The sequence below is a fragment of the Lonchura striata genome, chromosome 6 (assembly GCF_046129695.1).
Source record: "Lonchura striata isolate bLonStr1 chromosome 6, bLonStr1.mat, whole genome shotgun sequence".
Classification (NCBI taxonomy): Eukaryota; Metazoa; Chordata; class Aves; order Passeriformes; family Estrildidae; genus Lonchura; species Lonchura striata.
This window is the reverse complement of record NC_134608.1, coordinates 58739496-58860585: the sequence shown is the minus strand read 5'-3', so window position 1 is coordinate 58860585 and position 121090 is coordinate 58739496. Positions and strand designations below refer to the sequence as shown.

At 42.4% G+C, this 121090-nt stretch overlaps 3 protein-coding genes and 1 long non-coding RNA gene across 16 annotated transcripts; 2 read left to right on the top strand and 2 right to left on the bottom strand.

Moving 5' to 3' along the window:
* Positions 1–20678: 20678 nt before the first annotated feature.
* On the bottom strand, positions 20679–26026 carry LOC144246511 (uncharacterized). The gene is made up of 2 exons (XR_013340211.1): positions 25066–26026; positions 20679–22312 (listed from the first exon to the last, which is right to left on the bottom strand). It is a non-coding gene; the product is annotated as an uncharacterized LOC144246511 (long non-coding RNA).
* On the top strand, positions 21130–22223 carry PTH (parathyroid hormone). The gene is made up of 2 exons (XM_021527610.3): positions 21130–21224; positions 21962–22223. Exons 1-2 carry the CDS (start codon positions 21139–21141, stop codon positions 22221–22223), a joined length of 348 nt encoding a protein of 115 aa, XP_021383285.1. The 5' UTR covers positions 21130–21138.
* A 1163-nt stretch (positions 26027–27189) lies between the features above and the next one.
* On the top strand, positions 27190–57957 carry BTBD10 (BTB domain containing 10). 7 transcript variants are annotated; one of them, XM_077784378.1, is made up of 10 exons: positions 27190–27256; positions 27893–27927; positions 36224–36382; positions 49814–50007; positions 50673–50958; positions 52566–52668; positions 53389–53509; positions 54490–54687; positions 55262–55372; positions 56879–57957. In XM_077784378.1, the coding sequence occupies exons 3-10, from the start codon at positions 36282–36284 to the stop codon at positions 57187–57189; spliced, it is 1425 nt and encodes a 474-aa protein (XP_077640504.1). In that variant the 5' UTR covers positions 27190–27256; positions 27893–27927; positions 36224–36281; the 3' UTR covers positions 57190–57957. The 7 variants fall into 7 exon arrangements, with proteins under 7 accessions (XP_077640504.1, XP_077640508.1, XP_077640506.1 ...); XM_077784380.1 differs by having other exon boundaries at positions 27196–27256; positions 36258–36382; XM_077784379.1 differs by lacking the exon at positions 27893–27927 and having other exon boundaries at positions 27199–27256.
* A 263-nt stretch (positions 57958–58220) lies between these two features.
* On the bottom strand, positions 58221–106109 carry BMAL1 (basic helix-loop-helix ARNT like 1). 7 transcript variants are annotated; one of them, XM_021527551.2, is made up of 20 exons: positions 106032–106054; positions 83070–83134; positions 81348–81471; positions 80504–80651; positions 77764–77784; positions 76843–76881; positions 76456–76497; positions 75794–75951; positions 74281–74360; positions 73190–73282; positions 72088–72205; positions 69400–69549; positions 67415–67661; positions 64229–64335; positions 63735–63885; positions 63079–63167; positions 62108–62216; positions 60298–60391; positions 59263–59365; positions 58221–58919 (listed from the first exon to the last, which is right to left on the bottom strand). In XM_021527551.2, exons 4-20 carry the CDS (start codon positions 80641–80643, stop codon positions 58759–58761), a joined length of 1902 nt encoding a protein of 633 aa, XP_021383226.1. In that variant the 5' UTR covers positions 80644–80651; positions 81348–81471; positions 83070–83134; positions 106032–106054; the 3' UTR covers positions 58221–58758. The 7 variants fall into 7 exon arrangements, with proteins under 7 accessions (XP_021383226.1, XP_021383227.1, XP_021383224.1 ...); XM_021527552.2 differs by lacking the exon at positions 83070–83134 and having other exon boundaries at positions 106032–106109; XM_021527549.1 differs by lacking the exon at positions 83070–83134 and having other exon boundaries at positions 105994–106035.
* Positions 106110–121090: the final 14981 nt, after the last annotated feature.

Genomic DNA, 121090 nt, shown 5'->3' with positions numbered 1-121090 from the left:
CTGACTCTGTCCTACATACATATAAAAATATTATAGCATTAGGTTTATCTAAAGACTTCAGCAAATAGCCATTAATTCTGGAAAGCTGAACATATGGAAAGGCTGCAGCTGAAAGTCCTACAGCCTTGGAGAGAAGTTGCATTTAGAAGAAAGAATTTTGTGTAGCATACTTTTTCAAGAGTTATAGTAGTTTAAGGATTCTTTTGTAGAGATAATGGGGAATTTGAGCTGGTTCTGCTCTGTGGATCAAAACTGACCTTGTGTCCTCTCACACAAGAGATGTATTTTTTGTTTGCCTCAGTCTGAAAGGGGACTCTTTGAAAACATTTACTGTCTCCCAGCAAACAGTGACAGTGCTGGGCAGGTTTTGTTCACAGAGCAGAAAAGTAGCTGGAATGTCAGTTTTCTTTAATTCATTTTGCTCCATCCAATTTATCGTGGACAAGAAGTTATATACTTAATAAAGCCATCCACCATGGTCATATTCATGATCAGCTACCTACAAGCAGAGCAAAGTGTACATGTGGGATTGTTAATGATGAAAAGCTCAATGTTTATGACTATCAAAGATGCTCTGGTACTATGTAGTGACACTAGAAAACAGAATCCACCAAAATGGATGCAGGAATATTTGTCAGAAGAATGCTAAACTAAAGTTCTGCTTCTCAGAGAAGCGATGAAGCTCATTCTTAGAAAGGAGGAAAGAAATGTCTTTCAATTCACAAAGCTGACTCAGAAAATGACTATGCATGTCATAAAGCATGTTCATACAACTCCTGACACGGTTTACAGGCCTCAGCTCCTTCGTTCCCACTGCCTTCAAACCACATCATTATCCTAACAGCAGTTAACCACCAGAAACTGCCCCTGGCAACACGAGCCACGGTGCCCTGACCTAGAGGAAGGTGCACACACTTTGCACAATGTGATACCTCACAGCAAGGAGCTGGAGGAGCAGCTCCAGCTGACGTTTGCTCATGAAGGCTTTCTGCCCATGTGTGGCAGAGGTGCCCAGACCCCAGGTTTGCTGCAATTTGAACCTGCAAGTCATTCATCCCCCTGTCTGTGTGAGCACTGTGCTTGCTCCACACCCGTGCCACAGGGAGGGGATTGCAGCTCTGTGCCTGCCAGAATGGAAAAAAGTGCAAGGGCAGTGCACAGCCTTCTCCTGTCATTTCACTCTCACCTCTGCTCCCCTGCTCCCTGCCCTCTCCCTCTGCACAGTGGCTGGGTATAAGTGGTATCTGCCACTTCTTGTCAGCTTTACATGTAGAGAAAGCTATTGAGCCATTTCTGAAAGATGAATAAAATTTCTGTGATGGAGGATACTGCAATACATTGCATGCTAAAGACATTCCTGTTAAAAAAAAAATGAAAGTCTAATCTGTAATCCTAGTGAAGTTTTATAAAAAAAATACTTCTTAGTTAATTAGATCAGTAATTCTACAGATAAGACTATATGAGGAGTGGAAATGTTTCAATAGACTTGTACCTTCCATTTGATTTTTCTTTTCAAACAAAGAATTCAGCTGCTCCAACATCAAAATCACTACTGAATATTAATATTGGAGCATAGATTTTCACAAATTTGTGTGCACCGATTTCCTGATGAGTTTGAATTCTGAAAGATGAAAAAGATTTGGTGTGTTGATTTGTGATGTCTTTTATCTTTGTGAGAAGCATACCTTTTTTTCTTGAACCAGAACTTTGTCTGGGACTTTGCTTGGAATGTTTTTACAATTCTACTATGTTGAGGTGATTTAGTGTTTTGAATTATTGCAGAGAAAACTCCAGAGGTTGAGCTTGATGCTCTTGATCCAGCTCAGGATATCCTACAATGATTCCAAGATTTTCTGTAGAGTGTTGATTGGAAAAGTGGCTAGTGGAGAGATCCTAGAGAACAGAAGCTGAATTATTCTTAATGTCAGGTCAGGCAGGAAAAAAATTCAATCCTAGAGCCATAGGGAACAAGTATTCTTGAGCATTCTCTCTGTACAGCTTTAATCACCATCAGTGTCATGTTGAATAAGAAGAGCAGCTCCAGAGCCTGGATTTCTCATAAAGGAAACAACACTTCATACAGTATTTTCTAGAATCTCTCACAACCTCCAAATTTCAGCTTTCTTTTCTTTATTAACCAGGGTTAGCACAGACTGGAGTCTGTGTTGCTTTTGTCCAATGCATCTGTGTGTTAAAGGTAAAGGGCACAGTAAATGCCAGCTTTGTATAATTTACAGCTCTGATCTTGTGCTGCCTGAAAACAAATAGACTCTTTATGTGTGGGAACAGTGACAGCCACATCCTGGTCTTCATCATGAGCAATTGGGTGTTCCATTTTACCTAGGACTGGAACAGCTGGTACGAACAGCAGCATAAGCTCAAGGAATAGAAGAAAAGCAACAAAGAATGGTGTGTCTCAATAGGGCTTAGTCTAACATCAGCCTAGAAGGAAAGGAGCCAGATGAAACCTGCATAATTGTCTCTACAGGACTGAGAGGGGAAAAAAAATTAGGATGGATATTAAGTAACTACAAAAAGTAGGCAAAACTACTCACACTGTAAGAGTCAATTTAAATTTCAGACTTATCAGCAACACAGTTGCTCCAAAATCCTCCTGTTTCCTTGTAAAGCAAAGTGCCCCTGTGTATGTCACAGCTACACGTGGCAGAGGAACTAGGAAGCAAATGGTGGGACCAAGAAAGTCTCTTTACTGGTGAAGGACACCTGGAAAGGAATGTGCACGAGTAAGGTGACTTGCTTGTTGGAGATAGAAAAGGGTTCAGAAGAATTCACATAATTTACAAATGATGTAAAAACTTGCCTCCTGCTCAAGCACAATGGACATGGTGAGAAATCTCCGAGACACAGAAATCACCTCTATTTCTAGCATAATGCTTGCATCATGGGAAGAAGAATGTTGAGTAGAAATATGCACAAATCACACAGGGAATAGTGGGGTTTGTCCTTACAGTAAAATATTGAGCTTCACTGCTAAATCCCTTTACTTTTGTTTTCCAGTTTGTAATGCTGGATCAGCCACTTGGAATTATGTTATTTAACCATGGAGATATTATTTGACAAATGCGTTAATTTTTAAATAATTTTTTACCTTTTTACGAAGTATCGTGTGGCTTTAGTGCTGATTTTCCTAGTATTAAAATCCCTTAAGCCATCTGAGGGACATCAGTTATCTGAAACTCCCATATGGCACACTCAAGTTTTTTCCTTGCTCTTTTGAAAATGCTGACAATTTTGACAGTGAGAGAAATGTTTAGCTATTATTCATTAATTTTGAAAGTTGTGACAGAAAGCTGTTTCATCTCAACCTGAGAGCACCATCTAGAGGTAAATAACATAAACTGTAGCATAAACCCTACTAATCCCTTAGATAATTACGTTTTCCTTCAAAATTCTTGGGGCTTTCAGAATTATCTTCAATATACTTTTAATAAGTTGTCCCATGATGACAAACAGTCTCAAGCAATTACAATGCTGTTTGAGATTTGCAATTAGCCAATTGCCTACAGCTATCCAGCCAGAGAAAGGGTCATTTCAGCGGGGTGGGTTCATCCACACCAGCTAGGATTTATTGGCTCAAGCCATACTGGCATCAATAAGGACATCTGAAAAGAGCTGTTTTTTCTTAGCTGCCAGGCCATGGCGAAGCTCGTGCCACCAGGCCTTCATCATGCTTCTTTTATTAAGCAGCTGGATTATTTAATTAAGCTTTAATTGCTTTTGTAGCTGCACCTAGCTGTGCAGAGATGTCTTAGATATACATTTTATGGCATTACTGCTTTATAAATTCAGTATTCCCACTGCTACTGATGCAGCAATTCTCAGTGGTTTTGAAGTTTCCTGTAAATCAGGGGGATGAATTATTGAGCCTCTGGTTTCCATTCTCTGGAATGTCAATATCCCACTTTTTGCCAGCACAAAGTAATGTAGTAATCCTAAGGTAGGAAAGGTCTTAATTTGATTATTAAGATACTTCTTACGCTTTGTACTTCTAGTGCTGCCTAAGTGTTTGCTAAGGAGGATAAATGGTCATGGATTTCTTTTTCTTTTAGGTTTTATGCCTGGAAATCATGTGACCTGCACACAGCACCTGCAGAGGATTGAAGATGTAGCTCAATACGTGGCTAAACTGGATTTAACTTCCTGTGCTAGGAGCAAATGTCACCTGACAAAATGTCACAATGTGAACTTGATCCCACTCCTTGTAATTCTAGGAGAGAACAAAATTACCTTTGAATGTTGAAGGAGATTTGAGCCTTTTTGGGATGGCAGTAGAAATTTACTAGAAGGATAATTCTGGGTTTGAAGGACAATTTCAGGTCTAAGGATACCAAAAGATCACTGAAAGTGATCTCCAGTACAAGACAGATTGGAAGGGACTATTTCAAGAGCATGCAGTGACAGAACAAGGGGAAATGGCATCAGACTGGAAGAGAGTAGATACAGATTAGATATTACAAAGAAATTCCTTACTGGGAGAGTGGTGAGGCACTGGCACAGGCTGCCCAGAGAAGCTGGTGCTGTCTCACCCCTGGAAATGTCCAAGGCCAGGTTGGATGGGGCTCTGAGCAGCCTGGTCTAGTGGAAGGTGTCCCTGCCCATGGCAGACAGGAGAGAACTGGATGATCTTTAAGGTCCATTCCAACCCAGGACATTTTGTGATTTTCTAAGGATCAAATTATATCTTTGAGGATATATGTGTTTCTCCACAGGGAAGTCAAAAGTTTGTCATGGCTTAATCCCAGCTGGCAGCCCAGCCTCACACAGCTCCTTGCTCACTCCCACACCAGTTGGATTGGAGGGGAAAAATCAGAATGGTAAAAGCTACAAAACTCATGAACTGAGATAATGACAGTTTAATGAGGAAAGCAACAGCCGTGCACACAAGCAAAGCAAAATGGAATTAATTCCCTGCTTCCCAAGGGCAGGCAGGAGTTTAGCCTTCTTCAGGAGAGTAAGACTCTGTCCTGAGTAAAGGTGGCTTGGGAAGATGAACACCATCACCCCAAATGTCCCCCTCTTCCTCATTCCCTTTACACTTACTGAGCATGATGCCACATGGCCTGGAATGTCCCTTTGGTCAGCTGGGGTCACCTGTCCTGGCTGTGTCCCCTCCCTCCCTCCCAGGCACCCCCAGCTCCCTCACAGTGGAGCTCACAAAAAGCAGAGAAGCCTTGGCTCTGTGCAGCAACAACAACAAAAACATCTCTGTGTGACCAGCCCTGTGCTCAGCACAAATCCAAACACAGCCCCACACCAGCCACTGCACAGAAAATGAACTCTACCCCAGCGGAAACCAGCAGAAAGATATGCAACTGAAATTTTATTCTCATTGGGAAACAAAAACTGTCAGGGTAGCTGTTTCCTGCCTGCCTTGGGGTTTAGAGGATGGTTTTTATACTGGAACTTAGAAGGAATTAAGAAGAAAGTGGGAAGAAATGCTTTAATATAGATCAGTGGCACTCAAGTCTTCTACGTTGGATCAAATTATATAGCTCAAGTCCTAAAAAAGTGGAGGAAAAACATTTTCAAAAGATTGTCAATTGCATTACTTTAAAAGCATTAAAAGTTATATTTTCACAAAATCCATGTGAAAGTTCTGAATTAGGAATAGTTTGGCACAGTCTGTTTCCAGACTGAACGGATCTTTGGAGATTGCTGATTTCTGAGGTTAAGACTTCATTGCTGCACCAGAATACTGATGTAAGTACTATTACACTTACTGTGTAAGTAAGGTACCTCTGTGAATCCCAAGCAGCAACATCTTGCTTATTACATCTGATTTATCTCAAATACTTACAAATTTTTTCATATAGTCACAGTTTCTGCTGTTTTTTTTCTGTCCAGGAATCTGTCAGTCTTTGCTCTGCAGCTGATTAGAAATACTCCTATGCCTGATTCATGCAGCTCAATATTTGTGGTAGTGACCTAGCTGGGAGAAGAAGTCAACAGGAAGGTGGGAACATCCTAAAGCATTCTTTCTAAATCCATAGGAGTTCACCTGTCAACCCTTTCACCTGTCTGCCTTTGTTCAACCATGCTGGAATCTGTGATATTTAAATGATCCTGAGATTGTAGAAAGTCTCTGTCTCTCAGCCCCCTGCCAAAGCAGAAGCCATAATTGGTCTGTGCTGGTTTCCAGGTTGTTTATTCTGTTTATCTCTACCATGTTCTGCTGCCCTGCCCAGCTCTGTCCTGCAGGGCAGCGTGTGGGGCTCTGCCCTCAGTGGGATGTGACAAACATTAAATACCAGAAACTCCCTGGGCTGCATTTACAATAACGTGCCAATATCTGTCACCTACGTTGGACAGTGTGTCCCCAGCCTGAACCAACAGAAAAATGCCAACACCACAGTGAGACATGGAGGGCATGAAGAAGGAGAAAAAGGACAAGGCACACCCAATTTCCTCCATCTTGTCCCCTTTGGACCCCTAATCTAGAATCCTAAAATTTTACTTTTGCACCCGTGCCACACTTAATTATTACTTATATCAAACACTCAGAGCTTGTAATTCATCCTGTAAGATTGAAAACTCTTTTCCATGGCCAGAGATCACAGCCAGTGTCTCTGAGGGCTCTGTCCAGGGGGGTTCCTGACCCCTGCCAGGGTCCCAGACCTGCAAGGGCAGCCAGAGGCAAGCCCTGGATTCCCACACAACCACAGCTCACTCAATTAATCAGAATTCCTGCAGGGTGAACTTGGTTTCTCTTTGTTATCACAGTGACTGTGGAAAGGTTCTGTCACACCTGGGCTGCACCAAAAGCAGTGTGGGCAGCAGGCTGAGAGAGGTGACCCCACCTGCAGGGCTGCATCCAGCCCTGGGGTCCCAGCACTGCAGGGACATGGAGCTGTTGGAGCCAGCCCAAAGAGCTCCAATATCACCGGCCAGGGGCTATGTACAAATCACAGATGGGGCAGAACTGCTGAGGAACGCGTCTCGAGCTGTTTTATTTCCCAGCATCACTCTCATTACATGGTTATGACAATGGGAAGATGCCAGCAGCTCACATCCAGGTAGCAGACCAAGAACTTACTGTTACAACTCACATAACAAGCTTTTTGACCAGTCACACAAAGCAAAAGCATATTGACAGTAGTTCTATCCAATCACTATAAGCACACGTACCTTTGGTTAAAACAATGCTTGCTTATTTTGAATACAATACCTGCTTGTAAGCCTCAAGATACAATGCACAGAGCTCCATTATTAAGCTTAGACCTTCCTAATATCTCACCAGAGATACTTTTCTGCAACTTAGGAAGTTATTCTACCCAAGCGTTAATACACAGACCAGTGTTCTATTTGTCCTTTCTTTCTACTTCTTGTATAATTTTTCTGCTGACAAATCTTACAGCTACTGCTTAGCTCTAATCACCATCCTGCTGTCTCTGAGGCCTGCCTTTTGCAACGTGCCCAAAACCCTCTGATTTTAAGGAATTCCACATCCAAGGCTAGCAGAGAGATGGAGCATCTCTCCTATGAGGATAGGTTGAGAGAATTGGGATTGTTCAGTCTAGAGAAGAGAAGGCTTTGGGGTGATCTCCTTACAGCCTGCCAGTACCTGAAGGCAGCCTGCAAGAAAGATGGGGAAAGAGTATCTACAGGACATAGGGGAATGGCTTCAAACTGAAAAAGGCCAGGTTTTGATTGGATATTAGGAAGAAATTCCTGTGAGGGTGGTGAGGCACTGGCACAGGTTGCCCAGAGAAGCTGGTGCTGCCCCATCCCTGGAAGTGTTCAGGGCCAGGTTGGATGGGGCACAGAGCAACCTGGGATAGTGGGAAGAGTCACTGTCCTTGGCTGGGCTCTTGGATTAGAGACCTTTAAAAGTCCCCTCCAACCCAATCCATCCATTCTATAATTCTATGTTATTTGAACAGCTAATTGTTCAGATTTTTTTAATTTTTTTTCCTTAGGAATAGGGTTTTGGCTGTTTTCTTCTCACAAATGTGAGAGATTTCTTTCTCAATGACATTAATAAGGAATCCAATATTACTAGTTTCAGCAGCAGAAGCAAACCCATTTATTGTGCACCTGCTGGTCCCCTGTGCCCAGGAGAGGGAAGCAGTAATAGAAAATAATCACTGTAATATCTTGAGTTTTCAAGAATTGAAGAATATCCATGTAAAGCTGATGAGCAATTTCCTCTCAGGATTCTTACCATTCTTCCTAATTTCCCCAGCAAGTAAATCCTTATATTTGCTGGTAGCACGTGGGACTCCTGTATGTTTTATTGTGGATGTCAGCAAAAGAAACAACCATAGAAAAGAAGATACCTAGGTCAAACACCAGTTAAACCCTAGGTTCCAGAACTTATAAGAGTTAGAGGGAGTCTCTTAGAAACCCATGGTCTCCCTAAAATGCCACCAGCTCCTCAGGGACACAATTTATAGACCTTTTATTAAATTTAAACTTGTGTGGTTTGGAACACAGTGAGTCCATTGATGTTGTCAAGACACTCACATCAAATATCAGGATTTAATAAAAAACTTTCTTTGCCAAGGCTGAGCTTCCTGCCGTGCATCCCTGCCTCTACAGCATTAACAGAACTATCTTTACTAGGGAATGCCTGCTTGCCTCTCAAAACAGAAAGCTGGGAGCTGTGGCATTTGATCTGTAGGCCAGATCCTCCTTCTGAGATCACTGTCACAGAGAACATTTTCCAGCAAGAACGTTTGGCTTGTGGGAGCAGTGCTCTCAGAGAAACCTCACCTGAGAGTCTGTTTGAAACTGTACCAGTAAAAAACCCCAACAACCTGGCAGCCTTGTTTCAAGAACCACCCAGGAAAATTTGGTCCATTGAATTTACACTGGAGGCAGCCACTGCCACTGAACTCTTGGAAGAGTTGTCACAGTTGTTTTGGGTCAGCAAACTTAATTATTCAACATTTAAGGCACAGTGTGCATACACTGAGCAAAGAGAGAAGCATTGCAAAAGGCTGCTTCTCCTTGTTGCGTGTGAGATTTGCTGTGATAAATTCAAACTACACCTCCTCCCGCATGATCTTTTGTCTTTTGCTTTGTTTTTCTGGTTCTGAAACAGATATCTAGAAAAATCAATTAGATGTACAGATGTAATGATAAGATGAGGCAAGAAAAGTGCGTGGTAGGCAAAAAGTGACCTCTGTGATATCTCCACCTCAGCAGATCCACCCTTGATTGCAAATATTCATGGCTAATGGCATCATTTTAATTATAACGGAACACTTGTTTTTGAGATGCTGCAAATGCATCAGACTTTCAAAAGCTTTTGTATTTGAATGTTTTACCAGTGCTTGCTGAAACTCCTTGAGCTGCAATAATTTTCTATGAAACTTACTGAAGCCACCTTGCAGCCAAAGTAATATATGATAAAAATTCTGAATGAGGGAAACCACATTGATGAAAAAACTGTTTAAATGCACAAGTGTTCTTTACATAAATACTTTCACATAAATATTTTTCCATGTCTGGATTCCTTTTCTGATGAAAACAGAAAGTGAGGGGACAAAATCCTTTTGGGAAACTCATGCACCGGTGGATAACATCTCTTGACGTGATATTCATAGGAATACAGAAATTTCTAAATCAGGTCATAATAAAGATCCATCTTCTCTATCTACCACTTATTAGCATGTTCAAATAATTCTGAGAGATGAGTGGTGCAGGAACTTCTTTGTTTATGTTGGTTATTCTTGCATTTTAATTACTCAGGCAACCAACATACTTAAATAAATCTTAGTGTTGTATAATACACCAGATCACCCAAAGATCCTTTTTCAAAGAGAGGTACAACCTGCTCACTGTCCCCTGGAACAGAGGCCATTTCTATTCAATATTTTGGTAGTGTAAACAAAACTAAATACTGAAGATCTTCTACCTACCTTACATAACTTTTTTTTTCCCCTAGTTAATGCATCACTTGGCTTATAATTAGGTGGGATTTGAAATGCCTAGTTCAGTTTCCTTTGTACAGCTAAAACTTTATTATTTTCAGTCAACGTCACTCTATGTATCTTTAAACATGGTATTTGCTTTATTTTCCCCCTTGCTTTTTTACTTTTCATTGGAAGCTGCTATGTAACTACCTCAGCCGAGAATCCTTTAAAAACAACAGTTGCTTCAGAGACATGGTGCAAACTGTGATCTGAGTTGTTTTCATGTCTTTCACACATTTTTTCCCTTTGCTTCAAGAAGGATAAGCCCAGAAACTGCAGGTCAAACATTTTCATTGCTTCTGTGCAATCACAGCTTGGGCTGGACTAGTGCAAGATATTCACCTTGCCATAGTAATGGCTGGGCAAGTACTGGCAGTAAAGAGCACTGCTGCTTGAGGTATGGGAGATTCTGACTAAGGAAAAAAGTGTTTCCCTCAAAGGTAATTAACCAGGTTGCCCAGAGAGCTTCCAGAATTTATTTCTTTGCAGATTTTCAAGACCCAACTGAATAAAATATGCTGGGTCTGAATTAATTGTCAGCCCTGCTTTGAGCAGGCACTTGTGCTATAAGACATCTGAGTATTTAAGTGTTTCTGGAAACATGACATAGTTGAAAGACTCCTCTTTTAAAGATGTTACATGGACTGTGGTCTCCCCTAAACACTGATAAATCTGAAATGCCCTTTCCATTTTTTCATGGTCCGTTCTCAAAAAAATAGAAATGTGAGATATTTCTGTGGAAATGCAAAATATTGACGTGATATCATCACCTAGTTAGTCTAATGCTATTTACAATACAGAAGCTGAGCTAACACCTGTGTCTCACCATCACTGGAGAACTAAGATGCAAGTAAATGCCTGTGACAAAGTATTTATCATACTTGTGCAGTGAGCTAATACAGAGAAGCGTTTTATTACATGGAGGTGGGATTGGCACCAGAAATAACAGCTGTCAGTGTGAGACTCTCCAGAAATCCCAAAAATTACAATCATTCCAATCAGTGTTCATAGTTTTGCGAAGTGCTTTTACATCATGCTTCAAAAGAGCAGAGTTACAAACTAAGCAGAACAGTAACTATTCATATTTCTTCAGAAATATGGTATGTAGTATGCCAGAGGGCTGATTATAAATTAGGAATAAAAATCCCAGAGAGAACCCCAACAGAGACAGATAAAATAGTGAAAGCTAATGGAGTGAAAATAAGTGTGTCTGGAGAGCACAAAGCATAGACACATATAAAGTGAAAACCTAGTAACACCAAGAAGCTTAAAAATCCATGCTGGCAAATTTTGTGTAACTCCTCTGTGAAGATCAATACAGGGAAGACAAGGTTGCAGCCCTGGCAGAGTGGGAAATCTGTGCCTCCTGCAGGTGCCAGATCCCTTGTGCCAAAGCTGGTGCATGTTACACAACAGAGCAGCAATAGGCTGGCAGCCCCGTGGCTGGAATGACACTTCTTACACCAAACCAGGTCAGCTTTTGGTCTCCACAACTTTCCATGATGCCATGGGAAGGTATCTCCACCCACAGGAGCGATGCAGGGACTCTTGGGTGGTATTTCCTATTATTGCAGGTAGATTTCAGCTTTGAGATTTGTGCACTAAGCTTTTCCTGCTTTTGTTTGATGAGAATTATCCCCAGCAAGAGACCTGTTGTGGCATTAGTGACAACACAGCTGTAGGACACCCTTTCCAGAAGGATTCTGCTCTCTGAGTACATCCTCGGTGTGATTAGGTCATATTTGAGCATGTCCACAGGTCTGTCATTGCAATGCACTGTCCTCTCCTTACATTAATCAGGGTGCTGGGCCACACTGATGGCTCAGCCTGAGGAGACAGGGACTGGACACACCTTTGTGAGCATTAAGGATTCCTGGGGTGTTCTCTTTGCAAGTACTTCCAACACACAGCTCCACTGTAGAAGGCCACAAGAGTTTTTAGAGAATTAGGATTTCATCCAAGAACAGCTTTTTCACTTGGCATATTCTAGGTCCAGTGGCTCCTTTAAGGACAGATTTCAAAGCTTCTGAATGAAATTTTCTTTTTAAATATATGATGCTTGTTAAATATTTATGATTTCCAGAGGAAAAAAAAAACACTTCCCTGGCTTCTCATGCAACCTTTAGTTCAAGGTCAGCCTTGCAAAAGTGCACCTTTCTGCTTGGATATTGCTCCCCCTCATATAACTCAACCATGTGCATTCAGCCTAATGCATCAAAAACATGCCTTTTTGACCCTACCCAGCTGCACTTTGGAGTCATAGTCTGACATTTCAGACCTGCTGCTCTTTTTAAATGTTCTTTCATAAATATCTGCAACCAATGCCCAAATCCTCAGACGCTGAAAATTAGCATTTGCTCCTCTGAGTTGATGTCAACCTAACAGCTGCTCCAGCAAGTGCTGAGTGTAAACCAGAGGGATGCACTAATTTTAAAGTGGTGTGCAAAGAACCCAATGTGCAGAGTGAATGAGGATGTTTAGAGAACAGAGTTATGTAATTCATCTATTTTGGGGATCAGCCATCCCCCAAGTTCTGGAAAAGGTAACTGGGTTGGGCTATTTATAGAGCCTGTTCCTGCAGTTACAGCATGGAACAACATTCAGCTCACGCCACCTTCTCTGTGCCCCAGGTGAATTTATACATCACAAATGTCTACAGGTCTCTCAGATACAAAGAGATTCAGGGCTCCAAGATGCACTCCCACCTCAGCATCTGTTGGCACATTAGCATGCCCTATTTCCTATCAGCTTCTGACCATGCCTTGGGTTTTCAGGTCATTTGTATTACAGACACACACAAAAATCCCTTTTAGGTTTCCTGATGTAGGAAAGAGGAGAAGGGACACTAATCTTGGGAAAACAGCAATTGCCTCAATTATTCTGCTCTGCAATTTCACAAGGCTGCTAGGGAAGTTGGCTTAGGATCCTTCCTTCACATGATTCTCTGTTTCTAAGATGCATTTGTAGGATCACTGCAAAAGTATGCAGCCCATTGTTACTGCTGCAGGATGATAATTGTTCAGAATTAATGAAAAACTACAATCTGTACTCAGAGTTCTCAATCTTGAAGTCATACAAAATTGCACAAATTGCAATAAGAGAAGGAACAGTTTATAGAAGGATTGTATAGGCTTGGACTGCTTCTTATGGATTCTGCTTTTTAGATGTAAATATTTGTGTATATATAGTAATTGTTTTCTTTAATGTTGAGAATGAGCCATTTGTTTAGGTAGTGGGCAGTGAGAAGAGGGCAGAGGAGACAACAGGAGGAAAGTTATCTGGGTAATGGTGAAAAGCCTGCTCCTAAGAGGGGTTTTCCCAGAAAAAAAATAATTCAAGGACTGGGTTCTATAGGAAAATGAAGTGATTGCTTGGGCAGAATTGGTAAATTCTTGCCCGCACTAGTCTATCCCATGAGACAGGAGGTCACAGAGTAAAAAAAGGAATAACAGAAAATGAGGGCAGAAATTCAGGGTTAGGTCCTCAATTGCTGATCATTCTAGTTTGTCAATTGTGCTCAAGCTACGCAAATTTTGATTTTTTTACCTAGTCCAAACTGCAACGATTAAAATGACAATGTGCAGTGCATGGAAGTAGTGATTTAGGCCCCTTATAAAAAGCAGAGAAAATTAGGATGAAGAGCCTAAATGTCATATGGAAGGAGACACAAACATATGAACAGATTTCTATGGAGGCTAAGCAAAGAAAAAAACAGTTAATGAAAAGCATTAAATTGAGATAGTCTGTATAGCATTCACATAAGGTGCTATATTTCTTGGTGAACTGGACTGTGAGAATTACTGTTAGATTTTTTCATGTTAGTACTGATATTTCAGGAGATGCTAGGGAAAAAAATAGATTTGAGAAAATTTCTGATCAGCATAGGAAGACTTAAAAAATATATAATGAAAATAATATGCATGGATTTTAAATGAGAAAAATATTAGTTCAGGAATTTGATTTTGACAAATATTAATAGTCCAGCCAATAATTTAGTGAAAAGGCTGTATTAGATAAAGCAGGAAAAATACAGAAAATGTGTTTTCCCTCTAGCAAATAATATAAATATATGTAAAAGTACATTAAGAGATTATCATGAAGAAACTTCAGGTGAACAAATATATCTATGGAGTTAATATATGATAAGAAGTTTCATTTAAAGGAGTTAATTTCTGGGACAAGGTCCTTAATATATAACCTAAAGCATTTTATTTGCTGTAATTTATAGCTCATATTTTTCACTCTTAGTATCACCATTATTAGATGGTATGCATCTCCTTGCATGTTTACACAGCACTTAGCATAGTATTTTCTTTCAAAACCCAAATGATGATTTATGCCAGTTCTGTATATTTATGAGTTTTTCAGCAAACTGTGGACTGAGATTTTTCAGGATAGTCACTGGATTGCAGGAAGGGTCTGAAATGTCATCCTTCTTTTGCAAATTGCATTTGTCATTCCCATGAGATTTCATCAGGCTCCAGACTACTTGCTTGGGTGCTATCTGCTCATCTGCAGTGGCTGCAAAAATAGGGGAATATGAACTTGAGCTATCTTTTCAGGAGAAAGGATAGAAAAATACATGGCTACCTGCATAAAATCTGCAGTCCTTCTCTGGTTTATCCTGTATCATCCTGAGTCTTTTATGCAGAGCTGGCACAATCATTCTTACACTGGTTTTGGTAGGTCAAATCTGACACTTTCAGTTACCTGCTGTTCATAATATTTAACTATTCAAATCTTTTTTAGTAGATGTCCTAAATGTTTTTAAAAAGATGATTTTATAGAATGTGCATGTATGTGATTGTGTGTGGAGATTTTTACTTAAGAATTGTTACAGATTTTTTACTTCCTGAATCCCAAAGTCTTGAGTGAAGTGCTTGAGACTGGCCAAGGAATGGGAGTGGATTTTAGGCTCATCACTGTTCCAATATTAGATGCATTTCCCTCTGGGATTACTTGTGCTCCAAGAAGTGCTGTCCTTGTGTGGTTTGCCTGGGGTGCCATGGTGGTTTCAGGGATGACACAGAAGAACCTGAGCCCTCATTAGAGCTCCGAGTGCCCTGCATGGCACTGGAAGGGAACTCAGGCCTGCACAAAGCCCTCAGAGCCAGCAAGGGCCTCGAAATATTCTGGGCTATATTTGACTAAAGATGTGTGTGAGTATGCACGTGCATAATCCAGTTTGGTATTATCCCTAAAATCCAATGACCCAACAGCAGTTTTGAGTATTGTACCAGCTTCCTGTCTACTGGAAAAGGTCACAAAGTACTGTATTGTTCATTATAGCATTGAATTCAGCAGAGCGTTGGCAGCAGTGTTACAGTTTCATGAGGGCTAATATTTATTGATTACTGACTGTAAAATAACTTACCAGAACTCTAAAATCCAAATCAAAACCTAGACTTTCACCAACAATTCTATAAATACTTACATATTTAGTGTGCAATTCACTAAGTGTAATTAAAAAATGTGCAAATATGTACTTGTTGAAGCTAACTAATTTTTTTTTTTTATTGTTCAGGATGCACAACAGCATCTTTGTTACTGACCAGTGAAATATGTAGAGACTCAAAGGTAGCTGTCCTTCATGGCTTCTCTTGACAACCATTTCAGCATTCCTCCAGGCTGCTCTGGGCTGCTTCACCAAGCTTCAGATTCTTCTCATGAGAGAGAGATGAGGTCAGCAGGAGCCTCCATCTGGTCTTCAAAAGAGCCATGTAATGCTATGTGACATTCTAGGCAGCCATCCTCCAGGGTGGCATGCAGAGAGCGAGCACTCGTGCATTCCTGATCCCACCAGCGAAGCCTGCCATGCCCATGAGAGGTCAATAGGGAAATTCTGTCATAGACTGGACATGGCTGAGTTACACTAAGGGCAAAAGGAAGTGTCCATTCATTGTATGTGTTCCATTTAAGTATTTAACTCTAGAAATAATCTGGGTCACAATTATCATGACAGTGTTCAGTCTATCTCCCCAGGTAAGCAAGTGAATTTAAAGTCAGGTGAGTGAGACTAGAATCTAATCTGTTCCCTCTCTGATCTTTCTCTCAGTGATGTTTCCATTTAATCCATCTTTGTCTAAATGTCCACAGCCTAGGAAAAAAGCATCATCAGGATATACTTTCATCAGAAAGTAAACAGGGATATTTGGGAATACTCTGATTTTCAAGTGAAAGATTTTATGTAACTGGAGAAAAGATATACTGGTAAGCAATTATATCCAAATGCAGAGTTGCCAGTAGCTGCTAAAACCAAATTGCATGAAGACTGGACACAAACTAGAACTGTGATAGGTGATGTTTTGAGAAATCCTTGTGCTATTTTTTATCCAGTTGGAAACTGTCATGGGCTTGAAGCTTCATCTGGCTGCATGAACCCAAAACCCACCTGAAGATGCCCAACATTGCTTACATAAATTACCAGACGTGCTGCTGTGGTATTTGAAAAGCCACAAATCTTGTCAATCAAATAAAGTCCTAAGGAGTTTACTGACTGCCAGTTTGGCTTTTCATTGTGTCAAGACTCAAACATTCCTTGGACACATTTAGAAAGTTGCCTCACCAATCATCCAGTGTGTCATCAATTACTTTTCTTCCCTGCTCGATGACCTACTAATATTCTTTAAGCCATAGTTGCAGTTATAAAGTATTTTATCTGGAAATACCCTCTGGAACAAGCAGTATGGGAAAAGCCTGCTATTAGAAATAGCACTACAGGAATCTCACTGCAGCTCTGAAGTATTAAATCTACAGAATGGAGAATTATGTAGGAATATTAATACACCAGATTACATAATTAATTTTTGAAAATGTGCTTTAGTCACTAAACAGTACAATTCTAGAAAGTTTTGTGTCCTTTAACCATATTGCAGTGATGTACCTCAGGATGGGTTTAATTTCAAGATGTGGTATAATATTTTCCTATGACAAAATGAATAGAATATGCAAAAAAAAGTTTTAAAATAATTCAGAATTTTTGCAATATCGTTGTTGTTCACCTACCTGGCTGTAAAATCTGTCTCATTGCTTTCCCCTTGTTTTCAGCCCTGAAGTCTGATTACATCCAATGGCACAAATTCAACGTCAGTGGCACAGCAGCTGCAAACAAAGCAACAGAGATTTCTTCATGCCCAATTGGTTCAGGTATCTGTACCATCTATAAGGGAAGGTCAGGGAAGGGTAGGTTGCTGGCTGATCAAGAAAATCTCTTGTTAGAGGAAAAGGCTGTGGTCAGCTCTTCCCTCCCACACTGTGGCTCCAGCACCTTTGGTTTTTTAGGCCTCTCCCTCATCCTTAGAAATGTCATGCCCCTGCCTGGTGTCTGTAATGCCTTCTCCAAAGGCATTTGGATAAGCCTTTCCTGTAATAAACTTTTGAGAATGTATTATTATATTGTCTCATTCCCATATAGCATTCTGTGAGTTTATCTGAAGGTAGAAGACAACACCCTACTCAAGCTTAGGTCTAGCCTGAGAAAGTTTGCTGCTGCACATGAAGAAATTGTTACACATGTGAACTAAAATCTTTTAAATATCTTTGTATTTCAGGCTAAAAAGGTGCTCATGCTCCCTTTGGAAACTCAGAATCCACTGTGTTTTTCCTCTTCTTACTCCAAGAGGAGCAAAAATTGTCTTCTATAGGTCAGGTCTCGTTTGTAGGCACAAAGAATTCCTAAGAACCTGCAGATTTTTCATCCATACTTTGCCTTTGTATTTATGTGCACAGTCCTATACATACAAAATATCATTAAATACCTTTCAATTGAAGAGATAATATTTTGATTTCCTATCTGTTGTTTCTTTTTTTGTGGTAATGCCTATAAATTTGAATAGTCTTGAGCCTCTTACTGAACAGCAGCTCAGCAGCTGTTAGCCCTGGTTTCCTGGGATCAGTTCAGTAGTGCTCTGAATTTTTAAAAGGATGCTTAAGACGGGGAAAAATTTGAATCTGAACATGAATCATCCTCTGACTGAAACATTAAAAGAGCTCAATACTATTTTCAGCTCCTCATTAAACACTGGATACACTGTGTCCAAACAAAAGTGCAAACAATTACAGTATGTGGTAAAAAAAAGTACATTCATTTGGTCCATTATCTGTCATTCCCACTTTTGATATGCCAAGTTTGGCAAACAGGGATGACATTGGATAATTTATTAGCAGCTGTATTTTCAAATAATGTAATTTTTGGATATGAGAGAGAATAATCCAAATCAAGTAAGTTATTTTTTTCTGCATGTAAACCAATGCCCATTTTGAGCTGGCACATAAAATTTCTTTAATTACCATCATAGGCTCTATTTGTTTACAAATAACGGGCACATACTGAATATTTTTATTTTTGTGTCTTCTCTCTCCTGAAATAAGCTGTATCTTTTTCAAGGCATCAAGGTATTAAGCCATCTTTGTTTGAAATTTCAGGTACGACCCATCACAACCATTGAATAAAAATGACACTTAATTTTCTAACACTTGTCCTTTACTTCAGCCTTTGCTGTCACATGCTAAAGGTTCTATATGAATGCCAGGCTTCTGTAAAAAAATTACCTTGAGAGATTCATTAAAGGTTTTGAATACATTAGAGTAAAATCTAAAAAAAGGGAGCTTTCCATTATCAACTGCATGGGGACTAAAATCCTTGCCTGTTATGCCATTCCACTGTACATTTTTAGTCACATCATACCTAGGAATATCCTCTTGTAATAGTTTAGTCATGTTTTAGCCTTCAGGTTAATATCCTGGTGTTTCCAGGAGATCCAAATCTCCCAATAAAACATATTCCCATGAGCCCCTGTATGCTGCATATAAGGAAAGGATATTGCCAGCTGACAATAAAATGCTGTAAGTTGTCTTTACTCTGTTTTCCTGAACTTGTTCAAGTGAATTGCTTCATTAATTCTCAGTTTACTCACTAATCTATAGACTGAGGGAACCATGAGATCTCTAGAGCTTTTTGGAGTTTTTGGTTCTCCCCTCCCTTTCCCCACATAATTCTACAACTCTTTATGAGATACAACAGAACTGTAACATAAGCAAAAAGCATTAATGTAAAAGCAATAATGTCTTAAAAATTCTGGGTTACAATGTGCAGGTGCAAAATGTTTTTTGTTTGTGGATGCTTGCTTGGGTTTTGGGGGAGAAATACACTGGAAGTCAGAAGAAGCAGCTAACAGGAAAAAATATCTTGCAGCAAAAATAATCTTTCTTCATGTATATGGGAAAATACTGCTGATTTACACATTTCACGTCTTAGAAAGCAGGCAGAATTCTATATTTCTTTCACCAAATTTATAAAGTAATAGTTTTTATCTCAGCTGCTTCAAATGCCTTCATTCTGCTTAGTACATTTGGTATACTCAGTGCTATTCACAGATATAGGTAAAGCAGAGCAGTGAAGGTCTAACACCATTTCAGCAACTTTTCAGTGGCACCAACTTCTCATTAAAAACTTTATCATTCTTGGGGCCTCTGCTCCTTACTAGTAAATAAACTTTATATCTGATCTGGAGAGACTATTCTTATTTCCCACAAGTATTATAAGTATTATCTTTTTAGTAGTTTGTAAAAATATTTAGTTGCAATCTTTCACTTGTAGATCACTAACCTTACTGTCTCATTTAAGTTTTACCTGCCTGCATTTAACAACTCAAAGTTTTCTTTGCAAATCCTTCCAACAGCTTCTGAGCTCACGTTATCTTGGGCAAAATTCTGAATTTAAAAGTCAAACTTCCTCACAGCTTCCCAGGACTGACTTTCTGTTGAGGCCTCTTTACCCTGTAAGTGAAATGTCAAATCAACGAAAGCATCTGAGGGTGGGTACATGAGGGTCAGGAGGGTGTGTGTGACAGTGACATCAACTGAGACAATAAAAGGGCTTCCAAGTTACTTAGAAGCTCTATTTTAAAGTTACATTTAAGGGGTCCACTAAACCAATTCAGTGGTCTTTAAATATACTTGACATCAAGAGACAGTCATCTGCTGACATACCCAAGCCAGAAATCTCTTAAACATTCTATCTGGTAAGTATACTCTTCTTTTTTCCAAGTTCTCTGGAAGACTTACTAGAATATTTTATCATTGATTCTTGACAATTCTTTACCCATTTTTGTGTTAGTTTCTTTTCAGACTATTAAAAAGTGAGTATTAGTAAGATCAAACTGTTCTGCTATCTAAACTAAATTTGTGAAATTAAAAAGTCAGAGACAGTGAACGGGAAATATCTTAAAGTGAATTCAAGTCCTGAATTTATAATCTTGTGTTGGATGGACTGCCAGGACCTCACTGATATGGTCATGTAAGAGACCATATTATAAATGCTTTTCTGACCTAGAGCAAAGCTGCAGAAACTATTGCAAAAAATGGCATTGTGGAGTTTTATACCTCTTTAGGTTTCAGTTACACTGTATCAAATTTCTTAAGTGGTAACAAAAAGATGCCTTTTTTGCCTGCCGATACTGAAAATCCAGACTAGAAACTGGTATTGGAACTGTGCTGTTTTGCCTGTTGTAGCATCATCAGTGGTAAATATTTTCTAAATATATTCCAAATGGCAGTTCTGCCAATGATGTAAAACTCAGAGGGGAAATGCAGGATTATCCCTGATAAAATGAGGGGCTTAATTCTGATTTTTCTTCTGCAACTCAGTAGGGACTGGGGTAACTCAGTAGAGTTATGCCTTTATGCAAAATTTTCAGGGAAAGTGTCACCCTCTTCATTCTAAAGAATACACGGAAGAAATAGAGAAATAGAGAAAGTTTTATTCTATAAAATTTTTCATTTGAATAGCTATACATAAGTATTTCACTGGACTTGAAGGCTCCAAATTCATAATGATGATGGTGATGACTATAACAATAATATTGGAAGACTGTGGTGCTTTTCACCCAATTATGCAAGAGATAGGTACCTAGATGATGATGATGATGATAATGATAATGATAATGATAATGCAGGGCAGCTAAAGCTGACCAAAATTAATGGAGTTGCCCAGGAAGTACAATAAGTTGCTCACAAAATGAGTATTAGAAGTAAATCCTTCATTTGCATTCCTTGCTCTAACTCGTTTCACAAAAAAGATTTTTCAAAAACTCTTGTCTGAGTTTTTCAACTTTTTTCCTAATTTCAGTATGTTTGGAACAAACAGAAATAACTTGAATTACAGACTTTACATGTATTCATTTCTATCTTTGTAGACAAAATGACTTCTATAAGAAACCTGGCCCAGGCTGCAATCATTTTATGTGCCATGTGCTTTTTTACAACCTCTGATGGAAGACCAATGGTGTAAGTATATTGTCTCACACTAAATGGCTTTTGCTGCTCCTGAGAATGTGGTGGTTTGTCTTTGCATATGTGTGTGAGTTCTGTCCCTCCTTTTGAACCCTTCAGCCAAGCTGGCCAAACTCTGTTCTCTGGAAATAGCTGTGGAGATCTCAGGCACTCTGTATATATATTTTTTGAAAATAGGCAGCTGAGTAGAGGGATATACATCATGTAAGTCTTCTCTTATTATTTAAGTTGGATAAGCTCCATGTCTTGGGGGTCTACACAAGTGAACATCTTTCGTGCTGAGAGAATCCAGCTGAAACTCACACTTAGGCACTAACATCTACCAGCTGAGACACAAATCCACAGGGAATCATGCTTCCTTAGCTTTAGTGATCACAGAAAACTACCACTGAATAAATGCCATGGATTCATTGATCACATATCTAACATTGTAAAAGTCCTAAGCTCCTCTACAATAGCTGAACTAAATTATAGAAGCAATATTGTCACAAAACTGAACTACTTCCCACTTGCGATGCCTTCTCACTGATACATCCATTACCAATAACAAATCACCACCCACCCTCCCTCTCTTCTCCAGATGTCATTCTATGCCCTACAGATCAGCCAGGCAGCTCCTACAGCTATGTACTGTGATTCCTTACAAAAGTTCCCAAAGCTGGGCCTTTGAGGCGAGGTCTGGAACCCAAGAAGGGCTCCCACGGGCCTGTCTTTGCTTTGCTTTGCTGCAGGAGAAGGTCGGTGAGCGAGATGCAGTTGATGCACAACCTGGGCGAGCACCGGCACGCGGTGGAGAGGCAGGACTGGCTGCAGATGAAGCTGCAGGACGTGCACAGCGCCCTGGAGGACGCTCGCACCCAGAGGCCTCGGAGCAAGGACGACGTCGTGCTGGGCCGGAGGCTGCTCCCGGAGCGCCTGCGGGCAGCAGGGCAGAAGAAATCCGTGGATCTGGACAAGGCTTACATGGATGTCCTCTTTAAAACAAAGCCCTAGGGAGAGCAGCCAGAGCGCTGTGTCTGTCCACGTGAGCACTGTCCGTGTAGCGTTGATCAAGTAGGGCATTTCATTCATATTTATTCCAGCTGCAGTAAGGATTAAAGGCTTTGTTCAAGGCTGTAGTCCCTCTGAGTGAGGTATTTTACAAGCAAATTATAGAATGTATTTACAGTCTACCCAGGACCACTGCTGGGGGCATTTTGGCTGATGTATCTTATAAATTGCCAGCATGAAAGGAAAAATAAACCCAGATCAGTAAGAAAGCTGGAAAACCATTTAAGGCCAGTTCTACAACTCTTACATGGGCAGTATTTGTGTGTAATCACCAAGCCTGCTTGTACTGTTAACCAGGAAGGAATAAATGCAGGGGAGACTGTCTCCAGAAAATGGCTTAGGGTTAAACTTTGTTTAACTTTGTACTAATGGAAATACATGAATTAAACCCACATCTATTTTCAGAAGAAGGCCTAAAATCAGATTAACATTAAGTACACAGCAAAAGCTGCATGATAATAATTTAGGATTAAAGACTGCAAACAGAAAAAAAAATAGGATAGGAAAGCAAAGTTTAAGATTAAAGTACAAAGGGATAAAATTAAAACAAATTCTGAAGAATTTAACAAAAATACAGAAATTTAGGGAAGGTTTGATTGCCTTCCCCTCCTCCAAAAGATGAAAGCCTGTAATTAACTGCAGAAACAGTGGGAGCAGAGATGGTAGAACATATGTAAGCATGGCCCTAACTATAGAGCTGGGAAATGATTCTACACCAGACAATTACAACTGAAACAAAAATCTTGTGATATATACTTTTTGTCCCTCATTTTTTCTATAAATTATTTGTCTTTGAACTTTTGTATGTTGTGCTAGGCCTCATGTGTAATTTATTTGTGAGACCAGTGGCTCTCATGAATAAAATTACTCATTTCCATACGCAATTTATTGTGGGATTGGCATCTTAGTTTTCCAGACCTCCAGAAGGAGAACCATTAACATGCAGAAATCAACCTGGGAGAGGATCCATTAACTGGAAGACATTCAATCTCCAAGCAGGACTCAGAAAGAATTGTATAGGGAAAAATTCAATTATAGCAATGATTTTAAAAAGCAGCAAATAGAAAATTACTTTGCGTGGTCTATGCACATATGTGCTCAGGAGCCTCAGTGCTTTCTGAGGATCAGAAGGTGTTCCCAGCAGGAATACTGGTGGGTGCCTCCACATTTGCCCCTGGCAGAGCTCCGACCCAGACGAATCGCTGCTCTAAGCCCAAGTGGCTGCATGGATGTGCTCATGCTGGCTCTTATTTGTTTGTTTGCTATCTGGCACGCCTTGGGGAGCCTCACAAACCCCTCCTGACTCACCACAAATAGAGATGCAACCTGCTGAGGGCTAGAGATGTGTTTGTAAGCAGAGACCTGCAGCCCATCCTCTCGGCCATCCTTGCAGCAATGCAAAGGGCCTGATGCTGGGAGCAGACGGCACAAGGGTTCTGTGCCAACTCTCTGGTTGTAGGATCGAGGCCTTAAGGTGCACTTTCTATTTATTCTTTAATCTGGCATCTGTGCTAACTTCAATAAATAAAACTGCATTTTTGTACCTTTGTCTCACTTATATATTACCAAATAAAGTGGACCAAAAGCTCTTGGACATTATGTTAAAGCATAAGAACTGACTGGCCTGTGACTGTTTGGATATAATTTAGCATTTGGGGTAAGCCTATTAAGCTATTTAATTTTATGACAGCAAAATAAGCCCAAAAGTAAAGATGAGAGTAATTTTTATTTTCCTTTCCATTCTTCCTGCATAAAAATCACAATGGTGGGTAAACAAAAGGTATGTACCAAGAACAAACCTATTTATGTCCCCTTACAATAATGACACATGCAAAAACTGTATAATCTTCAAGTGCCAAAATCATAACTGTTTCATTTTGATCTAAACAAAAAATTCTATTCTCCAAACAACAATTCCTAATGTTCAGTTATTCAATAGATGAATTATGATTACACAAATATTTAAAATTTCAGTACACTTACAGTATGACTTTTCAGGACTAAAGACAACACAGTGGCAGATTAATTAGTGCTAGGTAATAGCCATTAAAAATAAGATGCAATATTAATATAATTACTAATTATCACTAATTATCTAGAAAGTAGATTTGTTATGGCTGATCAGTGTAGCAGCAGTTAAAACAGCAAAAGGTTTGGTGTGGGACAGAGGATGTTATCAAAAACATTTTAATACCAAAAAATGCAAAGACTTATCTTCAGCTGGACAAATGAGCAATTTTGGTCATCTCTCTTTCATAGATTGAGGGGACCAGAAAGAGCATGGTGAAAAATTATAGGGCCACTGAAACACTTACATATGATAATAAATCTCATCACAATAAACTGCAAAAATAGCAGTCAGAAAATAAACACAAGAGGCACAATAAAGGCATATCAAACAACCAGTCCAGATGTGGCCTCACTAGGGTCGAGGAGAGGGGAAGGAACACCTTGCTTTATAATCTGACAAAGGGATTTTTTGGCCTATCCTGTGCAGGTTCATATTGACTGTACACACCTTTTATAGAGTTCTCAGTGAAAATCAATCGTGTCTCTCACTGGTGACTTATTGAAAAAAAAACCACCAATATCAATATTGATCCTCAGGGGAAGCTAAAAAATAGCATGAGAAAAAAAAAACCCCACAAACTCAACAAGCTTGTGAAAATTTAGCAAAGCCAAAATCACAAGAAATCAAACAGAAACAAGACAGATTGTGAGCTCTGTAGGCAAAACCTGCTGGCTATTTGACTGATTTGGCTTTCCAAGATGCTCCTGACCTCACCTGGGGTAAGTGCTGGTGTTTGGTGTTGCTTGGTTCTCCACTGGGCGTGTGGCAACTGACTCCTTGCCTTCTTTGCACATTCTGACAGCTTTTGTGCCAGCTGCTTGCCCCTCATTGTTCGGCTGCTGGCTTTCTAGAACTGTGTGGTTTGTCTCTCTGGCCATTGATAAAGGATAGAAAAGAGAATTCATTTAACAGATTTGTGGTTTGCTGTCTGTTGTAGCAAAGCTGCCAACCATTATGGGGTATTTGGACATAGCAAAGGCACAAGTCCTTGCTCTCTTACCCCCTCTTCCCCTCCTGTCCCCAGTGTGCATAAGGATTTCTAAAGTCCTTTCACCTGGAATGGAAGTCAAACCCTGCTTGTATTTAATAATGATGCACGAGAGAATATTTTGGAAAAAAGACAAATGTTTTCTTTATATGTGAATCTATCTGGGGCTCACTATTGGGTTATTCTCCCTCCTCTGTGCCACGAGAGTGGGAAAGGTTTAGTGGCACCTGTGACACTTCAGTTCACTGAGGGCGCCTGAGTTGCAGGACAGGATAGTTCTGCTGTGGTATTATGGAACGACAGCCACATCTACTAATTGTATTCCTAAACAGACTGCAGATTGCACAGACTCTGGATTTCCTCTAGGGCTCTACAGAGTTGTAATTCAAATCAGGAGTCAGTTTTAGGATGAAAACTGAGATACAAGAGACGTCACCTAAACTTTATCATATAGCAGCCGGCCCGTTATCATCCCCTCAGCGCAGCTCTTCAGGAGATCCCGGCTCCACGGAGGGGAGATCCCGGCTCCACGGAGATCTCCGCTTTTCAGGAGAAGCCCGGCTCTACAAGGGAGATCCCGGCTCCTGAAGGGAGATCCCAGGTCACCAGAAAAAATCCCGGCTCTCCGGAGCGGATCCCGGCTCCACAGAGGAGATCCCGGCTCCCCGGGGCGGATCCCGGCTCCCCGGAGCGGATCCCGGCTCCTCAGGCGGGATCCCGGCTCCCCGGAGCGGATCCCGGCTCCTCAGGCGGGATCCCGGCTCTCCGGAGCGGATCCCGGCTCTCCGGAGCGGATCCCGGCTCCACAGAGGAGATCCCGGCTCCCCGGGGCGGATCCCGGCTCCCCGGAGCGGATCCCGGCTCCCCGGAGCGGATCCCGGCTCTCCGGAGCGGATCCCGGCTCTCCGGAGCGGATCCCGGCTCCACAGAGGAGATCCCGGCTCCTCAGGCGGGATCCCGGCTCCCCGGAGCGGATCCCGGCTCCCCGGAGCGGATCCCGGCTCCTCGGGCGGGATCCCGGCTCTCCGGAGCGGATCCCGGCTCCCCGGAGCGGATCCCGGCTCCTCGGGCGGGATCCCGGCTCTCCGGAGCGGATCCCGGCTCCTCAGGCGGGATCCCGGCTCCTCAGGCGGGATCCCGGCTCCCCGGGGCGGATCCCGGCTCCCCGGAGCGGATCCCGGCTCTCCGGAGCGGATCCCGGCTCTCCGGAGCGGATCCCGGCTCCACAGAGGAGATCCCGGCTCCTCAGGCGGGATCCCGGCTCCCCGGAGCGGATCCCGGCTCCCCGGAGCGGATCCCGGCTCCTCGGGCGGGATCCCGGCTCTCCGGAGCGGATCCCGGCTCCCCGGAGCGGATCCCGGCTCCTCGGGCGGGATCCCGGCTCTCCGGAGCGGATCCCGGCTCCCCGGAGCGGATCCCGGCTCCTCAGGCGGGATCCCGGCTCCCCGGAGCGGATCCCGGCTCCCCGGAGCGGATCTCGGCTCCCCGGAGCGGATCCCGGCTCTCCGGAGCGGATCCCGGCTCCCCCGTTCCCCGCGGCCGTCGGGCGGCGCTCGCTCTCCAGCACCGCCCGGCCCCTCAGACCGGCCGGCCCCGCTCTCGGCGGGGGTTGCGCGGGCACGCCTCTCGTCTCCCGGTGCCTTGCCGCGCTCTCGGCTCCGCTAACTCCCTCCTCCCGCCGCGGTGCCTCCCCGCCGAGCTTCCACCCGCCCGCTGCCGCTTCCCCGCCGAGCTTCCACCCGCCCGCCGCCCTCAGGGAGCCGCCGGCCGCTCCCAGGCAACGGCGTCCGCCCCGCCCCGCCAGTCTCGCGAGACGCGGGCGCTGCCGCCGCCTCCTCCGCGGCGCGGGGGCGGCTCTCGCGAGAGGCGGAGCCGGCCGGGCCTGCGGAGCGGCGGCGAGCGGCCGCGCCGGAGCCGGTGAGCGCGGGCGGCCGCGGGCGGCGGGCGGGCCTCTGGCACCCTTCACCCGGCATCCCGGCGCTGCTCCCCCTGCTGCGGAGCCGCTGGGGTCGGACGGGGTCGCCGGAGATCCGCCGGGCGGAGCGGGTGGTAGCGGAGCGCGCCCAGGTGGGTCGGGAATGGCTCCGGGGCTCCCGCCGGCTGCCCGCGGTGTTCGCAGCCCAGAGCCCCGCAGACTGATGTGTCCGTGCCTCGGAGCTCTGTGTGAGAGCAGGCTGGAGATCCTGGAGAGTCAGGCTGCCATTCCTGCTTTTCCTCTCGCGTCGTTTGTTGGGAGCACCTGCAGCCGCCGTGAGGCCTGTACAGAAACACTGGTGTTTCTGTCAATTCCTCAGAGTCACTTACCCACTCAAATGCTTTCATAATGAGTTCAGTGTCTCTCTAATTTTTTTCCCCCATGTTGCCGTATTTCATTTGTGGAAAATATCAGCTGTTTATATGATAAATCTGTCATAGTACAATTACTTGTTGCAGTAGGCTGTCGTTAGATTTTTTCTTTATGTTCGCTTTTGTCTGTAGCTGCCGTGTCTGCATCTTCTTCCTCTTGATCTCTGGTCCCATTCAGTGTGTCACTTTAGAACCCTTTTCTTTCAGAATTTGGATCGAGCTCCATCACAGACCTCTCCCAGGTTTGTTCCTGTCACTTGTCCGGCTTCTTTGTCCAAAGGAGTGGTTGAGCCTTGTGGCTTTTTGTTCTTTATTGTTGGCTGCCTCTTACAAATTCGAATACATGGTTAAAATCTGGCTTCTCAGTAGCCTTTTGACTGTTGACGCTGTTCTCATTACTTCTGTTTTCCTATATTCTTCACGGATCACCTTCAGTGTTTCATTTAAAGAGTACTTAGCTCTGTTGTTTCTTCAGCTTTGTTGATCATTTTCCTGGAAGATGCTTTATTTTCTTTTTAGATTTGCCAGAGAAACCCAGTGTCCCAGAGAAACCCAGTGTCCCAGAGAAACAATTCAGATTATCAACCTCACTATTCAGAGGTCATAACCTGATGATGCACACTTGTTATCTTTTTTCTGAGCTGAAACACGTGTCTCTGCATCATCTGGAGTCGGATACCTGGGATTTCTATAGCATGAGCACAAGTACAGTCAAAAGGAACTGGATCATTTTTCCATTTTTTTTTATCCATTGCCCTGTAGCTAAGGAAGACTGTTGCACTGAATTTGGCAGGTCTGCCAGTGTGTCTTGGACTGAGTCTGTTGCAAAACATCAGATATTTTATTTTCTTTTCCTATTAAGACCCAGATTGCCAAAAGCCTTGAGTATTACCTCTGGATTTGTACCATTTCTGTCTCCAAACCTCACCATGCATCCTGCTTGTGCTTGTCGTTGCCCCCTGTGAAGATGGTTGCTGTTTGCTCTGGGAAGTGTTTTCAGCATGTTTGTGTGTTAATGCCAGGGAACCTGGGGGTTAAGAAAGACAACAAGCTAAACAGCTTTCATGTCCCACATTAAATTCCTTCTTGAAGCCCACTTTTCCTTTTAGGCACAATTGCATTTGAAAACGGTGAACAGCTGATGTGTGGATGACATTGTATGTTAAATTAGTAACAGATGTCATCACTGTTGGGTTTTCTGTCACTATGTTATAAACTCTATGTTTTTGCAGCTTGTGTGCTTCAGGCTGGGGCTGCATTGTACTGTGTTCATACACAAAAATCAGAACCTCATTCTGTGTCAATTCCTTTCAGCACAGCTTTCCTTTAGCAATGTTGCTTAAACCTTGGCCTGGTGCTGTTGCTTGTCAATGAAAGCATGTACCTCTTTAAAATATGTATAAAAGCTAATTTAGACTTAATTTCAGGCATGAAAAACTGTGTGTATGAATTGTCTTCTTCACTGAGATGTGTTGTCACTGTTGGGTACAGTCATGGGTGCAGACCTTGCTTGTTCCTTCAGGAAATCCTTGCTGCTCTGTCATCCCTGGTGTGCTGGAGCCCTGTGCCTGCCTCTCTCTGTGTGTTGGAGGCCACCAGGGCTGGGGCCAGTGGCAGTGGCAAGGAGTTGGGCTCTGCTCCCTCTTCCTGCACTGAGAGCCACGATTCTGCTTTTGGAGGGAGAAGTTGCTCCATTCACTGGCTTTTTACAGGTGGAGCTGGGCAGGTTTCACACAATGAGCCCTAACTGAGGGGGAGTTGGGAGTCACCTGCCTCTTGTTTTTTAGGCTTCCAATGTCAAATAGCTCTTCTATGATTGTGTTCCCTTTAGGAATTAAAAAGTTAAAGCTTGCAGGCTAGTCACTAGATATCTGTTGTTTGTGCTGCTGTAGATAGGAATACCATCAGCTTCCTGTGGCTGCTCAGGTTTTTTTTTTCCTGTTTTTTCCCCACCTGCTCATTAAGAAGAGCTTCAATCCTGACCTGCTGTGTTAATGTTGAGCCTGTATTGCAGAGGATGTCTCTGAGCTGTGCTTTAATCAGTGTCAGTTTGATAACATTTCGGTGATGATGATTTATAAAGCTATTTTATGTGGCTGAATTGTGACTGATGTCTGCGCTAGTTTGCAAGAAACTCACTTGACAGGTATGGATTTCCATGGTATGTGGTGTTTGCATTATGAGCATGTGTCCTTTGAACTGTATTTCTTAATTAGGATGTAATGTCACCATGCTTGCATTCCTGGTAAATCTGACTTGGATGTTGCTTTCTCTTGCTGCTGCTTTTGTGCTTTGACGACTAGAGGCAGTGAAGCAGACTGTCACCCCTTACAGAAAGTCTAAATATTCAATCTGACTCTTGAGGTTTCTTTGTCTCAGCTAATGCCAGGTTTTGTCCTTGCTGGCGACTTGTGTGTTGGAGCTTCCCAATTATCCTGGGTTGCCTTTCCAGTGCACTCTGCTGAGGGAGCAGGTTAGAGCAGAGGAACTTCTGAAACCTGTCCTGCTTTTGGAAATGCTTCTGACCAAAGCTCAGAGCTGAGTTGAAGCCTGAAGTGTTACATGCTATTTGAATGTTGTCCTCAGTACTGACAGCAAGAGCCATCAGATCTTTGTTCTACCTGATGAACTGGTGGCTAGAAGATATATTGGCCCTCTGCCTCAAAATTACAGGGTATGGTAATCATCATTTTTAGTAAGACTCCAGATTTTTGCAGCCTGCAGGTATTCTCAGCAATTAAAGTGTGACTAGCTGGCTTGAAATGCATTGATGTTGGTTTTGATTAGCTTTACTTCTTTGCTGAAAGATATCCAGAGAGCATTTTATAACCCCTGCTGGCGTGCAGTGCCTTGAAAAATGCAAGTCCTGCATCTCATGGAACTGGTTGTCCACTTCTGTCCAGCACTTGATGTTGTCTGAATCTTGCTTAATCTGTTCAGCAACCTTTATGCATTCCATTTGGTCATGGCACAGAACTGAATATGCTTTAAGTATTATTTAAAATAATCTGTCCAACATCTATCACAAATTGGTGTATGATGCATCCTTTCATGAGCTCCTTAAGTAGTCTGTAAACACATTAATTACTGTGTTTTGCAATGTCTGGGGTGGCTCTACCACATTGACTTTTAACTTCTCAAACCCACTGGGTCTTTACAATTCCTTTGTATTGCAGTTGCCTACAACTTTCATAAATTAGTGATGATTCTGGCTTCAAGTTGATGTTAGCAAATCTGAAGTGTTCTAGCTGTCTCTGATGAAAGCTTTGAAAATTAAGGTCTGCTTCCTGATTTCCTGTTATTCCCTGTGTTAATTCTCTGGAGTATTTGCTTTCTGCAGAAGGGTATGAAATCATGCTTTACACCTGGAAAATTACTAATTAGCTAATCAGAATGTCAACCACTTTGGCCAATATGCCAGTGTTGTGTGATCTGCTGAGGGTATTTGAATTTGATTCTTTATTTCATGTGCTCCCAGTGCCTTTTCACCTTCAGCAGCATTTCAGATGTGGTTCCTTATTTTCATGGAAGGCTTAGAATAGTATTTGGGGCCAGGTATGCTTGCAGGAATGTATTTTTTTGTTTTGTTTGTTTGGTTTTTTTGTTTTTTTCTAGTACACAAGGTCAGAATGTTCCTCAAAACGTGCTTTGTTTATTGCCTGCAGTGTGAATCCATGCAAAAAAAAAAAAAAAAAAAAAACCCAAAACCAAACCACAACTGAAACATTATTTTCTGCTGCAGGAAAAAGTGGGTTTGCAGAAGTGCTTAAAAATTAATCAGGATGACTGGTTAGTTACTTCACAGAGTTTATGCAGCATTTTCTAATTGAAAAAATAAACTCTTTTTGACAGAGCAAAACAAAAGAGTTCTTTGTTTATAGTCTTTAGTCTAAAGGTATGTTAAAACTTAAAACTGAGAAGTAAGTTTATTTATAATCTGCACAAAAGCACTATCAGCGGTGGTCAAGGAGAAAAATTGGCTGTGTTACAGCAAATTGTTTTTTAGAGTAGTGGTAATTGTTAAGATCCAGTGGAGTGGAGAATGGAGGGAAGGCTGTCCATAGTGAGACATGCTTGAAACTAAACAAGAAGTTTCACAAGATGTAGCTTTGGACACTTGGGATTGTTTCCCGTCTTTTCATAGCTGTGCCCTGGTTCTGAGTTGGGTGCCAGGCTGGCACTTGATCAGTGACACTGCTGGGGTTTCCTATGAGCTGGGAGAAGGGAATGCTGTTGTTCATGGGAAGCAGTTCCATTTGTTTGTTTCTGTCCTTCTGTGGCATCCCTTGTTTTTGAGGGCTTCAGCGTGGAGCTGTAGAGCAAAGCACACGGAGGAGTTGATCCTGCTCTGAGCAGGCTTTTTCCTTGAAGTGTGTGTGGACTGCATCTTCCTGTTCAATTTTCATTATGAGAAAGATGGGGAGGAGGCAGAGAGTGTGAGACAATTCAAGGAAGTAGCTTTCAATTGGCATTTCAGCTGCAGTTCTCAGAAAAACAGCTGCTTTTGCACATCTTTTGAGTACAAAGGCTAAATTCAAATATTGGCCTCTATGCAAAGAATCAGAACTAGGTGCTGAGTGCCTCTTTGTCCTAAGGCATCTGCTTTGGTGTGTACCTGAGAGGTGAGGTGTCTATAAAGCTCTTAGATGGTTTTAAAGGGAAGAGAGGGTTTGTGGGAAGAAAGGAAAGCTTGTAAAGAAAGTTGTGGTGCTCCATGAGCCCCGAGCTGCTGTGGTGCTTTGGCAAAGCCAGGAGTGGATGGAAGCAGGCCCCAGCAGGGGAGGGAGCTGGGGGTGGCACGGTGGGAGCTGTGGTGTCCCTGGGACATCGGCAAAGATGGGAGCTGTGGTGTCTCTGGGACACTGGCAGAGGTGGGAGCTGTGGTGTCCCTGGGACATTGGCAGAGGTGGGAGCTGTGGTGTCCCTGGGACACTGGCAGAGGTGGGAGCTGTGGTGTCCCTGGGATATTGGCAGAGGTGGGAGCTGTGGTGTCCCTGGGACACTGGCAGAGGTGGGAGCTGTGGTGTCTCTGGGACACTGGCAGAGGTGGGAGCTGTGGTGTCCCTGGGACACACAGAGGTGGGAGCTGTGGTGTCTCTGGGACACACAGAGGTGGGAGCTGTGGTGTCCCTGGGACACTGGCAGAGGTGGGAGCTGTGGTGTCCCTGGGACACTGGCAGAGGTGGGAGCTGTGGTGTCCCTGGGACATTGGCAGAGGTGGGAGCTGTGGTGTCCCTGGGACATTGGCAGAGGTGGGAGCTGTGGTGTCTCTGGGACACTGGCAGAGGTGGGAGCTGTGGTGTCTCTGGGACACTGGCAGAGGGGGGAGCTGTGGTGTCCCTGGGACACACAGAGGTGGGAGCTGTGGTGTCCCTGGGACACTGGCAGAGGTGGGAGCTGTGGTGTCCCTGGGACACTGGCAGAGGTGGGAGCTGTGGTGTCCCTGGGACATTGGCAGAGGTGGGAGCTGTGGTGTCCCTGGGACATTGGCAGAGGTGGGAGCTGTGGTGTCTCTGGGACACTGGCAGAGGTGGGAGCTGTGGTGTCTCTGGGACACTGGCAGAGGGGGGAGCTGTGGTGTCCCTGGGACACTGGCAGAGGTGGGAGCTGTGGTGTCCCTGGGACACTGGCAGAGGGGGGAGCTGTGGTGTCCCTGGGACACTGGCAGAGGTGGGAGCTGTGGTGTCCCTGGGACACGCAGAGGTGGGAGCTGTGGTGTCCCTGGGACACTGGCAGAGGTGGGAGCTGTGGTGTCCCTGGGACACGCAGAGGTGGGAGCTGTGGTGTCTCTGGGACACTGGCAGAGGTGGGAGCTGTGGTGTCCCTGGGACACACAGAGGTGGGAGCTGTGGTGTCCCTGGGACATTGGCAGAGGTGGGAGCTGTGGTGTCCCTGGGACACTGGCAGAGGTGGGAGCTGTGGTGTCCCTGGGATACTGGCAGAGGTGGGAGCTGTGGTGTCCCTGGGACACTGGCAGAGGTGGGAGCTGTGGTGTCCCTGGGACACTGGCAGAGGTGGGAGCTGTGGTGTCCCTGGGACACACAGAGGTGGGAGCTGTGGTGTCCCTGGGATATTGGCAGAGGTGGGAGCTGTGGTGTCCCTGGGATATTGGCAGAGGTGGGAGCTGTGGTGTCCCTGGGATATTGGCAGAGGTGGGAGCTGTGGTGTCCCTGGGACATTGGCAGAGGTGGGAGCTGTGGTGTCCCTGGGACACGCAGAGGTGGGAGCTGTGGTGTCCCTGGGACACGCAGAGGTGGGAGCTGTGGTGTCCCTGGGACACTGGCAGAGGGGGGAGCTGTGGTGTCCCTGGGACATTGGCAGAGGTGGGAGCTGTGGTGTCCCTGGGACACTGGCAGAGGTGGGAGCTGTGCTGTCCCTGGGACACTGGCAGAGGTGGGAGCTGTGGTGTCCCTGGGACACACAGAGGTGGGAGCTGTGGTGTCCCTGGGACACTGGCAGAGGTGGGAGCTGTGGTGTCCCTGGGACACTGGCAGAGGTGGGAGCTGTGGTGTCCCTGGGACACTGGCAGAGGTGGGAGCTGTGGTGTCCCTAGGACATTGGCACAGGTGGGAGCTGTGGTGTCCCTGGGACACTGGCAGAGGTGGGAGCTGTGGTGTCCCTGGGACACGCAGAGGTGGGAGCTGTGGTGTCCCTGGGACATTGGCAGAGGTGGGAGCTGTGGTGTCCCTGGGACACTGGCAGAGGTGGGAGCTGTGGTGTCCCTAGGACATTGGCAGAGGTGGGAGCTGTGGTGTCCCTGGGACACGCAGAGGTGGGAGCTGTGGTGTCCCTGGGACATTGCTGCTCCCACCTCTGTGTTCAGACGCTGGTGTTGCCACGGGCAGCAAGGCTCACTGTGTGCCTGGTGGGGAGGAGAGGCTCAATCTAAAGTACACAATTTGTTTCAACTCAGGATACAGAGTGTCTTTATTCTTGTATGGCTTGTGTGCCTGCTATTGCACCTCAGTTGGGAAGGACTGCTTCTGGATTTAGAAACCAGCCTTCCTTCTCCTAGTCTCCTTAATAATACTTTTTCTGTTCTAACACAAAAGGTTGTAGGGTTCTCCTTGTTTCTGAAAAATGTGTATAGATCCTACAGCCTTCTCTGTGTAATGTCCTCACACATTGACTGTGGTTTGCCAACCTGACTATCCAGGTAATACACAATGAAATGCTTATCAGGACTTTTTTTTTTTTTTTTTTTTTTTTAATGAGAAAGCTGAGTATTTCCTGTAATTTTAAATAAAATGTTTTTTTCCTTTTTCTGACTCTATGTGGACACCTGACCATAAGACTCTTCCAATCAAAGTGCATTTCATTATAGAAACTATAACAGGAAAAAGACCCAACCCTGTGGTGGAGACTGTATACTTGTATTAAACCTGTTTGCCTGGGTAAAACTGAACATGAAAGCAAAACTTGGATGCAACCAACATTTTTAAGAAGCTTGTTCTCTTCTTCCCCTGTAATAAGAACTTTTGGGTCTAAATTTAGCTAGGAGAATCTAAATTTGCCAGGAGAGCTATTCCATTTTCCATGACTTAAAGGACAGTTTATTTGAGAAGTAACTATGTTTTAAAGCGGTCTCAGTTGCTTTGGGACTCACTTCCACATAGGGTAAGTTTCACTGAATGTAATACAAGTCTATTAAGAGAAGGTTGAGGTAGAGAGACAATGTTTCTACAATATGTAGCTTAGAATTGCAAAGAAGCATAATAGACTTCCCATTACTTGGAAGGTTTATCTGTCTGTAATTCAAATTTTTTCCAGATGTTGTGCAGTCATCAGCTGCTCACTTGTGGCTGCTTTATGGTTTTTGTAACCAGATCATGCTGAATTGTCCAACCCTGTTGCTACAAGTGTCACTTAGAGGTATGATTGACCACCAGTCTTTGGAGATTGGCTGTCTGTTGACAGTCCCACAGGGGTTTGAGCTGTGAGAGAATTCTAAAGGGAGTTCAACATGGCATCAGACCCTACTTAAGGAAGGGTAGTTATTGTATCTATTTTTATTATGGTTTTGTGACTTCTCTGGAAAAGTCATTGAAACTGGACCACATTGAGTGTTTCTAAGGATTGCTGTTGATTCCATGTTGTAGTGAGGACTCAGATATAAATGTTAATTCTGTTTTCCTCTTGGTCAGCCATTCAATTTGTAAAACTGTTGGTCTCTGTTCTTCACTTGGGATCCTCCTTTTAATTAACTTTATACATTTGAAAGAAAATCATGATATGTTTGTCTTGTGTTTTATAACCAGTGACTTTTCTGTTTGGACACAGTGAATTTAACTGTTGCAAAATTTAATTTGCCTGCCAGCATTTATGGAACTATATTTTTTATAACAAAATACTCTTTTTAGTGCAGGTATCAGGAAAATGTGTAAAATATTATTGTCATGCAATTTCTGCTTCAGCATATCCTGTTTTTCTGTAATCTGCATTTAAAAAATCAAAACCTAACAACACTAAATTCTGCATGTCTGACTTTTTTTTCCTGTGTGGCATTACTTAAAGGTAAACACTGCTCTCTTAATGTAGGTTGTGAGTGCTGCATGTGTGCTTTTCAGAGCAGTAGTGTGAGGAAGCTGGCAGTGGAATGGCAGGACGGCCTCATCCTTATGACAGTAACTCCAGTGATCCAGAGAATTGGGATCGGAAATTGCATAATAGACCTCGTAAACTTTGTAAACATTCAAGGTAGGTGCTGTGTCCCATCTATTGCATCTCAAAAACTACACTCAAAGTCCATCCTAAAGGCTACTGTATCTGGTTGTGGCAAGTCCTGTCATAAACGTTGTAATTCTTCTTCAAAGGAATGCTTCTTAATTATTTTAAAAGATGTTTTCTGACCTGATTTGTCAGCTTCCCCTATCTGTGCTTAGATTTGTTTTGCCATGGGTTGCATTTTAGTCCTTTTTTAAAAAAGGAAAAAAAAAGCCAACAAAAAAACCAAACCTGACTGCCTTGTGTGCATATCAAAACACCAACTGAGTGATTAAATATAGGATTTTTTGGGGATGCTTGCTAGGAGTTACATCCCTAAGATATGTGCAGCTAGTCCATGGTGAGAACTAATAGTTGCTTGCATGCCAGTATCACTCTCTGTCGCACTTTCTTTGTTAAGCTGTGTGTCATATCTTGCTTTTGCTTGCGTCCCTCACAGTAAGAATGTTTTTTTAAAATGCTTCTTGATTTGACAAAATGATGAAATTAATTCGTGTTTTTCAAGTGTACAGTGTTCAAAAATGAACTAAGCAAAGCACTTAGTCACCTTGCAAATGTATGAGAAGAAACATATTGCTGGAAAGATATTTAAGCATCCAAATAAGTGTGTATCTTTCTAGTACTTCGCCCTTTTAGAAGTGCTAAATATAACTGAAACATCTCTGTAAATGAACTAAAATTGTTAGTTATTCAAGCTACTGGCAAGATGATAGGGAAAGAGCTAAGGAGCATATTCAATACCAGCAACTCACTTCACATTTTACTTATATAGGTGCAAAACTGGACTCAAGTGTTGTCCAAAGTATTCTCTAGGCAATTAATACAGTGGGTTATTTTCCTGCCATGAATTCTTGAATGATTGTGAGAAATTCAAGAGGGCAGGACAAAAGAATGCAGCAGTAATTAAAAGGTTCATGGGGAGGCCCATGTAATTAGAGGCCTGTGATGTAAATAATGGAGTGGTTAAGGCAGACCCGAGGAGGGTGGCTGGTGCTGCAGGTCAGGGTAGGTTTGAGGGTGTAGCTTTATGCAGCTGATGTTTTTATTCAGGATAGGTTTGTGGGGTGTAGCTTTATGCAGCTGATGTTTTTATTCAGGATAGGTTTGGGGGTGTAGCTTTATGCAGCTGATGTTTTTATTCAGGATAGGTTTGTGGGGTGTAGCTTTATGCAGCTGATGTTTTTATTCAGGATAGGTTTGGGGGTGTAGCTTTATGCAGCTGATGTCTTTATTCAGGGTAGGTTTGGGGGTGTAGTTTTATGCAGCTGATGTCTTTATTCAGGATAGGTTTGTGGGGTGTAGCTTTATGCAGCTGATGCTTTTATTCGGGGTCGGTTTGTAGGGTGTATATTTATGCAGCTGATGCTTTTATTCAGGGTGTAGCTTTATGCAGCTGATGTTTTTATTCAAGGTAGGTTTGGGGGTGTAGCTTTATGCAGCTGATGTTTTTATTCAGGTGCTGGTGTCTGGGGGGCAGCTGATGCTGCTCTGTTTTTAGGATTCCAGTGTGGCACAGTGGGTAGGACAGGGCTTTGTGTGGGAGTGAGGGCTGGGCAGTTCCTGCTGAGCCCAGTCCAGGTGGTTCAGCTCTGAACCTCCCATGACCAGGGGTCTGGAATAGAACCTAAAACTGATACGGGTGATGGGGCTGTTAGGACCTGAAAAGGGCTCGTTAGCAGCTGTGGTCTGAGGGGTCTGACACCTGCAAACACCCGAATTCAGCAGGGAGCCAAGGACACAGGCCTGTTTTGTCTCCTGCCAAGGACACAGCCGTGTTTGTCAGCTGTCAAGGACATGGCACTGCCACCACAGGGAGAGTGAGGAGCACAAGTCTCCAGCAATGTCATGTGGTTGGGAGGGCTCTTGGGTGGGCAGTGGAGTTACTGCAAGTCTGGTGTCAGCAGTTCAGAATTGCCTCTAATCAACATCTGCCCTGAAGGTCCAGAAGCTTACCGAGTATCTCCTGAGACAGGGAGAACCCAAAGGTTGAAGAATGACTTCTGGATTAGTCACAGAAATTATTGTGATGAGCTGTAGTCAGCAGGCAAGTTTGAAATAAAGTATGTTAGCTGGAAGCTGGAGCTGGGTAAGTCCAACCCAGAGGAACAGGACACATGTCTGACCGTGTGTTGTCTGGGGTGGATTATCTATGCTGGGGAAATGTTTCAATAAAAAGCTGTGCAGCTTTCTGCAAAGATTATTTGATGCAGAGAGGAGTTAGCTCAAGGAAATCCATGGCCTGTGCTTTTCAGAAAAGCTGCTGTTGATAATTTCATGCAATCTGAATTCAAGGGTCACACGTCAAAAGGTAGGAAATCTATGCCTCAAAGATAATTGCAGCTATTGGACATATTTCTGGCAAAACACAATTTGTTTCCAATGCTGAACAGCATTTTTATGGAAACTGTATGCTAGCAATATAGTACTCAAGTTAACATCAGATCATTTAAATTCTTTTCCCCCAAATAAAGTGTTTTTGGAAATTTTTGAGAATGAGATTCTAAATAATAGTTTGCTGTTGTAATGGAATAAGGGATAAATAAGGATAAATATTTTGTTACCTTATTCCTTTGAGATACTGGATTACTTCAGAGAATCTAATTACTGGAAAATGGGGTACTTTATTCAAAAGCCTGAACAAAATAATTGGATTTTGTGTGGCTGAATATGGACATATTAATATTGTTTCTAACTTGACACTTTTTCCTCCAGACAAGTGCAAGTCTATGTGAAAAATACAGTATGAGGGGAAAAATGCATTTGGAAGCATAAGTTGTAATAATATAACTAGAATTTTTATGTTAAAATGTTTGAGTACTCCAGTCTTGTCTTACCCAAAATACACCTTGTTATAATTGAGAAAGAGAATATTTCTGGTTTGGAAAGCATGATGGTGAAATAAGAGCTTTGTAACAAATAATCTCAACAAAGGAGTAATGCAGGAGATAGATTCTTAGCTTGTCATTTCTTGGTGCTTTGGAGTATTTAATCCTCCGGCCTTAACATTCTTAAAATAGCTTAGATAATTTTCTTGACTCATAGAAAACATAATCTAGGGCTTTGAGCAGCCCTGTGTGTAGGGCTTGTACGGCAGTAAGGAAAGCCATGGGTCTGTTTGGGGCTGAGGACATGGGGCAGAACTGGCCAGAGGGGAATAGATTGAATCCTTGTACAGATTAGCATTATATCCTGTTCTTTCTGGTTTAGGGAGTGTCCAGTTTTATAAATCTGCCAAGTTGTACTGTTTTCTCTTCTCCTTTTTCTTACTTGTACCAAGATGGGCAATGGAAGGGAAAACTCAGAAGGGAGAGATGTGGAAAATAAGGACTAAAAATATAATGTGTATGACCCCTGGTATAAATCTGCAGAGCCTGTCAGGATTAATTTATATGGTGTTAAAGATGACTAAATAATCATACAAACAGTCTTGTTAGTCTAAGCTATTACAGAAAATTCTTGCAGATGCTTTTTATTTAAGTACCTGAATAAGAGGAAGAACATGTTCAGGAACCATATGTTCAGTGGTGAAGGTTTAAATAAATGGTTTTTGCATTCATATTTTCATTATTAGGTGTTGCTGTTCTGTACTTTTTATTCAATTTTTCATCAGTTATTAGGTTTTTAAACTAGTTTCCTTAGTTATTAGTTTTAAATTACGTATCATTTCTCCATAGTGTTGGAATTTTGGTTGTTATTGGAAAACGTTAATTCTCTTGCACTGAGTGCTTTTTCTAGAGTTGTGGTGAAAAACCTTTGGCTTAAATTTGCCTCTTCAAGATTTGTCTTGGATTTTTCTAAGTCTGCTTCTGTTTTAGTCCCTTTTGACAGTTTCTTATTTGTTCATTCTGTTTAGATATTATTAGATCCAAAGTCTTGCCTGCACTACTGCATTTATGAACAAAATGCGACTCTGCTTTGATTCTGTTGCCATGACTCTTGGATCTTTGAAAATCTTCAGTTGCTTTTTAAATCTCATCCATAGATGAGAAGTTGTTGTGCAGATGCTAAATGCTGGGATTTTTTTCCCCCCAGTATTGTTTCTGCCTGCTGGGAGGATGCATTCATGGGTAGTGAGTGGAAGGACCACACATCTCAGTATTTTGTAAAGTACATGAAACATACATGAACAGAAGAGTTCCTTTCTCATCTGTGGAAGAATATAAAATTGTATATTCTCTTTTCCACTGTGGGGCAGGTCTTATATCTCTTCCTGTGATTTCTGCAGTTGAACATTTTGCAGCATGGGGCAGCCCTGCACAAGGCACGGCATGAAAATAATGAGCCACTGATTTACCAGGGGCTCAGGTCATACTGTGCATCCCCTGCTTTCAGTCGCTGCAAACATGCCTAATTGCAGCCTGGCACTGCCAGATCAAAATCTCCTCATCTAGGCTTTGTAGGCACCAGGTTGGAAAGCCCTCAGGAGAAACTGAGGAAGAGCTGGTGGTGGAATCCAGAAAAATGGGCTGCACTCAGTGATAACTTCCAAAAACAGCAGTTTGTTACTCTTCTGCAAGATACCCGGTGTATAGTGAGTGATCTTAGAGTTGTGAGGACTGAGGTTTTGATTTCCTTTTTGACATCCTTCATGTCTGCAATGACAGCTTATTGACACTGCTGAGAAGGGAAACATAGCAACTTCCAGGGCAAAAGCACACGCCACATCCTCCTGAACCTCTTCAGCACCCAAATTGCCTTTCCCAAATGTTACTGGATACTATTTGTGGTGCACTTTGGCACATTTAATTGGAACACAAAGCACTGTAGAAGTGAGTATACTCAAAACTAGAATTTTTATGGACAACTCTTGTTTGTACTTCTGAGAATGGAAACTGTAATGGCTACATAGTTTGTGTTTGGTCTTAGTTCTTTTGAATTTGAACTTCTAAAACTATTTTTTAATAAATGGAGACCCTTTCCAATTCTAAGGAGGATAATATTACTGTGAGTTTTAGTTTGATTTTTATTCAACATCCATGTTGAAAATGCAGCAGAAATTGGTATATAAATAAAGGCAACCAACGTTCTTTTATGAAAGTCTTGTGTTTGGGAGCTTGGTAGAAGTCATAAGGTGTGAATGTGTTCCCTCCTAAAGGTTAAGTCCTTGCTGCTTTAAGAAATCCCTTTGGCAACTGAACACTCTACTCATGAGATCCTTTCCTGAAATGGAACTGCATTACTAAGAAGTACATTACTCACGGCTGAGAGAACCCACTGAATACCAGAATTATGTGAATATTAAAGAATTTTGAGGGTGGAAAGTGTTGACAGAGTTTCTGCTTTGAGCTGAAGGAAGGTCCTGTGGCAGCCCCCAAATTAAGCCATGAGAATTCTTTCTGAGGGCTTCCTCACATGGAGCCCCAAGTCAAGGGTGGCTTTTGGATTGTGTCTCTGTAAGATTTTGATGGGTGCGTGTCCTGTCCTGAGAGATGGTTTCCTGGGATTCGGGATCCAATGCATCCATGGCATGTTTTTTCTACCTCATGTAGGAGTAAAGAAGAAAACACATCCTAATTCTGCTGTGGAAAAGAGACTCCATTTAGGGAATCAGGGTACTTTCTCTTGCTGCTGAGGGGCTGTTCTATTAGAGGCAAAAGGTGCCTGAGAGAGGTTTTTCCAGCATGCTTTTCATGCAGCTTATTATAGCTATGTCTTCTTTGGCTTATATTGAAGGGAAGAAAGGGCTTACAAGGTTGATGGTTATTCTTCCCCTGCAGCATGGGGAGGGTGCTTGTGTGAACCATCACAAGATCCTAAAACCAGGAGAAAATTCACTGGTTTGGGTAATTGAAATTGTACGAGCAGAAATTTTCCTTCCCTGTGTAAAGAGCTGACTCTTCAGCCTGGAGTGCCGATGTTCTCCTGCCTTTCTGATCACAAGTCTCTTGTTTTTCCTACTGACTTCCCTCTTTATTACAGTAGTCATTTGCTGAACAATCCTCCTCATTTCTTCAGCTTGCATCATGTTTGCATTTTCACCCTGCAACATCTTGATTGTTATTTATTATAGGACTTAATTTTAAGCTATTCCTCCAGTGTATTGTGACTCCTTGAAACAGTCTGCAGACATTCTAAAAAGAATCATTTAAAGAAAGCTGTCTCAGAGTGCCTAGTAATCCTCCCACCAAAAAACCTTTAGAAAATGTTACCGACTCAATTTGCTTTGTTTCTTCCACTTGGTGGGCTCGCCTTGATGATCTATTGATGTGAAAATGCACTGATTAATGTAATTATAAACTAACAATGTTTAAGTTATTACAAAGAAAAGTAATTTTTCCCTAGCTTAAACTTGATGGAAAAGGGGTGCGTGTAGTTAAAAAATAGAGGTTTTGCTGTCTTGTTCTGAAAAGGCTCTTGCTGTACCTGCTTATGAAATCAGTGTCAGGTGCATTCATTTTAAATTAATCCAGGCAGACGTCATGGGAGCTAGTTAGACCATGCCCTTGTGAAAAATGCCAATCACTTGGTTTTTAAAATTTTAAAAGTTTAATAATAATAAAATGGTTATAAAAATAGTAATACAATTAGAGTAATATAATTTAGAGTTAGGACAATTGCAAGACAATAAAAAGCAAAGAATTACGGATGTCCGGATGCTCTTGGACACTAGGTCACGAAAAGCATCCCTTGTGAACAAAGGAATAACCTTAAAAGCAATAGCCTGTTGCATATTCATATATCTCATATATGATGCATAAATTCCTTGCAAATTAAGAACTTTTCTGTTTTTTGTCAACTTATCCCCCTTAATCCTGGTTCCTCCATAAAGACAGAGAAGGTGGAAGAATGTTTGTCTTTTCTGATAAGGAGGCAGTAGCTCTTTATGGGCCCCAAATCACTGTCATCTCTGTGTGAAGAGTTTCTTGATTATCTCATCTCTTGCTTGAGCTAGTAAAAAATTCTACATTGCAGAGTTGTTATGTTGTGACCTAAAACTGCATTTAACACACTACTTAAGAGAATTACTACAGCATAACTTTCTAACATTACACATATAATACTCACTGTAACATTTGCGAAAAGCTAATCATAAAATACGCATTTTTCACAATCTGAAACTCGCTTGGCTTTGCTGGCGGGGCTGATCGCGAGGGCAGCGGCGGTAACGTTGTCCCGGCGGAGCCGCAGCCGGAGCCGGGCGGTAACGTTGTCCCGGCGGTGCCGCAGCCCGGCGGTAACGGTAACGTTGTCCCGGCGGAGCCGCAGCCCGGCGGTAACGGTAACGTTGTCCCGGCGGTGCCGCAGCCCGGCAGTGGCGGTAACGGTAACGTTGTCCCGGCGGTGCCGCAGCCCGGCAGTGGCGGTAACGGTAACGTTGTCCCGGCGGAGCCGCAGCCCGGCGGCGGCGGTAACGGTAACGTTGTCCCGGCGGTGCCGGAGCCGCAGCCCGGCGGTAACGGTAACGTTGTCCCGGCGGAGCCGGAGCCGGAGCCGGAGCCGGGCGGGGCCCAATGGCGGCGGCCCGCGGAGCTGCGGGGTCACACCGCCCGGCAGCCGCGCAGCGCGCTCGGCTGAGTCAGGCTCCGCCAGCAGCCGCCGCGCTCCGCGCACTGCAGAGCCGCGGGCGCGTATCCTGAACGGGGAGGATGATGGAGGGAAAGGTAAAGCTCGCTGACGGTGCCGTGAACTACTGAAGAAACGATGGAAATATCAAATATGCTGAACTTAAGTAATGCCCAAGGATGCTGATCTGGGTTTCAAAGCTGCCTTTTTGGAAGGAACGGAATTCCTTTGTGCTCTGATTCCGAAATTGTTCCCGTGCTTCTGTGTTTCCTCCCTGATAGACACGAGAGGAAGGTGCGTATTTGTTAACGGGAATAACGTTTCGGCATTATTCAGGAGAAGAATGAGGAAAAGGCGAAGAACTGTCCTTTGTGTGCACAGGTCAATTGAAATGTCTGCTGCTGACAAAGAACAGGCTTGAGGGGGAGGAAGAGGGACATAAGCGCTGTCGTTGTATAAGTCCTGGCAGGATGAGCAGAAGGGATTTCTTCTAAAGCCTCGGAGCGTGGCAGCTGTAACTTAGTGCATAGATAAAGCTCTATAGCTTGATTCTACAAGTGTTGATGATGGGAATCACCCTAGGAAAGGGTGGATCTAAGTTTATATTTTAAGGTCAGTTAATATGAGTTTTAGAAGATAGATGAGGGAGGAAGGGTAAAAGTCTTGGTTAATTTTCCACTGCTGTGTTCTTTTCATTTATTTAAGGTTTCAGGGTGGGTTTGGGAGCAATAAGTATATTGGTTAAGCACTGTAATTCTGTGTAGACATGAGCTGGTTGTATAAAACAAGTATATTTATTGGCAGTATTCGGTAGGATGCCCATGGAGTTTTTATGTTGGAATACATGCTAATTGTTTTGGCAGTAGGATTAATTCAGTCTAATGACTTCTTCTAATAATTAGTAATATATTCAAAGCAATCTGTTGTTATGTATAAAGACAAACTGAAGCTCTCCTTCCACAGATGACTCCAAAGCATCATTAAGTTGAAGAGCATTTACATTTTTTAAAAACAGCTCTTCCCTTAACTACAAAAATAGGAAGCATTACCAGTATGACAAGTTGCCATTTTGATGGTACTTTTTTTCCCTCCTTCACATCATATTAAATAGATTTTCTTAAATAAAACCTTGAGCTTATTTGGTTTTCTTTATGAGGCAACTGCTTTTAAAGAAAATGCCTCATTCTCTTACAAAGACAGAGCTTCCTTGATCCCTGTCTGAGGGGGAAAATAATTTCTATGACTGACTTAAAAAGTTCTTGAATGGGTGTAATGCACATGTTCCAGTGTTTCTTTGAAACCAGGGAAAAATGAGTATTGAATTTGTGAATATTGCCAAAATACATGAATATTCATGCTTGTTTGGTTGGTTTGGTTTGGGTTTATTGGGGGGAGTGGGGGGGGTGGGAAGATGTTTCTTTTTTTCCCCTGTAGGAAAGTAATTGATAAAGCAAGATGTTCTTCCCTTTCATAAACTTTGGGTACTAGGTGGCCTTGCATATATGGGGCATTTTCCAGCTTTAGTGAATGAAGGGACGAGGATTTAAATGGCGTTTTCTTGGTTCTTTTTCCTCTCTTACACTTTTAAATTAAATGCAATGTGTCCTTCAGCACACAGGAGAAAATTCTGCTTGGTGATGTGCCTTTTGGCTTCCACAGCCCAGAATGCAGCTGGTGGTCATCAGCTGAGGAATCCATTGAAAGCTGACTTTGCAAACACTTTTTTTCAGGGTGAGATGGTCCTTGTAGCTTCAGATCTCTTTCTTGGAGGCTTGAAGTAAGGCTCTGTGGAGGCTCCACTGGGTGCTGTGGCTGAGATTTCAGTGAATACAGCATGGCAGCCATGGCTTCCTGGCACTTGCAACTTGCAGCGCTCCACTTCTGCTGAAGGAATCCTGGTGGTGTATCTGGTCTGCTTGGTGCTTCTGTGGAATTCCTGTTTGCCTGTTCTTCAAGTGGGGCAGCTCTGCTTTGGTCAGTCCCATGTCCACTGGTGTAGATTGGTAGGAAGCTGCAACAGCACGGCTGTGGAACTCCCAGTGAATGCCAGTGTGTCTTGCTTTCCTAACTGGGGCCATGTTTGTACTTTGTCCCTCACATTGCTGGTGAGCAGCGAAGGCTTTGTGTGCTCCCTGCAGAAACAACCTCCTGGCCCCTCTGGCTTTATGTTACCGGGGGAGAAGAGGACGTGACCAAGTCTTTCTATCAAATAAATCAAAATTACTTGGTAGCTCTGATGTCTTCCTTTTTCTTTGAACACTTGCAACTTCTTCTAAAGCCTCTTTACAAGAAAATAAAAGTCACGGGTCTTCTTTTGTATGTACTGGCCACAAATGAGTTCCTTTTTCAGCAGCTCAGGGACACAACTTTCCTAGTCAGGTGTCACAGGGTAAAGCTGATGCCTGTCTCTTCTGACATGCTGAGCTCCACCTCTGTATTTTCTCTTTGTTCAGATTTAAGCTCCTGTTAGTTTTCTTATTCACTGTAGAGCAAAGTTGTACTTAAGGAGTAGCATTGATATGAGTGCTCATACTGTTGAACACATGGAACTTCAAGTTTGTCAGCTACACATCCAACAGATCAAAGAACTATTTTTGTGAATTGTGACTCAACAGTGATGAGATTTAAGACTGACGTTTTAGATGGCTGTTACTAAGATGAATGAAGATTCATGATTCAGCCAGTTGCTTTCTCAAACCATACTGCTTGAATTCTCAAAAATCTTGCAATTTTGGCTTACGTCTTGTGACTAATAGATGATGCGTTGGTCTCACAGTTATCATCAATCTGTACATTAAAGGAGGAAAGTACAACATAGGAGTAAGCAAATGAGTGCTGTGGCCAGCTGCAATTTGAACAGCCCTTTGAAATTATTTACTAATCTGTCTGTTTCAGAAATAGTTGATTTACTATTCAAGGATCGTGTCCTCCTCCAGCTGGCAGGCTCTGCCTCTCTCCAGTGTGGTGTGCTGAGCTGAATGGATGACCCCAGCTCGGCAGGGATGGCCGTGGCTGGCAGCAGGAGCAGGATGGATAATGGCTGAGCACTGCCCCTCTCCTCCAGGCTTGCTGGCTGCTGGCAGCAAAGCAGAAGTGCCCCAGTTGCCATTCAGAGAGGGGCAGCTGTGCCTGCCCTGGCCCTTCCTTGGGACACGGCTCAGGAGGAAGCGTGGTGCCAGCTGAGTCAGTGTTGCTTCCTGTAGCACCTGTTCTTATCAGCTCCTGGAAGAGATTATTAACCAGGCTTTGCCCTGCTTCACTGGGAACTCTGAATCACTGCTTGGAGGGTAATGGGGCTTTTAAATGGTTTTCTGGATTAAGAATCACATTTTAATTGCCTTCTCTGTTAAAGAGGAATTCGTGTTTGCTCTGCCAAAATGTGTGATAAGCCTGCATCCCATTACAGTGGTTCAGTTTAATTTTCTAGCGTGTTTCCCTTATTTAAAGCAAATAGAGCTCTTTAGCTCCTGAGAAACAGTGAGTCATGCATTTTGATACTATAAAATGTGACACCTGCAAAACTCTGTTTTCTCTCAGCATGGCTGGAAATGTTATCAGGTCTAGGATCAAAGCTGTGCTTCAACAGAGGCCTGGTCACATGAGGCTTTATTGGGATTTGCAGAGATGTTTTGTCACCAGACTGCTATGTAGGTGTTTGAGTACTCCACACATACACACCCCCTTTTGTGGCACTCTTGATTACACCATAGCATGTAAATATAAATGCACAGATAAGATACAGAGGTTATTTAGAAAAAAAAAAATCATAGATTTTTGGAAGTTTAGTTGTAGTAGTAATGAATATTGTCATGTTTAAACTTGGGCTAGACTTTGGTCTTGAATTTGAGACTGTAATCCATATGTCTAATAATTTATGGTTGTATTTTTTATCTATTAAAGTGGTTACATCATGTAACCATGTAAACATGTAACATGGGATGTGTATATCTGTCTCAAAGGAAAGATGCAAAGGTTTTCCTAAATTGTTGATATTGTTTTCAGCTTTTTTGGAGGTTTGCAGATCTCACTCTTGCAAACTTTTGCACATTTCACTTTCAAAGTAAGGAATTTGCCTTTCTCTATTAAAGAGGTAAAACAAGTAAGGAGACTTGTTAGCTGTGCTGAAATGTTATAAATTTTAATACCTTCAGAACTGCATTGGAAGTCCTCAGGAAATTTCCTTTTAATGGAAGTGCTTCGATCATTATTTTTGGAGTGTATATCTGAGCATTTTCAGCCAGAAGCAAGGCTTGCAGTTCTTTTTCCCTTATTCAATAGACCTTTGGCTGACTCCACATCCCAAAGATGCATTTCTTACTGCAGCATATTTTAAGCTTGGCAGGAAACAGGATTGCAGTAGATTCCCTCTGCACCAAACTTGTGCTTTGTCAACAGGAGATCCTGTCCTCATTCTGGCAGGGCAGGGAGAAGCTCGTGTGCTGTGGTGAGAGGTACATTTCTGATTCCTTGCCTTGTGCTAAACTCATCTCTCACAGCCTCTTTGTTCTCAGTTGAGCTCCTCTTATGAATCTCTGAAACCTGAAATTGCAACATCTCATGCTAGTAGAAAGCCTTGATTTTTTTTTTTTTATCATTACTTCTAAGCAACCTAAAAAGAGGATACTACTCACTCTGCTTGTCCAGTGAATGCTTTTCTGTTTGTTGTGCTTGTCTTAGTCAGGCCATCATTCTTACCTCTCTGTGTTCTCCTACATCACTCCTGCAGTCATTATTTCTGGTCTCTTGGTGGGAGTTATGGGATCTGCAGGTTGCAAGCAATAGGGGCATTGATGTTCCTCTGGGAAATCATGACTCTACTTGGTTGGCAGACCTTGCAGCTGTGCAGGAGTCTGTCTGGGTTATCTCCTACCTGAGGCTTTGGGAATTTCCTCAGTTAAACCCATAAATAAGGAGTGTTCTCATACCCACACTTCAAAGGTAAACAGCAAAAAACTGCTTTAGGAATTCTGGTGGGGTGCAAGGGCACAGACATGTCTGTGCTGTCCAGACATAAATTTGTCTCTTTTAAAGAGTATAAATAGAAGATATAAGGATTTTTGGCAAATTCAACAATAGCTGTTCCACTTTGGTTTTTAATTTTTAGATAATTTCAGGGTGTTGTGAGATATCAAAACTGACGAGTTTTGTTAGTTGGTTTAATAATTGCAAAATGTAATTGATATCTTGAGTTCAGTAATGTAACTTAATCACAGTCTAAAGCATCTTAAACTATTATATTAAATTTGCTGGTTTAGAACAAATATCCTACTTGTTATTGACAGTCTGGTAGGTCGTGGCTTTGATAGTATAGTCCATGTCTGGTTGTAGTGGCTTACTATTGTTCTTTTTAAGAATAAGTGAAAATTTAAAACAGAACGTGCAGAAACAAACTCTTGGCTGATGTGTCTTGATGTGTCCCCTCATTTAAGACTGACTACCTTTGCAAAGGGCAAATTGCAGGAAAAGTGTAGTCAGCCTGTGGCCTGAGGAGGTTTTGCCAAACTAGGTTGCATTGGGGAAAAAAAAGATCCCTAACTTCTAATTTCATTCTTTGATGAGAACATTTAATTTAACAGTAAGAATTTAAAAAAAAAAAAAAAAAAAGCTTGTTTGTATCTGACCTACCCGTTCTGAAAGAGATTTGTATGAATGCATCTTCACAGGCAGGCTCAGCTGATCAGGTGCTCTCTGTAAATCACACAGCATCAAACAGGTAACTCCTGCTGCCTACTTAATGTTCCAAGTAATTGTAAATACAAACATGAGTGCAGCAAAGAAAATGGAGTTGGATAATCCTAATCTTGGGAACATCTCCAGGGAGTGTGAATGCCTTGAAAATGTAGATGTGTAATGTCTCTGAAACTTTGAAATGCTGAAGATGTCACTTATTTCTGCTTTCAGCACCTCATCCCGTGTTGCTAAAGGAATAGACTACACCAAAATGAGCCTCCATGGTGCCACTGGTGGACACGAGAGATCGAGGGACAGGCGCAGATCCAGTGACAGATCTCGTGACTCATCCCACGAAAGAGCAGAATCTCAGCTCACTCCATGCATCAGGAATGTCACTTCACCAACAAGACAGTATCATTCTGGTGTGTGCAGATCTCTGCCATTTCAGGATTAAAATTGTCCGAATTTGAGTACTATTTTTTTAAAGGATATACAATAAAAAGTGTTATGTGTTGATGGCACAACATGCAGATCTCTTACATATTCCCTGGGCTAGGAATACCCTTCTTTGATAGGCTGCAACTTTTTTTTCCAGTCTGCAGTGTGTATTCCTATATGATGCTCTTATTTAGTTCAAATCACAAGAGCAATCTTAATTTTCATAAGATAATTGACTGAATACATTCGCTTTACTCAGTAGGGTCTAGGTATTTGGAAATTGAGGAAATGGGGATTTTTTTAAGTGACAAAATATGGTTTGTTTCTTTGAGCTGTAGCACCAACTGTGATGTTATGGCTCCTGTGCTGAATTCCTTTTTCAGTACTAGAGTAGTAAATTTTCTTTGTAAAGATTTTTGGGGAAGGTGAGGTGGATTTGATGTTTAGGTGATACAGACTTTGGAATCTTATAAATGGGCAATTACTTTTGAAGGTTTTTTCAACCAGAATAGATTTAACCAAAATAATTTGTACTTAACTTCTCAAATGGATGTGTTTTGTGCCCGGAAAGACACAAACTCCATAGGGCTCCTGTAAATCTCTAATTTCATTTCCTGTTTTTTCTCCCTCCACCTCGTCACCACCAAAGATCGCGAGAAGGATCACAGTTCATCCCGGCCCAGCAGCCCCCGGCCCCAGAAAACGTCCCCCAATGGTTCTGTGGTCAGCATGGGCACCAGCAGCAGGAACAGCAGCCAGTCCAGCTCAGATGGCAGCTGCAAGGCTGGTGGGGAAATGGTGTTTGTGTATGAAAATGGCAAAGAGGGAGCTCGGAATGTCAGAACTTCCGAGCGAGTAACGCTCATCGTGGACAACACCAGATTTGTTGTAGATCCTTCCATCTTCACTGCACAACCTAACACAATGTTGGGCAGGTCTGTATCTTTTTTGGTTTTGGTTTGTTTTCCTTAGCCCCCAACTGTTCCAGAGAGCCAATAATCCTTTGTGGATATTTAAACTGTTTGAATACCTGTTGGTCTCATATTGCTGCAGCTGATCTTGCTAATGTTAAATATTACCAGTCACAAATGTCCTTAAAAATCAAATGCAAGTTCTCTGGTTTTGCAGGGAAGCCAAGAGATGTCTCTTACCTAGATATGACAGCTGATAAATAAATGATGTTCCCATTTCTTTCTGTCTTCCTGGGCATTGCTTCTATGTTCAGTCTGCCTCACTCTTGCTCATTTTTAAAGCTAGGTGCTTCATATAACAAAGTGGCATAGTGAGTGTAGACAGTCCATTGCAAAACAAGGAGGAAAATCTTGGAAGAATTTATTTTGCTTAGTGGGCCTACCCTGACAATGTTCAAGGTCAGCCCATTTATCTTCTGAAATGTCAAATAATCAGTATAGCAGCCCTGAGCCACTCAGCAGGGAGGCTGAATGCTCAAAATGATCAACACTTGAATGCAAGTGCACAGTACGTGTGTAATGTTTTCTGTAGAAACCTATAATGAGCAACATATTTAACATGTTTGCTTGGTGGGAAGAGATTCAATACTTGACTTGCTCAAATTCTGGTTGGTTTTGCATTGTCCAAATGCAGAGGGCACCACTTAAAATCTTGCATCAAGAAAGAAAAGAAAGGTTTGCCTGTGTCACTTTGGATTTGACTTTTTCATTAAAATACAGCTATTTCTCAGCACACAAGGATATAATAATATTTCAAATACATGTATATAAATCTCTTTGCCACAGGAAAGGTAATAAACATGATTAAACTATTTCTGCTCTGTTTAAATCACTGCAGTGTGGGATAAATAGTACCTTGGATCCCTGTTTTGTGGAAAGCTGGGTGAGTCACAGAGAAGGCAAGAAATGCTTCTCTGTCTAAACTGTCAAAAGAAATCAGTGGAAGTAAGAATCAATAGAATTAAATAATAGATTTAAAGCACTTGCATATTATACAATACATGCATACATGTAAATATCCAGACAGACTGAAAGTGTGTATCAGCTGAAAAAAAGCAATGAAGGTTTCCTTTTCCATGCCCAGCCTTAGAGTAACTGATGCTGCCTAATGCACTGGATTTTTCGTGCATGTGTGATGCTGAGTTATTCTCCCTTTGGGATTGGTTCAAGGAACAAGCTTATTTTATCCTCTGCTAATTGAAATGTAGGTTAATAAAGATATGGAAACACTGCTCTAACACGCAGGTTATTTATAAACCTACTTTCCCTCAATGTCAGCCCTCAGGACAGTAAGCAGGAGCAGCTTGGGAGGTAAAAGTAACTATAATAAGAATGTGTTATTTGCCTTAAGCCTGTATCCTGTTAGGCTGCGTTTTTCTAAATATTATTTCTTGTAGCGTGTCAGAAAAGGCACGTCAGGTCATGAAGTAAAAAGCATAATCCCAACTGAACAGAATGCACTGCTTTTCCCTGCAGTTTCTGTACAATTTATTGCATTTTATTTTTCTTATTTACAAACAAGAAAACCATAGTGAGGAATTCTAACCCAAATTACTTTCATTCTTGAGCAGGATGTTTGGATCAGGCAGAGAACACAACTTTACACGGCCCAATGAGAAAGGAGAGTATGAAGTTGCTGAAGGAATTGGTTCCACTGTGTTTCGTGCTATTCTGGTGAGTTTTTAGGGGCAAATACTGTTAGGACAAGCACTATCAAGAAGTAAAAGCTCTTGGTTTAATCCATCTTGCATATATAGATTTTGAGGATGGCACAGATACTGCTCTTCATACTGTTAAGTAGAGGGAAGAAGATGCTTTTCCTAAACCCCCTTTTCCTAGACATGAACATGTGACAGTCAGGGAGAGAGAAAGTACTCACGAAAGAAACCAAAAATTACTGCTGCCAGCAATCAGGTCACCTTTTCCTATGCATTTAGTTCACCAAATTCAAGTATATTCTGCCCTTCTAGAGCTGAAATTAGGTGAGACAGAATACCGGAAGTGAACTTCACGCAGCTAACAGGAGTAAAGCAAACTTCAGTCTGAGATGGAAATGGCTCCTTATTTAATATCCACACAAGGAAGTAGAAGTGCTGGACTGCTTTGTCAGCAGCCTTGCAATGGGAAGAGCTCAGTGAAGTACAGATAAAAGACAGCAAAATTATCAGTATTAATAGTTGTTACTTAAATAACAATTTTAACCAGAACTCACTGCCCTGAATGCAGCTCTGAAAACTGATAAATTTGAGGACAGGAAGATTCACAAAGTTTAACATTTGTTGCTGTCTCCCATTTTGCGAGCTTTCTTTGTGGAAAAGGTATCATGAATGAAATTATGAAATGTTCCTGTTGGTGAAGGTTGTGCATTGTGTTTTTTCTTGGTGCATCCTGCAGGATTACTACAAGACTGGGGTGATACGCTGTCCTGATGGGATATCTATTCCTGAACTGAGGGAAGCATGTGACTATCTCTGTATCTCCTTTGAGTATAGTACTATAAAATGCAGAGATCTGAGTAAGTACAGAGTTTATTAAAATAATTTGAATTATAGAAATTGACTTAAGTGCATGTGTGTTAATTCTAAATCATGTCCTTTATTGAGATAAAGAAGATGGCTGGCACTACATGAATAAAATCCATCCCTTTTTATCTCTTATGTAATAAAGCCCTAAAACCAATGGATTTATGTTCTTTGCAAAATGTCTGATATTTCAGCATCTAATTCTGTGCTGTGGTTGCCCTGTGGAATACTTAGCTCTGTGGTTGCATTTCCAGAACAGATACAGTTACATTCAGTGGTACCTTTTTCTGCAGAGGACAGAGAGGATAATTTTTCATCTCCTTGCTTAGGAGAATGGGGCTGTCTCCCTGGTGGCAGTAGCACAGCTTTCCTGGTGGAGTGGGCTGCTCCAGAGTTCCCAGCACATGCTGTTCTCTGCAGCTCCCTCACTCCTGAGCACAGCCCAAGCCTTGGCCTGTGCCCTCTCCCTGTGTAGGGCCAGCCCATGGCATTCCTGCTGGGAATGCTGTGCAGCACCCCAGTGCCTTCCCTGGCAGGGCCACCCACCCTGCCCCATGCCCCAGCTCTCTGTCCTTCCAGGAATTTAGCAGCTCCTGCCCTCAGGGCTCTGAGAAGCTTTGGTTTTAAGCTGCTGCTTATGAAACATGGGTTGTGTGCTCTGCTCTCCCAGAAACTGGCTTCAATTATGCTTCTTTTAGGAAAATCAAGAGCAGCCTTGCACAGTTACCAAATATTTAGAAGTAGTAAAATGCAAAGGAGATCTCAAAGTCTGCCTAACATCCTGCAGTTAGTATCTGCAGGGCAGGCTGGTAAATATTCAGACAAGGTCTGAATTTACATAAGCTCATAGACTAAGTGTCTTTACACCTGTCTGCAGTAATACTACCATATAAACAGATCTACTCTTTCTTATTGCTGCCTTCATCTCTTTACCAAGCTCTCCAATGTGCCTATGCTTAAAATTTTCTTCTAGGTGCTCTCATGCATGAATTGTCAAATGATGGTGCTCGCAAGCAATTTGAGTTTTACCTGGAAGAAATGATTCTCCCATTGATGGTAGCCAGTGCCCAAAGTGGGGAGAGGGAGTGCCACATTGTTGTGCTGACAGATGATGATGTTGTTGACTGGGATGAAGAGTATCCCCCCCAAATGGGAGAGGAGTATTCACAAAGTAAGTTTATCCTCACTGTTCCCACCAAACCGTGGTAGAGGTAGCAGTGAATGTGCTGATTTAAAGTTGTTGTACAGAAATAAATCTCTTAGTTTGAGTAGTTCTGCTTCATAATATTTTGTTTCACAGAAGCGTATGTTGCTTGTTATGCTCAAATGTAATTAAAAAGAGAAGCTAATTTTTATTATTAAGGTATTGTCAGCCAGTGAGGGGGAAGAAAATGCTAATAGAGCCTGAGGAGGGAAATGGGTAGGAGTCATATTTACCGTGGGAGAACAACTAGAGGTTTTTTTGAGGAAAAAAACAAGTGTTACTATTTTTGGAATATTATAGTTGTGTGGATTATGAGTTTCAGTACCTGTAAATGGATTGTACTTCCCTGCAAGATGTACACCCAACCCATTCCCCAGTGTCTTCAGCTGTTTTTCTCTAGATTTCTTGAGTTTTTCCTGCTCTTCTGAAATAAAAATACCAGAGTAAATCAAAACAGTGGAAAAGATAAACTTTGGCATTTTAAGGCTAGAAGGTTAATATTTCATACAGGGATTTTTTTCTCATTAAAATGTATTTTTAGTTATTTACAGCACAAAGTTGTATAGATTCTTCAAATACATTGAAAATAGAGACGTGGCCAAATCAGTTCTGAAGGAGAGGGGGCTCAAGAAGATCCGACTGGGCATCGAAGGTAAGGGAAGCATTGCTTGTGCTCTCCCTCTTTGGCCTCCAGGGTCTGCTGCACTGCTCTGCTATATGGCTTTCTCTCTAGGTGGAAAAGCAAGGGGTCAGTGTTGCCTTTCCTGCCGAGGCTGGGTGACAGAATAGCCAGAGGGGGAATGGTACCCAGCTAGAAAACCTGACTATGGGCTCCAGATGGTGTCCAAGCTGTGTCTGGCTGCTGGGCTCTGTGCAGACAACTTAGGTGCTTTCTTCTGCCTTCATGACTTGCATCTCATGCCCTGTGCCCTTTAGTTTCCACACAAAATCTTCTCTGTGCTTTGTCTGAAGTAACAAGGCATTTGTACAGCTTTGGATACTGTGTTCTTGGGCTGTTATCCTTTCCAGGGTGTAAAATGAAAAATGTCATGTTAAGTGGCAGGCAGACGTTTTCTTTCAGGAAGTACAAAACTGTCCAGTGGACCAGTGAAGTGCAAAGAAATACTGATCTGAAATAAACATCATGTAAGTTAGGAGGCTGCTCTGTAATACCTCACTGAGTAACCTGATTTTTGTCATGAATGTAAGAACTGGGTTTCTTTGCATTACAGTTTTCTTGTGATTGCTGACCCAGATATTTTAGAATCCAGCCTTTATAATTAGCAGGATTTCTATCATTCACTCACCAAGTTGTCATAGTTACGCTTGTAATTTGCCAAGATGAAGCAAATGCTTTTAACTGGTGAGCTCTAAAATAACTAATTTCAGCTGAACAAGGTGGCAGCCTTCTAGCTAAACAAGAACTGGCGCTGCCTGTAATGCTGGCTAATAGCAGATTATTTCTGCTGGCATTTCTTGGTTTAACAAGGAACAGCTGTGGCACCGAACTGTGATGCTGCTGCCCTGCAGTAATGTGTAAAATGGACATCATTGTTGGGGCACAGGGAGAGGTGACTCGACTCCAGCACAACCATCTGCACTGGCAGTGCCAGGGGGAGCTGTGCTCTGTGTCCCAGCAGTGCTGATGTTGTGTGCTCTGTGCAGTCAGTGCTGATGTTGCTGTACAGTCAGGGCTGATGTTGCTGTACAGTCAGGGCTGATGTTGCTGTGCTCTGTACAGTCAGGGCTGATGTTGCTGTGCTCTCTGCAGTCAGTGCTGATGTTGCTGTGCTCTGTAGGGCAGTGCTGATGTTGCTGTGCTCTCTGCAGTCAGTGCTGATGTTGCTGTGCTGTACAGTCAGGGCTGATGTTGCTGTGCTCTGTAGGGCAGTGCTGATGTTGCTGTGCTCTGTGCAGTCAGTGCTGATGTTGCTGTGCTCTCTGCAGTCAGTGCTGATGTTGCTGTGCTGTACAGTCAGGGCTGATGTTGCTGTGCTCTGTAGGGCAGTGCTGATGTTGCTGTGCTCTGTACAGTCAGTGCTGATGTTGCTGTGCTCTGTACAGTCAGGGCTGATGTTGCTGTGCTCTGCAGTCAGGGCTGATGTTGTTGTGCTCTCTGCAGTCAGTGCTGATGTTGCTGTGCTCCCGCCTCTGCCAGGTTACCCCACGTACAAGGAGAAGGTGAAGAAGCGGCCGGGCGGGAGGCCGGAGGTGATCTACAACTACGTGCAGCGGCCGTTCATCCGCATGTCGTGGGAGAAGGAGGAGGGGAAGAGCCGGCACGTCGACTTCCAGTGCGTGAAGAGCAAGTCCATCACCAACCTGGCGGCGGCAGCAGCAGACATCCCGCAGGACCAGCTGGTGGTGATGCACCCCACGCCGCAGGTGGACGAGCTGGACATCCTGCCCATGCACCCCGCCCCCAGCAGCAGCGAGCTGGAGGCCGAGGGCCAGAACCCCCCGCTCTGATGGCGCTGCCCCAGCACAAGCATGCTCCCAGTGACTGCTCCCAGCTCATACACACTGCAACGCCAGTCTCTCCATTGTGTTCCCGTGGTAGGATATTGCAGCAGGGACCTGGCACGGCCCCCGGGGATGCCTGGCTGCTCTGGGAGGAGTGCAGCTCGGGCTGCCGGGCTCGGTGACGTTCGTGTCTGTGTTTACCAGTAGGTTTGTGACGTGGGTGACTCGTGAGCTGGCCTGGCCCCGCTCCGCGGCCCCGCGGTGGCACGGGGTTAGGAAGCAGAGTGGGAATTGATAGTAGCACTTTACAAATGGTTGAGAAATGGAATTTGAAGCCATTTTTTATAAATGTATTGCACAATACTAACAAAGTGCTTCTATCAAAGGTATTAACTGTACATAGTTTTGCTCTGAATAGATTGACCCTTTTAAAGTTATTGTATATGGTTGAGCACAAAACTACTTACTCTTGGGTTTTTGGATTGAGGATGTGATTCAATGACCCATGTAACATCTTGTTCGAGTTCTTTAGTGAATTTTTTCACTTGTTTGCAGCGTGAGCCATGTTCAAAAATTGTGAACAACGGACAGGGGCTTTATCTTAAATTCTGCCTTACCTTAAGCTGTTCACAAATATTTATTTAATACATTTTTCTTAAGTGTCATGAAATAGGAAAATGCAAATGGTTCATTCTTCATTTATTAATGATTGTAAACAAGTTTTTCATGCAAATAAACTTTCCATTATTTTAATGGGCTTGAATTATCTGCAAATTATGAATTTTGCAATAAGTTGCTTTTCTTTCCTCAGGGGAAGAATGGTTAATATTAAGTGAAAAACAAGTATTTCTTTAAGATAATCAGCCTATTTCAATGCACCTACCTGTTGTGCTTTTCTTAGGCTAAACCTGGATCTAGGAGTAAATAACAGGAGCTTCTCTGGGAATACTGTCGTGACAAAGTCGTGTAAGTGTAGGTAAGGCACTGGCTTTCCTCCCTTTTCCCCCAGGGCTAAAGAAATGATAAATACCAAGTGCTTCTAGCATGCACCTTCAGCAGGGTTTTATCAAATTTATTTATCAAAGTAAATGCTCCATCTTAGAACAAGGGAAACATTTATTTTAAAAATATTTAACTGTCTAATACATTACACTTTAACAATATTTATAGTAAAGGATTCTTACAAGAAAGAATAAACAGCTTTATGGTACAATTAGTATAAGAAATATCCACATGGGGACCGTTTTGCAGTGTAAAAACACACCATACATCTGAAATGGTCATTTGCATATAAAAGCTACCACTGATGCCAGTGAGTTGCACAGTGATTTAAAAAAAAATTCAAACAACAGAATCCAAAATATACAAGTATTGCAAGCTATACACAGCTAACCAAATCAACACAGAACACTGTAGCAGGTTATTCCACTTTGTCTGAAGTTACACACGGTAGGATGAGTTGCATTCTGACGCAGCTTTTATGAAGTTCCCACATAAAAGCCTCTCAGTCCCACGAGTTCCACAGACCGCAGAGCTCCAGCAGTAAATGCACTTGGCTGTTGGGGGCTGGGTGGTTTACAGGGGCCAGGGCAGGTCGCTGAAGTCCACGGGGCCGCCGAGCCCCGCGTCGGCCTCCAGCAGGCTCATGATGACGGCCATGGCCGCCTCGTCGTTGCTGGGGCTGCTGGAGCCCTGCTCCGTGTCGATCATGTCCATGCCGATGTGGGAGTTCTCCCCTGCAGGAACACAGCACGGCCAGCGCCTCAGGGGCTGCTCCCCGCGCTGCCACCCTGCTGCAGTGCCTCGCCTGGGGCACCCCTGCAGCTGGGTGGCAGAGGAGGGACACAACCCGAGGGCCAGAGTGCGCACACAGCACCCGGGAAAAGAGGCTTCCAGGCACTACCTAAGGACATTCCAGCATTAAGTTTATAAAATAGGCTGCCAGGTGCCTCTTTGGGCACACAGAGTGCCTTGTGCCTCAGATGGTGAAAGTAAATTACTGCTGAAACCAGCCCTCTTGTTGCAGTGTGCATGTGTGTTCAGCTGGTACTGAGGGTGTTCACGTGCGAGTTCACTTACCCAGGATAGAGGAGTTGTCGGAATACGGGTATCCAGAATTATCCTGGATTTGCCCAGACAGCAGCCCAGCTGAAGAAATGTCTGGAGTGCCGCCATTCAAGATCTTGAAAGACAAAACAGAAGCTCTAAAGCAGCATGAAATGGTGCATTAAGTCTTAAACTGTCCTATACAGGAATTTTTAATATAGGGTAGATATATAACCCTGTGGTTTATAACAAATAATCTTCTAAATAAGGAGAAATATCAAGGGAGTGCTGAAAACACTCAATCCTCCACCTGCATTTTCCTTTATACCGTGCCAGCAGCCCCTATTCTGTGGACATGTTGAATACTGTAGGGCAGAAGAAGAAAGAATAACTATTACCAGAATTGTAACTCTGTTCCAACCTGGAGTTTTATTTCAAGAACAAAGAGAGCTGAGAATAGACAGAAATATTTACTGTCTGTTCCAGGACAAGCAATTCTTACAAGCAAATTGTCATTTCTGAGAAAAAAAGGTTAAGAGTCTGAAGCAGTGCATAAGGATCTGGGTAAGTGTTCTTGCTTTGGATAAAACTTCCATAAGCATTTAGAGATTGCTGGAAGCAGCCAGGACAAGAGTTCAGGTAATGGCACCTGAGTGCTACTCAAGCAATCTCAGAGCAAGGCAGGTGCACAGTGTTGACTTGAAAACAACCTCTGAGCCCAGGCAAGCACCAGTTGTGCTGGCTTGTGCTCAGGAACACTGCTGGGATTCACTCAGGCACCGCCTGTGCTCAGTGCCAGCACTGCCAGCGTTCACCAGCACGGGCTGTCAGAGAGTTTTTGGAGGGTGGAGAGCCATGAGGAGAGCTTCTCCTTGCAGCTCTGCTGAAAACATCCAACCTAAAGGGCAGGTGAGTGTCAAACACTGCTGGAGTTTGGGACGTGCTGCTGGCTGCCCTTCAGGCACCACCTCAGTGCTTTGGCTCAGCCCCTTTTCCAGTCCAGCAGCAGGAGCTGTTCCCTGAGCAGTCCCACATCCCCTGCCCCACCGTGGGGAAGCTTGTTCTTACCTTCTTCCCTCCTGGCGAGGATGTGTCGGGTGGGGGGGTGCTGGTGATGTTCAGGGGACTTGAGCCACAGCTGGAAGGTGATGATCCCCTTATCCTAAAACAGGCATTAAACAGGGCATACATTTACAAGCAACTCAGATACTTGGAGTTTTAAATGCTGATTTCAATATCAAGTCCCATAAGGTGCTAAAAGCATGAGGCTTCATTTTTGTAATCTCCCTTTTTCAGTGTTCCCTCACACCAGCAGGAGCAGCAATGCTGTTATTTGCAGCCAGACCATCAGTCCTGTGTAAATCCAGCCTGCTTGATCTGCAAGCTTTACCTTCTCCCTGTTTTTTTCCTGGACAGCCTTCACAGAGTCAGAAGGAAAAGGTCCTAAGGGGTCCCTAAGGGCTGCCAAGGAAAGCCTCATTTTTGAGTATTTTACTTCAATTTCCATCAGCTAAGAGTTCCAGCTGCCTCAGTCACAGTAATCCAGACTCCTCCACTGAGCTCCTGCTACAGAAGTCCACTGGACACTGGATTGTTTGTAACTGCTCAAAGCCACATTGTTCACTTCCATTTTCCACAGCTTGATCAAACATCATTAATAATGAATAATGTATTGACTACAGGACCAATGAATCTCCAGACTAATGGGAGGAGGGGTAGTTACAGAGAAAAGCAATGGAAATGGGATTCTTCTCCTTGGCAGAGTTCCCCTGGGAAAGCTGAACAGAAGGCAGCTTTGGAAAATAGTAACAGCTGCTGAAAAAGGACTGGAACTAACCCAGGGTCCGAACTGAAATGCAAACATGGGTGGCAACTGCACTACTACACTCACTTGGGCTAATTAAATGTTTTACAGCTACTAAAAGGGATGGTTAAGCTTAAAAGTAATGATTCAACCATGTTTTTCTTCTTCCCTCTTTCCCTTTTTTCCTATTCCTACAGAGAGGAATGAAGCCATTCCTGCTTCAGGCTGCAGCTGCCTGAAGTGAGGACAGAGGGAGTCTCTTGCCTGTAGCAGGAACAAAACTATGGGAAACAGACTGATTGTGTTCCTGGGCTGCAGCTCAGTCTGGTTAAATTGCTACCACCAAACATCTGCTGGGTGAGACCCCTTTTTTATAGGAAAAGGGAACACAGTTCCCAAGAGGAAATCAGTGGGGAACAGGGATTTTTAGCCAACAGAAATGAAGTGGTACCCATGGAAAGCAGCTGCTCAACAGGTGAGAGCACAAGAAGCAGCTGTGGATCCCCACAGTCCCTCAGTGACCCTGTGCTTGACCCAGCCCCACATCCTGACTGCCATGGGAAGGCCCCAGCATTGTGTCCTTGCTCCAGGTGCTGCAGGGGAACTGCAAAGCTCATCATGCACATCTAACAGTTCCTAAAGCATCTGAGCTTTAGGACTGCACAAAAACAAACATTGCTGTTTTGGCACACAGTCAATAGCTTCGGCATTTGGAGGTTGTGCCACTCACAGCCTCAAGGCACTGGGAAAAGAACAGTCTGGAATGGATTTGTTTCTAGGCAGCTGCTCTTTTAAACTCCTGTTTCTGGTAAAAAGGCCATCATCATCATCACCACTGCAAGGAAATGCCAGTATCAGTCTTTTGCAGCAGGAACCTGGAAGGCTGAACTTCCTGCCTTCCCTGTGGGGGCTGACTGCCTCAGGGATGCTGAACAGGAATCTGCAGCTGTCTCAGAAGTACAGTGGGATCATTCCTTATTCAGCTTGAATTAATTGCTCTTTCAGAGGAAATTAAGGAAGTCTAACTCCTCTTGAAGAACAGTAATAAAACAACTTCACACCATTTTCTCTCACCTGTGAATCTCCATGATTTCTTCAGCAATCATCCTCCCTATTTTACCTGCCCCAGCTCTCGTTCCACCTGGAATTCCAGGCACAGTGGGATGGCTCCTTTTGGGGCCACCTGAAATGAGCAGAAATTTTAAGTTCAGAGAAAAGCTTACAAACTTTATCCACAGGGCAGCTGTGTTTAGGCTTTGAGTGGCTGCAGGATCTTCTGAACAGGATTTATTGACAGTTCCACCAACAGGTGAGTGACTTCAAATGGATGAAAACTCTGACTTGCACCGAGCTGTGCTGGGTTTCAGATGTCCCTCTGTGCTAGCAGGGACAGGACAGACCCCAGCTCTTAGAATCTGGCTGTTCTCTTTCAGAACTGAGCATCTGGTGCTACCTCTTGTCCAGAGCTGGTACAGCATGGCCTTGTCAGACCTGCCCTACTCTGTGCCCAAACAAGGTCTTCTCCAAACATGTTTGTTCTCTGCTTTGTGTGAAGAACTTGCCAGTGCATATTCCTTTCAGTAAGTGATAAACCCAAGGTACCTAATGCCTGCAAATAAAACCCCTGCAGGTAACTGCAGGAATCTAAAAGTGAAGGGAAAGTGAGGTCTGACCAGTTAGGAGCTGTTACTGTAATGTGATTTCACACTTGCACAGCACTTGGGAGGTTGGAAAGAACACCTCCACTTGCACTCCCAAAGCACTCCACCTGGGAGGGGCACTTGGAAAGAGCCTGATATACTCCAAGCAGAGGCAGGAAAGAGGGCAGGAAAGGCCTTAGCATTGCTTATCCAGAATGGATAATGCTTCTGGAAATGCATTTTTAACAACAGCAACCCTTGGCAGGTGGGGCTCAGCCCCAAAGCTAAACCTCATTTTCCTTAGGATATTAACAAATCTCAGTGCAGAAGGGCAGCAAATGTGTGCAGGCAGGATGAGCTGCTCTCAGGGCAGGAGAGGCAGAGATTCCTGAGCACAGGAGTTACCTTCTCCAGCTTGGAGCACGCTGTCCATGCTGTGTGGGGACGCTGCCAGCTGGGGAAAGGTCGCATCCCCGCTGTCCAGGACCGTGGTGCTGTGGAGAGCAAGGATGAGAAAAATCAGGGACAGAAAACCCTACAGGTAGAAAACCCTAGCAGTGTTTAAAACCCAAGTTATGCTGCCAGAGTTTCAGCATGGAAGGCTTCAGGGTTTCAGCAGTGTCACCCCAGGGCTGGATAAACAACAGAAATCAACCACCCTGTTCCACCTCAAAGCGTGCAGTGCAGGACTCAACAACTTCTCAGCACAGAACTCCTCAACAGCAGCTATTCTGCTGAGAAGTCACCTCAAGAGAAAGGAAAAGGGGGGCAGGGGGGGGAAATGCCTGCCAAAGCAAAGAAATGCACATCCCTTAAGTTCCTACAAAGACCAAATCCCAGCTTTTCCCAAAGAAATAAAATATTTCCATTTTCTGCCAGCTTTAACAACCAGAAATTAAATTACTGCAATTTTTAAAATAAACCCCTTCTCCCTGGGGTGTTGTCTGGAGAAGACACCTGCTGTCAAACAGAAGGTGAGCTCATATGTAGGTCAAATCTCACATGAGAAAAGGGCAAAGCAATGGGCATTCCCAGGTGCCTGCTGAGGGAAAAGCACTTACGAAACAACTGTGTTTGTGGAGACAATGTATTCTACTTCTTTGGTCCAAGGGTTCATGAAACTGAACCAGCGACTCCGCAACGTAATAAAAGAGCCATCTTTTATTTTAAACTTGTAGCAGTTAGTTGTAATTTTTTCTCTTGTCTGCAAAACTGAAGACAGAAAGAAAGAAAGTCATTTGTGTTAAGCAGGCACCACAAGATAAGGAGAGCCCTTATTAGGGAAAACCCACTTAATTCCTCCCCACATCCCTCAGAAAAAATGCTATTCCTCCCTCATCTCCCTCACCCATCCTGAACCTCAAATATTCCCTAGAAATCAATGCAAGTCTAAGATAATCACAATGTTTGACACATACAGCACAATGCTCTTGACTACAGCATTTGCAAACAGCAAGACCCAAATCTTTTCAAGTCTGTTTGGTTTCCTTCATACACAACAACTGTTCCCAATATTTTGAACAAAATTTCTTTCCTGTATTATTAAGAGCCGTACCTTGTCTGTGACATTCTGCAAGATGTGCTATATCATCTTGATGAAAATATTCATAACACGAAGTACCTAGAAGTTCCTGGGGTAAGTATGCCAGGATGGCTGTTGCCCTGGGGAAGGAAGGGAGAGGAAGAAAATAAAGGAAAAAAAAAAAATTAAATCTTTTCAAGCTGAAGTATCAGAGATTCTTAAAGCTCACACTAAGGCTGGATAAGGCTCAAGTAATGCAGAAAGGAATTTTCAGCTTAGAAGGTAAAAAAAATCCTTAAGAATACTATTTTTAATTCTCAGGTAATTAAAAAGGTACCTAACACCCAGAGCCCCCAGGTATTACATTTGACCTACCATCACTGAGGGGATGTAGGACTTTCTAAATAGCTTTGAAGATTTGCTGTAATTTTGGGAATTTAAGCTACCTTGTAGCAGCCACAAAATAACATGAAATTTTCTTTCACAAAGTGTCGCTGCACAGCAGACACTAAAGGATTGGAGAACTCAAGAGTGGGACAGAACAACACCACACCAAAATCAACTCAGATTTTTACTTAGAAGAAAATTCTTAGAATTCTTAGAAGAATTTTCTTAGAAGAAAATTCTGTGTTTCTTAGAAGAAAATTACTGAGGGAGAAGTGAGGGTTCCTTGAAGAATCTGAAATAAGTGTCACAATTCCAAACCATTCCAATTCAAATTAAACATGAAGGGCAATAAGGAACAAACCCAAGTAGATCAACACCTTTAATCTCAAAAAAAATCCCAAATTAAAGATTATAAAATGTATAAATTAGTACATATTAATAATTATGAATAAGAACAGAAGGAAAAAAGCTGAAGCACAAAATCTGTAGCATTTCAATGCGGGCCATTTTTGTATGTTCCCAAACACAAGAGAATTCAGCACCAGTTGAGGACACCTCAGATCCTCCTTGACAGGGAGATCACCACCCTTAGCCTTGAAGAAGAAAACAAGAATTCAAACTGACTTTTGTTAGAGTGAGCCTTATGCCAGGACACTCAAAACTCCAAGAAAACTCAAAGCAATCTCTAAAAGAACCACAAAGCAGTAAAACCTAGCCTGTCTTTAAAATGGAAGAGCTGGGAAACCAGTCAAGCTTATTCCAGTATTTTTCCAAGCACTGCTGTGGTGGGAATACCCCACACAGATGGGGAACCACCAGCATGAGCAGCTACAGGGAATTTGTCAACCCTTTTCACAGCAGGATGAACAGGCGCTGTGGAAAGGAGAATCTGCACCAGATTACAGAGATCAACAGACTGAGTGCATTCAATATCTGACCATGTTCTATTATGCAAGGAGATTGTTTGTGTCCCTCTGGAATTTCATCCTGTATTTACTTTTTTCCTCAGCTTGCTTCTCCCACTTAACAAGACAGCTCTGAATCCTGAAGCTGTATATGATAACATCTGTATAGATAATAAACTTAATTTTACTCTCAAATTCAGCATGCCGACCAATTAAAAGTCCTGAACAAGTAAGAGCAGAGATGATTCTCTTTAAAACTCTGCTCAGTGTAGCTGCTGTTCCAACAGAGAACATTGTTAGGCAGTTCCCTGGCTGTGGCAGCCCAGCTAATTGCTACCTAATCCATAGCTGTGCTTCTCCAGGGACCATGAAATCCATGAAGACAGAGAGGGTCACAGAGTTTAGGAAGGTTTCCTTCCCGAGTTCCTTGGGCAAATGATGAATGAACAGTGCAAGTCTATATGAACAACACAACCTGACTTGGAAATAAATTTCAACTTTTACAGCTGCCTACATATTCTCTAGGAAAACCAAGGATCACTGGATGTCAGCTTCAGGCCTACAGATGAGGCTTTCTTCTAAATAATTCCCTTTCAAAGAGTCTTTTCAAGTAGCATAGGTATCCCAAGGACTGTAAACAACAGCTGGAAAGCAATTCAATAAAAGCATATGTGTTTAAATCCAATGGGTCAACACTTTCTGAGTCTCATTATTTTAGAAATGCCTTCAAACTACATCAGGGGAATAAGTCTGATCTTTTGAAAATAAAGATCAGACTTACTTGTCTATAAAGAAGGCAGAATGGCATTTTCTGAGCAACAGAAAGCTACGAATGCTCCCAGAGCGAGCACCAGCTCTGAGCACTCGGGAGTTGGAATTTTCAAAAGCTTTCTATCAAATTGAAACCAAAAACACCCAACCTAACCAAAAACCACAAACCCAACCACTCCACAACAGATAAGTAACATAAAAAACCCCATATTTTCTGCACTTCCTCCCATGACTATCCTCTACTTCCTCTCAAAGGGCACTAAGGATCAGGTGAGTCTCCTCTGAAAGCAATTCCAGCAGGCAGATTCTGTCAGAGTTTGGAGCTTGGGCTTTTCTGTGTCTCAAGCAGCTGAGCCAAAGCCACAGAGAAACTGGAACAGCCTCATCTGGGCAGTCTCAATGCCCCCTGACAAGGAAGGGAAGAAAACAACCCCTCTCCAACCAACCAACCAACCCAGGATAACCTCTCCATTAACATCCTTCAACCTCCTACTTTACCCTTGATGATCAGTAATTTTCAAAGAAGATTCAGGTCATATGTGCCTGCTACTGAAGAAACTCAAGCCCTTTCTTTTGGAAAAGGAAAGAATTAGCCTTTTAGATAATAAATTGACATTTGAAAGCAGATACCACATGGGCATAAGTTCTCAAACCGTTTCCAAGAGATAACCCTTATGAAAAGCTTTCCTTCTTACAGACACAAAGGGTCATAGAGAGAAGCATTAATCCAGCAGAACGTGTCCTAGTAAACAGTTATGTAAGTGTACATGCTAGCAAAGCCTGGCCCAGCCTCTGCAGTCTCTTAACTGCCTGCTGTTTGCAAGAGGTTTCAAGTAACAGAGGGAGCAGTTGGGGTCCAATTTCAAAACATTTTCTTCTGAAGATGACACACATACATAACCCCCTTAATGAATCGGCAGAAAGGATCCTGGTGTTATTCTGCCACCTCTTTGGAAGTTTGGAGGATTTTTTAAAAATTTAATCAGTCCCACTGAATTAATGTGTGGGACTGATGGTTGGCTTTGAGCTCCACCTCAAAAGCCAACTCAGTAAAAAAAGCTAAAAAGGGCAGCGATTTCTTTTTGCACTGCTGCAAGGCAAGCTGTTGGTGAGCTGGACAGTGACCTGGGGTGGGAGCTGCCAGGGGAATCCTCACCTCTGATCTACAAAGACGAACTTGCCGTCGATGGCGTGCCGGGACACGTATTCCGTGGGCTTCACGCGGATCTCGCCGTTGGCCGGCTGCGGGACCACGTGGGGATGGAGCCTCCCGATGGCAACCAGGCAGCTCAAATTGCAGCCCTCGTTATCTGGCTCGTTATCTTCATCCAGGCCCATCTTTGTTGGAGGCCAGCTTTTTAAGTAGCCTGTGCTATGAATAGTGCAAAAGCTTTTGCGGTCTGCTGTGAAAAGAAAACAAAACCAAAACAAAAACAAACCAAAAAAAAACAAACCAACAAAACCCAAGAAAGCAGTTAGGTCGTGGGTACAGCTTTGGAAAACTTAGCTCTGCCAATAATGCACATCCTCTCTCTCTTATGAAGGAAGTTTAGGATACTCTTCACTAAGGAGGGGCTGGGGGTGTTCAGCCTGGAGAAAAGAGGCTCAGGGGAGACCTGACCCCTCTCTGAGCTGCCTGACAGGAGGCTGGGGCAAGGTGGGGATTGACCTCTCCTCCCAGGCTACCGGTGACAGGATGAGAGGACACAGCCTGAAGCTGCATCAGGGGATGTTCGGGTTGGACATCAGGAGGAATTGCTTCACAGAAAGGATTGTTAAGCATTGGAAAGAGCTGCCCAGGGAGGGTGGAGTCTCCGTCTCTGGAGGTGTTCAAGAAGTGACACAACACCCAGTGCCACAGTATGGCTGGCCAGGGGGATGTTTGGTCAAAGGCTGGGACTCAATCTTGGAAACTTTTTCCACCCTTAATGACTCTGTGATTCTAAAGGATTTTTCAGCACTCCTGCTGTAATGCAGTTAACCTGAGATAATCCAATAAACAATTTATCTTGGCAAAACCACTGTTTATGCTGAAACATCACATGGCTCAGACCAATGTTGCTTACGGATAATTTTGAGCAGAAATTGCATCACATTGTATTATTTCAGCAAAAGATGCAAATAATACAAAGGAAGAAATTAGTAGATTAATAAATAAGCTGCCTCTTTCATCTTAACCTGAGGCTCCTACAAAACCCATGTTTGGCAGAACATACTCTGGGGTGTACAGGGGACAGCTGTACACAGGGGTGATGAAGATTTGCAGTGGCCAGTAAAAGTCAGTACCCAAAAGAATTTCCACTGAGAAAGAATTTTGCACTGAGCAGGCCTGAAAACTCCAAGAAGATGACTTTCTTAGGCAGGTGGAGTAAAAGGCTTATGCCAGCTACACAAACTGGCTTCCTCAGCAGTGAGCACAAAAACAGGATCCAAGGCTGAAGCTGAGCCCGAACCTCACAGGGAGCTGGAGCAGCTGCCAGAGCCAAAGAATCCACCAAAATTATTCTGCTCTCTTGCTGTTTGTCTTTTCACTTTAACTAACACCAAATATATCATTCACAGTACTCAAAGAAGAAGTCTTCACAAATTCTTTGAGAAGAAATCTTCTCAAAGAAGAAATCTGAGCTAAATACATATTCCAACACATCTACAATAATAGCCTGCAAAGGAGAAAATATTACCAGGACTGCTAAGGCTACAGGCAAACATTCCAGGTGTAGAAATGCCATGTTTCCAGTACTCAGAATGTACCAAACTCACAGATGAACTTAGAATTACACTCAATTTTTGAGGTGGAGATCCATCCACATATCACTGGGCAGATGACAAGGAACAGCTCCCCTTTACTGGAGACATTGGCCAGGTGGTCAAGACTGAAATTGATCTGACCAATGTCTGAAGATGATGCAATAACCCCTCAGAGGTGTGGCACAAACTGCCTGAAAAAATTTCAAGAAAGCAGAGTGGAGTATTTGACTTTAAATGCTAATACAGGTGTGTAAGAAGTACTGGAGGAGGGGTGAGAGGGAGTTTGAAGAAGTAACAGACCTAGACACAGCTCAGAATATTAATAAAAAATTCATCCACTGCGAACGAGCGGCATTAAAAAATTATTCTTGGCAATAAAGGCATGATGGTTACCTTTCTTCTTGGAGCAGGTTGAAGGGAAATCCTTGTCCTCCACCTTGACAGAGGGCCTGTTGCACTTCATCCTGCAGAAGAAGGAGCGGCGCGCTCCGGAGCAGAGGCGCGAGGGCCCGGGCGTGATGTCCGTCTTCACTGGGAGCCCAGCTGGCAACAGCAGGGAGGGAGGGTCAGGAGCAGAGGGAACCACCCCACAGACCCCACCCCACACTGCTCCAACCTCACCAGGCCTTGCATCTCCTGCCTCTGAGCTTTTGGTGTGTATGACTGTGCAGGACCCAGCTGACCACACTGACACCTTGGGGTTTAGCTTTTTCTTTTTTCTTTTTTTTTTGTTTTTCCATTTTGTGCTGCTTTGGTGTGTGGGTCTGGGTTTCATATAAGGGGATAGTAAGGTGTGGGTTTTCATATAAGGGGATAGTAAGGTGTGGGTTTCATATGAGGGGATGGTGAACTCTCTTCACAGAGCAGGGAGACACAATTCCTTCTCTAGCCAGGGACCCAAGCACAGCCAATCCAGATCTCAGGCCCAAGAGCACAGACAATGTGGACTGAAGAGAGAAAAAACAAGGGTGGGATTTCATGGGCTGGGGCTGTAATTGGACAGTGAACTCCAAAAATGTGAGATCTTGTGACCAAGCCCTCTTTTGCTTCCATTTTGGAGTCATCCAGGCAGAGCCATGACTGTGGCTGTGGTAACTGCCAGGGTATGGCTTTTGAAGGCTCTTCAATAAATATCCTTTTTATTCCCCTTAAGTCTGTCTAGCCTCTGTTCCAGCTGCTTAAGGCATCAATACCAACACTGCAACTTCTGACTCTGCTTTCTGCTGTTAGAACACTGAGGCCAGCTTGAGAACACGGGGTTCAGAGTGCAAAGATCAGCAAGAGATTGGACAAATCCACACAAGCCCTGTGATCAGCACTGCAATTTCTCTGAACTGATTAAAATTAGAGACATTACTTTTCCATAACCAGAGCAGAATTCCTTTAAAAGTCACTCAGGAGGCTCCTGACCCTTCAGACTGGCACTTTTCTATCACAACACCCTCCCAGAAAACACGTGTGCATGGAGAGCAGAAGAGCAGTGACAATCCAGGGAAGAGATGGAGAAAAAAAGGTACCAGGGACCCACTCAGGAACTGCAAATCCCCAAGAATTCCAGTTATGACTCAGAAGTCTCTCCTGCCTTGCAGAAAGAAGTGTACATGAACATGCCCTAACAATAAATTCTGACCTTTATCATATTCTCATGGGGGATTCTTTTCTGTGGGAAAACCAACCAAAACACATCACTCTGAGCCACCAGCAGAGTGCTGGTTCCACCAGGGCTCTGGGAAGATATGAAATGCTCCCACAGCATGCAGCAGAAGCACAGGTATCAGCAAGGCCAATGCTCCAAGGGCTGGTGGAGGATTTAAATCACACAGCAACTTTTCCACAGCCTGCCATCCACTCCAACCATGTCTGCATGGGGATATGTAAAATCAAGCAGCTGTCAACATGAACAAAAACTTCTCAGGCCTTGTGGGCTTTTAGCATAAGGAGGAATTCCAGCAATTCCAGTATTTTAGTGAAAAGTGTGCCTCCCTTACAATTCCACTGGAGTGAGGTGATCTCCAGGAGGTCAGGCTGCCCTGCACCACATGCCCTCCAAACTGCTGCACCGTGGTGTGAGTACAAGCTGTGCTGAGTTACTCATGCCAAGACAAAAATAAATACGTGCATACATCCTCATACTCTTCACCAGTATGAGTTCTTGAAATTCTACCAATCCGTCTATCATAGCAGATGGGAAGACTGTAATTCATAGTATTTATTTTTGCCCTAACTTTATCAGAGCCATACAAAAAAAAACCACCAAAAACCCAACAAAAAAAAACAGGAGGCAGCACTGGATATTCATGCTTGACAACCAATGAAGCCAGGAGCCAGAAAAAACTTCAGCTGATTCTGCTGAAGCCTCCAGGCTCCCTGCCCTCAAATGATCTCTTTCAACTTCAGTTTCTGAAGTTGAGCTGGTGGCTTCTGTGAGCTGAGATCCAGGAGATTTCTGCTCCTGACAAGCATGAGACTTAATGACCTGGAAATCTGCAGTTGTAGGATACCACCTTCCACTTAAGCAGTGCAGACTCCTCTTATAAGAGGGAATTAAACACCCACTCACCCCAAAAGCAGCAGACATTCAGAACTACTTTAAAATACCAGAGTAGAACAGAGCTAAGAGATGTGGCAAGAAATGATTGCAAAGTTAAAAACCTGCTGAGAGAAAGGCTGGGTCATTGATGGCAGAAAGCAATAAATAAGCAGATAAATAAAATGAATCCTCTATCTTGGCTGACAGCTAATGACTACCAAGATAACGAGTGTATTCTGACCATTTAGAATGATGGATTAGATCAAATGCTTCACATGTTCTAATGGAAAAAGTTTTGATGCCTGGAAGAGAGAGGGCACCTCACAGGTGAAGCCAGTTCCAGTAATGCCTCTGTGCCACAGTGCATGCCAAAACCAACCCGGAACACTTTTTTTTTTTTTCTTTTTTGTTTCTTACTGCCTTTAAGCTACAACTTTCTTGGCATGAGACAATCCAGACAGCATGCCCCCACACCCCCACCTGTGACATGAGGCAAAGCCCCAGCAGCAGTGACTCTAGATGGCATTTTTCCCAAAACTGGTAACACTCACTTTTTGCATCTATAAGTCTTTCTCGTGGCGCGGTGTCAGAAGAAGAGAGCTGCTCCTTCACTTTGGCAATGTCTTTAGGATGGAGATAATCAAATAAACTTTGACCAATCAAATCATTCTGTAGAGATTGAACATTCAGTCAAAAAGTAAAATAATGGCTCAGTATGATTTTTTTGTTTTAGCATGCAGTATGAACAATCCTTTTACACATAGGTGTAACCAAGGAATACCAAATATCCAGATCCAGCCACACTGCAGGGGGTTTGGACTGGATGACCTTTAAAGTGTCCCTTCCAAACAAACTATTTTATAATTCTATGATTTGATGGAAAGTTCTCTGTTCATTGAAGTTACGACTACATTATACAGTAATGTCTGTCACCATTTTCAATAAGAGTTTTTCAGAATTGGCATGCTCAATTTCCCCCCACCAAATATTCTGGTTTTTACTCAGTCTTACTTCTTCTACCACACACTTGAATGAAAAAACATCCTAATTGCAAATGTTCTCTTTCATTCTTTACATATGAATTTAGTATATACCTAACTAAAGGCTGGCTGAGGAAAACTTTTGAAGCTAATATAGGTTTAAATTTTACCAGGAGTGCAGATTACAGAAAGAATGAAGATTATTTACATGGTCCAAGTTAAGCTTTATGTTGAGCATATGTTAAAAACCTGGCTTTGGCATAGCTGCTTTCCAGTTTCCATCAGTAAGCATGCAAGCAAAACCAGTACAGGTTGACTGCTCGAAACTAAGTTGAAAAATCCATGTGATGCTACTGGAAGAACCCCAGACTGATGTTTCAATATTTGCTTGCACTCCCAATTAGGTAATGCTTTTGCAAGCCTTGAGGGTAAATCCTTGAGCAGAATGCATCAATCAGTGAATTAAATTTAGTTCCTTTTCACCTCCTTGCTTTGAATGGAAACCAGAAACAATATTCTCTAATGACATGGCAGAGAAAAGCTCTCTCTCTTTGCAACACCTCTCAACTTTCAGGACAGACTCTTCTCATAACCACCCCCTAGTTAAAGGCATAACCATCAAAAAGCTCTTAAATCTTTTAAGACCTAATGTACTTAAAATGGAAAAGAGTACCTGACTGTAGTTGAGGATCTTGAAGACAGATTCTGAAACAAACAGTATCTTTCCTCTGTCACAGCCCACAACGAAAAGGAATCCATCTGCTGCCTAATCGGGGTGGGGGGAGGAAAGTCAAATCCCAAGTTATACATCCACATTGCATCATTATAACCTTTAAAAGCATTTTGTGTACAGTAGAATTTCTACACTAGGAGAGCTGTCTTAACATTTAGAGGTAACTGAGTCAACAGGAAAAAATGTGAAATTACAATGAAGAGGTTTTTTTGCATCTGCAAACATTTTTGGCATGATTCTGGGCATTGTGCCCAGAATGTAAAATAACTTTTATGAGAAGAAAGAATCCATGTCTTGTCCAATAATATTATGATTATGTTTAATAATGCCTTCAAATTAAAATGTTATTTTAACTGTACTTAAAAAAGCTCCTCTTTTAGAAACCAACCATAACCTGGATATTTATTTCTGTGCCTGGAGGCAACTAATTCCTATTTGCAAAGCCCTGTCTTTTAGTCACACACAAGCATGCAGGCATAGGCCCCAATTATGTATCTTCAGAGTTACAATGCTGCAGAAATTAAATTCTGCATATGCTGCATCTGGACACTGCAGTGCTTCAACAATTACACAGCCCTAGAAGAGCTTAACTACTGACTGATGAGAGAAGCTCTCCACACTATAAAAGCAGTATAACAGCAGGCAGCCAAACACACTAAGTCATGTTACATCAATGACCTCAATAAAAATGTGTTCATTGTATCACTGGACACTGAAAATCATGGCAGGGTAACCCAGAGCAGCATGTCTGCAAGAAAACAATTCATGTGATTTTGGTTTGTACATGTAATAACTGAAGATTCTGATGGTTCCCATCTAAATCCCCCTCTTTAATCTTTCTGCTTAAATTAAGAAATGCCAGTCGTCATTAAACTCACTGACTCTGTGAAGCAGGCTCCAGATTTATTAACTATCCTCCATAATCAAAACATTTTTAAGCTGATACACAAAGCAGAAAAATACCAGTGGTGGGCTTTGGGAAGGCTACAGTCACCGATATTAATATCTCTTAATTAAAAGTTGGAACATACCCTGAGAATAAGATGTTTTAGTTCATCATCTGATAGAAAAGCAGGCTTGTAGTTTGCTTCTGTATATGGGTTTGTAGCACCTAAAGAAAACAAACAAACAAACAATTCCCATATCATTAACATTACACACTTAAATGAGCAATTTTCCTTTGGCGCCTTCTTAGACTGTTGTTCATTGCAGGAGTTCTTTAAACTGAACTTTTTTGGTTTTATTTTACTATCGACATGAGCTCTGTTGGTATTAACTTAAAAAAGGATGAAGCTTTTTTTGCTAAGACACAAGTGCTGCATGAGGTAGAAATGCAAATTAAATGCCTCTAAGATATAAAAGTATCCCTTGACATATTATTGAACCCAAAGGCTGTCCTTGATTTATAGCCAAGTCTCAGAGTTAGAAATTATAAAAATAAGATTTTAAAGAATAAAAACATTCAAGCTATTTCTTCTACTTATAACTCAGTAAAACACGACAAGCTCATGTAAACAAATCATCACTTAGGAATTTACAAATCAATTCTCTCACTCCAAGCCAAAGATAAAACCCAGCATTACAATGACATCATCTTACAATGCCAAAACCCCAAAACTGGCAACAAATGTGGCAGCTATTTACTAAGGAGTAACTCTTCTCATTCTATTCATAAAGGCAGAGGAGAATCAAATTAGTAACCACTGAAGTGTTATGAAGTATTAACCTCATCAAATTACAGTAGCAGGAAAGATAAGACTTCCCAAATGCAAGGCTAAATATGACTGAAGGCGTATTTATAATATTATTATTATCATATTATATTATCATATCTCCTAGAAATCATCAGGATCTTTTTTACTCTTAGCTGCATCCTTTTTTTTTTTTTTTTCGCAGTAGTGCATTTCTTGAAGGCTTAAAGCTTTTAACATCAGCACCAATTGTGCCCAAGCACTGATTCACTCCTGTGAAGCTTTAGGAACACACAGCAATTTTTCACAACCACAACCTCAACTCTTCCAAAGCTGTGTGTTTCCTTTCAAATGCTTGCAACAGAAACTCATCAAAAAGACCAAAAGTAAGTTTTCAAAGTACTCTCTAGTTTTTCCATGCAGAGCTAAAGGTACAAACACAAAACCTTAGAAGTCCTGTGGGAATATCATACCTAAAATCTAACCTCTCTAGCTAACAACTTGGTACATTGCCTGCTTAGAGCAGCGCTCAGTGCTGCACCAGAAATAACTGCACTGCCCTTAAGCCCTTTGTTCCCTCTCTCCAGCTGCCTTGGTGCTGTGGAGTCTGGCAGTAGTGACCAATAGGTCAGATGATGAAAAGTTATTATTTTCTCATCCCCAGACTCCCCCAGTAATGTCAGGGTATTTAGTGGACCATGGACTAGCAAGCTGTGAATGAACACCGAGCATCAGATGCTAAGAGAAGGGAGGAGTCCTCCCAGAATGAATTAACTTACTTCTTTTTGTCAAAAAAGGGAGAGGAAAGACATGGCTTTGGAGAAATGCCACTTGGAATGGCCAGGCAACTCACCTCGAAGTGTTTTCATGTGCTGGACAGCCATCCTGAGCACGGTGAGCTTGTCCAGCTTGCGGGACATGGCGTTGCACGTGGGCACCAGCGAGGCCAGCTCGTCGATGAAACTGTTCATCTTGTCCCTGCGCCGCTTCTCGATCTGGCTGTGAGCCTCCCTGCACACACACACACAGAACAATGCCCAAAAACAACCTCCTCAGGGTGAGTGAGCTGCCCTGCCATCCTTCAGACACCCTTCAGGCATTTGATGGGAATTATTTGGGTTATAAGCAACAGGAAAAGTTGCAGCGCGAGCTTCTGGTTTGTCAGGAAAAACACCCAGTGTTGGTCAGGTTTATATTTTCCCATATTAAGATTCACTGCTAATGCTTTCACAACCCACTATTGAGTCTGAAAGAAGAAAGGTGAAGAATGTAACATTACCAGAAACATACCTGGCTTCAATTTCAACAGCAATGAGGTGACTAAAAGCAAGTTACTTATCAAATCAGCTGTTTCACTCTATGCAAACGTAATGAAAAATGTGAACAGTGCAAAGATATGGAAAAATCAGAGGTCAAAGCTAGAAAAATATATTTTCAGAAGAAACACGCAAAATAATTCATACATAGCAAAAAGCAGGAGACACATCTTTTAAATATATTTGTTTAGAGCATTACCTTGCATTTTTTATCCTGCCTTGTTGGTCTGCATACTCCAATCTGTTGAGAAATGACATCACAAAGTTACAGTGTTGAAAGCACTCAGCCCAACTCTTTAACTGCATCTCACATCCTACTGATCCTCATTAAGATCAGTTTTTTAGAATTTGAATGTTTATATAACCGTTCTACAGCAAAGGTCAGTATTTGTAACATTGTGCCTCAGACTTGGGGGTGTTTTAGCTTGTCTGTTCTGTGTTGTTTAAACTAAGACTGTTTAGATTATTGCATCATCCCAGCAGAGCAATGAGTTGGGACCACAGTGGCACTGAGAACAGGCATCCACAGTCAGGATCCTGTGTAAGAACTGTGGAACTGAGATTTCAGTGACTGTATCAACAGTACCTTCCATGTTGGTCATCTTTATCTGTATCCATACCTTCCCTGCAGAAACAGAACAAAGCAACACATCACAAATTCAGCAGGACTGGCAGAACTGTTATCCCACTACATAAAGTCAGAATATTCCTGCCATCTCTAAATCACAAATACAAAAATGGGAGTATAAAACCAACAACCTGGAAGGATTAAGGAAGCTGTGTGGTTTTTGTAACATTAAAACATTTTCTTAAATTAGTTGTGTCTCCTCCAGAACTCACTAAATGGCACAGTTTGATGTGTTTGACAGTAAAACATGCTGCAGTTCAAAGATATCATCTGTTACAAAAATGTTTTTCAGTTAACTACAGGAGAGGGAAAAAACCCAGCCTTGTGCAAATGCCTGTATGTTCTATAGCTCAGTTTGCCTTATAGTAGTTGATTTTGGGGTAGAAAATGGTAATAACCTAAATTAACACACCACTGGAGATGGCCAATTGCAAGGAGAGAAAAGTCTGTGTGAAACACACCAGGCACACTGGAAATTAGTCCAACTTTCAGTGTAGATACATGGCTTGTTTTTGTTTCAACATGAAGAAAAGAAGGAGAGAGACATGAAGAATCGAAATAAACCCCCTCATTACATTTACTATTGTAGCCACATGTGCACAACTAAACAGGAGAGGAGAGTGTAAGTTTTCATAGGTGTACTTGGTAAAAAAAGCTAAATGCTCATGACTACACATCTATTTTTAGACAAAATAATTAGGAAGAGAATGTTTTGGTTTATATAAATCTGTACAACTGTGCTCACATGGACATTCCTAGGCCGACTCATTCTGGTTTAATTTCTACCTGTGAATTTTAAGTCTATGGTAGAAAAAGACAGGGAAAAAACGCTGGGCATCTTTTTCAAGTGAAACCAATTACTAAAATATTTATACTTACTCAAAAGGAAAGCCATCGAGTCTGAAAAGAAAGAAAAATAAAGTACACCATATATAGGAAATAAGAACAATGTATTAGATTTTCTGCTGAAATTCTCAAGCTAATTCATATTCTATTTGAAATGAAAAGCACAATGAAAACAGGACAATAGCAGTGAGCATTTTCTAAAGAAACAAGCTTGTTCAAATTAATCTACTTTCTGAAAGAATAATTCTGCTTTTTAAGAAAAGAGAGCATAGTTCATTACACTTAATGTGAAAAACTAATAAAATAACTAACCTAAATTATGTTATGCAAATCATTGAGATATTGTTTCATCTTCAGAAAGGAAAGATCTGTGCTTTATGCATGTTGTCCTTGTGGTTAGATAAATGGGATTTCAGAGGACTCTAAGGCCAGAAATAAAACATAAAAATAAAGTATCCCAAGTTTCTCAGTTTTTGATTCTTGACCAGCAGGATAGATGCACATTTTGCTTTAGACTAAATCCCGAGCTGAACTTTATACAGACTTTATCATATCACAAGGAAATTAAACAGAATTCTACAGGCAAACTAACTGCTGGCATCACTTCAATTCTGTAAAGTGACCTGAAATACCACAGAAATACCTCTTACCATGATAAGAGGCTATGTTTTATAAAAGTCTTATGAAAAAGCCTTCTCATCTCAGCCAATAACATACCAGTTATTCCTGTTCAACACTGGACACGAGCCTTCTTAAAAATAAACATGGTAGCCTTTCATCTAGGGTTCACTGCACTCTTAGATCAATTATCTTTGCGATTAGTTTTCCAATAATAGCATAATAATGCTAAATGTTTTCTCATCTCTTCTTCAGTCTGCACACCTGAGTTACTGTCTTCGCTCACAATTTAACAGCCCTTGTGACACCTTTAGCTCTGGGATGTTTGTGTTAAAAATCCCCCAGAAAGCCAAATCTAAAAGAGGTACAAGGTAAGTTATTAATGCAATAGGGTAGTTTGTTTTCTCATCATGTAATATTTCAATTGAAAGCATGACTCCCAAGAAAAGAAATTTACTGTTCATAGCCCTGTGCACGAAGCCTTGGACAACAGCACTTGACCAGCCCTTGCTGAAGTGACAGCAATAAGTTGGGCAGGGATTTTCCTGAAGGAGTTGCAGCACAAAGAACTAAAAAGCTGTTGTGGAGAGCTGAAATTGCAGCTGATGACTCCTCTTGCTTGTACTCAAGAGGTGATCAAAGAACCACCCTAAAATACTGGTTCTGCCTCCCTTACTCCCTGGTACAGGAAGCATCAAACTGGGCACTTGGATGATTTATGCAATAACATCATTAACAGGTAGCAGAAGTTGAGCAGTAGCACTTCTGAACATTTTCCCATACATACACATATAAGGAGGGATCAAGGTAGTCTCCCTTAAGTTCTGCTTTCCAAGAGGAACATTTAGTAGCCACCATTTACTTTGCAACACAAAATGAACTATGGTTTGACTACACTATATGTAGTGGTATGTAGTGTATGACTACAAAATAAACAAACTTATTTGACTAAGAATTCAAGGAAACAGAGCTTTCACACATTTTAAAAAATGCACACAAAATCTAAAGGGCAGAATTATACCCTACAAGAACAAGCTGTCTTTTGGAAAAGAGGCCTTGAGTAATGCTTCCTATCCAGAGGAATAAAAATGGAGAAATCCTTTCTAGAGAAGAGGAAGTTGGTAGGATTGAGGCTGTTCACTCAGTTTTGTAGCAATCAATTCAACTAGAGGGACACATGTGCTTTTCAGGGAGACGAAAGGAATTCAGAGAGGTATTTAAAGTTTCATGCCTAAGCTCTCCTAAAAAGAATCTAATTCTTAATCGTGATGCTCAGCATGGATTAAAAATTTTCCTCCTCGTAAAAAGAGCTGCCAACAATCCAAAGGCCCTCAGCAATAAAATCTGTGCTAAGTTACATAAAAATGGACTCTGTGGCTGGATGAATAATGGATGTGGCCACTCACAAGCTCCCCTGCAGCCACACTTTGTAAAGTTACAATGCAGAGGAGGCTTGCACAGGCACTTGCAGTAAGTAGGTGGCTCTTGCTGTTCCCAGTGCAGGAGACATTACAGGTCTGGGAGTTTGGCAAACTCTGCTGTTCCTTTCACTGCTCTAAAGCAGAGGTGGAGGGTTTCCTTCTACAGTTGAGAACCACTACAAGATTAAACCAGCTGATTAAAAGAAATACAGCTCTAATACCTCAAACCAGAGACTATTTAGGTTCATATTCAAATTAGAGACCAAAATAGCTTCATCAGATAAAGGTTGGCAGCACATTGATAGGAAGTGACTAAATAGGAAAAAATAGGTGAAGAAATTTGCTTCCACTTTTCAATAAATTTATTATCTTCCCCTTCTGTCAGTCATTATATTTCCTGTGTAAATGGTCAATACAACTAACCTTCACACAGTACACTTCATCAGTACTAATTCCATTCTCCCATCAGCCAGAAGTTTTTCTCCTCAGACTTACCCCATTTGACAGCCCTAAATTCTAGCTGCACTGAGATGACAGTTTTATTATTATTACTATTAAATAATGAACTTGGCTCTTAGTACATAGTAGCTCTCTTCTTTATTAAAACTTTTAAAGCAGGTTGTAAAAAAGAGGTTATTTAAAAACTGCTATAAATATTTCTATAGTCTTCCCCACTGTATTGTTGTGTTACCACCTCCTTTTAGCAGTGCTAAATCAAAAGAAATCCAACTTACTGATAATCAGTTGAGCTTCCCTTTCTTTTCCTATTACAGTCCATTCCTGAAGTGCTAAGGGAACTGGAGATCAAGTCAGCAGGGTCTGGTGACATAAAGTCACTAATTGTAGAAGATATGTCCATCCTTTGGTCTGCCATTGGACTGTCTAACATAAGGGAACACATAAAAAACAACCCCCAACCAGAAAAACACTGCATTAATATAAGCAGACACTTACATATTTTTAACCAAAACAGTTATCTCAAACTTAGCATTCTTAAAAAACTGCAACAATGCAACAATCAGTTTCTGGTTTTTCCTATTGCTATAAAAATAACAGGTAATTTCTCCCTTTCCAGTTACTGCTGTATGGAGTATTGCACACAAACCATGACCATTCTCAAAACACATTATGTAACACAATTGTTTTTAAAGATTTGTCAGAATGATCTTGAACTAAACCAGGCTTACTCTTATGTTACCTGACCAGCCAATTGCTTTTTCCTAACAGGAATAATTCTGACAGGGAACACTTGTTTTAGTGTGTCTCTGCATTTGAAGATAATACAAGAGCTCACAAGCTTTTAAAGTTCTATTTCCACTGAATTCAGAACATTTCCATAGAAATAAACACCTCTGCACAGAAGACTCCACAAACAAAAATAATATAACCCAATGGTGGTCAAAGAAATCTAGTTAAAGATATAAATTAATCTAATTGGCTTTTTAATCCTCTAGACTGCAAGTAATTCAAATCTTCACTATTTAATCCTCTAGACTGCAAATAAGTACACTGTTGGAAGAAAGTCTGTGAAAAGTTCCCTGCTAAATAGCATCAACTGTGAAAGAGAAGAGGTTTTACCTGAAGGCCTGTCTTGGAAGCCTAAATCCACCTGGGCAAAGATGATGATGCTCAGCCCAAAGCAGCTGAAAACCTTAGAACTCTTCCATGCCACATGTTCTGTTGGTCAAATACTTTCAAAAACCTGAAAGGGAGGGAAATCCAGCAAGCTTACAAAACACTTTAAAAGCAATTGGTTTAGACACAGTTTACAAAAGCAATAGATGTCTCCAACTCAGGGATCAAATATCATTTCCTTGCAAAGTGTAGAAACTTCATCCATCCATCCAAAGGGTTAGCTGCTGGGATGTGCATCTCCAATAGACTAAGCTTTGGGCAGAAGCAACCTCTGGCACCACCTCCTTTTGGGCCCTTTTTACCATCCTCTGGTCTGCACAAACCCCCTCTGCTCACAATGATCACAAAATAACAATCACGAGCACATTTGCTGCCAGATGCTGCCAGAATGAGTTAAATTGCTGCCACAGAGCAAAGGACAGACTCACCCTTCAGTCCTGACTGCCTCAATCTAAGGGTGGTCCTTGGCTTACTGTTTTGTTTTCCACTGTAGCAGCAGTTGGCATCTTTGAAGGACAGGGGTTTAACATGGTTCTATTCTGCAGGCTTCAAGTTTTATACAAAATGCACATGCCATACTACAATTCAAGCCCTCAAATGTCTCTCCCAACTATACTACAAACATGTGGATGCCCTTCCCTTCCACACTGTTGTCACAAAACAAGTTTTTCAGCAAAACCTACTGGAATATTTAGAAACTGTTTGACATTTTCCTCCTGCAAGGAAACTTCCAAAATCCATTGGACACACAGTTTTCTGGTTGATCCACCTGTGAGCATCCTGCCTGCCTTCCCAACCTGTGACAGCAGTAGAACTTCCCAAGTACACAGAACAAGCAGCTCCCATGACACCCTCTGAAGTTTATGAGCCAAACATTCTGTCAACATGATCAGGCTGTTTTGTTCCTAACAACACTGTAACCAGTTCTGCTGAAGCATGTATGTAGACATGGGTTATTACCCCAAAAAAATCTACAGTTGCTTGTTATTATTTTCTTCAGCTCTGCCAGAACATCAAAATCAGAATTTACAAAACTTAAATTATCTAAATTTCTGGTCCTGGCACTGTAAGGTCAGGCAAGTCATTGTCTTGGTACCACAAACTACTGAAGAAAGGAGCACCGTTTGTTCCATCAGCAGAGCATCCAAATTGTTGCTGAGAGCTCACTGTCCATCTCACCCAACAACTTCTCTGTGTTCCTTTCCCAATAACCCAACCCCTTTTCCATTTTTGAGAATGTGTGGGCATACTGGTAGAGGCACATTAAGAGGCCAGCTGGCACCAGAACTGACCAGAGCTAAATCAGTACAAATTTTAGTCAAATTATGAAATGCTATTGAATTCATAACCACATTTGTTTTGCAGGGCTTTCATTCACACCCATAGCTATTTGTAGGTCAGACCCTACTGTCTCCCTATTTTCCCAGCTGTCTGCTTTGTCTCTCTTAGCCCCAGCAGCCCAATAGCTACAGACTCAATGGTGTTACTGTGGTGGATGAGGTTGCTGCATCTCAGTTCACCAGTAAAACCAGTCACTGGCCATTTCTCTGTGCTTGGTTCAGACCCAAACCCATTATCTTCAGTCTCAGTTGATGTGCAGAAATTAGTTATAGCTAAACTTAGTTTCTGAACACCTCTCTATGAGAGGGTGCTGGCTGAACTCACATTTTACTGCATTAGGTAACTTCATGGTCCACCTATGATGACCTCAGACAGATGGCTGGGATGAGCTGGAATGAACAAAGAAAAAAGGGAGTGGAGGAAAAAGGGTTTGTAAGCTTACCACAGTCCTCTCTCAATCTTTAAGAATGCCTGCAACAGTCAGCATTTTAGCTTCAGAACCAGAACACCACACAAGTCACCGTGCACTAATGCAAAAACTAAATTGTTGTTCATCTCAAACAAAAAATTCATATCAATTTTATAGAAAAGAATTAAATCAAGTATCCATTCAGCTCTGCTATTTTATACCTGTCTATATTTATAGTCTCAAAGCAGTTAAGTGTCTTGACCACTTGAGCAGAAAAAAAACTACATAAAGAGCAGAATTCTCAATTTAATTTTCAGTCAGCCCTTTCTCTACCATGTCCCAAATGCTCACCCAGTCCTAACAATCACAGTCCTACATTTTAGCATTACAGGAGTCAAGAACTATGCATGTCTCTTGAAATGAGTTTTAAAGTTAAGAAGATGTCAACTCAATGATCAGAGCAAAAATCAGCATGCCCCACTAAATAGTGAACAGTTTGGAGAAATGTTTTTTCACAAGGCTTTCTTAAAATTCTAGGAAATTGAGTATTTTCCATCTTTTCAGCCTCCATCTGCTGGATGTTCAATGCCTAACAAAAATCCTGAGGGAGAACACAAATGTTACCCATGTACGTAAGCCAAGTTTAAATCTTCCATATATGATGCCAAACTTGTTGCCAAAGTACTCTAAGGACCTCCTTGAAAAAAATGCCAGAGTCCACTTCCTGATTGAATTTTCCTGCAGAGGAGAATCAAATTACATTTTGTCACTGTATCCATGACAGTTTGTCTCTACAGCCTGTTTGGGACTACTTCCTTGGGATTTCCTTGAATTTCCTCTTCCTCTGATCCCCTGAAACAAGGCTAATGAGACAGCAAAAATAAATCTTACTGTTCATCCCTTAAAAAAAAGCGAGATGACACGTGAGCAGCTTAATCATGCAGCAAAGCTGATCACGAGTACACAAACACCTCTGAGCAAATCAAGGTCACAGCTAAAGTAGGTCACCTCCATGAGCCAAGCACCCACCCAGAGCCAGGACCTCTTTACACAAGCCCCATCAGCTCTGGTTCCCCCAGGCAAGAGGCAGCCCCGTCCAAGGCACGCATGGATTTATTCTGAAAGAAATGCAATTCACAACTTTATGAATCACAAGTGTCTTGTATCTCCAAAGCACAATTTCGCAATGACGGAGGAAAACCGTGGTGTGGTTTCCTCAAGAAGTCATTGAAAAGATACTCATTGTCCCTATGGGTAATGACTGAACCAAAAACAACCCCAGAAAGGAAACCATCTACTTCCCTCCACAGCATTGCTGGAGTTAAGTGTCACAGCAGAAGCTGGTACAAAGCAGAAGAAGAGGTTCTTCATCTTCCCTAGCAGCAGTTTGCTGCTGCTGGAGGCTCCCAACACTCTTGCACTTGATGGGGGGGGGGAGATTTCAGCTCAGCAGCACGAGGATGATTTCAAGATACAGACCAGTATCCATGGGCTCAATGCTGGAAATAACAAGCAGCCCTACATCAGAGCCTTTATTATGGAATACTCCACAGGAACCACAGGAAGATCTTTGAAGTAAAGCAGGGTGGCTTCCTTTGCCCTCAGTACTTAAGGAATACCTAAATCAGAATACTTCCTATCTTCCCAGTATATTGATACTGTTTGGTTTTAATGGCTCCCTAAAACCATTTGCAAGTACTCTGCACTTCCAGAAGACAAAAGCTCTGTGGCTTCCTCTCACATGCAGGTGTATCTCACCACACTCTCTGGTGCAAAGAAGGGATTTTACCCTGATTTGTTTGTTGAGGTCACCCTTTTACCACCGAGTCCTCAGCATGCTCACCAGCCCTGACTGCCTGTGATTCACATCTGAGTTTTGGAACTCCTCCTGACATCAGCAACTCATGTTTGGACCCTGACCACACACCCAGAGCTGCTCCAGCCTCCTGTAGCCCCTCACAATGGGCAGGGTGATGTCCTGCTCTGTGGAGGGCAGAGGCACAGCCCTCAGCTGCCCAAGAGACCCCCTCTTCCAAAAGCTGCTCCCCATCTTTCCTAAGCAAAAAGCAGCAGGCTGGAGGGAAGCAGCCCATGAAGTTTTACCATCCACAAAGCTACAAGATAAGCAATTTTAACACGGAGGGGAAAATGCCTCCAATAAAAAGAAGAAAAACCCCACATGCAGTTTCTCAGTAGACCAATCTGTTCAGTTACACTCCCACACCAAAAGCATCTGATCATCAGCAGAGTTTCTGAGAAAAGGCAGAACAGGTCACATCATGGCATCTCCTCACAGCTTTCCAGACTCTCACAGTGGTGATGGAGACACACAACAATGCATTTTAGCTTGCTCACAAAACACTGAGACTTCCAGATCAAGAGGGATCTTGGGTTCCTGTCTCTCCTTGTTTATGAGGGAAAGTACCTACAATCTTTACTTCCAGCTACTTTAACAAAGGCTGTCTCATTGCCTCAAAACCAAGAATAAGTGCTAACTAAAATAACTTCCTCTTGCATGGGGGAGCTCAAAACTAGACCCAGAACACAGAAGTGTCTGAGCAGCACTCAGTAAATGGGAAGGATCACTTCCCCCAGCCTGCTGGCAGCACAACTCCTGATGCAATCCTGGAGGCTCTCAGCCTTCTTTGCTGCAAGGGCACCCTTGGTGGCTCATGAACCATCAATATCTTTTCTGCCAAGCTCTTTTCCAGCTGTTCAGTCCCTAATCTACTGAGACATGGGTTTTTTCCTCTCCAGGCTTTTCTATTTCTCTTTGCTAACTTCCTAAGCTTCTTTCTAAGATTTTTGGTGACCCTTTTCTCTGGTCTGTAGAGATCTCCCTGCTTGGTAGCACACTCATGTGATGTCTCAGATACTCCTCCCAGGTTTGCATTTGTCTGCAGCTCCAAGTATAAAGTTTCAGACAGTATGGAAAGGAAAACAGACTGGTTCTGGAAAGAGAACCCAATAGAATTAAACAACCTCCAAAAATCCTAGCTCATGCTCTTTCCTCAGTGAAGCAGACAAATATGTGTTTCAAGGTGGTGTAGTCACATGTAGCCTTGTGGATAGAAGGATCAACTTCAAAGCAGAAAAGGAAAAATGGATCAAAAGCAAAGCCAAGCCACGTCACCTCCAGGAATCAAACCTGTTTAGACCAGCTGTGCTATGCATGAAGTATTTCCCTCCTTAACAGGGGACTGGGATATACCTGCTCAAGGTCTAGCTTAAAATTCTACAGAACAGCCACTGGAGACACATCAGAACCAACATCTTGATTATCCAGCTGACCCTCAGCCACAGGAGATTCAATTTCTCCTCACATCTCATGAGTGTGTGCCTCTCTTCTCTACCTACCCACTGAATCCCAGCTGCAAAAGGGTTTCAACAAAGCTTGCCAGTTTGCAGCCATTACTGAAAGCTTGGTCTAGTATAAGCTCCTCGTTGGCCAAGATTAGACTCTGAGCTCTCATTCTTTGAAGCGAGCTTACGCTGCCCTGTTTGCATGTTTCATTCTGGGCAGCCATCAAAAGGAAACATCACAAGGGAACTAATCAAGCCCTTGTGAAAAGGTGGTGATGCACACTCTTGGAAGTCAGTAGGAACACGCTGCTGTTACCAAAGGAATTTGGCCTGCTTCAATAATCAATCTGCCAGCACATGCACTCCTCAGGTTCCAAGAAACTGCTTCCACAGGGAAAACAGAAAGGGACCTGCCTTTCTTGGAAGGCCAGGCTTGAAGGGATTTATGAAACCTCTACACATGAAACAAACTGTAGCCTCTCTAAGGGCTGCTGAAACCAAGAAGTACTGGTCTTCACATCAGCAGATAGTGGGTATAGCTCCCAGAGCTGCAGAATTCCTAAACTCAGCCCCAGCACACAGAATGAGACTGAACCAGCTCTTCAGGTGTCTCCACTGAGAGCAGGAACCACTGAATTCTGCCTGAGAGCTCTGCACACTCTGGGTGTTACTGGGTGCCTCGTGACATTTCATGGACACACTGAGATCACCACAGATATTCTAGGAACACATGTTCATATTTCACCTCAAATGTCAACAGGGATACATTCAGGAGGGTTTTACCAGGAAAGTGTAGCTGCCTCACAACACCTGTAAGCTAACAGCTGATCTCCTACAAAGAGAAAAGAAAGTTAAATTCAGAATTACACCCAGGTCTATCTGTCAGTGAAAGATCCTCTCTCAATCAGCACACTCCTTTGGATGTCTCAGGATTTCAACAGGTCCTGTTGTTCTAAAACATCCAGATTGATTTCACTGGAAAGGGATACAACCATTATTCCATAAAATGGAATGAAAATCAGTTGTCCTGAGAAAGCCAGCTGCTTGTAGAAAAAGGACTGAGCCCAACGTCAGAAGTGTTTTAATTATTTAAACTCAAGACATCCAAGCCAACATACTTTAAAACAATGCTTCAGAAATGTTGTTCAGCACAGCAACCCAGAATTTCTGTAATATAAGTTATGGAACAAAGTAACATTAAAAATAGGGGTCACTAATGTTAAATGTTGGTAAAGTAGGTTCACAAAGTCTATGTTAGGATGTGATATTTAATATTTATTTATTCCAATTCTTCAGAAATTTTGTATATGTGTGAGAAGAAACAGGGTATTGTATTTTCAAGACTGGGGAGAATGAGAATATTTAAATTAAAAGACAACAGAAACTTTAAGTTTTTGGGCCCGTTATTTCAATCTGCTCATTTGACATCAGAATCAATTGTTCTTTTAGTAATGATAGAGTTAAAAGAAACAGATGCAGGCTCAACAAAGGAAATCTACCCCCTCAATTACTACAATCTAAACTTAGCTGAAGTCCTGACTTTCCAAGCCAGGTCCAGCCTCTGATGTGTGAGGGACCTACTGTTCCACATCCAGTGGATGCAGTCCTTGCTCACTAACTCCAAGCAAGCCAAGGGATTTGGAGAGGATGGGAGGCAGAGCAGGGTGTGTGAAAGACAGGAAAATCCATCCTACCATGTGGGTAAATCAATTATCCAACATTAATGGGCTTCAAGGAAAAACCTGATCCAAGTTGATATCTTTAATAGTTTATGCACTTTCAGCATGCTTTGATCAGAAACACACATCCAAACCCACAAAACAACAAAAACCTGCTCAGCTGAGGAGGCAGTGGTTCTGTGAAGTCTCCCAAGTTGTACACATTACTTCTGATCTGTCAACAACAAAAGATGCACTGTAGAGTTGACTTCAAAGCCAAAATTTTTAGAAGATTAGAAATTTCTCTGTAAGAGGACTGTACACAACCTGGACTGACGTTTCTGGAGCAGGAGCAGCATACAAGATAACAAGTAGGTAAGCTACTTAACTCACTTCCCATGTTATACAAACAGTGGGAATTTACAATCAGTGCCTCTGTAACTCATGGCTGGGAATGGCTCTTTTTTGCACTTGCAGTGCAAAAGATGCAGCTTTTTGTTTCAAGATTTCATCCAGCTTCTAAATTATGAGCACCAGTTTACAGCAGACAGATGTTTTAGATAGCTGTCTTAAAGACTTCAATTAGCCAAACAGAACAAGTATGTTTCATATTGTTTAAATGCACATCTTCTAATCTAGAGATGATGAATAAAGCCCAACTGTACACTTTAAGTACATGACTATATGACTGTGATATGATCTGGGCAAATTTAATTTCCTTATTGCAGCTCAGTGAAGCTCGTGGATCCTCACAACCCAGCAGATATTCTTCCTGTAGTTCATAATCTCAGAAGTTGTCTTTCAGTGGCAGGAAGGCAAAATCCTTTTGGAAGTTCAAAGATATGGGTCTTTAAAATGAAGCAGCAGCCTAGCAAAACACTTCCCCATTTATGCCAAAAGTAGAGTTTTACCCTGTGATCACTGGCTTGGCACACCATGGAACCCTTTCCAGGCTTCTTGCTCAAGTTCAGAACTACTGCGTGTACTTTAATACCTCGTGTTATAGGATCACTTGACTTCAACATTTCAAGTGAGCACAAGCTTTAACTCAAGTCACTCCTCTCACTGGTACAGCACTATCTTAGTCCTCCAGCTTCCAGCCACCAAGTCCTTCTGGGCTTTTGTCAGGTCCTCGTTTTCTTCCCTCCTCTTACTGCAGCAATGTAGGCATCCAAACAAGACAATACATTCAAGCCATGGCATGAATAATACTACCCAAGTAATATTTTCTTTTTATGCATTATGGGAAGTTAGCCATTTTTCAGCTGAATAGATTGAACGACTACTCACTTCTTTTGGCCTCTGAAGTGCATCTATGAAGGTGAAAATCCTAGTTTTGAGTAGAACCACTTGGTCCAAATACTTTTAAAGATATTGCACAGAGCTGTTTTCCAGTCATATTAATACTACAACAAACCCAAACACATTTGGCATGTGCAAGACCTTTCATTCAGAGATCCATTGCCAAACTGCAGCTAAATACTTTATATCTTCAGGGAACAAAGCATTGGAACAAGAGGGCAAAAATATCACCAGAAGGAGAAAAGACAGGTGGTTCTATTTATAGCTGATACTTTCATTTCCAGTTTTTGCATATTCCCTCTGGTCCTGCTGGATTTCATTTCTGGCTAGAAGAAGCCACCCCTGCTCTCAGCACTCTGCCAGCCTGACAAAGCAAAGCCAACAGGCTGTCACTTTCCCTTCCATCCTAAAGTAAGCCCTGGGAAAATGAAGAAGCTCTCACCCTGCCTGGAACTAAGCCTGGGGTATTCCTCGTTCTAGCTGCCTCTCCACCATTTCCTCTAGCTCACATATCCTCAACAGGATCATTTTTCTCCATTGGTTTGTTACAAGCTCTTTTTGGCATCACACAAAATCTGCTGTCAAATGCAAATGCATCACATCCATGTGAATGTCCACATTTCTTCCTTCACACTATCTTAGAGGCTCAACTTCATTTTTGTTCTCCCGCACTACCAGTGCTTTTTGGATAAGAGGCCATCACAGCTTTTTGTTAAGTGTACAAGTCAGAATCTGGTAAAAAAATCCAGAGAATGTACAATGATGGCATAGCTACTGTATACATTAAAGTTTGTGTGGAAACAGAAATTTGCAACTATAAAATTATTGACATATTTTCAGTTTTAAGAAAATCTCTCACCGTACATGCACCTGCAACTGGAGTCCCTCTGTTGATGGAACAATAAACACTGACATAAATAACCTCAGCAGCTCCCTTTCCTGAAGTCACACTATTTGCCAGTTAAATCCAAATCAAACTAGTGAAACCCTGACACTGCAACAATTTAGCATTTCGTAAAGTGTTTTATGGAGTACACATAAAGAAACACACATCAGAAAAAGCTACACATGTCATTTTCAAGACTCAGTTAATGCTCCAGTGTGGGATATAGATTTGTAAGTAAACTGGCAAAAAGCTGATATGCCAAGAAACACTTATAATGTATTGTAATTAGGAAACAGTTGGCTTCTGATTGCAATGGTGTGAATTATAACATCTGTATTGTGTCACCCTTCACATGAGACTAAAAATGGAACAGAAGTTTTTAAAACACCTCTCAGTTTTCCCATCTCTGGGTCAGAAAAGAACATAATCCAACATTCCACAGGTAACACCACCACCCATACCTGAAATCCAGGTTTTTGAAGGAGGGATTTGCTGCTAAGGCTGAGAAAGGCAGCCTTTCCAAGCCATGACAGCTCACACTGGGGCATTATCCCATTCTACCCTTCTCAGAGAGCCACATAAAGCACTTGGAAGCGCAGCCACAGAAAACACTGAGCAGGGCAAGCTCCCAAGGCCCCCCGGGCCAGCACTAATATTGACACAGCACATTAGGAGCAGAATTCCTGTAGCTGACAACTCCCTGTCCAGCCAGAGCAGTGCTTGGGACTGCTACAGATCAAGGCAAGGGGTGGCAGGACAGGGAAACCACAATGCCAACTCAAAGAGGTCCTTCAGCAGGACATTAAAGGTAAAGTTAGATGTCTCATTGCACCATACACTGAACATTTCAGTGAATGCTCTTGGCTTCTACTGCAGCATTAGCTACTTTTAATGCTTCCTTCTCTCTTCCTTGGATAAAATGGAATGTCTCTGCAATGTGACACATGTTCAAGGTGAGCCCCAAACACCCTACAACATGGACCTCGCTAAAGCCAGCATTTTGAGTGGTTTTGGTTTTGAGGCTTAGTAATTACAGCATTCAAAGTAAGACTTGATGGAGTAAATAGTGACAGTTTAGGGAAAAACCATCAGAATATGGCTTGGAAAAAGTTGTATTTGTCTAGCTCAGGATAAGCACAAGATACTGCTGTAAACCTCACAGCAAAGTGTCACAGGACAGCTGGTAGAACACCTTAGTGCCAAAGGGATGGCTTTACTTCCTTTTTTAGTCTCTTGTCACTCTTCCCCCAGATTTCCCCTCCAGTACTTCAGCAGAGACTTTTATGAAGTCCTCAGAGCCTGCCTGCACAGTGTGTTGAATTCATCAGGCTGAACAATAACTTGAGAGAAAGCACAATCTTCTGGGGGCTCAGCAATCTCAAGTGCCTTGCTGAAAGGGCAGATGATACCCAGAAGCAGCTCAAAGCAAGGGGAGGAGACGTGCCAGAGAAGGGGAAGGGAAGAAATGTCCCATCCAACTACAGTAAGCAGTTTAAAATATCCCTGTTACAGCCTTTCTGCACTTTCAAGATATTTTCAGCACTCCCACAGGACTTGTTTTCAACACACAAATCCCTCCTTGGTTTGAGCAAGACAAGGTGTGCTGAAACCTTTCCACTGATCCACATTTGCACTGTGACATTTTCTCTGCTCTTTTGTGAATGGCAAGTTATTAATACACAGACACAGCAGAGGAGTATTCCCATCCACTCTGCAGTCACTACTGCAGTGGGAGTATAAGCTTTATTTTCTTGAGAAAGGCCTACAGCAATAGGACAGCCCTTTAGAGAAATGCCTGATACTACATATTCCTTTTTTGTGCCTCTGTACATTCACACTGATGTTGAGAACCACCAAATTTCCAAACCTGTGACATTCAGCAGCCTGAGATACAGCTGGATACAAGCCTCAGACTTGTATTTTCCAGACAGGCTTTTAAATCCATGATTTCTAATTTAAATCAACAGTCTTTTACATTACAACTGAAACTGAAGAAATTTTAAAATTGCTGCTGTATTTGGAACAAAGACGCAAGTTCCCAAATCTAAATGGGATCCTTATTGCTATGCAGACATCTCAACCGGTACAAAAATTAAAAATAATAGAAATGCAAGTTGGGAAGAACAGTGTGTAATAGACACACATATGCAAAAAAAAAAGCCAAGGGATAAAAATTCCTGCCAAGACCAAACATGGGCAACTGAGGAAGAAAACCTGTTCAGAAAAAAACCAACACAACAAACCACAGCCACCCAACCCCAAAAAAGGACTCTTCATAAAACAGAAGGCTGCATGCTTGATTTTTTTTTAAACTATTTCTCATCCTTGACTCAAAGATCCATCTACACAACAACCTCCTTCTCCACCTAATCAAGAAGGGATGCAACACAGACCAAAAGGACATCTGACTAACAGTTTCTCCAACCCATTGTTTTAATTCCAAAAGAGAACATTCCACGACCTACGCAGTCTGATCCCAGTGGACCTAGGAAGGATCACTAGACAGTTCACATTCCTCCTCAAAAAAGCTTAAGTAGGTTTAGATGATTTTATTTCTGCAAGTAGCAGACTTGTGCCAAATATTAATAATGTAGTCCCTTAGTTACCACTTACAAATGCTCGTAATTATTTACAGCTTCTGAACAGAGGATGGCTTGGATATCATCCAACAAAGCCCCAGCAATTAAATTTATTAGAAAATGGAAAACTTTCTACTTTCACTCAGTAGAACAATAGAGGCAATGAGTTCTGCTTAAGAAACAATGAAATAAAGTGGTCCTCTTCAGCTTAGAAAACTGGCAGGACCAAGATCTACAAACTCATCCAGCATCATGGGAACATCAAACAAAGCTTGGTTGAAAGGCTCAAAACAACACAGCCCTTCACATGAGGTGGAAAGGCTGTGGAAACTCTCTGCCAGGTAACAGGAGGCCTAGAAACTCATGTGGTTTGCACAGAGAGGTAGGACCAGCTCATGGAAAGGAATTCTGCTGTGGGTTACCACCACATGTGGCCTGTGCAGCCCCTGAGCTCAAAATAACTCTAATCCTACTCTTCATCAGGAACAACTCACAGCCCTGCTGGAGACACAACTCTACAGCAACTTTACAACTGTCTCTCTTGCCTTCATTTGTTATCAGTACAAGAACATTATCTCCATTTTTAAGTATTCAGAGAAATTTCTATTTACAAGTACAATATACGTGGCACCCTCACAGGGAAGTGTGAAATATACAACATCCTCAAAAAACCCTTCCAGGTCAACTCTGTTTCAACTCACCTGCAATTATCACCCTACCACCACTCAGCACCAGGTGGAACATTTGAACAGAATCAGTAGACATTACAAGTTTAGCAAAGCAGTTTATAAAAGCTTAGCTTATATAAAAAAAAAAAATCAAAACCAAAACAGTCTAACACAGGAAGCCAGGTTTATATGCTTGGTGTCTGCTTTCCTAAGTGGAATTTTAAATCCAGCTGAACTCCTCTGCAGCACCCAAAACCAACAGCACTGAGCAAGGAACCCCATAAAAGTCAGCAGGCACAAACCACCCAAAACAAACACCAGCATGGCAGAACTAAGCCTCACCTGCCCAGCACTTCAGTCCATACACACTGCCCCACTCACCTCAAACCTCTCCTACCATGCCAGATCTTTCCTATCATTAAATAAAACTCTCAGTTATCTTTTTAAAAGAGGCCAAAGAGCCACTGAAGTGGGTGAACTGCTACGGATCATAGAATCATTAAGGTTGGAAAAGACCTCCGAGATCATCAAGCCCAACCTTTGACCTTTGATTACACACGGGGAAAAACCCAACCAGACAAACTCGCTTAGAACAGAAAAGAATCACATATTTCAAAGGAGCATGGACTAAACAATAGACACAAAGAGTTCTAGCTTTTTTTAAGAGCCCTACTTTTCTGAAATGCTCACTTCAATCTCATGTACTATTGTGCCCTGACTTTAATAGAGAAATACATACATCTTTTGTATTTATGTTTTCTTCAGTCACTCATCTGGTGCTCAGCTGAAATGCTTTTTAACCTGTTAAAGCCCCTTCAGCTCTCTTCAAAGGTTCTGTTTTCTCTTCTACATGCATTGAACTTATTTGTTGTCCCTAAATGTACAAGCTTAAATTTATATTCTCTAAATTCTGAAGGAACTGACTAAACACTAAATATTTACCCTGAGCAACTAAACTGACAAATGTAAAGGCATCTTAATTATCTTCATGTTAAATCACTCTATCTTTGTTTTCCTGAATATGAGTATCAGCTCCTCAGGTTTCTGTCACACTTTTGTCTCCCTCCAGTATCATTGCTCAAAATTTCACCTTACAGCAAATCACTGGTATTAACATTCTGTCACTGGTACTGATATTCTTATTCCAAAATAAAAAAGTGTTATATTTTAATCAATTTAATTATTTTAAGATTACAGACCAAAAGTGGTGTTTGCTTTGCATTTTAGTTCTACTGAACAAAACTCATGAGTATTCCATTTTGTGTATGCTTTAGAGAATAACAACACGAGAACCCCCTGCAGTATTTTTAACATTTTGACTTGTTTTGCTGCAAGAGTCTCTGTAGTCCCCCTCTCTCTGCTCCAGGTCTCTCTGGCCCTCCCTGTGCTGCTCAGCCTGGTAAAAGCTGTATGTCCTTGCACTTCCTTCTACTCAAACACAGAGTACAGATAAGCAGGCAAGTTTTATCTCAACACTGATACCAGATTCATTCATATCTGTTCCCTTATACAATCCTGCATTCTGCTCTTCTCTGCTGCAACAGGAGGCAATCTCATCTACTATTTTACAGGACACACTGATATGCTGTAATTCAGGTCAAAGTTTACTTTACAAAGATATCCTGGAAGAACTGATATGTTTTAAGAATGAATCCCTTACCACATTTTCTGTTCTGAAGCTTAGTTCTTCTTGCTCCTAACTTCCAACTTTTCTAGCCTGAATTTTACTAAGTCACCTATCTGCTATTAAACCTCATTTCATTTTCTCCTACCAAATAACATTTTCAACTCATTGCCTGAAGGATTAATTCAGTGAATTGCTTTTTCTTCCTTTAAGTGAGTTTGTGTTCCTTTCATCTGACACTTTATGTTTGCAAAACAGTTAATTCCTTGAACTCCTTTCAGTTTTCTATTCACACGTTACCAAGTCTGAGAAACCACTGAAGTCATGACATAATTAACATCCTACATAGATCAACCTACCTTTGAGTCCAGCTTGATAGCCTTGTTTACCAAGGCACAGATTCTTTTGTGCACCTCTCTAATGTTGCCCTGGGAACTGCCAGTCAATAAAGTCCTTCTACCCTCAGTCACTTCCTCTTGGAAGTGTGACGTACAGAACAGGACTCAGCTGCTAGTTAGAAAGGGCACATGTATTTCTCAAGCAAGCCAAGTGGAAATTGCCAGAATCAATGCTACTGACTAATCCTTACTCAGCTCACACACAGTAACTATGAATCAGATGGATAGTTTATTTAATACAGGGCTAGGTGGATTTTTACAGTGCAGCATACACTCCTCTTTGGGAGATCCAGAAGACAGAACTCACACTGTGTCATTAGTTGAGAAGTTGAAAATCTAACCTTTGAACCCTTTCTAACTGCAAGAGCTTTTAACCTCCTGGCTTCAGCATTCAGCTGGGTACTCCCATATAGCACTGGTGCTTACCTAACCCCACAGTGAACTGATCAGAGATACAAAATAGATGAAACCTAATCCTTTTAAGAAGTTGTTTTTTGTTTTTTTTTAAAGCTGCAAGTCTGAGTAATGACATTAAGGTGATTCAGAAGTCAGACTGTACCGGGGAGGGAAGAGATGATGAGCTCACCAGTGAGTGTCCATTCAACTTCCCTTGCAAACACACACCTCAATGTGGGAGCACACATGTCAACTCTCAAAAGCAGATTACAGCACAAGTACCCACAAAGCCTCCAGGGTAATAGAAGCATTCAAGAAATACTCTGAAATGCATTTATTTTGTTTGTGAGCTGCTTTGGATAAATTTGCTCCTTTTATAGAAGGCTGTTTAATCATCACCCAAGTGAAATCCATCTCCCACCAACAGCAGCACAGTCAAGAAAGAACATGGATGAGTATTAGTCCAGTTAGGGTTAATAAACATTGCTCTGCATTGGGATGGCACATGGAACATCAAATCTAACTGCACTGAGATGACCGATGCCTACAGCCTGAACAGTGGGAATGTGAAAACGATGAAGATAAAAGCAGAGCACAACAGAAGGAGCCACCAGGAACAAAGTGACCAGCCCTTTGAAGGGTGGAAAACAAGGAAAAGCTCACATGTGGAAATGATTGGGATGAGTACACTTCTGGAAGGTTGTGTGGAAAATACAGAACTACACTATGAGGAATGATTGAAGAGAAACTCACCAGCTGCTGCCAAACAAAGGCTCGGCCAAATTCCGTCATAGGGAGGAGTTAAAGGGGATATACTGAGTTGTATTTGGAGGTGAAAATCTAACCCTTCACTGAAACATGCCAGCAGGTTTGCTAGAAAGGGCAATCAAAATTAGCTGTACCTATCCCTAATGCACCAAGGGTCTTCAAGGTGTTGAAAGGGCAGGGAAGTTTCTTTTTCTGCTTCCTGAAAGTCTTTGAAATTCACTTGCCAGCCACTCCTCCAGGCAAACCTGAGAACCTGCACCAATATTATTCTGTGACCTGGTTGCCAACACAGCATCACTCCAAAACATCGTCACCACCACGAAACGCGCACGCACGCACCAAAGAGCAAACAAAGCGCTCACAGAACTGAGACAAAAGGACAGAAAGCCACACACAGGCAATTCCAAGGGTGAATTCTCGAGTGTTTGTGCCTGCAAATAAGGTCAGAGGCCAGCTAAGACACCAATTACCAGGCTTTCCAAAGTCACCAAACAAAATTCAACAGAAAAATGGAAAAATAGGTTTCATTGACAAATAACAGAAAGCAGTACTTTTCCAGACTTGTCAAGGGACACCACCATTCCAGTATGTTTGGGGCTACAGGAAAATAGCAAGCCACAGAAATATCCTAAAAGTAGAGGACGAGTCAGACGAGTGACCAAATATTTGTTTTAAAAAATAAGAAGTATGCACCCGAAATGTGTGCCAAAGTAGATTACACAAGTGTTACAGCACACCATGAATGAATCCATGGAGGCTTAAGCACTTGCCTGAGCAAATCCTGTTCTAAAAGGCACGTTCATTTTGTCTAAAAAGCAGTAAGAACTCTGCCACACTAATTTAAGCACTTAAAGAAACTTGAAGAATCTTAAAATGTTGAACAATGATCATCAGTATGCTAAACACTACCTGGGTCTCTAATGAGATACCAATAGGGCACTTTTTGCTCACTTTTTTATTACATGGAAGATTTTTTTTTGGTTCTGCTTCTTTCCAAGGTGTGCAACTATTTAGTCTCTATTAGTGTTCATATGTTCTAGGGAAAAAATAAGTCAATTCACTTTAAGTAGAAGGCATTAATTCTCCTGTTATCTGCTGAGTTAAACTTTGTCTCATGTTCCATTTATACTCCAAATAAAGTTCAAAATTTTTAGTAAATCTCTTTAATAAGGGCACATTACAGTCTTAAGAAAGTTTTTCATGCCACTGAAGATAAGAACAATTCTCCTGAACAGCTATTTGATAAGAACATCAAGAACAAACTATGGTGCCAATATTTCTCTGAATGGAAGCCTGGGTAGGCTTTCAAAAGCTTTGCTTCTTGAAAACAGAATATTTAAACCAACTGGCAGAAAGATGAGATCTATGCCAAGTTTGAAAATAATTCTTGAACAGCAATTCAGGTTTGTTTTGTTTTGTTTTTTTTTTTTTTTGCTTTATTTTTTAAAAGAGACATGTCCCCTCCTCAAAGGCAGCAGAGGTGTGCACACTTAATGGGGTTCAAACCATCTATTGTCTTGGAAAAAAAATCTCCTCCCCTCAGTCTCTTTCCTATATTCCATTTCCTCCAGACTTCCTGGCAAGTTTAACTGGAGCCATTGCTGAGTCTCTGCCAATTTTACATAAACTATCAGTTTGACAACAACTTGGCCACGTAAGTGTTCATCTCTAGCAAAGTCAGGTGACAGTGCTGAATGAGCTCCTGAGAGATTTGCATATCTGAAACACTTCTATATTTGTCCATCTGGAAACCCAGAGGCACATGGGCCAGCAAGGGGAAAGGGAAGAGTCAGAGGTCTGCCTGAGTTACTCTTCTTTGTTATAAAAGAGAATTTTTACAAAATGGCACAATAAATACTGAAAAGCTCTACTGTATAGCTCCAGAGATGAAAGTAAAAAGTTGCTTATTTTCTGGCTTCTGGGTTTCAGTGCCAAAGCCAGATTTTTTTAATCAAATTTTTATGCAGATTTATGAAAGAAATGACCCAACAGAGCTTAATCCAAAAATACTCTGTCACAAAGACTCTTCTTCCACATGAAGGTTGCAGTGTAACACATTTAAAACAGCACTCTTCACACTTCCTGCCTCTCCCACCTCTCCTTCAGGAATACTCACTTTGTGAGCTGTTTCCTAACCCACAAAAGCAGAAATGTTTATGAAGCCACAAGTTGCATGGCATCAGCAATCTCAAATCACTCTTTTGGGGCAAATACTCTGCTTTGAGAGCCAGCAGATTCCCAAACATAAGCAGGCCCAAACATAAATGCCACCATGGAGCAGAGGGACAGGATATACAGATGGAAATTCTCAGCCAGGAAGGGCTTGGAGCACTGATGGAGGCTACACTGTCCATGGCAACCCAGTTGCAATGATCATCAAAACTGCTGTCCAAACTCGTCCAGATGTCCTCAGATGATGCAAAGGACTCGTGTCATTATAAACCAAACTGCTGGGCACTCAAAACAGGATTTTGTCCCGTCAAGGTACCAGAGCAGAGCCCTGATGATCCTGCCATGAACAGCGGCATGTTTCCCACATGTTCCTTGAAAATCTGCAAAAATCCATCTGTCAGACCAGAATTCTTGGGAGGAACACACAGAGAAAGGACAGTCAGAAAAACTGCATAATGGCATCAGCTGTATCCAATTGTTAAAATTTTCTCTGAAATGGGGAGTTGATAATCCCCACCAGGAATGGGAATTTTAGAAAGAGCTTCTCCAATAGTTGACTGCAGTAATCTTCTCCTCTGTTGGGCTTTTTCCCCCTCATCATCTTATTCTTGATAATGACAAAAACAGAGTAAGACAAATGAAGAGCCACTCCAGCTATGGAAATAAAGCAGGCATTTGCTATGGAAGAGTCTCATGGTCAAGTCAGATAAATGAGGACAGGAATTACCTCATTCAACAAATAATGCCAAGTACAGTCATTGAGATCGCATTATTGCCAGCTGAGATATCTTCAACAGACTGAACTAGATTTTAAAATGCTGTAATAGGGAAATACCCATCTTTCTTCAGACTGCCTCCTGGCCAGACAAGCTGACCAAGTTGCACATGTCTCAGATGGAGAAAAATGTATTTACATAAACGCCCTAAAATTTCTAACAGAAGTGAAACAGAAAATCCAACACGAACACAAACTAGCATAAACTCTTTATTTTTCTATTTAAAATAGGAATATCCAATTGCTGGCCTTGTATTTCTAAACTACAAATAACTTCCAGTACTTCTAGAATTTGGACCCAAACTGCATAGAGAGCACTTGAAAACATTTTTAAAAGATTGTTCTTTAATTACAGCACATTTCCAGCAATTCAAATGTTTTATGTGACAAGCTCGTCTAAGAAGTCACTGAACCTGACTTGACAGGTTTCTAAAATAAACTACAATATTGAGAGGCTGGTTTGGTCATTGCAGTGAAAATAAATTTTAAAATAAGAAAAAAAATAAGAAACTCTATAAAAACAAGAAGAAAACAACACTATTTGTAATAGAAATTTCCAAGCCATATTAAATTTGGTATAGATTAAAACCACAGTAAAATGTTACTCTAAGACAGTAAATTTGCCTAATATTTTGGGGCTTTATCAGACTGATAAGGAAAAAAAGCTGTTCCAGGTATCAGAGCCTTGTAAGATCACAAACATATGTTAAGTTTCTGGATTTATGAAACTTGGGCCATGTCCTGACTGTAACACAAAAATATTATAAAGTATGTTGAGGGCACAGTGTTGATACTGACTTTTTTTTCCATTAGCTCATTGCATTAATTTCATCAATAAAAAAGCCAATTTGCAAATGCCAAGATTACATGAAATGCCTTGGCAAAAAAGCACATTGGGAAAGGGAACAGAGGAATAAATGGGCCTCCTGTTTCTTAGTCAACAATTCTAGAACTTCAAACTGGAAACCGCAACGTGGTCAAGACCAGGTTAAAAAAATATAAACCTCCAAAACAAACACCTGAATTTTTTGCAATCTATTCAAGACCACTCACTGATTCTATCCCTGAAAAATGACCAGGCCATTCAAGTCTATGGGCAAAATAAATATTATTTTCCAAGATTATATGAAAACTAATAAGCCAGTAGCGAAAGTACAGCAGAAAGCCCAAAACTCAAGGAGATTTAAAACACAATTATCAGAGGTCCTTGAGTGAAAGATAAAAATATCAGTGGCACTCAAACCAAAGCCAACTTGCTGCCACTCTCAATGACTACAATGCATATGCACAATATCAAAGTTTTGATATTTTAATAGATCATTGTGCTTCAAATTGGAACTGAAGTCTTAAATTTTGTAATGCTCCAAGAAAATCCACAGACAACAAAGAAATCCATTCATAACAAGTTAAGGAAAAGAAAACCCAACCAAACCAGTTCAAAGAAACTATAAAATAACTGTTTTGTCAGTTGAAACAGTTTTTTCTGTTGAAAAAACATTCTTACAAAAGAGGAAAGAAAGAAGGAGAAAAAGAGTTAAAATAAAAGTTTATTAGCTTTATTTTCTCCTATTTTTTCTAGGAAGTAACTTTTCCTTCTCACTTCACCTGATAAATATTCTGCAGTACAGCATTATTTAACAATTTCTACCAGTCTTTTTGATTTTGTCCATTTTGGTCAGGCAAATTATAAAAGGTAAAGGCACTTTAAGGAAGTTTCCAAGATAAAAACAACTTGAGATCAAGAATAATAGTAATTTCTCAGTTCTCTGGTGGTCTTTTTCATTCACCCTTGAAATCCTACATCAATCCCAAATGGATAAAAAAATGTTAGGGTTTTCTGAGTAGTCCTGTATCAAGAATACATCCAATCTTTAAAATACATGGATTCCATTCACTTATTTTTTAGCTGACACAGGAAGGAATTAAGGCAAAAGGCTGCAATTGAATGAGCACCTAAGAATTGCTATAAAGTATCTCCCTAGAAAAGTGATTTCAGAGACGTGGTGCCAAAAGATGCTGCCTAGGAATCACCAAACGTCCACTGCCCATGGGAAGATGGCTTTCCATCCCAGCCACACAGGGAACAACTGTTCAGCAATGGGTCTGCTGCCCTTCCCAGGTGCCACTGAACTGCCTTGCATCTGTGGAAAACAGAGCCCACCAACACCTGCAAGGAAAACCCAGCCAAAACCACCTCAAAACTACAACCATCTGCCTCAGCTGCTCGGACTCATGAATGGGCCCCTTGAAAGTCAGCAGAAAACATCAACACCTTGGGCCCCAAGAGACTGGCAGAGTTCTCCCCTCCAAACTGCTGCCAAGGAGATCTCCTGCTCTCTGAGTAGCCTACTGGCACCATTCCTGCACAAGGCCAACCTAGTAAACTCCAGCATAGCTCCAGCACAGGGCCACAAGCTGCTCTGACATCAGCAGCTGACCCAGAAGTGCGTCTGACACAGCAGACATTGAATAACAGCTTCTCAAATGGCAGCAGACTGAAAAGGTTACAAATTCTCCATGTGCTGCCTAAGAAATACCTTTTTGCAGCTGCAAAGGAGAAAGTGTGACCTGAACAGAGAGAGAGGAAAGATAAATCCTTGCAGGAATGGGTCCTCAAACAATCCTGTACTTTACTCATGAAGAACCCGTTATCAGGCAGTTCTTGAATCAAATCAAACTATAAACCAAGAATCTGAGCACAAGCTAAAATAAATTTTAAATAATACCAAACACAACAGAAACTATCAATCTTCTCTGGGGCAGAGACTGAAATGTCAGACTATTTTTTTAGGTAATTAATATTCCAAACTAACAAAGCCTGAAGATGCTGTTTTGATCTGCGTTCTTCTGCAGAATGGATTAAAAAAGAAATTACATTTTCCAACATCTGGTGAAAGATCAGGTTTCCAAGGAGATGAAGTCTGGGCCTTGGATAAGTAGCCTTACTGCATATTTCCAACAAATTGAGATAAAAAAGGCAGGTGCCATAAGCAGTTAGTGGCAGTGAGTTACCTCAATACCCACCCTGTTCAATGTGAAACTCAATTTAATGCATCACAGGTTATCTGACAATGTTCAGAGCTATTAAATACAAATAAAACCAATTGGATAGTCACAACTGAGATTTCTTCCCCACACAAAAAAAAAAAAATCCTCAAAACTTAAATAGGCTTTCTAAATAACCCAATACACCAACTCTTAGGGAGAAAAGCCTTCTGATTTTTAAAGTGCATAATTTTTCTGCTTCAATGTCTTCAGTTTCAACTATTTAACACCTGAGCATCAGTCTGGATTAGATCTGACTAAAGCTGGAACATATTTCCTACTGCGGTGCAAGACCACCACACCCATACGGATAGATACACACACCCCACAGGCAGGTCCTTTGCTTTGCTTCATCCATCATCAATCCACTGCCCAAAATCTACCTACAGTGTCTTAGAGACACTGAAAGCTCTTTCACCAGGTTTGAAAATGCCATCAACCACCTCATTTTCATCTTCAAGCACCTTCAAAACACAGACCGTCATTGCTGTGGGTTGATCAAGCAGAATGTTCAATAACCAAATCTCAAAAGTTGGTAACTGAGTTCCCAGTCAGCATCATCCAGTCAGTGACTGCCTTTATAAAAATCAATTATTTCAGGCTGAAGCTCTCAAAATATGATGACAGCCAAAAATTAAAGTTTCAAAACATGTTTACTGTATCAAAGTAAATAGAGAAAGCTTAAATATTGCATTCTGTAAACTTAGTGAGAACCAAAAAGCTACACAAGATTAAAAAGATGTATTTATTTTGGGCTTCTCTTTGCAGTCATTTGCTTATGATATGCCTTTATACAGTTTTTATTGAAGACAACTAACTTCCTAACACTTGGGGATACAAGCAGCTGCCTTTTACTACTTTTCTGCCCTTTTTTAGAAACAGAACTATAGATAAAACTGACGGTAAAGGTTAAGAATGAAAAGCTTGCAGGTTACAGAACTGAAAGTCGCTACAGGATGCACCAAATTTACTTTGTTTCACTTAACAATAATGTATTCCTTCAGGTTTCCCTGTAACTCCCTCAAAGTATAACAACACAGGCAATAGGCCCCATGCTGAAAACAGCTTAAAATGTTACATTTGAGCACGGAAACAGCACTTCTGTACTCATGTAAACTAAATAACCTGCACATCTCCTGGTATTTCCAGCATCCTTGATATCCATTCCCTTGGAAAATCTGCCTTCCTCACCTGCAGCTCAAGGGCTGCAGCTCTCACAGGTCTCAGCTTTGCCATCAGTCCTGCACAGCTTCAAAGGACTGTGTGCAACCCCAAGCTCCACCAAATAAACCCAATAAATGCTCTCTCTTCTTACTCCTGGGTGCCCGAAATAATCTTTGAGAGCAGGTATCTGAAGGAGAAAAACAAATCTCCTTTAAAGTCCCCCTACAAACATCACTAATACATCATTCCTAATACATCCCTAGCAAGGGTCCCCAAACACAGAGAGTCTCTTGGGAGCACATGGTGACAGGAACGTGGCAGCAGCCCCTAATTCCAGCTCTGGCATTGTGGAATGCCAGCTCCAGCCACCTTAGCTTCCCCACACCCAAACCAGGCAGCTTCACGTTCTCTGTGGTGCTTCTCTCTTGTCTGCTCTCCCACAGAACTTCTTTTACAGAGCTTGATCCTTCACAGCCCCACACACCACAGCTGGCCTCCAAAGAGACAACAGAAATGCACAGCGTGCAAGAGAATTTGGGATAAAACAGCATAAAACCCCAATGAAATGCTGTGGCTGTAGATTATTTTACACGCTCAATTTCTACAAGCAGGGGTAAAAATCCAGGAATGGTCATGAGAAGCACAAACCCACAGAGGTCAGGAGGAGTAAAGCCTTTTTCCTTAATAAGCAGCTGTGGTTTACAGTAACCAGAGAGAGGTCTGTAGTTCCTGATGCTTCAAAGAGCTATTTACATATTCCTGGAGGATACAAAACATACATTATGAAGAGGGCAGAGTTTAACCTCATCCTCCTGCAAGACCGTTTACAGAGACAGTTAGCTGGAATTAATACTTAATTGGAACAAAACTCTTTCTTTCCTCCCTTACAGACTCAGCTGCAGCCTGCGTACTATCAGTCGCTCACATTTAATGAGCCCTTTTAATAAAAGAAAAGGTACTTTTAATATGAGCGTGTTAAAAAAAAGAAACATAATATTTTGAATGCTGAAGTTCCAGAATTTAAAAAAAAAAAATACACTTAAAGGCTGAATTTTGAAAAGAGATTAGAACACACTCTGCAGCTGACCCTTTCTACCTCACACACTAAGGAAATGCTATGAAATTCCAGCAAGCAAATTTACTTCCAAGGCAAGAAAACACACCCACTTGTTCCTTCACCGTTGTTTTTCAGGCACAAAAATCTTCCCAAAACTGTTATAATCGAGACACCGGAGTGACAGAAACCTCAGCAATTAAAAATGCAAAGAGATTCCCTTGCCTCCCCAAGCGCAAAATCCCCGATCTCGGGAAGGCGCCTCGGTGTTCCCGGTGTGCTCCGTTCCTCCCTTCCCCTCGCACACAGGTGTCGGCCAGGGCAGCGGAGGGGGATCGGGATGCGGGGATCCCGGGGCGAACAGCCCCGGCACGTCCCGGGACGCTCCGTGCGGCGCCAGCAGCCGCCGGCCGCGGGGCTGGCACCTGCCCGCGGGCGGGACCGAGCGGGGAATTCCCCAGCACCGCCATCCTCCTGGCGCTCACAGGGGCCGCCCCCATCCCGGAGCGGCCGGCCGAGACCCCGCTCGGGCAGGGGAAGCGCCACCGTCCCCTCCGTGAGGGCCGCCCGAGCCTCGCCACCCCTGAGGGCGACTCGCACCGGGCAGAGGGCACAGCCCGGCACGCCCCCGCCGCCGCGCCTGCCCTCCGCGGGACCCCGGCCCGGCTCTGACAGGGCTCCGGGCCCGCCCGCCCCGTCCCCGCGGTGCCGCCACACCGCCGGGCCAGCCCGCCCCGGGGCCGCTCCGTAACGGGGCCCCCGCCTCGCTCCCGGCTCCCGGCTCCGCAGCCCGGCACCGCCGCCGGGGGGTCCCGCCGCCGCCATCGCCCGGCCCGGGCCCCTCCCGGGACTCCCGCGGCCCCCGGGGGCGGCGGCTCCGCCGGGGCCGCGCTGCCCCTCACGCCCCCCGCCCGCCGCCCCTGGCGCTCACCGCGGCTCCGCGCGCCCCTCGCCGCGCCGCGCCCGGCCGAAGGGAGCGCGGGCGGGGGTCGCGGCCCCCCGGCAGCGCCGCACGCCCGGCGCAGGCAGCCCCCGTCCCTGACCTACTTTCCGCCTGGCTTGCCACCCGACGGCGCACCACTAACCTACTTTCCAGCCAATGGCACCCTCCCCCGGCCCCGCACCGGACGCGCCCGCCCGCCAACGGCAGAGCGGCTCCGCGCCCGCCTCGCCCAATGGGCGGCCGCCGAGCGGGCAACGCCCGCCCCCCCGAGCGCCGGCAAATCCCCGCGCGGCCCCGCGGCACCGGCCAATCGGAAGCGCGGCTCCGGGCTCTGGTCCCGCCCCTCGGCGGGGGGCGCCGCCGGGACCCGGATGTGGCGGTGGCGGCGGGGTCGGCGGGGTTCTCGGGGCGGGTGCGGCCGGGGCGGCGGGGAGGGCTCGGCTCGGCATCGCCCGCGCTGCTGCCCCCGGCGGCGCCGCCCGCGGTACCGCCCGCTGCCCGCCCCTCCGCCGGGGCTCGCCCGGGCCGCTGCGTCACCGCCGCGTGACGTCAGCCGCGGCCGTGACGTCACGCGCCGAGGTGTGAAGGTCATGGCGGCGCTGCCCCGGCGTGGCCGCCCTGCCCGCGCCTCGTCTCCTTCCGTCCCTCGGCGGCGGGGCCCGGGCGCAGCCCCGCACACCGCCCCGGGGCCTCGGGGAGCCCGTGCGGTGCTGGCACCTCCCGTCCGCTGAGAGTCCGCTTCTCTGCGCCGCGCTCACCGGCCCTTTGCCCGCCACCCGCCCTGCCAGAGGGCCGCTACCGTGTCCCTCAGCCCCCGTGTCCTTCAGCCCCCGTGTCCTTCAGTCCCCTGTCCCTCAGCCCCCTGTCCCTCAGCCCCCGTGTCCTTCAGCCCCCGTGTCCTTCAGCCCCCCTGTCCCTCAGCCCCCTGTCCCTCAGCTCCCGTGTTCATCAGCCCCCGTGTTCATTGGCCCCCGTGTCCTTCAGCCCCCATATCCTTCAGTCCCCTGTCCTTCAGCCCCCGTGTCCCTCAGCCCCCCTGTCCCTCAGCCCCCGTGTCCTTCAGCCCCCGTGTCCTTCAGCCCCCGTGTCCTTCAGCCCCTGTCCCTCAGCCCCCGTGTCCTCCAGCTGCTGAGTGCCATGCCTGTCCCTGCCACTGATGCTCCGGGTGCGATGTATGTCCTGGTCACTGATGCTGCGTCGCCTCTGGAGCTGCTCACAGCCTGTTCCATTCTGCGTGTGCACCAGGCCAGAGGTGCAATGTGGTAGAGCCATCCACTGCGCCATGTTCTGGTCTAAATTTAGACAGTCCACGCAGCAGCGTAGAGGGGATGTGTTGCAAGAACATAATCACAGCGGAGCTGCTTTCAAATGCATACATTTGCTAAATGGGATTGCGTGAGCGCTGCATCAGATTATCATTGCCACATCCTAATTGTGTTAACATTTCCTGTCCTGTGATGCCACGTCCCAGAGGTTTGGTTTACGTTTCCCAGGGTAACATCACCGGGGAAGTGTGGGTTGCAGCGGGGTTGGGGCACGGCGTGGGTTTGGTTGTCCCAATCCTCCATCGCTCAGCCCGGGACAGCATTAACAGCTCCTTTACTCCTAATTGAGTGGGGACTAAACACTGGCAGCAAGTGGCCCCTGCTGGATGCAAACTCTCTGTTCACATCAGGGTACTCCTATTCGGCAGAAACCCTCCAGAAGAGCGAGTTAAATGAAACACTACATCAGTAGGACGGAAATGTATACTGTGAACAGAGAGGAGAAGATGCATCTTCTTATTTCCAGCAAAATGGTGCTGCTTTGCTTTGTTTTAGTGCACAGAAGTTATGGAGGTGGAGAAGTCTCCTTGACTACTTCTTTCAACTCGGCCTTTGTAGTTTTGCTCATTGTTTCTACCCATCTGTAGAAATAATCTTCCTTATGGAGTCAATCGCGTAGTGTCTGTTTTAATGAGCCCAGTGCCTGCTGTAGGGAATGATGCCAAGAGTAATGATCTTTTGCTATTTCTGTAGGAGAGCAGCTTAGCAGGCCATATGTCAGATTTCCCAGTGAGAGATTGTTTGGAGTTGTTTTTACACCGTAGTTTCTATTCATGAGATATTAAAGAAAATAATAGCATCTGGTTAATCAAATTCCGAATTTCACCATATGATGATGTATATCAGTCTAGTTCTGTGACTTTCTTTGAAATAGATTGTCAGGTCAGTGCAGGCATTCTATCTGTAGGTGAATCAGGCATCTTATACCTTGAAATTCTAAAAATGAGGAGCTAAGAATTTGAAATTTGACAAGACCTGAGTTCAGCTCCTGACACCAAAAAAGTTTGCACCACTCTTCTACCACACGTTTCAGGAGACAAAAGGCAAACAGGAGAGGTGAGGCTTGACCAAAGGTGGAGCATTTTCTCCTTGCAAGGTACTTGAGGGAGCACATGAAGTAGAGCACCCCACAAATCGTGGGAGCTGCTGGGCAGACCAGCTCAGCTGTGTGCTCAGCTCAGGGCACTGTGCACTGGTGTGTCTGATACAAGATCAGAAGCATTTCCTCATCTAGACAACTCTCACATGATTAATTTTCAGATTTTATGCTTTTTCTTTCTAAGAATGCAGTAAATTAGATCTTAGGCAGAACGTTAACTGCCTCCTTAGCTATGTTAATATGTTAATGGTTACATCATGTTTAAACACCAACATTTACACTCATGATTGGCTTACAATGACAATTTAAAAGCAGAAAGAGGGTGTGCTATGTGGCAATTGTACTGAAAATTGTTGTTTATTAATAGAATAGTGGAAAAAGTAGCTCATGTTCCAACTGATTACTGTATTCACATTTGAATGCTACAATAAAACTTTGCAGGTCTTAGGATTTTGACTTTGTGTCAAGAAGAGTGGCAGATACGATCGCCATTAAATGCAGCCTACCTAAGGTATGATAAGGCCATATCAGCAGTTTCACTTTAGAATCTGCAAGTGTTTAAATCTATAACTATTTCCCTGCAGAAAAAGGAATCTGGTTTCTCAACTGATAACCCAAAAACCGATAGTTTCTTTTCTGTTTGGATTTATTTTTTTGGGCAGGGGTTACCTTCAAGCAGTCTTGATATATCTCTGGAACACCTACAGATGTTCAGAAGTAACCAGCCAAATTAGTTCTTTGATGTATTAACTTTGTATTCTCTCAACCATGCTTCATGACCCCAGTACATGACACAGAGGACACAGATCTCTGAGTCTTTGGAGGGTGAAATTTTGTGAAATGGTTTGGAGATAGAAGAATTATATGTGTTTATTTTTTTAATGTTTTCCAAAACATGTGCAAGATAGGATATCTATTTTAGCACCTAGCTATGGATCCCACTGCTTTAGAGCATTTTAAGCAGATGCTGTTTGTTCATAGGTTTCCAGCCATGGAAATACTGATTAATACTGATTAATTAACCTGTCTTACTCTTTTATCCAACCTTTCTCCATTTCTCTCTAGACATATAAGCTATGATCTTACCTACAGCAGGGCAAGTCAAAGCTCAGAGAAAATTATGGAGACTGAATTTGAATCTCTGGATTTCTTGTTCTGTCTGTACATTAAAAACCCCAGAGATTACTGAGCCCTATTTCTCACCCTGTTACACAGAGTTGGTGCCTTGCTTCAACCCAATTATGAGGGCAGAAAAAACTGCAAACAGTGGCTTGGATTGTTTGCAAACTGATGCAAAAAATCACACAGTGGTGACCTGTTGACTGTAGTCTGTCACAGCTCTTGTGTGGCTGGCTCAGACCTCTTCAAAATAAAGGTTTTATCAAAATAAGCTGTTGCAGACTCATTCTTTTCCCAGTTCATCAAAATGTTGAGTTAATACAAAATCTAAGCCAGGGGAAAATTGGGTTTTCCTGCTTTTGCTTGTATAAACACTTGCTGCTTTAAAGGGTGTCCCTCCTACCACAATGTTTCCACATTTGAGCATTAATTTCTTAAATATACAGCAATAAATGTTGACTTTTTAATGTGCCTGCTTCCTTCTGAGGTTTTTAAAATCCATTCTTCTTCCTCCTGGCCTTTATCATAATTTAAAGGACTAAAAGCTTGTTTCAGGCAAAAGGAGAAGATTCTAATCCAGCCCATTGATTTCAGCCCTGTGGTCTCTGAGAACACAAATTAATATTCAAAGACTCAGTGGGAATTCCCAGGAATTGGCAATGCACTGCCTGGAGCATAGCAGGAACAGGAAGAAGAATCTGAGGAGGTAAATCAGGCTAAAGCCAGGGAATTAAGAAATTCTAAGTACTTCTTTGCAATATATTTTTGATCTCTACAGAAGGTTCAGGACAAAGAATTTCTATCTCTACCTGGATTTGACCTCAATGAAGGTTAAAGCACTTTAGAGTTTTTACTTAATTAAAAATATATGGAATTGAGTGTGTATTTCAGGGTCTGGAAGTCTGAACTCGAACAAGACATGGTAAGCTGTAAATATCTTAAGAAAATTTTAGTGAATATAATATTTTAATTTGAAAATTCTGAAAGGCCACAGTCTTTTCAAATTACAGCTTTTTTGTTTTGGTTTGTGGTTTTTTTTTGTTTGTTTGTTTTTGTTTTTTTTCCCTGGGATTCTGTTAAAATGTTTCCTAGAATTTTATTTATCATTTTTGTTGATAAGAAATCAGTATTCATTCTTGGTGTAATTTTGAGTCAACACCATATTTATTGCTTGCATTTTTTAAATGCATCGTATACAAACCTAGAGTTAGCTGGTGTGAGATTCTTCCCTCCCTTCACAAAAAATAATGAAGAATTCCAGAAGCCATTTTGTTAGAAGGGGATTGGGCCAAAGACACACCTAAAAATTGCTGACAATGTTTCTTCAGGATTTACTAAGATTCAGGGTAGAGTTTTGCTGCCTTTTCTTTGTAGATGTCTTAAAATTTTCTAAGTCCCATTAAACACCAAAACTTTTGCTTTTGGTACTGGAATGTACAGAGAATGGATTTCAACCAGCTTTGATTTTCTTGTTCTAAAGGGTAAATAAGAAGCAGAAACAGTTGAACAGAAAAGTATAGCTGGGATTGTAAATGTCATTCAAAGAGTATTTTTTAAACTAAACAGTCACACATTGTATTAATTAAATAAGTATAGTATCCTCCCTTTTGCAGGTTGGAAAAACAGGCCTGGAGATTAATGAGTTGGTCAGGATTACACCCACATATTAAACCACAATTAGAACTGGAGCAACTCATGGCAGCCTTCTAAAGAGTTTGGGAGTCACTCAGCACCTCCACTTGGTTTTCCATACCAGTTACACAAAAAAATTTACTTTCACAAGGAAATTGTGAGGCTTAGGGCATATTTTGAAAAGAAGCTTTGCAAACTATAAAGTTAGGGGCTTGATTCTCTTTTTTTTGTTAGTGGTGGTAACTGTAATAGGAGCTTAACAAGTGGGAGGATGGATTTCCAGGTTGACAGTCTATAATAGGACAATGGGAAAGTGACTTGATTTTTTCGGCATTTCATCTTGTAAATATACTAGACCTTATTCTGGAGTTTTTACTTTATTCTTACACAGTCAAAATTCAGCATTGGTTTCATGCTTGCAGTGAGCCTGCAATCTCTCAGGGTTAAACACATGACACAGATTGTTCTTCCTCTCAGCATTACCTCTTTCTGTCCAGGGTTCTAAGATTACAATTATTTCAAAGCCACAAGTGGCTGTAGACAGGAAAGAGGGAAAAAGCAATGAATCTTTCATGTTTGATGCTAAGCTACGACTTCTCCGTTGTCTATTAATTAAGCAATCTATTAATACTGCTTTGGTACATAGACAAAAACCCATTTTGTTGCTAGAGAAAAAGCTGCTATTTAAAAACCAGAGCAAAAGCAAACTAATTCTGAGACTTATGAGTATATCAACCAGTAGGTGTGCCTGGAGTGTTGTAAATGGGAAAGGTGGGAGGACTCTGTCTTGTTATTAGTACATGTAGAAAGACAGGAAGTACTTAGGGAAGGTTTCCCTCTTGTTCTGAGTTCCAGGAAAGTTATTCAGCCAAACACATGAATCACAAAGCAGACTAGAAGGGAGTTTCTGTGTGGCATGAAAATAACAATCCTGGAGCCTGAGAAGTGAAACAGTTTGATGCTTTTGTTCCACTGCAGATTTTTCATGGAAAATAGCAACCCCACGAATATCTGACAATGAAATGCCTTAGTGCATGAAATGTGAGGTTTATATAAGAGAGAGTGTCTTACTCATCAGCTGCTCTATTTTAAGCCCTGCTCAGCATGAGGACTTTCATTCTGTGATCTATTTGGACGGCAGCTGGTACATTAGAGTTTTACGTTAGCTGACATCTTTAAAATCTAAAGAATACTTAACATAATTCTGTAAAACCTATTGTCATATTTGTTCTCAGTCACTCATATTTCGTCTTACTGTCTTGGTTTTCCCCATGGACATTTTCTGTCCATTTCACATTAAAAAATAGTCAATGTATCAACAGCATTAAAGGGGTGTTTTGTGGTGATGTGATAAAAAAAATATATACAGCATATGTCATAAAATGGATGTGCCATTTTGATGACTGCAAAAGGCAATGAAAAGGAATCCATAGTAACATATGTTTCAGATAAATTACAGCAACTAGCACAAATAACAGAAAAGATGGTATGTATTAATAATTATATTCAAAGATGAGCTACATGCATGATTTAAATTCACTTGGAAATATTTACAATGTGGAAGGATGAAGCGAATGCCAAGTTCCAACCTAATTCCAAAATCCAACAATTATCAAGTAGTTTGCCTCTTTCCGTAAAGTCCTAGGACTTCGTCTGTCTGTTCATGCAAAAAGATAAGTCTTTTCCAGCTTTGTGGATTTTAAGTCCCAGTCAGCTCTAAGCAAATGACAAAATAGTCCTGTGAGAAGCTAAAGAAATGCTTGGGGAAAAGACTGATGAGGAGAAAGGACAAAATAAGGCTCTGTTGTGGGGTGGCAGGCACTGGACCCTTGAGCACAGCATGCAGTGGGGTTCCCTTGTGATGTTTGTCCCTGAATCCCCGACCTGTGCACCCTCCCTTGGCTCCACCAGTCCCTGGACCCCGCTGCCATCACCTGCTCTGGAGGTGTGAACTGCAAACTGCACCTGGGATGCAATTTCCAGTTCACACTGGAATGTGAATGTCCCATGGATGTCCCATGGATGACTTCAGGTGCTGGAAGGGTGATTTGACTCTTCTCAGCAGAGAAAAACTTGCCTAGGAAAGGTGGAAAGCTGCTTTTCTTTGCACATTTTGTTTCCCACATGAGCAGCCTGGCATCCAGTGGGTTTTGTGTGTTTAGCCACTGAGAGATTTCCATTGCTTCTTGAAATCTTAAGCACCAATGTCACACTAAATGTATTCTCACCCAGACTGCTGCTACAATCCCTTGGGTTTGAAGGGAGGGATTTAACAAAGGAAAATAAGGGGACTTAACCTCCCCTTGTTCCCTACGAGTGGTGGCCAGGAGGTTCTGCACCATGGGAGTCCTTCAGCTCTTCTTTCAGCTGGACTTCATCCACCACTCGTTTCTCCTGCAGTTGCCCAAACAGTCTGAGCTTGAAGCAAAGCTACAAAGCTCGCTCCCACATCTGACACAGGCCCCACCCTCTCCACACCCACCCCATGGCTTCAGGAATCTGCTTATTAATTACGTGCACGTCACTGGGCGTGGCGTAAGTGGGAACTATTCTTGCACTACTTTGATATCAACGTGATGCTTATATTTCCATATGTAACCACAAGAATTAAAATTAGGGCCTTTACAGAACGATTTTGACTCATATAATGTACTATTCTATGCTTTGTGGGCAATTATTTTTTTTTTAAACTTCTGAAAAAAAACCCAGTAGTTCTCAGTGTGGTGAGCAAAAAGATGATCATCAAAGCGACCTCTTACATTGTTTATCTTAAATATGACACAGACCTATCCCCTCACCATGAACATGTGCTTGGAGACAAGAAGGGCATGAGAGGACTAGTCTGGACCACAGTCAGACTGTTCTTAAGTCAGTCCTGCTGATGTTTCTTGACAGTTTGATGCAGCAGCTTGATCATGGAGTCAGAGGGAGTGGAGGGAGCATGACTAAAACATTCATTGTTGCCAGATATATGAGGGGCTGCAAGGTGGTACAGTCCAAGCAGATGATTATACCTGGCTCTGAGTGCTACAGATTTCTCTAGGATATGTTAATCAGAACATTTTAATGACCAAAACAATGCAGTTTTTAAAATAAGAAATGCTGGTGGGCAGTTGTGCTTCTTGTCCAGTATTACTTCAGTGATTTTCACATAATACCAATGATAATTAAGATACTCTGCGCATGTACTTACCATGTTTATTTCCCTGTCCATTTTGTTGCTTCCTTGGATGTGCTTCCAGGTAGTTGTGTATTTAAAAGCTTTATGTCCTATGACCCGATGTTTGAAACAGAGATGGAGAAACGATGCATGAGATTACAGGGGAGTCTTAACAACTTAATGACAGAGAAACATGCAACACCCAACAAAATAAAACCCTCTTCTGAGCTTTCTCACATTCTCCTCCAGCAGGCTCCTCGGCCAGAGAGCCCAGCCTTGGTGTGATACCTACAGTTCTCTTCCTTCTGGGGAAAGAAAATCCATTTTAAAATTCTTTCCTGCCTTCTCAGAAGGGCAATCCTTTTTGGTATGTGGTTTTCTACTGTTGTTTTACATTTGATCTTTTAATTAATTCAAACCCCAAGGCGGAAGTAGCAGCTTGGGGTAGACAATTATTTTAGGTTTCCTTCCATAATCGTTATGCTGTGTCATACTTAATTATGTCAATGGCATAAAACAAAGTAAAGCATTCGTTTTAATATTTTTAAAGCCTCTCAATATTCTCCACTGAAATACAAGATAAAAATGAAAATGATTGCTCTTTTTGCTGGTTCTGTTGTGGTACACCTAATTCTTTTTTCACATTATGTTTTTGTTTCTGATTTTAGGTACTAGCTTGATGTTCAGAGGGTAAAAGGCCAAAACACCACAAATAAAAATGTAAGTTAATCCGTAATTCTATTTATTGGCCAGTATGGAGATTTTGCATTAATAAAAAAACCATAGACTTCCATTACTTGGCCTGTATTCAGACATTTCTACCTATTGCATGTGGTATTTCTCATGAGTATTGAGTTCCCAAATATGACTAAAAAAAGAAATCAGACACTTATTGGAAATATAAAGGGTAGCCAAAATTCTCTTGGCACACTGGAAATGCATTCTGTGTATCTCATGTAACCTTGTGGAATCCATTTGGATTTTAATAATCTGTGGGTTTGTGTAATTAATGTGCCCTAACTCAGCATATCTGAAAAGGTATGCAAGGTAGCTCTGAAACTACAAATAAAATGACAAAGAAATTGCAAGAAAATATTGTCCAGATGGTATCTTATTTTTTTCATGGCATGAACCTGAACCTGAAAATTAAAATTTGCTTTAAAAATTAAATTTAAAACTTAGTGGGGACCTGAAAAACAATTGTGGCAAATGGGGAAAATAGATGGTGGCATGATGGGCAAATCATAGCTGTGAGAGACAGTAAGTTTGTATTTTGTTTGGCTACCAGTGACCCAGAATGTGTCACTTTTTGACCTACAATTAGTCCTGGAAGGCAGTCCTGGTTCTGCAGTTATCAGTGGGCTAAAGAAAAGGAAGTGGTCATGCAGTGAGGTCTGAGCAGTTTGTCCAATGGTGCCAAAGCCACAGGAGTGAGAAAGCTCCTGTTTGATTGTGCTGGCAAACTTTGGCTCTTTGGGTCACCCTGCACCCAGGTAATGTACATAGTGTACACATAGATTGTAGGGTTTTTTCCTATTATATTCATTATTATATCTTCCAAGTAGATGCATTTTGCTGAGACAAACTATTGAAGAGATTTTTTTTTTTTCTATTGTTGGTCATGTCTTGCTTATTAGTGCAAGGAATGCATGTGTTTTCCTTTTCATCCAAAGGTGTCTGGTTCTGAGCATGGTTGTGTTTGAGGTCTGGAGCTGTGGTTGGTTAATCAGAGTTTTGTGGCTTGGGCTGTCACAGGGAAGGTAGTTAAATATGCACACGGCTCATTGGTTTCATGAGCAAACACTGCTGATGGTTCTGGGTGCAGACTAACTCTGGCCATGGGTTGCATAATCTCCATAACTGCAATCCATGAAAACCCTGCTTCTTCAAAGAGGCCTTTTTCAGTCTTTTCATGCATATTGTTACTCTTGCTAGTCACATAGGAACCATTTTTACGTGGTACTTGTCTCTGCTTTTAAACTAGTTCAGAGCACTCAGTGCTTTAAAAACAAACCTTTAAAGGCATTTCCCTTCATTCCCCGTGAGAAGCCATGCTAAATGCCATATGCTTTTAAGCAATTAAAAGGCTTTGTGATTCTGATTTTTATGTTGTTAATGCAGGTGGTACAGATTCAATGGGCTTTCATGTGCAGCAAATTCATCATATATCTATTTTCTGTCTCTCAGCACCTCTGTGAGTTTGATGTTGGGTTCTGAGTAGCTCTTCATATTTCCATGGTTACAAGTAGTCACAAGGGTTCTGTTAACCCCCAAAGGTAGAGTGATTATGTCTCTTTTTTGTCATAAGAAGCATAAAATGAACAAATTAGACTATAGCTATGAAAAGATTGGTTAAAACTCTTAAATAAAAACTTAATTTTTCACTCACTCAAGAAGCGTTGGAGCCTTTTGCCACAATTATGGCTATGTTGAAACAGATTTTTGGAATTCGCTTAAGTTAACAAAATGAATTAAGCATTCATATTCTAGCTTGTAGAGTTATGTGTTAAATTTCAACTTTTTACTTAAGAAATCCATGCCAGAAATACAAAAGGGCATATGAAAATGCAAATTTCTGAGGCTTATTGCACAAAGTACAATGCCTCAGAATGCAAAGAACCCAGATAAAGAAGCTTTCCTGTCTTCAAGCCAATCAAGACTGACAGACACACACAGATAAGCACTGAAGGACCTAAAGGGCACGCACAGAGAGGAAGAGTTCAGAAGTTCAGCCATGAGGAAGACCATGATCTTCATCCTCAAGAGACCACCCTGTAGGACCACCATAACAAACCACGAATGCCTAGAAGGGTGTGGACCTATTTAGCATGAGAGGAGAGGGTAGGTAGAGCCAGGGGTTGAATATGCACAGAAAAGTTGTGTAATGTATTGCATATAGAACACCTTTGTGTTGCATGCAATTAAGTTCAGACTGAGGATAGGGGCACAAGTTTTTGGAGAGATATCGCACTTGTGTTGACAATACTTACTTACTGCATAACTACCCCAGGTTGTGGAATCTAGTTATTTATTCCACATATCCCTTCGATGTCACACCTTTTGCAAAGATGAGTTTTTACCTGAAAATCTGAAGGATCTTTTTTCTTTCCCTTTTAATTCTGGTTGGATTTACAACCCATTTTGAAGGCAGTGGGTTAGAGCGAAAAATGCAGCTTCAGAGCTATGCTGTGATTAAATAATCAGCAATGACCATGAACCATCACTATGTGTGCTGCTGCTTATTGTTAAAAACAGAACAAGTGGAGGTAAGAAGCACTTCAGCTTGCTGAAGAGCACAGATGTAGTCACATCCACATCAGAATTTCAGATCTCAACTTGCTGCATTTCCTTCTGACAAAAGACTGACAGAAAGTCCCTTCTGACTTTCAGATCTCACCTCTTGTTAAAGCCTAGATTCTTCCCAGGAAATCAAGTGCAGAGAGCTGCACCTTCTGTGAGTGGAAAAGAGCTGCTAGAGACCCTTAATAGGAGAAGACAGCTGGAAGGAGCAGTGTTCTTTCTGAGGCTTTCCCAGACTGAAGCAGTAGCAGGGTTTTTTTCTGTGGAATAGACTCAGGTAGCTGTGTTTTGTTATGGTATCCTGTGCTGAAGAGCTCTAAATCTAAGGGAGGTTTCTGGATCTTCCCTGGACAGAACAGTTAGTGAGCTGCTGAGGGCAGGGAAGTGAGAGGGAGTGATAAAAGAACTGGAGAAAAGTCTCTAATAGGAAAAGAATATCTTGTCTACTGAAAAGGTTTTGTACAGTGATAGAAGCATTGTCTGGAACTGGAGAAAGGGTGACAGAAAGTTCTGCCAGGGAGAGAGACTGAGACTGTTACCACCCGTACAGTTATTGCTTCCATGCATACAGCAAAAGAATCTTCCTAATTGAAGAGGAGAAAATGCCTCCTTTTTCCTTTCTTTTTGGCAGGTTTCTTTTTAGCTGGTGGTACTACATTTGCCAAGTCTCCAAGCCAGTAGAGGTATAAGCTGATTTATGGTAAAGTAGCAGGTAACACAGTAAAATGATGTCTTAATAGTACAGCTGTAGGAGAAAGAAGCATATTATTGGGGGAAATGGACCAAAAAATACCTATTACATTCTATCTAGTCACTTGGAAGACAGAGAATAGTAAAACAGAACAGTCTTTATCCTCAAAGTGAATTCTGAATGTTAATGAATGTTCAGAATGGCAGAGGAGTGCATTGGAACACAAGTTATATTCAGACATAATGTGTCAGAGATGCTGAATGTTTTATTATACAGCAGACCTAAGCACTTCCAAGCAGAAACATGGTCCATGTATGAGCTACTGGGAAATGGAACAGAAAAGCCTCTGGAGTGGTGTTTGAGCTGGCTACTCCCTGTTGGTAGCTCACTGCTCTAGTTTTTAGGGTAGATGGTCAGGCCACGTGTGTGTCTTGGATGTTTTGGGTGCAAATGACTATCGCCCTGATTCTTCAGTTTTTCTAAAGCCTTCTGAGTTTACATTCTGTTAGAAAACTTTCCCACACAATTTCTATAAACAACCTATTGTTTTGCATTCCTTCATGGGGTGGAGAAACTTAATGTACTAGTAGTTTGTCCAATGTCTTTGGAAAGTGGCCCATTCACTCTCCAATTCAATGTCACCTTTAGAAAAGTATAAAAGTTGGAGTCAGAAAATAAACCTTTTTCTTTACCTTGCAACTAGCAGGTGGCTTGTGTCGTTCTTTCTCGTGTCCTAGAGACAGATGACCACTTCACACATGTGTGAACCAGCAATTATGCAGAGCAAACACCAAGATCCTGCTTCCAGCCTGCCAGCCAGGCCAGCTGGGAGCCCAGGGAGCAGGGTTTGTGGATCTGAACCTGCCTGGCAGGCTTGTGGCAGGAGGCCACAAGTGCCACCAAGCATCTAGAAAGGAGCATGGCAGCACAAAGAACAGGGTTTCTGCTGAGAATTTTGACAGCACGTTTCAGATCCACCTGTGACTTTACCAGGTGAATCAGGCGCCAGGAGATGGCAGCTCTTGGATTTCAGGTTTTTCTTTCTGCCACATTTAAAGTTCTTAGGAGCTTGCTTGCTCCCAAAATATGTTTGTGCCTTTTTCAAGTAAGGGTTACATGTTTTAAAGTTGGTGGCTGCTGCTCCCTTCATCACAGAGTTTCCTCCTAGCAGTGCAGTCACAAAGAGATGAGAGTGTCCTCTCACTTTTTCTGTGCCTGTATTTGAAGTGAAACAGAGTGGTTTGGTTCAAACTCTTTGGGAGTGCATCTGTAAGAACATCAGTTCAGGATAGTCAGAGTGTTCCAGGTAGTAATTGCCAAAGTAACAAAGTTAGAAAAGGAAGATATTAGGTAGATGCATAATTAGTGTGGAATCATTCTGGAATCCTGTTAATTGGCATGATAAATGCAAATTATATGTCAAACCAATTCTTCTGTCTCCAGAATAAGAAAATCACCCTTTTTGGAATTTCAATGGGAACTGAAGTAATTATAAACTTACTATCAGGAAACTAGAATATCCTAATATTTGGTTACAATATTCTAGTATTTTATAACACATTGTTATATCAGTGCTTCTAAAACTATTACTGACTGCAGTAGAACTTGTGTGTAGCTTGTGAATGTAGATGTATAAATATACATTTTCCTCTCAGAGCAGTAGTTTTGCTATTTGCCTGGGAAAGATCCTTGACCCCTCTACTTGACAATTTCTTTTTAAGAAAAATTTTCCTTTCTAGACTATGCTGATCCTTTCCTGGGTTCTACAGACTTGGAGCTTTTGATTCTACCAGCACTTTGGGCTAAGCCTCTCTTAGAGACTGAAGAGCTGTTTTGTTGTTTATAAGCCTTTTAATAGAGTACTTGCATTACAAATGGAAGAAATTTTTTGTTTGGTGCCCAAAGAATATTTGTTTCTTCTAATCTCTCTTCACTTTTCCAGCTATTATTGTTTGGAAAGCAAACTTTTTAGTGGGCATCAGATGTTTATTTTATTGCAAAATCATGTTAAGGTTGTAAATTCAGCTGCAATCTTTGGATCACTGTATCACAAAAATGATCCCTTTGTAGGGTTACTTTCAGGGAATCAGGAGCAGAAAATAAGGAATTCTTTACTTCCAGAAAAAAAAATTTAAAATAAGAGCTTTCTTGTTATTCTGCAATGTTTTGTCAAGTTTCTTTTACCGTTGTTCACTCTGCAGAAATGTCCCAAAGATGCCTGAAGTGCTTATCCAAGACTTTCTTGTAGTTTGTTAAAGCAGATTCTGAGCTTCCCAGGACCCGACTGTGCAAAACAAGCTGCACACTCTGGTTCTGGTGGTGAAGGTGGAAAAGCTGTCACAGAAGCCACAAGGGATGGTTTTGGCAAATTTTCTGAAGATTTTTGACTCATGAGGAGCATTTTCATATTTGCATGTTTGTACTTTTGGGTAGAAAGCCTAGAGTTTGTCAAATGTGTGCAAGAAGTATGTTAAAAGAAAGAACATGACAAGGCAGTATCATAGTGCTGGGATACAAGAAAACATCAAATTATATGAAACTTCAGATTTTTAACTCACCTAATCAGGAGATACCACTCAGATCTGAGCATGTCTCTCAAAACTATCTTACTATCTAGATATTTATAGCTGTTGCATTTAGTTTGGATTAAGAAAAAAAAATATTTAGCAATTATAAAGTAAAGCATTGATTAAGATCTTTCTACCAATGAAGTGAGAACAAAACCAAATTTGCATTTTATTTTATTGTGTAAATAAATGGCTTAATTTCTCTTGTGTTTGGAAATATCCTTTTTTATAAACACTTAACAGGTGACAGGTCAGAAAGCAGAGGAGTGATTTTAAGACAGCTCAGTGCATGTAAACGCCTCCTGTGG

Bases quoted from the DNA above. Each gene is read 5' to 3' on its own strand.
- BMAL1 (XM_021527552.2), bottom strand. From the start codon at position 80,643: ATGGCAGACCAAAGGATGGACATATCTTCTACAATTAGTGACTTTATG. The intron at 75,952-76,455 runs GTAATGCTCTAA...GTGTGTGTGCAG, and splicing joins GGCAGGATAAAAAATGCAAG to GGAGGCTCACAGCCAGATCG. The intron at 64,336-67,414 runs GTGAGGATTCCC...TTCCTTCCCCAG, and splicing joins TTCGTCTTTGTAGATCAGAG to GGCAACAGCCATCCTGGCAT.
- PTH (XM_021527610.3), top strand. From the start codon at position 21,139: ATGACTTCTATAAGAAACCTGGCCCAGGCTGCAATCATTTTATGTGCC. The intron at 21,225-21,961 runs GTAAGTATATTG...GCTTTGCTGCAG, and splicing joins TCTGATGGAAGACCAATGGT to GAGAAGGTCGGTGAGCGAGA.
- BTBD10 (XM_077784377.1), top strand. From the start codon at position 44,082: ATGCCCAAGGATGCTGATCTGGGTTTCAAAGCTGCCTTTTTGGAAGGA. The intron at 50,959-52,565 runs GTCTGTATCTTT...ATTCTTGAGCAG, and splicing joins CCTAACACAATGTTGGGCAG to GATGTTTGGATCAGGCAGAG. The intron at 53,510-54,489 runs GTAAGTACAGAG...ATTTTCTTCTAG, and splicing joins TATAAAATGCAGAGATCTGA to GTGCTCTCATGCATGAATTG.